This window comes from Cinclus cinclus, chromosome Z (genome assembly GCF_963662255.1).
Source record: "Cinclus cinclus chromosome Z, bCinCin1.1, whole genome shotgun sequence".
Lineage (NCBI taxonomy): Eukaryota > Metazoa > Chordata > Aves > Passeriformes > Cinclidae > Cinclus > Cinclus cinclus.
In genome coordinates this window covers 62,343,434-62,487,612 of record NC_085084.1, presented here as the reverse complement: position 1 = coordinate 62,487,612, position 144,179 = coordinate 62,343,434, and the positions used below count along the sequence as shown (strand labels likewise).

The window sequence follows — 144,179 nt, the reverse complement described above, 5'->3', positions numbered from 1 at the left end:
TCTTCAAACTAGTGGTTTGTTGTTGGAGTTTATTTTGTTTGTGTTTTTTTTAATTTTATTTTTTTTCCGAATCTAGATGGTCAGGAGTCACTGTTACTGAAGTCCACTTCTTATATTTTTTCCCTCTTTCCTACTTGAGGTCTTGTGTGATCAACTTCTTCTGATTTTCTTTCTGATTTTAATATCTTACCATGCTCCAGTAAGAACTGGAAGATTGCTAAACTGAAAACTCAACATTGTAAGTTGTCTCTTTGTCAAGTACTAGTCCAAATATTCAGAAAATCTTTGAAAGAACAGGAGAGTATTCAGAGGACTAGGGGCAAATGTGAACCTACACTCTCTACCTCTTTCTTTAAAAACAAACAAACAAACAAAATATATATAGTAAAGGTGCTGGGGAATATGAAGGGAATTGTAAGTGAGTCAATAAAACCTGAAAGAAGAAAGGAATTACAGGCTGGTCAATGAAACCTTAATCCCTGCACATTTTTTAACAAGTCATTAAACAGGTGTTTTATAAGCACCTCTGGAATAATAAAATTGATAAACAACAAGTATAGATTTATTAAGAGCCAACTGTTTCAGACAATTTTAATTTCCTTCCTTGGTAGTGTAGCTTACCTAGCAGATAGTAGATGAGTGGTAGATAGATGAGGTATCTTGACTTTTTTCGTACAGTGACTGTGCGTGATATTCTTGATTACCTCGCACATCATTCATAGAGAAAGGTGCGGAACTCCACGTGAAATCATTGTAAAATGAACATACAAGTAGTTGAGAAAAGGTCTCTAAGTGTTGTTAATGGTTCACTTACTACAGAGAGGGAGTTTCAGATGGGTCCAGTATTTCTTGTGGTTTTGTTCTGTATTTTTATTGGGTACTTGGCTAGTGGAACACAGAGAATATGGTAAATGGTTATCAAACAGACCCTCTGAATCCACCTGTTGCATATAAGGAGTCATGACATAAAAGTAACAAAAGCAAACCTATTATCAGATGGCTCAGATTCATTATACAAGGTTCTGTACCTCAACTGGCACAGCTGAGGAAACTTTAGATGGATCTCATAGGGGAAAATGATGGCTGAAAAGCAGTTGCTTTGACAATTTGGAAAGACAGTCCAAACACAGTGAGTTGAAATTCCAGAAAGCAGGAGCACAACTTGCTGTGTTTTGCATACTTGCTGGAAGAGGAATAAAAACTTAAAGCAGTCTAGCCAGTGAAAACCTGGAGTTTATAGTTGCAGGACAAATACACCTGTTTATACATCTGAGATACATAAATAAGGAATGCTGCATATAAGGGGACATAATTGTTATTTTCTGTTTAGGTCTTAGGCAGAGTACTGTATGCAGCAGCTGTAATAAAGTGCTTTAATACTGTCACCTGCAAGAAGATGTTGAAGGGAGCAACTGTTTAGTCTCAGAGGAAAAAAATGAGAGCTGTGGGAGACCTCTCAAAAAAAGTGAAAATCTCTATAGGGCATATTGTCTTCCATTACGAAGAGGGCAGAAAAAAACCCAGCAGTATAGTTTTGGATGGATAATAGAAAAATAAGAACTGTCTTAGATACACCATTTTCAGTTGCAGCTGCCTAACACTTGGTGTCTGCTAAGTGATTTTCCATTTGCATATTCTCAATAACTCATTTCCTTTTGTTTATTAGAAGGGACAGGTTTTCACATGTCACATAACAGGACATAGGCAGTCTCAGTGGCAGTAGGTGTCTGAGTCATACTCGTTTTCCAGGCTGAAGTGTTACTGTTATTTCTGATGGCTGTTGGGCATAGCAGTGAATGGAATCTGGGCAGCAAACTCTGTCCAAAAGAAAAAATCCTATTTCATTATAAACAAGTGATGACAAAATTAAATCTAGATTGCGTGTTGTCTTCCCCATAGAAAAACCATCAGATTTAGCTTCGTTTTCAGAAAAAGTTTTGAAAAATTCCTCTGTACTTAATTATTCTTGCTTTACCCCTCCCATAATAAATAACCCTACCACTAAATAAACCACTAAAACACATGCAAATCCACCCCATTGCTGTGTAACCAGACTTTATGGGCCAGTTTACCAATGTTCAGATAAATCTGAAGGGACTATTGGTCCTCATGGAAGTTTAGTTGTTAACCAGACTAAAAGTGACACTTCATAAAGAAAGGGAACAGAAGTTGCCTAAATTACTTCTTTCTTCTAATACTGGGATCTGTGTACTGTGCTGGGGCATTCCTCAGGTACAAGGTCCACCTGTCCAGACTTAATTTTCACTGAATTTAGAAAGCTTTCTAAAAGTGTACCAAAATTTAACCCCTTTGTAGAATGCAGTCTTGGCTTTTAGAAATGGTTGTACCTAATTTGTTTTCCTGTTTCAGTTGGCTATGTTGGCTATGGATCATGGCTTTTTTCCCAGTAGCGAATAAAATCACACATATTAGACAAGCAAAATAACTTTTCTTAATTGCAATTTTTATTTCTCACAGTAATTATACATAACTCTGTCTAAATCTGTTGTGTCTTACATTGTCATGCTGTTCACAGAAATAGTGATTAATGCTCTTTGTAAACTGGGAGAGAATTAAGGGTCTAATGTCTGCATGCATTCTGTGCCTGTTGGTTTGTCTGCCTTCATCTGGTATTTGGCATATTTTCCTGTATTTCATGAGAACAGACAACTAGACATATTCTAGTCAGGCCAAGTGTCCATTTAGTTTCTTACTCTTTCCAAAGGCAGCCAGTAAATATGCTTAGGGAGAAAAATGTAAGAAATGCATGAAGTGTATATAGTAATTCTTTCCCATGGTTAGGGCCCTTAATTAGTGGTTTAGGAGCTTCCTTAGCTCTAAAGGTTGAAAACAGGCATTTGTATTTTCAATAACCAGCAGCGGTTCTGTCATTCAACAGTTTAGTTATTTTTTTTTAGTCTGTGTGTTTTACGTATTCAATGTCTTGCTGCAATGATTCCATAATTCAGGTGTAACATTGCTAAGAAATAGCATGTTCTAGTTTATTACTGGTTTATCACTGTAGTAACCTGCCCACTCGATTTTGTTGTGAGAAATGGGTCCTTGTTGACTGTTCCATGCATCAGTCATTCTGCCAACCTCTTCTACACTTCTCCTTAGTGTTTTTTCTTTGCTGAAGACTTCCAGTCACTTTGGGCTTGGAAGATTTGACAGTCTTCTGATGAAAGAGTCAATATCACACCGCTGTGAAAGCACCACCGTCCACCTGATGGCCAAAGAACTGAATTTTTTTTTGTTATCAGTAAAATTGAGTGAAGATTTCTGTAATTAGCTAACATTCTATGAATTATGGGTTAGATGACATATATAAATTAAGGAGGAAACATGATTGTAGATCTGAAGATTATAATAATTTCCACAAGTATTATAATACTGAAGTTCCTCCCTTTGTGTGCTGTACATAGTCACTAACAGTCGCTGCTGTTATTTGATATCTCCACAGGCATTTTTTGGTGCCAAAAGTACTTGTAACAGCTGTGTTTTTATGGTTTCTCCCTTTATTTTTATGTAAAAATTTGAGAATAATGAAGGCAATCTTATTATAACATCTTACTTGGTTTGAAAAGCATGTTGACAAACAGCTGGCAAGGCTGAGATAGAAATTCAGTTACATAAATTTCATTAAAGAGAAATAAAATTACCCTAGAATTAAAGAAACCCCAAACACTTGCTTTTCATTCCAAAGAAAATCATCAATTTACCTGATAAAGAACTGTATCTGAACTGTGATCAGTCTGTTGAGCTTGTAAAATAACTTTCTCCAGGTATCCTGGCCACCTACTTGTGCCTCTTATTTTCCTTGTTGGCCACCATAAGGGTCTGCCTGTGGTTTATCAAATGCCTTGTTACTCTCTGTCCAGCAGTGCTGCACCTTTACAGCTTTGCAAGAAGGAGTGAGTGCATTTGGTATACAGTGGCAGAAAGGGCGCTGTGGGAGTTTGTTGTGGCAGCTTTGGTTCCTGCATTAGCACTGTGTAGTGCAGAGGGTTATGGAACAGGGAGGTGTGGGAAGAGCTGGACATTGCAGCACTGCTGGATGTGAGTATGTTGAGCATGAGGCAATGGGTGCTGGGAGCAGATTCAGCAGAGAGGGTGTGGGAATGTGGTGGCAAAGTGTCCGAGTCCTCTTTAGTTTTTCAGTTCTGGCTTAGGAGGAAACCACATAATTCCGTGGTATTAGGGGATAACGAGCATGCATAGCACAGAGACCTTCCCACCAGTGTAATTTGTGCAGTCCTGATGCAAGGCATTGTCCTGGGTTTCTGCTCCGGGATATGTAGGTACTTCTTTCTCTATGTAATTTTTTTTACTGATTTCAGCCATCAACAGAAAGGCAGACTTCTCAAAGCCTGATCAACTATGAAGCACAAATCTGACAACAGTAAGCTTCATTATGGCAGAGCTCATGGATCTGCTTGCTTTGATTAGTTTTCCATAGCTGAGGAAATCTTTGCTGTATAAGGGTTTGTCTCAAGATGCAAGTTTTCCATTCACAGACAAACACTATAAATTTTAACTAAAATAATTCACACTTCTCTACTCTAAAATTCAATGGAATAGCTCTCTTTGTTTTGTGTGATTTCTTCATATATTGTTAGGAGCCTTAGTGGTGAGAAGAATTGGAGAGGTGACTCATCTGTCCTTGCTAGGCTGCATGAAAGATACTGTGATTTGTGCAGTTTGCAACTCCAAGCTAGAAGTTCCAAGTTTGTGCAGACCCTGTGATGACCTACAATGTGTAAACCTGGAGCTGTGTACCTTAAGAACTTGGGGAAAGACTGCGGGACTGCAAAATAGGCAAGATTGGCAGGCAAAAGGTGGGACAAATACATGGCCTGTTGTGAAAAACTAAGCTTAAAGTCAAGGAAAAATGTTTTATGGGTCTTTCCTCTGCACATTTATCAATATTGTTTTGAGTTACAGAAGTCAAAAGCAAATGACAAGTTTTGGCAGGTATGCTAATCTTTCCTAGCCCAATGATCATAAATGATGAGCTAAAATGTGGGGCATTTTTTAGTAAATAGTTTGTACTATTGTCTAACAATTCACACTGTGTTCAAGTTAGAGTATTACAATCCATTGGCTCCTCTCAGTTTTAAATTGCAAAATGTTCCTTTTCTTTGGAAATTCTGACTGGCAAGGCTTGTAAGCCTTGAATTTAGAATAGTATTTAAATTTTGTGTTTCAAAGTTATGGCATTCTCTAGTAGCCTGAAGTTACTCACAGCTAAGCAGAAGCAATCAAGTTAAAGCAGTATTTAGCCCTTTTAAAAATTTGCTTATCATATACAACATTTTTGTTGTGGCTGGCTTATTTTTTGTGTAGCCAAGTAATTTCATATTATAATTTTATACTTGCTTTGCTGTTGATAAATACCAGTCAAAGAGCAGTGGTTTGGGTGTGTGTGTGGGGGGGGGGGGGTCTTTGTAGCCTTGTTTCTAGGCGTTGTTCCAAAGTACACAGCTAAAATACTTCATAGGTTTTGTTTAGAGCAGGGCCTTTAATGGAAACATCACTGCTGAGTCTTTTTGATACACTTTTGCAAGTACTTGATGCTTGTTCTTCCCTTCACTCGACATTTCAGCAGTGGAGTTGACTGTTAAAAATACATAGCTTGTCCTGCATACTGTACTTTAAAGAGGCTCAGAGAGCCTGTCAATTTTTTTCTGAACATGTGATGCTTTTGGAGAAATCTGGTAATGAGAGAAAGAGGAGAGTACATGAGAAGTAATTGTGTAGAGGGCGTCAGGTATCGTCTTGCTGCAGTAAATGTGGAGAGCTGACTTTGGAGTGTTTGGGTAAGGTTGTACCCTGATCTCCTCCTCAGTGCCCATGACTGAAGTTTATGATGCGTGGTAGATGCCTTTAGGCAGAGAATGGAGCAGTCAGCTTTTCATTAATTTGTAACAGAGGGACTGGTGGGAACGTGTTCCATGCTGTGGAGAGTTTGTAGTGAATTCCTTCTATGTTAAGCAAGCTAAAAAGAGTTCTCTAGAAAATTTGTGCTTTAGCTGAGTCCTTTGTTTTCTGAACATACGTTAAAGCAGAGATTAAAACTATGTAATGAAAGTAAAAAGAGCAACACGTATGCTCCCTCTCTTTATTGTAACCTTGAAATTATTAAGGTGTTGAATACATTTAAGTAAAGATTTAAAATTGATCAGTAGTGTTTTTATAGCACTGGGGAATTTGTCTGTGTGCAATCTAAAGATTGTGTTAGAAAACTCTTATGGTTTTATAAGTATCTTTGCAACTATTTTTATGTCCCCTTGCTGTATATTGATTTTGTGAGGCGACTGGGGTGGAACTTGCTGAATCCAGTGGCTCCTGATATATAGAGCAAAGGAAGAAGTGCACGCTGGATAAAACCAGTTTCTTTTGCTGATGTTTAGAGGCATAAAATTTCCAGAAGTTTTAGTTTCCACAGGAAAGGGAACAAAGATAATTGATACAGCCCTTTAAAAACTGCAGAGGAATGGGTCATGGAGGGTGAGTTGCTGGAGTGGAGAGAGAGAGAACAGCTGTTGAAAGTAGCAGAGATACTGTAGATGAGGGGCCAAACACAGCTGAAGGAGGCTGGTTGCAAGCAGAATGAAAGTTTCTAAAAAGCAACTTGTGCTTGCATGTGAGGCATCTTGTCTATACATTAATTGCTTGATTTGGTCACCAGGTACATTCAGGTATTGGAGAACCACAGGCAACGTATGTGTTTAGTCTATAAGATTTCTGTGAAAATAGAATGTGTTTGTATTCTTTTTAAAGTAAATTTTAAAAATTTAGATCTATCTCTTCCTTGCCTCAGAGAACAAAGATATTAAAGTGCTGGAGGAAATTGCATAGGTGTGTTTCAGGCTCTGCATCTCCTTGAGGAGTAAATGGTCCATGACAAGGATGTTGAGGGGAAGAAAACTTCTCCCCATGTTCTCATACTTTACTCGCTTGGAAGGGAAGCCAGAACTGTAGCTAGAACTGTAAGTCTGTCCTGAAAAAAAAAAAACAACAAAAAAAAACCTGCATTATTTTTTTTGCAAAGGAGAAGGAAAAAAAAACCAGCATTACTTGAGTATTAAGATACTGTTCTGCTCCCCACCTGTGTGGTAAACAAATCATTAGGGAACTTGGCTGTGAAGGCGTGTTTCTGTCCTTGCTGGAGGGGGTTCGAATTGTCGCACCTCTCCTGACCAGAGGGGCTGGAGCTGACAGGTTGTCAGCGTGTGGCCACTCTCTCTGGTCCTGCTGAAGCTGTCCCAGTGCACAGCTGGGAACTCAGCCCTCTTTGTGTGGTGAGGAAAGGGGTGTTGGTCCTGAACACATTACTAGCTCTGAAGAACAGAGTGGAGATCTTATTTCCCTTGCAGACACAGTTCTTATGGCCCTAAACACTGAACAGTGGCAAGCCTCTCCACGTATGTCATTTTGATTTAAACATTTGCTTTTTTATTTGTACTGGGGGGGATGTGAGACAGGAAATTGCTGCAAGCTGACCTAGTATCACAAATTTAACCTGGTATGTGTCTCCATGAAAGGATATGCATTAGCTTACTGTTAATAAACCAGTTTTACTTTGCTAGCCTAGTTTCCCAGGGCAGAGTATACTTTTGAAATCACTATGGCAGCCTGTTGTGATTGGTTTTGGTGGCTGCAGTATGGTTTGTGTCTGAATTTAGGAAGAAAGAAAATGGAAATAATTAGGTATGAAGTTAAACTGCATAACATATAATTAACTATATGCACATCAGAGCATCTCAGCTGGGTGGGTTTTCATGGCATTAGGTATGCAAATAGAGTTGCTGTAACTCACCTGGCTGAGAGTCTGGCAAACAGAAATCCTTAACTTTTTTGGGGTGTAATACTAAGAAAGGTGCATTTATCAGAAAAACTTGTCCTTAAAATTCAAGCAGGAAACAAGTAGAAATCCCATTGACATTGTGTTGAATGAGGAAAATACTCTTAATTTACAGATACTGTTTTGACTGAATACAAGAATTTATTTGTTTTGTAGAAGGCAGTAAAAATACTTAATTTAAAAACTGTGACAGTGCAAGCATAGTACTTAACCAAAAACTTCAATGAAGGGTGTCTTTCCTGCTTTCCTAGGAATTAATGTTTAAGTAGTAGTAATTGACACAACCTATGTATAAGCAATATAAACTGTAAGCAACTAAAAGTGATTGTTTGAACTTCCTCATGATGAGTGTCATTTGTCTGTCTGCTGCACAAAGTCTCATTACTATGGAGCTGTATTCTTCTATATGAAAAAACACTAGTAACAATTTCATGTTTTCTTAATCTCAGGCAATAGCTTTAAGTATTAGTTCTTACTATTTATTGGTTATGTTAATTGTGGCTTAAAAGCCATACTTGACTGCTGCATGTGGCATAGGAAGATGCCATGAAAACTTTTTTGTTTGTTTGTAGGAATATTAAAAATTTCTTTTGGCTCCATGGTTGGCCTCACAACTTTCCTGCATAAATCTCAAAGTTGTTTCATTTTTCTGCTGGAAGTGTTAAGCATAATTATCATCTTGTGCTGAGTTGTATAACAAAAACTCCTGTTTTATAATCTATACGAAAGCATTCCATTTGTTTTATACAGATATTAATGAAATGGGTGATTAAAGAGAAGAATTCTTGCTTCTCTCTGTAAGTAATTAAAGCACGTTCTGCCACCATTTTTTTTCCTTCCCATTCTACTTTTTTAAAAATAATTTTCTAAATGCTAAATAACCTTATATCATTTCTACTTTAGATAATCTCTCCCACAAATTGAAAAATATTAGTCCAAAGTTAAAATTCAAAAGAATTTTTGAACAAGGTTGTCGTTTCATACAAACAGAAAAATGGGAATAGCCTATCAGTCTAGGACAGGATTCCCAAAGAAATTGATGTTTTCCATAGAGCTGAAAGGAAAAATAAACAGAATTTTTGTCTGTTTTCCATAGAGCTGAAAGGAAAAATAAACAGAATTATTGTCTACGACCAGACTGTTGGTATAGAGATGAGTTGCTGGGCCACAGGCTCTTTAATACTGCAGATAAGATTTTACCTGTCTGAAATGCATTTTTGCATTTGTATCCAACCAGTTCATTGCTGTTAAGAAGCTCTTTAAGTCTTGTCCACATGCTGTTGGATCACAGAATAACAGGTCTGAAGATCCATAATCTGAAGATCTAATATCTTCCAGACAGCACCAATTGGACTGCTCTTTGTTTTCACTCTTCAGCAGTTCATTGTCTTGGCAATTCACTCCTTTGAATGTGAGCAGACATTAAACAAAACTCTGAAGAATTCTCAGTAGGCAGGACTTTGCCTTTCAGGCAGTTTGTGGTGCTGTTATGTAGTCTTTGACCAAAAAAGGTGCACCAGAGTAGGAGTTTTCTTGGATGTTAGTGATTTAATTGTTCAGTAATAGGTAGTGAATACTATTAATTAATTAGAGCTTTAAATGAAATAAAATGAAATAAAAATAATTTTGGCTGCAAAGCTATTATAAACCTGAAAATTGTAAGTACTTATTTTAATGAAGAAGCTGCTTTTTGTAGCCTAACATTATAATTTTAAATAAATATAATTTTACAAAGGCTCCACAGAGCTGCTGATTTTGAAGATGCAGAAAGAGAAGGTTTCTATTTTCCTTGTTCAGTAGTAGCAGCTGCTTCTGAATTTTATTCTTGCTAGCTGATAATTGTAGGCAATAAATTTTAAAAAGCCAAATGTGATGTGCATCTTAATATTACTCAAACTATGAAAAAAAAAAACCCCAGGTATGAGTAAAGGTTATGTGAAACTGTGTCCATGGCCTCTCAGGTTCTTTAGTTCTGCTTTAATGGAGCTTTGATATTGTGAGAAGGACTGATTGAGGAATATGAAGTGATCAGGAAGAACTTTCCCTGATTAGGCTTTTAAAATCACATGTAAATATTTTTGGAGCTTGACTGTAATGTGATCACAGAAACATTTGAGTATTGTTTAGAAAGACAGTAATGTTGATGATTAGGGAAAATGAAGTAGCATATAATTAATTAAGCTTTGATACTAGTCATTAAAAAATAATTGTTTCAGGAGCAGGATACTCCTGATTGAGTCTGTGGGAAGCCATTATATTAGGCAGAAAGATTTGAAGCCATTATTTTAGCCATAAAGCTTAATAGTAGTGTGTGCTGTCATCTCATCCAAAACTACTTGTCTTTCATTAAAAACAAACTGTTTAGGCTGTAAGAGTTTAAAAAAAACGGAGATGAAACCCTCTTTTTAGACGTACAGTCTTTTAGAAGAATATGTGTTGCAGGTAACTATGTATGTAACTATATATGTACTATATGTAACCTGATGTAAGATATACTAATTCACATGAATATCTGAGAGGAATGTTACAAATGCCTGGAATAAACACCTAGAAATTAACAATATTTAGTTTCTGTGGCTTTTTTAAAAGTTCAGTTGAATTTTGAGTTAAATATAGTCTTTTATCAATGTGGTCTTTCTAGTCTTTCTCTAAAACCACTTTTAGCATCTAAAGTATTTTTAACAGGAATATCATAGAATGCTTTAAGTTGGAAGGGTCCTTTAAAAATAATCTATTTTCAACCCCCCTGCCATGGTCAGGAATACTTTCCACTGGACCACATTGCTGAAAGCACCATTCCTGAACCCTTCCAGGAATGGGGCATTCACAACCTCTCTGGGCAGCCTGTTCCAGTGCTTCACCACCTTCACAGGAAAGAATTTCTGACATCTAATCTAAACTTCTCTTTTAGTTTAAAACTATACCACTTGTCCTATCACTATGTGCCTATGTAAAAAGTCACTCTCCCTCTTATTTATAAGCCCCTTGTAAGTGCTGAAATACTGCAAATACACAGTATTCAGAAGACAAAGAAAGGACAGATACTGTTAAATGACTAAATTTTTTGAAATAGCATTTCCTCTAGATGGCTTTCAATTTTGGAAGCTTGAACACTGCATCTGGGTGGACAATCTTGAATGGTGTTATCTGGATGAACTGTGTTTCCAGAAAATGGGAAGAGGTTGCAGAAACTTGGCCATGTTTATTCTAGCATATTTGTATCCTTTCTGGGCATTCAGTGCTTGTGAAGACTATCCTGCATGTGACTTGTAAAGACACATAGTTCCTGTTAGTGAAAACTGTCTTTGTCTTACATGCACCTTGTGTTTCCAATGTTCATCCTCAATCCTTAACCTTCAGTAGAGGCCACAAAAATGTTGAGGGGCCTGAAGCATCTTGTCTACAAGGAGCTGAGCCTTTTTAGTCTAGAGAAGAGAAGACTGAGAGGAAGTCTCCTCAATGCATATAAATATCTCAGAGGTGGGTCCCAGGAGGATGTTGCCAGACTTTTCAGTGGTGCCCAGATACTGCACAAGGACCAGTGGCAATAAACACAGGAAGTTTCAGCTCAATATGAGGAAGAACTTCTTTTTATTGAGGGTAGCTGAGCACTGAACAGGTTGCCAGGAAGACCATGGAGTCTCCATCTCTGGAGACATTCCTGTGTCACATACTCTAGGTGGCCCTACTTTGGCGGGGGGGGGGGTTGGACAAGAGGATCTCCAGAGGTGCCTTCCATTTCTAAGTGTTTTGTGATTCTATGATTTTTGTGAATGCATCAATATATGTAAACCAAGAGTCGTGTGATGGGTTTAGTTTCTTCTGTGCTTCTAGATTAATCTCTGTAGCAACCTGCTTCTTCCTTACAAATCAAAAAATGAAATTTATGAATCCCAACTCTGAGATATGTTAGTGACCTTGATTCATAATTTGTCTGATGAAAAGAGCTTTTGGGATCTTAACTGTAGGTGCCCTGGCAATTAAAAAGATGCTTAATATTCTTTGAGACTTCATATTATTTAAGATTCTGTATAGATGAATAGCAGTTCTGTCTGATTTCTTGTGGCCATACAGACCTCCATCTTTGAGAGCTATCATTTTCTCTTTCTTTAAATAACTGGAAGAAAACCTGCTGTAAATTTATGATCTATTTCAGAAAGCCTGGGATAAGGCTTTTTGATGTAAGTAGGTTTCATGTTTTGCACACTTGGACATTTGGCTGATGTGGTAGTTGAAGACATTTTGAGTTTCAAAGAAATGGAAGATGCCATTTTGCACAAGCAAGCAATTTTTCTAAGTCAAAGTAATAGTAGTCCATTTTCAAAAAAAGAGAAAATTAGAATAACTAGCCTTGGTGTTGCTCAGTTTACTTATTGTTTTAACAGAAGTGAGGGTGGTGTTGAGCATTTGACAAGTTCCTCAGTATGTGTGGTAGAATAGCATGTCCTTCTGTGTTGAGTACCTGTCATCTTGTGTAGATATGAAAAAGGGAATTGGTTCAGCTTTGCATGAGTGCTCCTTTGATACAAGTTCTCCATTGATTTTTTTTCATTGTTATTCAGGTATTGGTATGGAGTAAAATTAAGTTCCAAACCATTGTCTTCCCTCCTGTAAAGTAAAAAACAAACTTTTTTCTTGGTTCCTATTTTATTTTATTTGCTCAATTTGCACTTTATTGCTTTGTGTTCATTCCTTTTTACTTCATAGGAGTCATTAAATAGCTGCTGTGATTTCTTAAGAAGGGATTTAATAGGAATTTCTTTTCTGTCTCAGGGTATTAAAATCAATTTGGTGGCTGCATGTTATGGTGCTCTTCCTCCCTCCACTGCTGTTGGAAACACGAGTGGTTTAATCTAGCCCCAAATTGCTGTGTGGAAACCCTTTGCTCTTAAGTCACAACACACAGTGCAAGTCTGTGAATTGTTTTATGAAAATACTGGATTGAGCTTCAAGCTTCGAGTCCCTGCTGATACATTAAATAATTCATGGTATTGGCAGGGAAGAAGCAGGGGACCTTTCTTTAGCTAGATAAATAGGAGAAGTGTCAACTCCGGATGCCTGAGGGAGAGACTCCAGACAAGCTTTTAGTACAATTACCGAAGGACAAAGTGGAAGAGACCCATGGGACTTGTATGTGTATTGAATTTAATTTAGCTTTTTGGTCACAACTGGAAAAAAGTCCTATAGCAGTCTTTGAAGTAAATATGCTTTGTACCCTTTTGTGTATAAATATGGGGATGTGGTGCTTTTTTGGTTTTTTTAGTTGTTTTTTTTTTCATATGTATGTATATGTTATATGTATGCTGTAGTATTAGGAAATGCTGTTGGCAGAGGATACTCAAGCTAAAAAGATAGAAATGCCTCACTTTCAGTGCCCACAGCAAATGGAAGAGTCAAAACTATTCTTTGGGACATTTCCCAGCAGCTGAACTGGTGCATAACTCAGCAGCATGGATGCTTAGTTTTGGTGCCGTTGGGTTGTATGTGTAGCAGGGAATTTTGTTTGTTCACCCAGTACTCTCTGCAGACAGTTAATGACTTGTCTGATCTTCACTTGCCTCAGAAAACCTCCAGTGATTCTTTATATAAAGACATTTAAAACCATAGTATGGAACTCAAAGTTGTTATTGTTTTCAGTTTGTTGGTGGGCAGGGCAATCATATCTGCATAACCTGCTTACTTTTTCTGTATAAATAAGGATATTTGTTGCATTTTAATCTTTAGCAAGCCATAGTGCTTATCTTTTTATTGTTGTTGTGTCTTGAATTCACATTTGTTAGGAACATTTCTTTGAAAGCACAACTCTGATCACGTGCTCTCCATTATAAGTCTTGCCTTTCTGATATTCTCTAAGTTACATAATGAAAATTAGAATTTATAATTACAATGTGCAGCGCATCATCCTTATTCCTTCTAATTTATGGAATTGGTTATTGTATGCATTTTAAATGGCTGTCCTGATTAAGTAATTAAGTAGTGTTGAGCAGAATGCTTTTAGAATCCAACACTGTCCTTTTCTATAGAAGACAGACCTTTTTTTTCCTTATCTGAATAGCTTCTTTTTACATAAATTATGTGCATTCTGTTATTTGAGCTTGATTTCTTCTGCACCTTTTCTGTGTTTTCATTTTAGGAAGTTACTGTTTCTCATTCTTCTTCATCTGCTTCATCTGCTCTGACACACTGCACACATGGAACTAAATACAGGTTTAACCTGGTTGCCACTCTCATCAGTACTGGAGAGTGTGTGTGTGTGCCTACATGTGTGTGATACAGAACCAAAAATAATGACACTTCTTATTTTACAAATGAAATGTTATCATTTTGTTTGGTTGTTTGGGTTAGGGTTTTTTGGGATTTCTTTGTGCTTCTGGTTTCTTCCATGTTTTTCATCTTAATGATTGTGTAGAAAAGATTAAAAACACCTTTTCAAATGTGAGGTAGTTCAGTATCTCAGACATGTGCCCTTTTAAGAGAACACCAAGTATTTGGAAGTTCACAGTACCATGGTAGGTCGTGACAGCAGTATCTGGTGTGTGACATCCTTGTGTGTGACTGAACTGAAATGTTTGGCCCTTCTCTTGGCATTCTTCTGTATAGCTAACTAATAGTTCACAGAATCACAGAATATTCTGAGTTGCAGGGATCCACAAGGTTCATCAAGTCCATCTCTTCAGGGAATGGCCCATTAGGGGGTGAAATGCATAACCTTCATGTTTGCATCATGCTCTAACCAAATGAGCTAATTGCAGTAGTTTATTTTAATCCCAGAATTAATTAGAACAAGTTGGTTTTTTTTTATTTTAAACAGCATCTTTCACCTAGCCTGAGCCCTACCTGTGAATTTTTCTCAATCAGTGTAGATAATGTAACTCTTGAACTTGTTCTGTGTGGAGGTCACATGAAGGTCCAAGGTGATATCCTAAGACCATAAATAAAGTAGTTACAAGTATCTGGTAATAGCCAGTTGCCTAAAATGCAGAGGAAATTTGAACTGATGATTTCATAATTTCTACTGATGTTCATCTTGAGGACTTAATGGAGGAAGCACTTGTTATATTTAATGACTGTCAGTGGATAGTTGCTTTGGTAATTTGTTCCATCATTTCTTGAGCGAATATGGAGTTAAGCATCCAGAGCAAACTGCAGCAGATTTCTTCAGTATAACTGTATTTTGCATAGAAAAAGTGCTTTCTTGAGCCTAACATTTTCCAATGTGCTTTTTTGATGGTGTCTGCATTTGTCTTGGCAAATATAGTGAAGAGTTGTTATCTAGTCTTCCTTTCTGTGTTTATCCACATTTTCTAGGGATCAAAAGAAAATACGCCCATATCAGTTAAATCTGTGATCTGTTCAAAAGATGCTGACTGTCATACTGTTACAGCCTGGAACATTGTCTGACTACTATAGTACACATGACAAAACAATGGATTTTGTGTGTTGTAGTTTTGCTGGAATTTGCCACTTCTGCATAACTTCTAAAAGTTACCTGATAGGCCATAAAATTAACTTTTGCTGTCTGGGTGCAATACTAGGATGTGAAATTATAACCTTTAGGAAGAAAATCTGGATTTTGCTTTGCCTTTTTCATTACAGAGGGTGATTTCTTAAGCATGTATTAATAATTTCCATCTGAGAGCACCTTATTTTTTTTTATCTTACTTAGAAAAGCAAAAAAAAGAGCTTAGACTCATGGTGTTTTGCACTTTGGGATACTATTACACATGCTTGTGATTATCTACTCTGCAAACAATTGTCAGAAAGCTTCATCTGTTTTCCAAGTCCCACAGAAGAACAGATGTGGAATTAAGTTTCAAACAATGTACTGTTAATCACTTACATCTGGACACAAAATGAACTGGAACTCAGTGGAAACTGATTGGATGCTTTGTTAGTTGAGCATGGACTGGAGAATTTGCATTGTTCTCAGTTTTCATTCTCTGAACAGCCCTTTGAAAACAATACTAATATATGAACAAGACAAGGGTCTGTTTCAGATATTTAACTCTTTCTAGAGAACCAAACCTTAGGGGACCACCTGAATGGAGCTGGATTATATTATGTGGATGAATATGGAAGAGAGATTGTGTACATGTGTTAAATTTTCATTTATTTGAGAGCTCTTTTGATGCTGTAAAGGATACTGAGGCTGCATACCATTTGTGTGCTTTCAAAAACAATTACTTAAACCAGTCAGATTTGCCTGTAAGAGATTTAAAGTCAATGTTCAATTGCTGGAAAACCATAAGAAAGCAATTATGTCAGAAAACCTACTCATGTTGTGTTCTAAACCTTAGTATTCATTGGAAAAATAACTTAAAGAGAGCTCATACAACTACTTCAGAAAGCTAGTTTTGGGGGAGAAAGGGTCACTATCTGGGAACTCTGGAACTTAGAGCTTCAGCTTTACAGAGTTCTTATTATGGATCAGTGGATTAGAAGGTCACTGAGACCTAAGGAATTGTTGGATTCTTGTTCTTGGAAATATTTTTTTCCCTACTTGATAAGAAAACTCATGGAAAAGGAAATATTGATACTTGTTCCTTTTGTGATTGTCCGCTTTGAAGTATGTATAGGGTTAGAAAAACAGTACCTCCTCATAGGAATCTGCTTTTTTTGCTGCTGTCAAATTGAATCTGTTGTTAAAATGTGTAGCTTACATGTATGTGGTTATTTTCAGTTGCTTGTTCCCATGTAGCCTGGAAATAATTCACCTTCCTGAACCTTCAAAATAAAAAAGGGAGTGAGGGTGTGAAGAGAGACTAATTAATTTATTTCTACTTAAATCTGATTAATTTGATTAAGCAGACAAGATTATGCCATATTTCAGGTTTTAAAGTAGTTCCTTGAAAGTTTTCAAACTCCCTTAGTTGTTTAGCCTTATGTTATATTGAAAGGTTAAAAAGGCTAAGGGCTCAGCTGTGTATGTTTTTTTGGCTTGAAAATAACAGAGTTGCCCCCAAAACTTGAAATGGGGCATGAGGAGATCAGTAATGATGCATTTTCCTGCCTCCCACAGGCTGTTCCTTAACTCCTCTCATTCACATTCATCATTATGTTTATTCTGGTAGGAAGCAAATGGCCAAAGCCAATCAAAATGTTAATTCCTACTAAGATAGCAAAATACAGTGTTTTGAGAGGTGGAGAGAACAGAAGGAACTTTCAGAAATGTTTGTTGTGTTCCAGAGACATGTTGACTCTTAGCTTGACTTTCAGAGAGATCTGTGAAACTTAGACCAGAGTTTATATATTGTTTAAACAAATCTTTCATATGGATTTCCTAGGGCTGTTTTGCTTGTGCTTTGTGAAGTGATCAATCTCTTGCTTTTCTTTTGTTTCTGGGGAGGTCTGCTTGACCTTACATTTTCATGTTTTCTTTCAAAATAACTTTCTTTCGTGGATATTATTTTGTTTATATGCTTTACAGAAGAAAAAAAAAGATAATAGCATTCAAAATAAACATCTTTATACCCCCATATCTTGTTTGTTAGCCTTTGTCTAGAATGAAATAAATGGCTAAGTATTTCATGTTCTTTGAACATGGCTTTGTGAATGTGGTTGATGTAGACATTGTGTGCATTATCAAGATTTAATAAATGTAGTTATCTTATTTCTTTAATAATTCTGCCTGGATATAGCTAACAGGTCTGTGTGGTGCTAATAGAACTCAAATGACAAACAGCATTTTTGATGAGTACTATTTTTAATGGGTTTACATTGCATATCTTGGTTTTGACACAGGGATTTGGGACAGCTTCAAGCTGTTTGATATGTTTTTGCTGAGAGGTGAGTGGGAGGTATGCTAATATACTTTAAAAAATCTTTGGATGATAAGGTATTTTGCAAGGGAGTTTGTTCCCTTGTTATGCTTGTGTTTTGTTAATTTTTAGAATTTTAATTTTCTGAATTTGTTTCATCATGTCATCAGCTTTTGACATAGAACTAGAGAGTTTTCTTATCTCTGCTCTTTTTATTGAGAAGTTGTTGTCAAAATTCTGCTCTTTCAGAGGGTCAAAAACGTATATCTCAGTTTTACTCAGAAATAGTTGTTAAATGATAATTTAAAAAATATTTAGAGGAGTTTAAAGGATATTTGTAACTTCTTAAAAAATGCATACTGTCACAATCTTTGAAGAGGATGTTATTGTCTCCAGGGAAAACTAAACCTGGATTTTCTGTTTTTTTCTGTTTGTATTGCCAGAACATTTCTGAAAAGGTTTTTTCTCTAGCAATTTTTAAGTAAATTTGCTTCAGAAAAACGCCTAAAACGACAATAATTTAAAAGGCATAAAAAAGCATCACTGAGGTATATAAAAACACAACTACTATATTTTTTACAATATCTTTTACTGTTGCTCTTCAATTCCCACCATCCCCAGGGCTAGTTAATTCTCCCATCTGCAAATTAAATATGCTCTTTAACATTTACCAAGCAGTGGCTAGCTCATTTCCTCTTCCTTGGGTTAGCATCAGTCGAAGTGCCTCTTTGTGGGTTTCTAAGCTCCAGCTGGAAAAGCATGCTGGATGGAGATGGCTCAGGACTTTTCATTTGTAGGTCTGCAGAAACTGCTGGGTGTTCTCCAGAGATGGAAACTGCGCAGGTAGGACTTGAGTCAGGATTTTAATTTCTATAACATGGTTTTACTGAAATACTCAAGAAAGGCACGTGTAATGTTGCTCAGTCTCATCTTCATTTAGTTTTTCTTACACTGGGTTTTGGATTTTGGGTTTTGTTTTTTTACAAGACTGAAGAAGAGTTCTGAGACATGAACTGTAGAAGAGCTGAATACAATTTAATGTGTTATTAATATGTGATATTTTTAGCCTTGAATTAAGGTCTTCAGTGCCTGATAATGTGTGTTAGATGGATAATGTCCTGAAAAACTGTTGATAGAAGGAAGTTTGCTTTGACATCAAATTGAACTACCTAAGCCCAAGATTTTGTCACTTAACAAAATCATTGTGTGTATCACCGAAGTCTTTCAGGATGAAAAAGCAGTTTTGCAGTGGAAGAAGGTCACAGGTTACACCTGGGTGCTTTAATTTGATAAACTACTGCTTGTTTGTATATTTTTATTGCTTTAATGTAGATGAAAGCTGTGAAGAAGGCATGGAAGTTAGTTCAATGCATAGAGTAAAAAATTTTGTTTTCCTGGCACCATAGAGGAGGAGTTTGAATTTGTATTTTGAGGACACTTAACAGCTTGTTAGTGTCTTGGTAAGTTGCGCCCTAGGTCTGTGTTTGCTTGCTTTGTTAAATATCTTGTCTCAAATGTAAGGAAGGTTCAAGACTTTTTGGTTTGATTGGTTCTTTGTTTTGTTTTATTTTTGTGTGGGTTTTTTTAAATTTATTTTTTAGGATGAAACCTCCAAACAAATGGGTTCCAATTCAGTCATAATGCAGCATTACTGGAAAATGCAGGAATGTGTTTCATTGATTTGTAATAATTGCATCACCATGATGAGACTCTTGACTATAACTTTGGCTGGAGAAGGAGGTGTGGGATTGAAAACCAAAGAAACCCTGCATCTGTTGCTTTAAAGAGCATGTGTGGTACAGATTAAATAAAACAATTTGCTAATTGCTTTTGATGTAGAAAAACTTCACAGTTGCCATCTCTAGACCTTTAGGAAAGGATAACTGACTTGTCTCCCTTGGAGACATTCTCTTTCACTTCTGCCAGGAGACAGCTTTGTTTGTAAACTTTGGATTTCGCAGGCCAGTGTGTGGTAATCTGGGAGCAATAATTTAAATGCTAATAAATACTCATCAAAAGTTGTTACTTATTAAGGCAGCTGAAGTTTCAGAAGAATGGCCTGAGCTTGCCAAATGATTCTAGTTCATTGCTAAGGAGCATGCCACTAGTTGGAGCACTTGATTAGTAACCATATGTCAGGGCTCCAGGCCACTCATGTGCCTCAGCCTCCTCTGGGTCCTGTCCATGCTCTTACCTGTGGGCCCAAAAGTGTGTTTCAGCCCTGCCTGGTGCCGTCAGTCCATGCTGGAGCTGTGTTGCCAGTGTGCCTGTTACAGTCAGTCCCCTGCTGCTGTGGTGTTGACCTGGAGCCTATCTGTGTCTGATGGTCACTGGGCTGCCCATCGGACCTGTCCCTCTCATCATCTGCATGCAGGCAGCATGTTGTTAGACAGTGCTGACCCCAGGTTGAAAGCTGCTTTCTGAATCACTTCTTGTCTGGTTCTTCTCTGTGGTGGCCACCTAGAGCAGGCTTATGGCCATAATCGAGCCAAGGAACAACTTTTGTGGCCGTAGATGTACTTAGTAGAGATACTAGTGCAAAGCTTAGGCTGCCTTGAGTTGGTAGAGGGTTGTACCGAGCAAGACCAGGGTGCTAGCTGTGGTGTAACTCATGGTGCAGCTGTGGAAGGGGGACTTGCCATTTTGCTTACTAGTCCCTGTGACTCAGAGATGCAACTTGAAAAATGTGTTGTAAAGTGAATTTGTTAAGTGCCTTTACATTGGATTAAAATAAACAGTATCTTTTTATCCTTGTGGATAACACTAAAGATAGGAGCTCCCACTGATTCCAGTGAATGTGGGATCGGGCTCATAGCTGATGTTCCATATTACTAACTTAAAATAAAGGTTTATGCTTAGCTAAAACAAACCTTATAAGCCAAAACAAATAATAGATAATAACTTTACTAATGCCAAATGTGCATATTTTTGCTCTAGTTGGTAATGACTGGCTTGTTTAAAAAAGGTAATTTGATTAATTTACCACTCAGTATTATTTATTAGGTAAAAGGCAACAAGTGATCTTTCATCTGCAGTGCAGGTCTCTTAAAGCTTCTGTATTTATTTTGCTTAGTTTTGTGAGAATTGCTAGGATTATAAAAATGTATTATTTGGTTTAAACATTTTAATGATGTATAAAACTTTGCTGTGCTGCTTTCTTGGTTAAGGTGGTGCAGTGGGAAAACTGGCTTTAAGTGCAGGGATCAGTGTATTAGAAGTACATCTGGCTTTTATTAAGTGTGAACTTCAGGACAGGTGCATTTGGGGAAAATATTTTTGTAGTATGAAAAAGGATTTTTTTCTTCTGTTCTCTTTGAAATAGCTTGTAAATTAAGCTGCTCTATATAACTCTTGAATTTGTTTTAAATTACATACATATAGGTATGTAGCATGATTTTCTAGATTGAACAAATTAGATAGATAATACAAAAAGGAAAAATGGATTTTCATTCTTTTGTAGGTTTGTGTGAAAGAGAAAATAATGAGCCTGAGAAGAAATGTTAAAAAAAAACTGGTTTATATCTTGAGCTGTTGCCATCCTATGGTTAGCATTCTCATTAATTTAGAGGGCAGTTTTATTTGTGAGGGTTTTGTTTAACCTACTGTCCGTGTATCCCTAAGGAACATACTTTGTCCTTCTTGTTTTGCTGTTATTTCTGAAGGTAGCCTTAATGACGCCTATGAAATACTACTTCTTTAAAAAAAATTCATTTTATGTTGTTCTTCATTGATAACAAAAGACAAAGAACCTATTGACTGCATTATTTCTATTCATAGTGACATAATTGGTCATACAAACCTTCTTGAAGTAAGCAAATATTTCTTTGATTTCAGGACTTGCTGTTATATAATATGTGGAAGTATCACACAGTAGTATATCTGAAGAAAAAGCTACTTGGAAAGGATGTTTTAAGATTAAGCAGATATATCTGTATTTTTTTTTTTTTAGTGTATTTGTGCTGGGGAGCCTAATTATACCCACTTCCTACTGTGTCCAAAACAGGGTATGTCACATGGGAATGTTATCAAACTCATGTTCTCTTAGCAGTGTCCAGTCAATTTGATTTGACTGTAAATAAGACAACTTTAAATCAATGGCTCTGTTTGTTATAGAGACTCTTTCTGCCTTAGTTTTGCTAAGACATTTATCCCTTGCAAATGAGAAAGGAGCTAAAAATGAAGAATGTAGTGTTTCCACCTTTTTTGGAGGCGTGGAGTTGAAGCAACCAAACTTACAGCTAGCTGAGTAGAAAGGAAGAAACAGATTTTATCTATTTTTTCCAACTGGTCTAGAAATATGTCTGAGGTATTGCAGAATTTGTAAGTGCTCCTGAGAGAAAGAGTGAGAGCATACATGCATTTTTCCCATTTTGATGTAAGAGGATTTCGCCTTTTGCAGCATAAGGGAAGTGCCTGTGTGGTGATGGGGTAATGGAAGGTGTGTGAACTTTCTTCTTGTTAGCTTTGCCACAAATGTGGTGACAGAAAGGAATCTTTTAAAATATAATACTTATTTTCCTCCTTTTTTAAAGTTTTAGTGGTTTTTTTTAGTTTTTGTGCACGTGTGAGGAAGAACACTGCTGTGCCTTTGGCAGGTGGATGGCTCTGTGAGAGAGAGGCTTTGCTACAGATTCCTCTGTGGGCTGATCCTGTATTACCCTGCCTGTACTGATCTTTTTTTAGGGAGCTCAGACTTCAAGCAAGGAAATTTTCCTTACAAGCATCACCTAATGCATTATTCTGACAATTTGGTTTGTTTACATGTACTTAAAATCAATCCTGCATTTTTTGGTATTTGAGTATAAAGAAAATAATTTGGCCCTTTTTGTTTCTGATAAATGGTCTCTGCCTCTGCTAATACTGCTGTTATTTTCATTGCTGTGCTAACTGTTTTTGAGACAGAAAAGTTGAAGTAATCACAGCTGCTTGGTCTGGTCAGTTGCTGTGTTTTGGTGTTGTTCCTTTTTTTTTTCCCTGAAGGAATATCATATGTGCCAGGAATTTGGAGGCCATTTTAAGCTATGCTTGCCGTTGCAGTGCTCCTAGTACACTTTCCTTAGTCCTCAGAGGTGCACTTTGTTGGAAGCTCTGCACCAGGCTTTCTGTTGTTAAACCATCTTCACCAAGGCCAAATTATGTCCCTTGTAAGACTGAACTGACCTTCTGACTTGCTTTGTTCGTTTATGTAAGGGGAGGTCCTTCATATATCATGTCCCAATGAATGTATAAAAATACAGAATTTGCTATTACTGGGGGAAATTCTGTATTTCAGTATTGCTGAATCAACATAACCTTACTTCTATCACCTTAATTTAATGCTTTTTGGTACTGGGGATACAAGATGCATATTCCTGAACATGCTGGCTGAAGTTGAATAATAGCTTATTAGAGGGATCTTAGCCTGTAGACACATCCCAGGATATTCTTGGCCTTCCTTGTTATCAAGGCTAACTGTTGGCTCATGTTTAGACCACTTTCTGTCCAGACATCCTGCTCTGTTTCGGGAAGTGTGCCCTGGGTAGCCAGTACCCAGTCTCTCCAAGTGATTAGTCCATCTCAGATACAAGAATTTGTGTTTGTCCTTGCTTAATTTCATGAAATAGGGTGGCAGAAGTTTAGAGGTGCATTTCTGGGATGACCAGGCTGTGTATATAATTCAGGTTTTTATTGCATTGTTTTAGGAACTTTTGGAGGTGTTCCTAAGTTGTACCTGATATTAAAGTGTTATTATAAATGGCCACAGAATATGTGAATAACCTTTAATGTGTTTTCAGATCTTGGTATACTTTGTTGGTAAAACGGAGGAAAATAAAAAGATGTGATTTTTTCCATACTTAGTTTATGTGTTACTGCTTCATAGAATCATCAGATCGCAGAATGATAGAATGGTTTGGGTTGGAAGGGATCTCAAAGGTTATCTGCTTCCAGCCTGCTGTTGTAGGCAAGACATCCTCTACTAGGCCAAGTTTCTCAAAGCCCCATCCAACCTGGCCTTGGAAACTTTAGGGGTGGGGCATCCACAACTTCTGTGGGCAACCTGTGCCAGTGTGTTACCACCCTCACAGTGAATTTCTTCTTTACATCTAATCTAAACCGGCCCTCTTTCGATCTAAAGCCACTACCCCCTGTTCTATCACTACATGCTCTTATAAAAAAATTACTCTCTTGTTTTCTTTTAGGCCCTCTTCAGGTACTGGAAGTTTGCTAAAAGGTTACAGAGTCATGGAATGGGTTATGCTGGAAGGGACCAACCACGGTAGATTCTGTGTTCCATCCTCCCTGTTCAAGCAGGAGCATCCTGGAGCACATGGCACAGGACTGTGTCCAGGAAGTTCTTGAACTTCCAGTGAGGGAGAATCCACAACTTCTCTGGGCAATCTGTTCCAGCGTTCAGTCAGCCAAAGAGTAAAGAAGTTCTTCCTCATATTCAGGTGAAATTTCTTGTGTGTCGGTTTCTGTCCATTGTCTCTTGTTCTATTGCTTGGCACCTCTGAGAAGAGCCTGGTCTATTGTCTTGATATGCTCCCTTCAGATACTGATAGGCATTGATGATGTCCTCTGCACTCGTCTCTTCTCGAGGCTGAACAGGCCCAGCTCCCTCAGCCTGTACAGCACATGGGGGTATTGGCCACTCTTCCCAGCTTTGTGTCCTCTGAATTTGCTGAGCAGGCATCTGCCCCTTCGTGCAAGTCGTGGATGAATAAATTAAAACAGTACAGCCTTGAACCTGGAGGGACAGCACTAGGGACAGGCCTCCCCCTAGACACTGTGCCACTGATTTTGACCCTCTGGGATCTGCTGTTCAGCCAGTTCTCGATCCACCTTGCTGTCCACTCATCCAGCCCACATCCCTGAGTTTGTTTGAGGAAGTCTACTGAAATTGAAGTAGACAATATCCACTTCTTTCCCCTCATCTGTCCAGACGCTGGTTTCATTAAAGATGGCAATCAAGTTGGAGGATTTAACTGAGTGAATCCATGCTGACTATTCCTGATCACCCATGTGGATAGCCTTCTAAATGAGGTACTCCATCCCCTTTCCAGGGATCAAGGTGAGGCTGACTGGCTGCTAGTTCTTTGAGTCCTCATTTTTTCCCCTTGTTGAATACTAGGTTGACATTTGCTTTCTTCCATTGTGAGCAGCCTCGCAGTCCTGTCTGCCAGCTCTCTCAGCACTCATAGATCCATCCTGTCAGGATGTATGGACTTGTGGATGTCAAGTTTGCCTAGGTGGTCTCTACCTCTATCTTCCTTGACCAAGGGAAAGTGTTCAGTCCAGTATTGCTTTACCCTGGTCTCCTGGGTCAGAGAATCCAGAGGACTGACCTTTCAGGGAAGACTGAAGCAAAGAAGATATTCAGTGAAATGTCTTCTGGCTTCTCTTCATTCTCTGTTACCAGGTTCCCTCCCTCCATATAGCAACAGGACAACATAATTCTTATTTTTCTTTTGTTATTGATATATTTGAAGAATTCAATTTTGTTTTATTTGACAGTCTTGGCCAGATTTATTTCCAGGTGAGCCTTTGCTTTCTTTATGTAATTTCTACTTACTCTGACAGCTTCTCTGTTCATTTCAAGTGGCCTGACCCTGCTTCCATCTCCTGCATATTTCCTACTTACTCTTGAGTAATGACAGGAGTTCCTTGTTTATCCATGCAGGTCCCTAGACCTATTTGCCCAATTTGTTGCTCATCAGGAGGCATCATTCTGAGCCTGGAGGAACACCAACTGTCTTTAACCCCTACTTCCTGCAAAGCCCCTTGCTGTGGGATTTTTCCAATAAGATTCCCAAAGTTTATGGTTGCAGTCTTACTTGCTACCCTGGTTCCTCTTCACCGGATACTAGACTTCACAATCTTATCATCCCTGCAGCCAAGGCTGCCCCCACTGTTCACACCTGCAACAAGGCCTTCCCTGCTTGTTAGTATGAGGTTGAGTAGCACACCATTCTTTGTGGGATCCCCATTACCTATGGCAGGCACTTGTAATCAGTGCTTTCCAGGAATTTCCTGGACTGTCTTGTGCTGTGCTGTGATGCTTCTCCAGCAGTTGTCAGGGTAGTTAAAGTACCCCTCAAGAACCAGGGCCTGTGACTTTGAGTCTACTTCCAGCTATCTGTAGAAGGCCTCATTTGCTTCCTCCTCCTAATCAGGTGGCCTCAGGTAGGAAACACCTCAGAGTTTTCTCCAGGCTGAAAAACTCCAGCTTACTCACCCTGTCCTCACAGTAAATGTGCTCCTCTGGACTCAGTTCAGCAAGTCCATGTACTTGTGGTTCTGGGGGCACCACAGCTGGAAGCAGCACTGCAGGTGGAGTTTCACAAGAATAGAGCAGATAGGGAGTATCACTTCCCTCTTCTCCTGGCCGCAGTGCTTTGAATGCAATCTGGGACACAACTGGCTTTCTGGTCTTATAAAGCCCACCAACAGCCCCAGTTCATTCCTCTCAGGACTTCTGTCAGTCAGCTCTCCACCCAGACTATACTTGTGCTCAGGATTGCCCTGATCCTTGTACAAGATCTTTACACTTAGCTTTGTTGAACTTGATGAGGTTTGCACAGGCCCCCCTCTCAAGTATGTCAAGTTCCATCTGGATATCATCCCTTCGCTCCTGTGTCTTGACCACACACAGGCTGGTGTCATCACCAAACATGCTGAGGGTGTGCTCAGTTCCACTGTCCATGTCCCTAACAAAGATGTTACGTAGTAGTGGTCCCAAAACCAACATTTGAGGAGCACCACCAGCATTGCTTTCCACTGGACACGAGTTGTTGACTGCAAGTTTTAATTGCAACTGTCCAGCCAATTCTTTACCCACTGAGTAGTCTATCTGTCAAATCCATGTGTCTCCACATGGAGACAAGGACCATGTCAGATGTTTTGTACAAGTTCAAGCACATGAAATCAGTTGCTCTTCCCTCATCTACGACATTGTAGTTCCATTATACAAGACCAGATTAATCAGGCTTAATTTGCCCTTTGTGAAGCCATGTTGGCTGTCACCAGTCACCTCCTTATTTTCCATGTGACTTAGCATAGTTTCCAGGAAGATCTGCTCCATTGTCTTGGTGGACACAGAATAAAAATACTCCTGTCCCCTAACCATAACTCTGCAGTCTACTGCTTCCTCACAAGTTGAAATAGCTTAAGTATTGATCTCTTTTCTCTGAGCAGTGATACGACATGGGAAACGGACATGAAGCTTTGTTTTCTGGATATCAGGAAAAGGCTCTTTACTCTGACGGTGGTTGGGCACTGGAAGAGGCTCCCCAGAGAAGTGGTCACAGCACCAAGCCTGACAGAGTTCAAGACATGTTTGAGCAATGCTCTCAGGCATATGGAGTGATTTTGGGGATTATCCTGTGCAAGCCAAGAGTTGGACTCTACTTGTGGGTTCTTTCCGGCTTGGGATATTCTGTGATCCTGTGATGATTTTCATAGTCCTTCCCTGGACCCTCTCCAGTCTTTCTTAACCTTCTGCAATTTGAGCAGTTTGGCTGGAGCACCTGCCCATGAAAATCAAAGCAAAAAAAGCTTTGTACCTCAGCCTTCTTCATGTCCTGGGTAACCACGCCTCCTGTTTCCTTCAAGAAAGGGACCACATTTTCCCATCTTGCTTTTATCACCAACATACCTGTAGAAGCTTTTCTTGTTGTCCTTGATGTCTCTGGCGAAGTTTAATTCTATCAGGGCTTTAGCTTTCCTACCCTTATGCCTGGCTTCTCAGACATTCTCTCTATATTCCTTCCAGGCTAGCTGTCCCTGCTTCTGCCATTTGGTTTAGGTCTCTCCATGAGCTCTTTGTTCATCCATGCAAGCCTGGCATTTCTGCCTGATTTCCTTGTTGTTGGGATGCACTGTCCCTCAGCTAGGAGGAGGTGATCCTTGAATATTAGTGAATTTTCTTGGGCCTTTCTCCCATCCAGGGATTTATCCCATGGTTACTTCACCAAACAGATCCCTGAGGAGGCTGAACTCTACTCTCCTGATGTCTGGGATTTGTGATTTTTCTTATTGGTTGGAGTGGTGCCTAGATTGCTGTGTTTCTAGCAAGCAGAAGTGGCATGGTAGTGAAATGTTACTGATGTGAATATAATGTCTTACAAGCAACATTTTTACCATTCCAGCCAGCAGTACTTATCATGAATATTGTTTTGATAGTTTTGGCTCTGTACCTTTCTTACATTTTACATCAATTATTTCTCTAGGTGTTGCCAGGCATCTGAAGTGGTTCACGAAGACTTCACTAAGAATTTGGAACAGAGGTGAGTAAATGAAATTCTGATTTTATTTTCTGTGCTTTCACATGCTGTCTGACTCTGAAGTTTTAATACTGTATGAAGAAAGAAAGATGTTTAGTAGTTTATACCTTTTGAATATTTTCTTCTGAGCACCAAGTTCCTGTTCAGAGCATTCAGACAACTTTTTTAAGCAGAGATTTTAAGGAGAGGAGGACATAGTCTCTTTGCTCTTGATAAATGAAGCCTCGCTCATATCACCATGACTTTGGAAAAACTTTCATGTAACAGTTCAACCTGTACTTACTGAAGTGGTAGCTTGACCCATTCTATTAAAATAATGAGGCCTGAATTGGGTTTTCAGAATAATGCAACTTTATACATTTAGCAGTTATAAAATGAGATATCATTCTAGGACACATCATTATAGTGTATCATTCTAGAAATCTGAAGTAACTTAATAAATTACTGCAGGTGGATTTTTTTTTTCTTTAAACTGCAGACTTTATATGTAGCTTTAACTCCCCCTCTGAAAACGGTGGTATCCTTTGTAAAGTTAAATTATTTTCCTGATCCCCTATGCTTATTGCTGGTTCTTTGCATTGTGTGTGCCAAATGCATATCATTTTGACTAGAGAAGAGTGCAAGAAGGATCTAGGGAAGAATTTTTAAAATTCAAAATATTGTGATCTTTTTATAAATATATTATTTGCGCTTCCTTGTCTGTAGGTGTAGTCTGTCAAAGAGAGCCTTATAAATGCACAAACCAGTTTTGCTTGTACTTACTAGTCAAAGAACAGAAGAGAATAATCAAATCATTAAGATTGGAAAAGACCTCCAAGATCATCGAGTCCAACCCTTGACCAAACATTAGCTAAGGACACGAAGTGCCACACCTAGTTGTTTCTTGAATGCTTCCAGGGAAGGTGACACTACCATGTCCCTGTGGACCCTATTCCAGTGCTTAACTGCCTTAAGTGAAAAAATCCTTTCTGATGTCCAACCTGAACCTTCCCTTGGTGCAGTTTGAAGCCATCTCCTCTTTTCCTATCGCTGGCTGCCTAGGAAAAGAGGCCAGTGGAAGAAGACTAAAATAATACTTCCAAAGAGAAACTGCATTTTCTTGCAAAGAGATACTTATTTGGAATAATGTAATGTTTCTGCTTCTCTGGTTTCCTTGGCAGAGCCAATTTACATGAAATAGGTCATATTTAAGGGATTTTATTTGATTTCAGTGCTGTTGGCAGCAAATGTTTTGAACCTATGTATTTTGTTCCATGTGCTGTTGACTTTGGGGACCAATACAGCAAGAAACCTTTGCCTTGGTCTTTTGTTGGTTATTCATTGTTTTGGTGGGGTTTTTTAATTTTTTTAAATTTTTTTTGTTTATTTTTTTGCTTTAATGGCCTCTGAAAAGTTTGCTCTTAATTTCAAAAAATAGCATTTAGTTAAAACTCTGAATGAATCTATCAGTTTGGAATATCTGCATTCATGTCTATATTTACTACATCCTCTCTATTTCTGCTAGTATTTTACTAGGGAAAGTAGGTAAGTGAATTTAAAGTTTGTCAGTTAGTTCTGGATAATTATTTTCTGCCTATATTTTAATCTATCCCTGTGCTCCCATCCTCCACTGCCTGACAATTATCAGGGCTAAACTGCTGTATCCGTGTTGTCATCCATGCACAGACAGAATGAAAACTTCAACAAAACTTTATTCAACAAAAGATACAGGTATTCTTTTTTTCAAGTTTGATGCTTGTTTAAAAACATTATACTTAAGAATTAAAAAGACTCTTATTAAATTAGAATTGTTTTTTGGGTAGTGTTACAGATAATATAACTTACTTCCTAATAATGCCTCAGACCAGCTAAGGGGGAGGGGTGGGGTGGGATGTCCTGTGGCACTTAAGAACAGAAGAGAAGCCCTAGCATGGGCACTGATAACCAGACTTAAAAAACAACTTGAGTGACTGTTAGCAGCAGCAGGAGTGAAGCCAACGTACAGGGTTAAGTGTAGTGGTGATGATAAAATTGCACAATTGATAAGATTAGTTGTATAAGGATCTAATATGTTCAAAATAAAATTTAAATGATAACTTTTTCCTTCATTAAAAAATATGTAAATAATATTGTCTCTCTCTAGAGCACAGCAAAGTTGAGTTGTCTGCATTTTATTCAAAGGCATTGCATAATTTGTCTTGGGAAACATTCGAAAATAGTTAAGCACTTATTTACATAAAAATCTTCAGTTATAGCAAAATAATAAGATTGTAACTGGAAGCAATAAATAAACAACAAAGATAAAACTTTAAAGGATCAAATTACCTACCACTAATCTCTTAATAAAATCTTTGATATTTTGCTTACTCATTCAAGCATTCAAATAGTTCCTCACTTCTGTGTGCTCCTTTTGTTGCAATGTAAGTAGCATGGAAGCTTATAATGCCTTTTCTAATAGACATGATAGATAGACTCTGAAATTGTATTAGGCAAGAAAGCACCAGTTATTTTTGTTTTCCATATAATATTAGCCAAAAAGTGATTGCTTTGTGCGGGGGTGCTAAGATCCTTCCAGGACCTCACATCACAGCTGATGGTTATCCACACTCCAGTGAGATTACTCAGGAAAAGCAGAGGCTGTGCTAGATGCTGCTGGTGGACATCTCTGGCAAAAGAAGCAGGTGTTAATGTGCTTGGGGAGTGCTAGCTTCTAAACTCTTGTGGGTGATTGTGAGATTATTGAAGATATGATCTTCTCTTAATAGCAGAAGTTTTACCAGCCACTTGCTAGTATTTTTGGCAGAGGTTGATACCAAGGTGCAGTTCTTGGGCCATGGACTTCTGTCATCACAGCTACTCTGGAACCTGCCAGCAGATGTGACATATATTCTTCTTTGTTACATGAAAATAAACATTTTCACTAGCTAGTCCTGTTGCTCTTCAGGTAATAATGCTTACCTAACTTCCCTAGATAGGATACTTGGTGGGCTTTTGCCTTGGAAACAACTGGGAGAAATTAAGATGAAGGACAGCAAGCTGAGTCTTTCTTCAGGTCTTTCTTTGTGATGTGATAACCATCAGAGTAAGAAAAGTTGTGGTTTGCTCAAGATATTCTAACTTCTATCTGTGTGCTGAAGTTTGCTGTGTGATGGTATTTTGTGACTTCAGGAATTACATTTTGTGTTTCTGATTAAGTCCTGCCATATCTTAAGCCTGAAACAGAAAACTTGTTGATAGTTTTGAAGTGACTAATGGGTTTTTCTCTGTGTGTTAAATCCACATAGTTAACAACAGAATACAGATGGGGAAGGGGAATTGATTCTGGGGATTTGTGTTTGGTTTGGGATATACAGTTCTGTTTATGTCAATGCAGTTTTGTACTATGTATGTAACAACACAGATACAGAGTGGGTTTTTACTTTTTGAAGCAAAAAATAGAGATTTGACCAGTGCTGCTGTGTTTATTTGGATTTATTAATAGCCAGATTAAATAGGAAGCGATACTGCTTTTCCTCTTTGAACCATCTCCTTTCTGTGTCTGTGCTGTGCATTTTTTGTTTTTCATGCAGTTCATCTTGGTTTACTTCTTCTTTGGAGAATTTTAGGATGATCTAAAAGTACTAATCCCAAATTGCTCCTCACTTCATTTAATAGAAACAAAAAATAAAAGTGGATTTTTTTTTAAATTTTGTTTCCTTTAGTGTGTCATTAGAGGGGGAAAGGACATGTTACTGAGTCAGAAAAATATTATGGTTTCGAGTTCTTTCCTTCAGAAGGCACTGGGAACTTTCAGATGGTGTGAACCACATTGGACTGATAATTTGCTTATGGACTATATAATATATATGCAAATACAATGGTTCATTTCCATGTTATTATTTCTGGAACCTAATGCAGTTCTTGACATGGAGATGCCATACCACAAGCGATGAGTAAATATCAATTGCTGCTACAGGAAGAAGTGTGATGTAGTGCATAGAGCTGCCTGTCCCAGCTCCTGCATTTGACCTTTGTCTCTGTTACTAACCTGCTAAGTGATATTAGGAAAGGCAATGAATTTCTTAGTCCTCTTGTCAATTTAGATTGCAAGGCCTTTTGTCCATATATTGAGCTTTAGTTCATGTCACTGTGCTTCGACGCCCTGTGGAGTCCTTAATTTCCTATAGTATTACGATTTTTCCTTGCAGAGTTTCTCATTAGCTCTCAGAAACTCACTGTATAGTGTGGAATCCTGAAGACACTTGAATATTTGTGCTACAGGAAAAAACCTAGTAATACTTTCCAGAGCATGGTTTAATATTGCATTTGGTCTTGTGCAACTGCAGGCTGAAATGAAAAGGGATACTTCAGCCTGTTCTTTCCCTGTCTTACATCAGCCCCCAGTCCCAAGGTGAGTTCAAGGTAAATGAATTCAGAATAAAAAAATTCAGAATAAAAAAAAAAAATCCCCTAACTGCCTGGGAAGGAAAACTAAATCAGGAAGTTATGCTGGCCTGGCTTATCCTGTGGATGAGAAATTACTGGATGCAGCAAACGGGACAAAGACACAATAAGCAGCTGGAAGTAGGTGGGGAGAGTGATACTGTTTCTTTCAGCATCAGGTAATAAATATACCACATGAGACATAGCATGGAAACCTAGGCTTATTAAGAGCTGCATTTTGCAACCATGTTTTGTTGTGCAGTGGATGTGACAGCCCAGCTGCAGTTCTGATTATGTCAGTTGCTGATACTAGGTGTTCTTCACTGGGCATGTTCTTTTCTAATATGACTTTTTAATTGGTTTCTTTGTCTTTTTTTTCCCTAAAGTAATGGTTATCCCTATTATCTGCATTACAATTTCAAGGCATATTTCTGATGCCTAAATATAAACTTTTATTTTATTTTCATTTAAACTGAAGTCCACTTAACCCTGAAAATTGGGTGACAGGAGCTGCTCCTGATGTCATAGTTCATACTTATATTCATAATTTCCCCATTAAACTTTGTCGAGAAACTTGATTCATGCTTGAAAATTACATGTGTAATTGGAGTTGACTCTTTGAAGGGCATTTTTCACTCAAAGCCCTTTCTCTTAAAAATGTATGCGAGAGATTAGATAGGTTTCTTTGATCTTGCTTTCTTTGTGAGCCTCATGTAATAAGATCTTGTGTTGAAGGACCTGTCTTCCCCAGTCACCATAAGTTTCCATGAAACAAAAAAAGGGGTGAACAGAACTGAGGAAGAGAGACATGAAATATTAACATGGTTTTGGAAAATGTAGTGACTAACTTTAATGGAGGAGCCTTTACATGTGCTTGTGCAGACATGAATTTGCTGTCAGTTGCATTTATGGGTGAGGTGCCAACTGAATTCAGCTGAGCAGGAGGAACTGTTCAAGCAGCAAAAAAGGCAAGTGTGCCTCTGAGAATGCTGCAGTCCTGCAGGGACTCTGGGTCTCAAGCAGTCTGTGAAACTGACCTAGCCAATGATGTTGCTGAAATTTCACATCTGTTATTTCTTACTGCCCACTTCTTTGGCAAGGGCCAGTCTTCATTTTTTCCATTATAGGCAGCTGCTGGAACTAGAAGGAGCTTGAGCTCATTTTCAGATGTGCTAAATACACTACATTTTACCTTTCTTCCCTCCCCCTGTCCCCCTTTCTTCTACCACATACTGCAGCATGCTGACTTGTTTCCAGAGTGCAGGATCTGTGAGTTGTATGCTCAACATGTGTCTGAAGATAAGCAGATGTGTTACCCTTGTGTATGTAAATACTTTAAAAAATAAAAAACAGGGCTGTTGTAAAGTCTGGGAAAATAGATATTCTTAAAAATAAACTGTCAGTGAAAGGAGAAATCTATATACATTGCATCAGGACTCACCAACATTATCATTGAAACCTGCTTTCAACCCTGGCTGACTAGACTTACTTTATGAAGAAAGTAGGTGCACAGAGCTCAGTGGTGGAGCCAAGTACTTTATTACCAACTAGAACTGAGCTGCTTGAAATAAAGAATTCCTTTTGCATTTCTTGAGGCTGTCTTACCATTTTTCTTCAATGTCCCACAGAGGAATTCTCTTACATCCTTGTGGCCCTTTCTAGCTTAAAGTATTGGAGCTGTTAGATTGCTTCTCAAAGCTACTAAAATGGAGGAAGGTTTAGAGGCTTACAGTCTCTAAGCAGGCTGGAAAATAACCCGTTGATGGCTGTTCAAATTTGTGCATCTAAAATTGTGGAATTGAAGTGTAAGAATATAATATATTTTTCCCCAGTAATTTATACATGCAGACTGTGTAAAAAACATTCAATGATAGGTACAAACTGAGAACTGGCCAGCCTGATGAGCAAAGGTTACTGGCTGAACTTGTTAGAAATACCAGGGAACCACCAGATTTCCTTCAGTGATTTTTAAATCAGGATGAGATAATTGAGATGTGACTTAATCAAGGACATTTATTAATATATGTAGTAAGGCATCCCTCATAGTTGAGTGCTGTGGTCTGATCATGCTGCTGCAGTTCTGTGTAGGGGCAGTGCTTCCCTCAGAGCAGTAGTCACAGATCCCTGCTAGGTAGTGCAGAAGGACTTGAGACAAGGACTGTACAGCAGTGGGAGAATATTACCAACTTTCAGTGCCATGGAATGGATGAGAGGGATGGGTGGGAGGGGGTGAGGTAGCATACCTGACCCAAAGGTGGGTCAATCTTACGCTATACATGCATCCTAGAATACTTCAAGATGCCCATGAAAAATGCCTTTAAAATAAGTATTTTATTGTTTCTCTAGTAAATGTTATTCTGCTGAAATATAGTTTAAAAAGCCTGATAAAATTCTATGTTGGTGTAATTGAAAAAAATTGCTGTACCAATGTAGGCTGATTATTTTCTTTGAGTTTGCACTTTATCACTTTAAATCTGTTTTTTTCCCCTAAGGCAAAATAGTTTTGTCTACTTATAAAAGGTTGCCATTGTCCTTTACCAGATGTTTTTTTATTCCACTTTTTGCAGAAATCATGCAGGAAGATAAATATTTTCATTAAGATTCTTTTAGGGGTAAAATTTAATGCAGTAGACAGTGAAAAAAATTTATAATCTCTAAAGATTTATGGATTTTTTTAATGAGGGAAAAAATGTTTCCCTGCAGATAATTTTTTTTCTTGTATTGGAAAAGTTGAATCTGAGAAGAGCAAAAGAAATTCTATACTAGAGAGTTTGAAAACATCCCTTGAAATCCAACTAGTTTTCCAGATTGTGTTGAGCATATTTCTCTCTTGAAATTGGCTATTATTCATATTTCTTCCTGAAACTGTCAAATCCATTAGTAGTATGATGCTAAAATACTCCTGCATGGCATATGTAAGGACAAAATTATGTTTAATGCAATTACAGCATTTTCTAGGTCTGCTTCCCCAGCGTTCTCATGGATGTTTATCAACTTCTTTTTATTTGTTTCTGTATTTTTTTTAATGATTGTTTTCCTGGCAGCTGGAGGGACTCTTCCTCAGAGTTACTACTAGCATACTAAGGCTATGTAATTTAGAGGGTATGCTTCTTTGTCTGTGTGTGAAATAATCTAAATGAATCAAAAGAAAATGGACCAGATGCCATGACTCTCATTTGGGAAGTTTTTATCCCATTTATTTTTTACTTCTTTTAATCACCAGTCTATATGGTCTATTAAAGGAAAAAAATCTATTAAAGGAAATCCATGAACAGTAATAGCATATTAATTTGTGCTACATTTCAGCAAATTATTTCAAAAATTCATCAATTCTATTTTAGAATGGTGCTCAACTAACAGTGATAAAATAGGAATTAGGATTAACTGCACAGAATCATATTTTTTAGCATGTTTTGTGACAGTCTGAAAGACTGCTTGTTCTTTTTTGCAGATGTGTCTGGGGGCACAGCTCAAAACATTAAACCTACGGAAAGCCTGTTCAGAAGGTTTGTGTGTTTCCAGGTATTTGACTATCCTTAGAAATAATCTGGTTACATTGGCACACTTTTAATAATTTTACCTGTTAAAGCATCAAATAGCTTTACATATCATGAACAACCTTCTAGTATTGCCTGAGTTCGTTCAAAATTATGTAATTACTGTATGTTTGAAGTGTATTGCAATCATCAGAGAAAAGATAGGTTTCTTGGCTGAGGATATGGAATGTAGTAGTTGTCTGTAGTTGTGATTGTCTAAGGAAACATACAGGAAGGGGGAAAAGAAGAGTTTTCAGATACATAGATCTTCAGTTATACTCTGGAAATGCAAAAAGTTTCTGCATTCACTTCTGAGTACCAAGTCTCAACTTCTCTGTTAAAAACATTCCTATTTTTAAGAGTTGACTTTGTGGAGTTGCGTAAAGATTGATGAAAGTTAGAGGAACAGATTAAGAAGGGGGTGAATAGAAAGCAAAAGAGTTAAAAAAATAAAAGCCAAAGGAACAAAGTTTGAAAGCCTAATTCTCTGTCTCCCACAAAATAAATAACAGTTGTTCTTCCCACACTCTACGATAGGCGCTGGTAAACTTTCAGGTGTCTAAGTGCGAGGCAAGTAAAGTGTTAGACTGTTGCAGGAGCTTCTGAGGAACTTCTAAGTGTTGTGATGGTGTCACCTTAATTCAGCATTGTACCCAGCTGCTTTGGGCTTAATACTAGGGTAGAAAGTATAGCAGAGAGCACAGAGCAAAACCACTTTTGAAAAGGATTTTGTTAAGTCATGTTTAAACTAGACTGTAGAAGGGACAAGAAATAAGCTTTTTTAATCCGGTGTACTTCAAGAAAACCACAGGGCTCATTTGCTTTCTCAGAGTGTAAGGTGTTTGTGCTTAGGTATCTGCAAAACTTATGACAAAGATTTTATTCCTTTTCTTCTGTAGGCTAATGATAATGAGTATGTTACAGCTCCTACTCTACAAGCCTTTATTCACATTACTTATATGTATGAAAATTCCTTTGAATTGGTGACATTCTGCTGTGAGTACACAGAGATGTTCTTAAGTGTCTGGAAAGGGGACCAGGGCTGATACTGAGATGGGTATTACTTTGTTCTATTTTAATTTCTTAGGGAAAAACAAAGTTACTTCTACTTGAAGTACACTGAAGTACTTTGCTTAAGTAAAGAGCTCAGTTTCTTCAGCTGTTGCATTACTTCTCTTTAGAAAAAATGTTCTGAATCTAAACAAAGACTTTGATTCCATTTTTTCTCCTTCTTATTACAGGCTAATCAAAAATTGTCAGCTTCATAATAGATAATGCAAAAATTCTGTTTACTCTTTGAATGAGTTCTTCAATTCATCTTTGCCATGGCTTGTCATCCCTTTCACTGACTTTGTTGTATTTGATGACAAGAGAAATGGGGCAGCCTTTGTCCTCCTTTGTGACTGCTGTTGTGACAGAGCAGCTGATCAGTATATTGAGCTCAGCCCACTTGCTGAGGCTATCAGCTTCGTCTGAGGCTTGTTCTTGTTCTCACAGTTAGTAACTGAATGTTGGTGAGAGCCCTTGAGTAAGATGCAGTCCATTTGTTCTGCTAACAGCCCAGCTGTGGATATATAAAATCCCCTTTCCTTGTTGCTCCTTGCAACAACAGATTTAATTGTTACAGGCTCATAGGAACCAATTAGATTAACAGATGTTAAAAAGGAGCCGGTTTCAGGTCTTGGTGGGAAGCAGTAATTTGAGAAGCCTTGTGTAAGAGCTTGCTAACACCTAGGTGATGAGTGTCTGGGCTGTGGGTGCCATTGCATCACTTTTCTCCTGTTTGCTGAGGCCAGATGGGGGGGGGGGGGGGGGTGTTTGTAAGAATAGCAGCCAGACCACATTCTTAATTATTTTAGCAAATGACAGCATATTCTAGAAGCTCATCCTTGGTTTTGTTGCAAATTTCCCCATAGTCATTGAGCTCTGTTCGTGTTTGCTTGAATGTGTTGTGTGGAGAGAGTTTATTTTGGGGTCTTTCTGATTTTCCATATTAAATGGCAAGTTACTTAAAATATGATATATTGTAACAATTTGATATGACAGAGATCTGTTAGTTCATCTGCTTAATCCATTGGCGATTCAGAATTTCTTCCTGCTGAGTGCAACCTGAGAGAAAGTACTTCCCGTGGGAAGTGAGGGCAGAAGTCTTTTTTTTTTTTTTCCTGTTCCTCTACTGATTTAAATTGTTTTGGTCAGTGCTGCAATAGCAGGATCTGCTCTCAACAGTGGTTCAGGTTTACAGATGTTCATGCGAATATTAAACAGCAATTTGTTTATAGCTTTTCAAAAACTTTGTAGGACTTTTGAGGGTATTCAGAGGAGCTGAATTTTAAAATATATGTCTTCACTTGTATGTTTTCTCTCTCACCTTCTGAATTATAAAGGACTGAATCTTACATGCCCACTTGCACCTTGAATAGCATTTGAATTGTTTTGAAATCATAGAACAGAATAAGAGCTTTTAACAACCAAGCCCTAGTCAGTGTTGATTACTTACTGATACTACTCATTAATTTTATTTGGGTTGTAGAAGAAAAAATAACCCAACCATAAGATTTTCCTTCATCTATGTCCCTGCAGTTTTTGGCTTGTTCCATCTTATGTGTGGGTGGAGTGGCATACCATTGCTATCAAAAGCTGTCCAATAAATAAACACTTGTTTTTCTTTATGAGGAAAAAAAATGGGAGTTCTTTCTTTTGTGAAATCTTTTCACAGCAAAGCAGACACATTGGAATTCTTGTATGTGGATCATGTTGTGCATTCCCTCAGAAATTACTATTAGCAGATGAAAAGCACTTTTGTAACTATGTCTTGGTTTTGTTTCACCAAAATTTGATACAAAATAGTCTGGCATGTGACCCAGGGTGTTGCCTGCATGCTCACTATCTTGATGCATGTATGTAAAGTGACAGATTCCTCTCTGTCTCACCACAGTAATGAAATTGTAAAGTGTAATTATGGGCACCATGGTTGAGGCTTCTAAATGCATGACTCAAGGAAAACACTAGATATGACTCACAACAAAATCACAAGAGCTAGAAATCATTTGAGCTCACTTGGTTTCAATAGGTGTCGGCTATATTTGCACATTTCTTTACAGGATCATGCTTGTAGGTTCAGCTAGCAGCATATTTTTGTGGTATTATCCATGCTAATAAAAAGGAAATTAATAACACTGGGAACTGTGCAATGGTATTTTGAGGATGGAACTTCATTTTCTGTGCCAGCTGATGAAATAGTAAGTATTGATTTAAGTAATTATACCCATGCTTCACAAAGGGACTATATAAGTTTGACTTCATATTCGCAAAACATAATATATTAAATAATATGACACAGAACTTTACAGTTTGATTCATTGGAAGCTAATGTATCATAAAACGCATTTAATAAGAGGATCACTTTCCAAAGTAGGTCCATAAATTGGACTTTTGATAGTCTCATGAATATTTACAATTTTTTCCAATAGGAACAGGAGTCAGAATAGCAGACTCTTGGGTGAAGAGAAAATTAGACCATTTTCCACTTGAGTTTAATCTATAGATCAGTTCCGTATTCTCAGCTGTTTGAGTATGTTAGTCCCATTTTCCTAACGGGCAAAGAGTGCAATGATGTAGTATCTATTGTATAGGTCCAGCAATTTGCAGTATGCCTAAACCAGTGAGAATAATATGAGGTTATGTATTTTGTCAGATTTTCCAACCAGGGTAGCTTAATCCACCCAATTTTTTCAGACATTTTTAAGATGTTGGCGATGTTCAAACTTGGAATAATCAGCACAACTGTAAGACTTGTTACATGATCCACCTGGATTTAATCCTTGAAGTGAGAAATAGCTGTGGGTTTTTCCAGAGCTATTCATATGCTGTTCATGTGCATGCAATTACATTTGAACAAGGAAGGGTATCTCTGTATCTGTAGTAACATGGGTATACATCTGTCCAGTGTTCTGTGAAGGTAGATTTAAAACTCCAGTTGGCTTCAGTGACAGCTACTACACCTTTAACAGTGGAGTATATGTTGAAACACACCTCATGCTAAAACAGTCTTATAGAAGTTCATAGAATTTGACATATTTGAAAAATCCTGCAAAAGGTTGTTCCTAGAACACTATTAACTAGCTTTATTTCTTCCACCGAATTATATTTGAGACTTTTTTTTTCACTTCTGCACTTTACAAATCATGGGGTTAAAAGAGGCTCAGAGAGAAGTGTTGCAGATAATAGCCATGGATGTTTCAGAAGTCTTTGGGAAGAGGACAGCAAGAGATAGAAAACAGTAGATAAAACACTGGACCTTTTGTCATTACCCTAATTATTTTTGGAACAAAAGCACTGTTTGTCTTTTGGACATGAGTGTATCAAGATGGAAAAATCTGTTGAATCTTTTGTGAGTGGCTCATATTCTCCTACATTTTAATTTATAAATAGTTTGTAATTCACAGCTTAATTTGTTTAAATTCTTTGACTTGAGGATCAAGAAAATTACCTAGTCCGACTGAACTCCGTCTCTCAAAACCTTAACAGTCTGATATTTCTATGACACAGTCTAGAGCAAAGTCTATTGAGTAAAACATTTGTAATTTGTAATCTGAATTTATTATAACAGAATAGATGCTTTGCCATGGAAAAGTTATTTAAACAGTGATGGAATGGAGTTGGTTCGCTGAAGTGTGATGAAGTACATGCTGCAGTAAGGAACATATTATTTTAATTAAATGGGTGCACAAGTCCTTGTCATCTTATTATTCTGATCAGCTCTTGATAAAGATCTAGGCAGAGTTTTCCATTTGCTAAAGCATTTTGCTGACTTGTGCATGATGGCTAACACAATAAGGGTTGACAGCAGCTATACTGAGTAGCATGCTGGCTTTATAATTTTCATAAAATAAGAGAAGCATTGTCCTAGATCATTATTACTACCTTTAGTTTTTAAATGTTAGCAGTAGTGTTAACTACTGGATAGTAGTTATATCTGTTAGTTATAGCTGAATAGAATTACCTGCTTGCTCCTTTTGAGAGGTAACTTGAACTGTGCCCCTTTGTTTCACGGCAGAGCTCAGCTTTTGGTACGCAGCAATTCTTGGTAGGTGACTTGTCCTTCTAGAGTAGAAAAGGCTAAGGGGAGCTATGCAGAAGGAAAAAAGAGAAACTTGAGATGCTAAATCACACAGACATTTGGTAAAATGTACTCATTATATTGAATATAGTGAATCAAGAGCAGATTGCAGTCCTTTCTTTGATGGGTGGAAAGCTTTCCTACAGCTATATTCAGAGAAAAGCATTCCATACTGCTTAACTTCTGCTTCTTTTCAGCCATTGTAGGAATATACTTCAGAGTTTGCAGTGTTGTAGAAGCTATAAATTATGTAGCTTCTGTCACTGCAGTATTCTAGCACAGTATTTTGTTTACCTGTAGCTGCCACTTTGCAATGCAGAGCTGCTTCATACAGTTCTTTGTTGTTCTAAGCTGACATTTACAAGTTACAAAAAATAATTAGTATTCAAACAATAATTTTAGGTCTGAGAGACAGTTAATAATTCTTTACCTAAAAAGAGGGTGCTGCTGTACCTTCAGTGAGAGCAACCATTTTGGTTGTGGTGATGTACAACTGAAGTGGGGACAGTGAAGTTTGATCTGTAAGTTATATGATGTTCCTTCTGAAAGTGAATGATGGGTTTGTTGTTTTTTCTTCTCCCAGGGTTAATAAGAAAACACTAGTTCTTTGCAGAGTCTGTTGTTCTCAGATTTGAAGTCTTACTGTAATCCTTCCCACATTTTCAAGATGACTTTTAGCTCGGAAAGAGAAAGAAAATAAAGAGGTGCAGAGCAGATGGAGGCTGATGGATAGGCTCCTATAGCAACAGTTTGAATGTTGGTCAATAACAAGTACATTATGCTCGTTTGGAAAAGGATATTGGGCCAAGACTGTTTTGAAATGTGCTTTTATCAAATCTCCTTCTAACTTAGTGAAGTGTTCTCCAGAATAGTTTGCAATTGTTTCAACTTGCCATTTACCAGCTGATGGTGCCTGATACCAAGCTGATGAAGAATTTTCTGGGAACTTTCTTAAAACCTGGAACTTCATTGAGTGAGTATTTTTCATAGGTCTGTATTACAGAGTTTGACAAGAATGGAATTGTTGGCACAGACTAGACAAATTAGTTTGCTTTGAAACAGTGAACAAAGCTGGACACATTTCATACACAAGTACTGAGTTGTGTTCTTGTTCACTCACAGGTAAAGATTTTGAAAGTCTTGTCTGTGATTGATGTAATTAACTCTTGTGTTGGAGGAAAGTTTGAACGATGTCTCTTCCCCATATACAGCTGTTGTTTAGCTGTAGTGCATAACTGTTTCCTTGGTTTTTTTGCTTTGTTTTACGTACTTTGGTCTTGGGTTTTGGTTTGGGAGCATTTTTTTTTTCAAAATGAAGAAGGAAAAAAATTTCTAGGAATGGACAATAACTGTCTAACAGACAAAAATACATTGCATAGTAATGCTAAAAATCACTAGAAATACATTAAAAAATCCTTCTTGCTATGTTGGTTAGAAAACTGGGTCATCTGTGTCTTTCATTTCTGTGGTTTGATTTATATTGTCTAATTGCAGCTAGAATTTCAGGGCTTTAGAAATGTTCATTCCACTAGGAAAAGCAGTAGTTCTTTGTTTAAAGAAAAAATTCTGGCAGGAGGTAAGGAAGTCTGTAAATACACACACCTGTTTTGTGTGTATACATATTTGCAAAATTTTCACTGAAGTATAAGTGCCTGTTGTATCATAATCGGTGGCAGTTGTGGGTTGCTGGCTGGAAACAGTTTGAGTCCTTGAATAAGATGCAACATACACTGAAGCTGGATTTCCTACAGTCTGGTTTTTTTGGTTTTATTTTAATTATTTTTTTTAAAGAAAGAGTGGCTGCACATTAATTCTTATATAGGAGTGGGGAAATATTTGATAAATTTGATAAAGGGATTTGGCAGAGTTTCATTTTATAATAAAACATGGCTTGAAAGTTTGGGGGTGTGAATCATATCTTAGTTTCTCTCTTTTGTTTAAACAATTTTTTTTTAAAAACAAACTACAGGAGTTTGTTTGAGGACAATGTAGGATACAATGGACAAAAAAAGTTAAAGTTTATGCTGGTGTGAATTTTCATTAGATTTTAGTATGTTTTATACTACCAGACTTGATGGATAATGTCTCCTCAAAAGTGATGGGCATTAATGTCAGGCCAAGCCCTTAGCTCCTATTTTGGTGTGCTGATAACATATGAGCAGCACTAGGAGGAGGCAATGCAGTGGCTTGACCAGTGCTGCTGAGTATCAAGGACTGTCTCTGGTACATAAAAGTGGTGATTTATGATCTGGGATTTTCTGCAGGACTTTTATTTGGTATGCTGCTGTTGTGCATATTTATGTTAGGCCAGCAAATCTGTTTTGTGGCATACAGATCCTCTGTAGAAATCAGAAATAAAATTGTGAGAAAAGAGAAATTTTTAGATCATCTTACTTCTGTAAACTTCCTGGTTGACTGTATTAATTTTGGAGGAGACATCTGGAAATCCTGGCTCCAAATATGTTAAAACTCAGTAGGCAGCTATTAGTAAACATACAAAGGAACATCTGCAGCAGCTGCAGCATGACTTTCTGTGCCTCTCCTCAAGACCGAACTTCAATGACAACTTCTCTTACAAGCTATCTATTAAGACTTTGATGTAGAAGTGAAGAGAAGCAGATGTAAGATATGATCCTTCTGAGTTACTAGTGGGTATTACAAAACAACAGAGATGCAAGTGGCTTAGCAGCTGTTTTCGGTTAGCTATGACTTCTTGTGTAACTTGGTGGTGATGCTTTAATCCAGGGATGGAAGAGTATGGGTTTCTCTTCCACTAATACAATGTAAATATTTGCACAGGAGAAAAACAGTTATGCAGAGTATTATTCAGTAAAGTTGTGAGTCCCAAACATAGAATCACACCGATTATCTTTCTTCTAAAAAAAAATTTAAAAAATATAATAAATTGAACATTTTTGTAAGGCTAGATGATTGTATATGCTATCTTCATGATAATTTTCAGGCCATTAATATCTTTATAATCCAGTATTTCATCCACTTGAATGCTTTCTCTTTTCACCATACATTCTCCCATCTTCAGATAAAGCATTTGCTTTCCTCAGTTTGTCATGTTCTCCTCATTAGTTTGTCATAAGTGTCCTTTGTTTTTCCAATGCCAGCCAAAATGGAGACAATTTCTTCTTTTATTTGTAGTTAAATGTTATGAATCTCAACAGTGGAAGGGAAGAACACCCAACAGGACAGGCAGGCTGAGTGACAGGGTCAGCTTCTGCAGGTTCTCCAGTCTGACAGCATTCATGCAGCGAGTTTTGCAAAAGGTCAGGTCTTCCAGTAGCAGCAGAGATTTTGTTTGGAGGATCAGGCAGATGTTTACAAAGAACTGACACCTTTGCATAGCGATTGAAAAAGTTTATCACTCGTTTTCTAGAAGTTATGCAGGATCTCTTTGAAAGAGGATATAGTGCAGTGGAAGTTTGTTTCTTCCTAGAGACATGTTGATAGTGATTCAGATGGGTATCTGTGACACAAAGTGTTAAGAGCATGGACTGAAAAAACATTAACTACTTGCTTTGTCTTGCTACCATTGTGGTTCAGTGGTCCATTTTATGATTATACTGGTAGACCAAGTTCAAATACACCCCTAAAGAAGTGTATGATAACTTGTCTGGTGTTGGATTTTTAAGAATCTCTGAACAGGATGTCCATTATTCTGCTTTAAGTATTTATTAAAATGTTCCCATACTAGCTATTGAAGGAGGCAGTTTAAAGCTTTGATGAGCATGACAAATCTCTTCCTTTTGTAAGGACCGATTTCTGGGCTTTAAATGCAATTTTCATCAAATCGTGAAGCAGCATAAGGAAAATTGAAATTAAGCTTAAATCCATCCTACTTAAACAGCAGCTTCCTACTTAAAAGAAATCTGACTTCAGGCATCAGCTTCTTCTGTAAGGACTTACCTTTGACTTCCTAAAAGATGCCTTAAAAGATATAAAAAAGTTTTCCCTTGCTCTTAGAATAATAGCAACAACAGTGACAAATGGAGAACCTGTAGATTGCACTTCATGGGGGAAGACAGAGGTAAATACAAGTATCCTTACTTTTTTCTTTGCCAAATGTTATATTAACTCTATAGAAAGAAGCTAGTCAGAAATTGAGAAGTCTGAATTAAAATGACAATGAAACAGAGCAGAAAAATCAATTCAACCCACACCTGAGAAGCTTTTTTTTTTTTTTTTTTTTTTTGAGAGGACAGCTACCAACAGAGTAAATTAATGTTGAGCTTAAAGGTCATTAAAAGGTTATTTTTAATTGGTAAGGTGCCTCATAGCTGAATGCAATTTACTACACTAGAGAAGAAATTTTTTTCAAACTGCTATACGTATTTTTCATATGTGATTTACTTTTAACTCTGTGGGATTAAAGAGTTTATTTTCTTGATATGGTGTAATGTAAGTAATGCGATACTCTTGGAACTGGACATATTTTGTATATTATTTTCAGATTTGTTTCAAACATTTGTCATCTCTAGCTGATGGCTGCAGTTGAATAATAACAGATTGTTTTCAGCTTTGTGAATGGTGTTTTTCAGAAAGCGGATGTTAGAAGCATTGAAATTCAACTTGTAGAGCTCCTCAGAGCAAAAGAAGCACCTTTTCTCTCAAAAGGGTTGTTTGTGTTTTGGGGTGTTTTTAAAGTAGCACACTGTAATCTCTAGTCCTGCAAAACAAGGATTAATTGCTGTGGACACAAAACCCAGGCACATCTGTATATTTATTATGTAAGTAGAAAGAATTAAAAAAGAGGCATATTCTTATGATCTACTGTGTGAATAATGTTTGCATTACAAAAGTGAAAGTAAGGAAGGATATTTTACTTTCTTTATTGTCAGAGGCATCTGTGAAGGGGAATGAGGTGGCTGGCTGAGAAAATACCCGAAAAAGACTGTGAAAACTTTGACTTCCACGTAGGATCTTATGCTGTTTGGCCATGCTAATGCATTAATGTGGGATTTTGGGCATCAAATGGCATCTTAACCCACCTCATAACATTTCCCATATAGGCATTTACTGTACACACTTCTTGTCAATTAGCTCTACCCTACACATGTGCCTTTATTGCTTTCAAAGTTTTTTTGTTAATTCAGTTCTTCAGCCTCTGTAATAGTGTGAAAAGCCCTGAAGGGCTGAGTTTTGTCTTTTGCCTAGGTGACTGAAACAGGATTTGTTTTAGAGAACCTTAACATGTGGCTTAAGTAAGAGAATATTCCATCAATAACTTTTTTTCCATTCTGGCATTCTATTTTCAATCTCCATGGCTAAAACAGTGCTAAAAGCTTTTATAAAATCTGCCTGGCAGTATAATTTATGATAGACTTGAGGGGTGAAGGCTAACTTAGCAGTGTATTTCACATAAACAACTGCTTAGAGTTGTGGGTTGAAAAGGCAATTTCTCTGGCACACAGGCAATGTAGGACATTTTCAAAGCCTAGACAAACCAAGACAATAAAAAAAAATCAAAGGAGGCAACATTTCATGCTCTGACTTGTAATTTTAATTGTTTTGGGGGTTTTGTTGTTCTGATATGCCAAGTTAGCAGCAAAAGCTTGCTGTTCTTTTACCTACATTTTGAGGATCTTGTGTAATGTGTCTAAATCCAAGTTCCTGAAATGCTTGCTTTTGGATTGTCTAAACTCTTTCAGGAACATAATCTCCTTTCTTCTGTTTCTATGCTTAAGTGGATTAAGCCCAAATACAGCCAGATACTTCCTGGACAGGTTTGAAATCTAAAAAAATGGCTGAATGTGCTCCTTCCTAAAAAGTGTTCTGTGGAGTGGGTTGAACAGGTTAAATTCAGCGTCTTCAGTATTGACTGTAAACTCTTACATAACTTTCAAATCTATATTCAGTATTGTTAGATTAGGTTTATATCCTGTTTTGTCAGTAATGAATACCTTAATTTTCCCCATGAAGAATAGGAATACTTAGTTGTCTGATTGACCTGGACATTTCTCAGGAAAAGCAGGGACCTTTTGCTAAACTTGTGGCCTTCCCTCTCTGACTTCCAATTTCTTCATTGAAGTATGTTGCTGGGGGATTAGTTCCTTAGAAGTTCATTTTTTTTTAAATCAACTTTCTGGGCATATGTTTTAGAATATGGTAGGACTTCCAAACTACCCACAAAATACTTTTCACAATAGCAAAATCTTGTTGTGACAAAATGCATATGTTAATTAATAATTACTGTTGAAAATAAACGGCAGTTGAACTGAATAGATCATTACTATGTAGAACTAGAACCATGTGACAAACACATCTGAAATCTGTTTTGTCCAAATAGGCAGTGAAATATCTACTTTGGAATCTTGAACTGAAGATGATTTTTTTCTTTTCCCCTTAATTCTCCATCTAACACTTTCAAGGGACTTTGTTTATTTCTCAGCTCACATCAACATAATGGAGTTTTAGGTTGAAAATAACTGGGAAACTTAGTTCAGATGTTTTACAAACAAATTCTGAGTTTTGTCTCAAATAGATTTTCATTGTGTGTTTCATAACTGAATTTATAAATAAACTTGCACAGTCTGCAATTTAATCAAGCCTAATCTTTCCCTAGCACTCACAGGAACTGCCAGTGATACAAACGTTTGGGAATTCTAATTGTATATACAGTGCTACCTAAATCCTTTCATCTCTCTCAGAGAAATTCTTTCCTGTCTGTTATCTGGAAACCAAATTACTGAAGTTATTATCCACTCTTCCTGAAGGGAAAAAGGAAAATGTGATATTTTTAATACAAATTTATTAATGGACTTAATGTTCGGTGGAAGCTGAGTCTTGTTGCTTTCTTTACTGTGTGTCCTTATAGACTTCTTACACCTGTACTTTATTTTTCTATATGATACACACTTGCAACCATTTTTAAACTTAGTATTTATTGCAGTTGAAATGTTTAAATAGAAATGTTAACACTAATTATTTAAAACTCTGAGAGGACACATTTTGTGTTGAGGATTAGTATAACCAACTCACATGAGTGAATGTAAAGTTGTTTTCAATTAAGCATGTAATGTTAAAAGCACTCAGCACTTGACAATCTAGAAAGGGATGGAGTTTCTTAGAAAAATATATTCCACCTTCCAAGAGCCTGGAGAAACCTCCATCAGAGGCCTCATGTCACTAATCCTGTGTTGGGAAGTCATATCTGATGTTCTGATTTCAAAAGCATCCTGCAATAAGATCAATATATTGAAGATAAGAAAACCATGCTGGAAAAAAGTAGATTGCTGGAACTAGATGAGTAAACCAACTGAAAGTTTGTTCTTTGAGATCTTACTTGGACCGCATGTGCATATTTAGTTTTTTTTTTTTTTCATGTGCATGTGTAGCTGTAGTTCTGACTGTTGAGCTCCCATGAGGAAATGAGCTCTGAGACAGAACTTGGAGGATAGTCATGGTAGATGAGGTCAGGAAGAGAGCTCGGGCCAAAAAAGCCCTGAATGAAGCACAAGTATGTGATGCAATAATCTTTGATTGTTGCTGCAGACTGCTCAGTGTGTGGTGGGGTTTTTGTTGCTTTTCCCTTTTTTCCCAAGTGTACAAGTCTAACCTGTCCGCTGTGTGATGAATGGTGCTAGTCTGTAGCTAGGGAGCGGTGTGGCAAGCCCTTCCCCACTTCAGGACACTTCATGCTGCAGATCTGTGATGCAGACCCAGCTCTGCTCAGAAGGACTGTGGGGCAAGGAGAGGCCACAGCCAGATTTATCTGTGCAGTAAGGAGTGACCTGCAGGGAATCATTTGGAAAGCTAAGTCTTTCATGTCTTTCTGCTCAGGGTAATCAGCAGCTTCATGATTACTGTTAGTATCCTTGCTCTGAGCCCATGGCATGAAAAAAGCTGTTCTCCCCAGGTGTCTCTGAAACTTTGGGGGGGTCTTGCCTAGCACTGTCCAACAGGTATCTGGCTTCTTGTGTAACTCACTGTAGTCACAGCGGACCACCTGCTCAGTGTCAGAGCCAAACAAAGACTGGGCTGTTCAGTGCAGGGGCAGAAGTGCTGCTCCTCTGGCCACTCGCTGCTGTAATTTTCAAACGCAAGTGTTGAAGCTGGGAGCTGGATCACCTGATCCCTTTTTTGAGGTGGGTTTAAGTGCTTATTTATTTATTTTAACTGCAGGGATTGCCAGGATTTGGTGTTGTGATGGGATCAGCAGGCTGTTAGGTATGAAAAATAGAAAGAGAGCTCTTCAGAACTTTTTATGGAGGGAATTGTTTGAGTATGGGTGCAGTTGTAATGTGGTTAAAGGAGGAGGAACTTCTAATGAAAACAGAAGAATTATTTTACTAGCTTTAATCTTGAAGTGGGTGGGCTGCCCCTGCATACAATTGTACCAGTGTGACTGAATTTCAGAAAAATAAGAATGACTGCATAAAACAATATTGCTTTCCAGCCACATAGATATGAGCTAAACAAAAAAGATGAGTTCTTTGTGGGTAATATACTCCACACCAGCCTGTGAGTCACTGAAGCATTGCTGAAGAGAAATAATTCCATCATGTGACTTGTCTTGTGACTGTGAATGAAGAAATATCAATAGTTTTGACATATTATCTGGAAGGAGCTTCTTTTTCTAGGGGCCCCTGTCAGTGTGGGGATTTAAGCAATTGTTATGTCACACTGTAACTTTTGTAAAAATGTCCTTCAACATGTCATGGTGAAGGCCTTTATCTGAAAAGAAGGGGGAGACCTTGCTTTTCTCCTCCATGCTCCCTGGGGTATGGTCCTGCCACCTTCCTACTGCCAGATGGGGTGTTTTTCATCTTCACTGGGAGCCAGTTCACTGAGAAAATGCCTGTGTGCTTCCTTCCTGGTTTTCTTTCCTATCCTCTTCTGGATTAACTTTTTGCTGGCTTGTCAGATTCAGTCACCTCATGGAGGAATCCAGTGGCTTCCAGAACGATAAAAGGAAGGAGGAAAATGTGTCAGGGAATGGGAAGAATTGTGTTTGGTCTCCAAGGAGTCCCTGCTGGGCTGGCTCCGCTGTAGCATCTAATTCCACTCTTCACAACAAGTGTGTGGCTACTGTAAAGTAGTGATTCAGATGCAGAACAAGGGACCTTCAAGAATGCTGTCATGCAAAGTTTTAAAATATAAGGAAATGCCAGACTTCAGGGTGCTTGCACAAAATAAATTCTGTACACTTCTAAGTGCTTTTCATCTGTTACTGTTAGCACCTATTTGATATCTCTAAGTAAGTTGGTTGGGGTTCCTCCTGGAGAGACCTTACCTGTTTCTTCAGTAGTGAACTCTGTCTCACTGATCCAGACTCTCTCCATCTTCTTCCAGCTCACTTCATTCCTTCAGTCCACCCAGTCTCCAGATATGGTGTGGTTGATGTTATTTGTGTGTGTGTGTGTGTGTGTCTGTGTGTGTGTCTGTGTGTGTGTGCTTGGTGGGTTGGTTTTTTTGGGTTTAGTTTTAAGAATTCTTTTACTGTTTCCTTCTAAAGCAGCCCCCCAGCATGGCCCTTTGCATAGCTCAGTAACTGGCAGGAGAGGGAAAAGCATGCTCTGAATTGAGCTTTGATTTCAGCTCTGATGTTACATAGTCCAGAGCTGATTGCAGTCACATGTTGTCCACCAGGGAGGGTGTCTGCTGGTCTGGTCAGGGATCCAGCTTGACAGAAAAGTGTGCAAAGTGAGGATGCAGACTATGGAAGTTCAAGTCACTGAGCAAACTTACAAAAGGCCTCCAGCTGCCAAATCAGGGTAGATGTGCACCCCTCAGTGTCGTGAGCCATCTGATGGAGTAGAAGATTTTATTTACTCTTAAGAAGCTTGCTTTTTTCAAGAAAAGGTCACCAGAAGTTTTTAATACTGAGAAATGTATCTTCATTTTCTAGAACATCTAAGCTGACACTTGTGCAAAAAATTCAGCCTCAGGCAGGCATCTGGTGTGGAAAGTTTCAGCCCAAATTGCTACTTTGGCAAAGTTGTAAGCAGTGAAAATACATTTTAAGAGTGGAAAGTGTTGAACAATCTCCGTACTAAGGCAGAACTTGTATTTTGGTGGATAAAAGGAACCTGTGATGGAGTTTGAGGCTGAACTGCAACAACTTTCATTCTACTTTCCTGTAAGGGGATGCCCCTACCCAATTTGAAATTCTCCATCAAACAACTGTGTCAACTGAACATTTTTCTAGCGCTTACCTAGTTACTTTATGCAGCCTTAGCTGTTACCAGAGTGAATGTGGTTTTATGTGGCTTTACGTTAGCTCTAGGCTAACATAACTAAAACTTGAGGAAAAAATAACCTTGAACTGTGATGGCATACAAAGGTGTTCTTGCAGGTTCCTGCAGTACACTGCAAATGCTGATGGGAAGACAAGCAGTAGATTTTGTTATGGGATCTAGTTCTACAATTAGTTCTTGACCATTTTGAGCATATGCATCACCTGGGCTTGAAGTTAGTGCAAACCCCCTTGGGTGTCTTGCATATGCATCCCAGTGGAGGTGTTCGAGAAACACAGCAACTGCCCTGCACATCCTGTTTTGATTTGGTTGGTTTATTGTCCTGTAATTTATAGACTGGCCCTGTGAAGGGCACGAATCTCATTTGACTCTCATCTCCCCTTCTCATTTGACTGATGGCACTGTAAAAGAAAGCTCTTTTCAGTTCACCCTGAAATTCTTACCACATTTCTGTCCAGCCATTCAAGCTTACACCAGCCATAGCTGCTTTCATAGCTCTTGCTGAAATGTGAAACTGGAAGAAAGGTAGAGAAAATCTTTATAAAGATTTTTTTCCTGTTCCATTATGTTTTCTTATGGCTCTATTCAGTGCTGCAGATTTTTTTACAACTACCCCTATAGGCTTCTGTTTCATGTTTAAGGTCAAAATTGTTTGTTGGACAAAATGTTAATCTATGAAGGGTTTATGGGCTGACTGTGAACCAGAACTCTGTTCCTGGGATCTGTATGACTTCAGTTAATATCGTGTCTACTCTTTCATATGAATTTAGGCTTCTCATATCTTCCCTCCTGTTATATTTTTACGATCTCTGGTCATTGTTGCTATCCTCTGATCTCTCTTGCTATCTCTACGTATTTTGCTGAAATGTTAATCCAGTAAGGAGCTGGATGCTTTGAATGTGCATGTAATCACTGCTTCTGTGTTTTAGTGGGAGTACTAACACATCTTTGAATTAGAACATTTTAGTTTTGCTTTTGTCCTCATGTAGTTCTTTTGACTCCTACTCACTTCTTTTTCTATAGTACTGCTAGCTGTTCTTCATTCTGTATTTATATACTTCCCTTTCTTGCTACTTGCCCTGATTGAGTGTTGTCTTTTTTGGTTTCATGCTAGTTTATGTTGCATGTATGATGTATATATTATGTTGTATGTATGTATGTTTTATGTTATGTCAAGTGTTTTTAGGGAAGACTTGAATTCTGCTATGTCCAGATTCCTGAATGCTTCACTAGTTTTTAAAAATTGAAATTTGTTCACCATCCCCTTTCTGACAGGGAGAAAATGGAGCAGTTTTGATTTAGGGTTCATTCTGATCCCATCCCCCTGTCATACCCTCCTTCCAACCCCATCCCCACCCTCCTCTTTTTTCCCATTGCCAGAAACATTCCAGATCTCTCTTGTCTGTAATTCTCTGGACAACTGAGCACATACATACATTCTTGAGATATAGCAAAAGATTATCTCCTTCTCATTTACTAGCTGAGAAAGCAGCATAGCTGCTTGAAAGTGCATCAGTATCCTATTAGCTCTTTTCCTCAATTAATCTCATTGGTGATGGTTAATTCATAGCCCTTGAGATACACGAAGGCTTCAAGTTCATTGTGTTTATGATATGCAATTACTCTAGGCAGATCCAATTACTGACTTCTATTTCAATAAATTGAATTCCTCTACATGAATGCCTGTTGAATTTCTCTACTAAATGACATGTCTGCATACAGTGAAAGGTTGTAAGGGTTACCTTTGATTTAATCAATTTTAGCATACTCTATTTTTTTTTACTGTCTTTTCCACAGGCAGTTTTGGAAAACCCCAAATTGTATTTTCTGAGGGCTGCTTGGTGGACTTAGTGTAAACTATTGTCTGAACTCACAATATGGCAACACAGCAGGAGCAATTTTTCTAACATAGGTAGTCTTCTAGTGTTAACAGCATATGTGATCAATATGAATATATTGTACGCAGTGGTCTGAATTTTGAAGAGGAAAAACAAGCACCCCTGCTTTCTGGAAAGGCCTGGTGCTCAGCTCTCTTGGGTTCAAACATGGAAGTCAGGTTGTGTTAGATATGCATTCATTCACAACTAAGTTTCTCCATTACTTGTTTTCTTTAAGAAGCTGTTTCCCAGTGATTTCATGTTGTGTGTTTATTCTTCTGAACTTCTAAAAGGTCACTCATCATTTCAAGGGCTCTCTCAGATGATTAGTAATTGGAGTCTCACTTCCTGAATACCAGCCCCTCTAAGCGAAAACATAGTCACTGAGTCACTTTGTTATTTTGTTTCTAAGAGTACAGTTGTAGATGTGTGTTTAGTGTCTAAAGATTTTATTCCTGTGGTCAAATAGCAAGGCAAGCCATGGAAATGATGAGTACATAAACTGTTGGCAATTAAGTTAGCATTTTTAAATTATACTGAACCTTTACAATATCCTGTGAAATCTTTCTCTGCAGGAGAAAAAATCCTCTTATTTACTATTTCAAAAGCTTTGCTGTAGTTGAGAAGTCTGATATGTCTATGGCCTTGGTGTTCTGTATTACTTTCTTCTGGGAACTGAATTCAGACAATGTCACTAAGCAGAGGGATTTGTATCTTAATATTCTGGTGCATACATTAAAGCATTTTACCAGTTCAGAGGTCAGTATCATAGTCTGTATTTGTTTTGTGCTTTGATCCACAGTTTTAACTAGGAGCTAAATAGTATTATGTATTAATATATTTATACATCTTCACAATATATCCAACAGTCTTTTTCAAAGTAAAACACAATACACATCCCCATCACTTTACCTCAGAGACCACTGCTGGAATTTTGTTGTTGGAAACAAATGGCCCTCAATTTCTTGCTTTCATGGCAGGAGAAAAAATGGATGGGATGTATTCTTCTTTTTGTCTAGTTTTTACAGAGCATCAGTTTGACAGCATCCATAGCAGTTTATGTGTACTGGAGTAACAATTTCTCCCTGTGAAACTGTGGTGGAGCATGACTTTGAATTAATTTAGATGTGTTTTAATATTGTCAGACTTAAAAATCTGCTCCCTGCTAATGCTAATTTTATCAGGATAAATATGATTTTTTAAAAAACTCTGTTCTTTGTATGCTACCTCACTTAAACAACCAAGGGATTAGTACATTCTTACAACCACATGCTTTTCCAAAATGTGCAGTATCTCCAGTTTTTAACTATTAATGTAAATACAACTTAGGTCTACCAAGCCAGCGAGGGAAAAAAGGCAAATTGAGGTTTTCTCTGTTAATTGTTTGTGTCCTTCATTTGTCTTATAAAGGAATTGCTTATTTGTGAGTGGTAAGTGTACGTAACTACACTGCCAGCAAACCTAAATGAATGCTTTTTTTTCTCTGCTGTCTTAGAAAGCAAATGAGAGAATGGACAAGTCAACATTCTTTTTTTCAGTGCAGTGGTGCTAGACATTTGTTTTTGGATGGTTTCAAAACAAGCTTAGGGTAATTCCAGTTTTCTGAGTAGTGTTAGTATTTGTTCATCATGATCTTCAGGGCATGCCTCTGCAGAGTGAAGGGAAACTTCTGTTAATCTTAGCAGCTACATAGAGTTCTTGAAACCTGTGATCCCTCAGTTAGAAGACTTTCAATGGTAGCCTATCCTTAGGAAACTGGATTATCTGGACTTTGAAAATAAGATGATATGTCCAGATTTAGTATAACTCAAGTTCTCTTCAGCAGCAATCTTCTGTGCATTTTTTTCACAGTATTTTCAGGAGACAAAATATAACTTAAATTGCACAGAGGGATCACTGCCTGCTTGAAGATCCTTCTTGGTTTTCTCCTCCGAAAGAAATAGTATTTTACACTGGGGTTTAGCATGTTATTCTAAAGAAACGGTCCATTAAAAGGTTAGACTTACTTCCATAATCTCATGTTCTTAATGTATTTAAGGGAATTGCTTATAAGAAGCAGGAACTCTGTAGGAACAGGTTTCCTGTTTCTTGGTCTTAGCTGAGTATGGGTTGTTTTTTTTACCCTCCAGCACTACATTCTTCAATATTGAAATGTTACTGCTGTTTGATAAATTTCAGTCTTTTATATTAAACTTCTTTTTACAAATTCCCCAAGAGTTTTCAAAGGTTAGACAGTCATTGACCATTCTTCTGCACACATTTAAATTACCTGCCATTATTTTACAGCTTCTTATAAAATTCAGTACCACTTTTCCTATGTAATCTTTCAACATTTGTATTATAAGACTTCTGGTAATGTCACTTTTTGTACTGGTGAGTGTTGAAAAGAATCTATAAGGTGCAAGGACACCTTCTTGAGTCAGACCTTTCCCAGGTCAGTCAGACTGTTTTTGCTCCGGTGCTGTCAAGAAATGGTGGTGCTGCTGAGATGACCTGCTGGGTTTTCTTGGGGAATGGCATGGGCTTTCTGAGTTGGCTATCGGCAGCCAGGCTCTTGGAGGATTAACGAGCTATCAGTCTCCACACAGATACAGTGGGATGTCCAACACTCTTATTGTCCCTCTTTGTATTTTAGCACACTGTTGTTGTCTCTGGTAGCACTAATACTGCATTGACCTTTTCTTAATGAATGCAGCTTTCCTGTACAGGTTGTTATAACAGCCTGTGTTTTCATTTCCATAGTGTGCTTTGTTCCACCATGCTCTTCCTCTCACCAGCTGGTTCCTATTTATTTATTTTCTTTTTACCTGTATTTGCATAAAGACATGGATGTTTTACTGTTACTTTGCTTCCTCACCAGCTTGCAACTGCTCCAGATTTATTTTTAGTATTTCACCTTATCTCTTCCTTGCATTTGCTTGTGGTTTAAGCACTTTCTGCTTATTGTTTCTTTTTATAGCTTCCTGTGGAAAAAAAAATAACCTTAAACAAAAATACGGGTTTGAAAACAAGGAAGAGGATTGTTTTACTGAGTATGACTGTGACAAGCATGCTAATTTTACATTTCAGTGACAAACACCTAATCTAACCTAGCCTGTCATGTTTGTTTGTTTGCTTGTTTACAAACCAACCAGCTAGACCATTTGTATATAATCTTGCTATAACAGGTCATAAAAAAGCCAAAATCTAGTACACAGAGGTTTTTCCACTTTGGGGAAAGGAGCTATGTGCATTCTTGTTCTTTCAGCATATTTCCTTGCAGTTTCAACTGCTTTTTAAGCCCTCTCACATACAAGACAGTGTCAGTGGAATACAGAGAATTGGCGTGTGCATAAGCTGCAAGCAGTATTTGTCTCCACTGCAAAGCTACTGTACAATATCTGCAGTCTCTTATTTCAGCCTGCAGTTGGGAGACAGCTACTGGGCATATCCTAGGTAAAAGGACTAAGACTCTGCTAAATGCTTTAGAATTTTTCTGATAATTTATTAAATGCTCTGCAGTGAATATTGATGCTCTTCTTTTGTAATTCTAGTATTTTGTAAAAGCATTGGAGAGTTCAGTACAGCTGCAAGGACTCAGAAGTCTTAAATCACATTGCCAAGGTCATGATCATGATGAGCAAATATAAATATTGCTTAAGGGGAAGGAATTACCCTAAGTTTGGTTTTGAAACTGTACAAGAATAAGTGTTTAGCAGCACCATACTAAGAAAGAAAAATAAAAAATGATAACTTTGCCATCTAGTACCTTCTGCTTTCTATGTTACCTTTCCCTAAATAGCAGATAGCAGATTTTGATTGTAGTAAAAAAGGAACAAAATAGTTCTTTCCTTTCTTGGGAAAAACTTTCACAGTAAACAAATGTGAATGTTCTTGAAGCAAATGATATACACCTTGAACACAGAGGAACACAACTGGTGGCAGTGCCAATCTCCTGTGCCAATCTGTATATGTCTATTCCAGTCCAGAGAAAATGGAATTTTCTGTGAATTTTGGTGAAAGATAAGCAACTTTTTCTTCTGCTCTATCCAGAATTACTCAGTCAGCATCTTAATTTAATGCTGCAAAATAGCCATCACCTGCAGTGCAGATGACACCAGCAACAAAGGCAATGGTGATGGCTTCACCATCAATGCCTGAGTTTTTCCAAACACAAGGGTGAGCACTTGATGTGGATCTTGGCCCTACAAAGGCAGAACCTGCAAGGGCACAGAGCACAGATTGCAGCTGTGAGAAGACAGCCTGCTGCCAGGAGGCTGCTGCAGCACTGCTGGCAGCTCTGACCTGGCTATGCACATGTACCAACTGGCCTTTGGGCACATCCCCAGGACCATCTGCTTGAAGAGCCTCTCAATTCTGTCTTACAACAAAGCCTTCTTTCTAGGAGAGCTACTGAGCAATCTAGTTTTTGCAACAGCAGTTATGTCATCTCAAGCAAATTGGTATTTTCACAGCTCAATTCAGATGAGTTCATTATCCAAATGGTGAGTCAGTCCATTTAAATGTTTTGTTCTAGCTGTGCTGCAAATAGATCAGGCTGCACCAAAAAGCTTTGAGAGCCTCTTTTTTGTTACTCCTGCCATCATGACAGCTCAGGGGAAAAGTAATTAGAGAAGCAAGAACTCAAATGCTTCATTGAACCTGTTTGGGTTTTGGTTTTTACCTTGGTAAGCTCTGGTTTACCCTAGTGAAGTAAATGCAGTGTTCGCCAGCGAGTGCATTCTTGGAATTTATCCTATGCAAAACACCAGATGGATCTGTCAGCTCTTACTCTAGATAATGAATTCAATTGTCAAAGATAAGCAATATTCCAAAAGAAACAATCCCTTACTTTTTCTAAAGATGTCATTCACTGAACACAGATTAATGAGTTTTATTTCCAGTTTCTTGTAGAATTGTATTCTCTGACATAAAGATGAAAAAGGGAGCCTGTTGTGCCATTTTGGCACAAGGGATGCCATATTGATGATCTGCAAGTGTTGTAGACACCATTCATCCAACAGTGCTGGGAGACTGTCAGGATACAGAGTGTGCATTGAAGCTGTTTTGCTTCCTGCTTGATTTATTCAGTGGATTGTGCAATTTGTTACAGTTTATGTTTTTTTTTTCTTAAAGCTTTGAGATTATAATTTTTGAAGTTTAACTTTTATAGAAGTATTTCTGCTGGTTAAATAAAATAAGAATTTTGGTGTCCTTAATCTTTTATCTGTCAAAATAGATAAATCTCCTGGTTCAACTTCTAGTCAGGAAGAATGTAGATTTGTAAGGATAGAATGTTTCCAAGCTTTTTGTACTAATTATAAATATACACATATACACAAAACTTCAGCTGTGTTAGATAGCAAGATTTTACACATTGTCAGAGATCTGGAGCTTAATAATGGTAGCAGTCATTGGAAAATATTTCAGTACTTTAGGTAGTGCTTCACTAAGAAAAAAACTAACTCCCCCCCATCCCCAAGCATGTTTCATAGATTATAATGTTGGTCTTTCTACCTGCATGTTTTTATCCTCTGTATATTTAAGCAGTCAATTTTTTATTTATTTTCTTATTTTTTCTCACTTGATGCTTTGGGTATCTCATAATTCTATTGCTCAAAAGTCAGAGAACATTGCATTTTTAAAATCCAAACAAACCAAAAACCAGAGCAAATGTGGTTTGTTCAGTATATTCTGGTTTAGGCTGATGTGGTTTTGCTTATTTGGTTGCATTATCTTAACTCTTAGTTCTGCAATCTTAACATAGCCAAATAGAGAAAGACTGGCAAAAGAGTGTGTTCTGTTCACCTGAGATAAAGGTAAATGCACGAACTGCATTAGAATGTTTTTCGTAAATCAGGGAGTCAAAATTCTGAGTAAAATTCTGATAAGTTTAAGTACATGTCTAGTCTGAATGACCATATTTTTTCCGCTTTATACATGATGTTAATGATTTATTCCAATTAATTAATTTTGCCTTTGATGAAATTAGTTGGTTTTTCAGGGGAGCACTTATTAGGAAACAGAAGATAAAATTTGTAATTTGCAACCATGTATTTTAAAGAACCAATTAATGCTAGTTATAGTCAATATCAACATACAGAATGCAATGGGTGCAGTGTTTAGAATTGCTTTGGAACAGCAACTTCCGTGATGGACAGTTAATGAAACTGTTTCTTGTACCATACTTTTAATTTTGCCATGGAGTTATAAGCTTGCATAGAACTTGAAGTGCAATAAGGAGATCTGATAGATAATCTTGTATTTAAAGATAATTCTCAGAATTGAAACTTGCAGAGCAGACAGATTTCCATAAAGCTTGCAGTATGCAGGAACTTTTTTCTTAGCAATTCTGTCTATTCCTTGGGAGATCTTAAGATATGCATTTTGATTTAATTGCATTTCCCAGTGGGAAAGACATAATCAAGAACTTTCCACCTTTTGGTAACAGTACAGTCTGATGTTACCCTCCCACTGGTCTGTAGAGACTGCATTTGCTTTCAAAAGGATTAATGTCACTGAGAGCTGAAAGAAACTAACCAAACCAATATGTAAAAAGGTGGTCTGTCATGAAGTTAAGTCCACTCCCTACAACCTAGTGGGACCTGTGAATATCTGTAGCGTTATCCTCTTCAATGAGATACACGTTTGGGAAATCGTCCACTACAGTTGTTACGAGTGAGTTGATGTTCCTCTCTGAAGCACAAGTTGAGAAAGCTAGTCATAGAGGTAAGTTTGTTTTTTAACAGGTAAACTTCTTTGCAGCTGTTGTGGTAATTGCCTCCTTCAGCAGTAGATACTGTGGAAAAAAAAACTGCAGTTTAATGCCTAAACCATTTCTCAGTGTGCAGAAAATCAAAGACACTAATGGAGATCTGACCATGTCAACAGTCCTCCTTTGTGGAGGAAGAAAGGTGCATCTGCATGTGGGTTGTCATGGTGAGAGATTCAAAGTGACACAGAAATAGCTGAGGTTTGTGTTTGAAGTATGACAAGAGAAGTGGTGCAGTGCAAGACACTGCAGAGTATATTAAATCCCTAAAGTTTTAGGGTTTCTAGCAGCAGCATTTGGGTTCAGTTCACAGTATTGCTACAGATGTCATTACATGAGTGAGGAACATCTCATCTGGAGGACTTGGGTGGTTATTTATGCTTTCTTCCTTTTGTTTTGCCTATGTATTTATATGGCAGTAACATGGATCATTACCAGACCTATATGCATATTCCCACACAGTTGTAGTTTGCACCATTTAGTGCAACCACGTGACAGAGGCATGACAGCATTTCTGGAGAAAGTGAAGCTGAGAAAGATGCACTTCCCCCCCAGCCCTTTTCCGTTTCTAGGAACATTCATTCGTTATTAATTTTTATGGTTGTATACATTTTAAGGACAGAAAAGGACTGTTAGCATTATCTAGTCTAGTAAGGCAAGCTGAATTAAAACAAATCAGAATTTTGCACATGGCTTGACTTGTAAAAGTATCTTCAGTCTTGGCTTTGGAATTAAATCCAGTTGCTAAAATAAATAATCTGTTTATTTTTGCTTTTTGCTCTGGAGTGGTGTTTCCAGGATTTCAGATATTAGTCTAGATTTTTCCAAACTCTTTGCAGTGAGCTTCCATTTTAGAGTTCCCAACACAGCATTCATGTAATTATTGATGAATTAAATATGCATTATTGAAAATATCTCATTTTACTTCTTCTCTTTGGCCACAGTCAAGAGGTTAACCATTAATAATAACTATGGCTTGCATTTAGTTGATGTGCAAAGAGATACGCTGGTGTCTGAATACTTTGCCTTTTCCTGGATAAAAGGCTTTTCGTGCAATCTTTTCAAGTTTACTGTTAGATGTGGTGCCCAGATACTTCAGACATCCTTGCCAGTACAGGAACATGGCAGCTCTGATCCATCACAGCCCTTTCCACTTATTTGAGCCACTTCTGGTTCTTCTCAGTTCAAGTACAATGAAAAGTCACAGTAAAGGTGTTTCTGTAATGTACACATGTTTTGAGCATTACTGAGCTGCTTGCCTGTGTTGATTGTTTTTGAAGAATATTTCACTTTCAGCTTGAATTAAGAGGAACAAGAATGATTACATAGGTTTTGTGACAAGATAGGTTCTCCATCTCATGAATCACTGCTGTTGTAGCAAGTAGTTTGCTTGAGCTGTGTGTCTTGACTCCAAAGTGCAAAGATCCTGTTGTGCCAAAAGTGTGTCCTTTCCTTACTGTGGGAGTGTTATACCTCGTGCACCTGGGGAGCAGTCGATACCTGTGAGGTGTCTTTGCAGCTGGCAGCTATCAGGAAAGACTGACGTAGAAGATTGTTTTCTGGCATTTGCAGTGAGTAACAGTGCAAACACCTCTGGGTCCTTCCTTCTTGCAAAGGTCAGTCCTTGTATCTACAGCCTTAGATCTTGTCTCAGCAGAAGAATGACCCACCCCAACTGTTCAGGCAGGCTGGAGAGCCATAGTCTTTGTGGTTGCTCTGCTAACAGAGCCACAAATGTGAAAGGAGATACTGCAACGGCTTCCTTGAGGGAATTAACTGAAGGGGTGTTTCCTTCATTCAAGGAACCAAGGCTGTTTTCAGGGCTGTTTGCTTTGTCTAACGGCTAATGAGGAGCCCAATATGGTATTCCATATTGGCCTAACTTCAATAGGCACATTCCATGGGTGTCTTTCTCTTAAGCTTGCTTGTCAAAAACAGCTTCTCTTCCCTCCAGTGTGGAAGACTGTTCCTTCCTGAACAATCCTCAGGTCTTTGATCTACTGTGTTTGTGAGGCTTTTCCTGAGCTAGTACAGTCTTTTTAGTAAGCCATTCCCTAGAGTTTGCTGAGAAGTGTCACAACGTCTGAGTAATTCTTTCCTTTCCTGCCTGTTTTTCTCACTAGTCTCATATTAGACAATAACCAGTGTATTAGTGTAATAAATATCTTAGTACAGTATTAATAAATTATTAAGAGTAGTTCCAAATCTGTCACAATGAACCAATGGGAGTGAACTGTTTTTTACAATAAGCACAGATTCTGTGTGATTTTGGTCTGATGCTTTAGTTTATGCGCACACTATTAACTATTTAAATAGCCATGGTCTGTTTCCTTTTAAAGTAAAAATCCTTAGTGTAAAAATAGCAAGGATTTGTTATTACCAAATATTAGTAGTTCCTTCCTTCTGACTTCCCATTTTTTTCCTAATGTCCCTTTTTTTTCTGATAAGAAGTAATTACAATACAATGAATATTTGAGTCTGCTTCCATATATGATAATGTAGGTAATCAGTGAAAGGGGGCCTTAGATGAGACTTTTGAAGATTGAGACTTCAGTGACCTACTGAGGAATCAAACTAGGAAAGGAAAGTCATGATTCTGCTCCCAGTTGGTAAATTCCTGAGCAGTTAGATTATCAGTAATTGTAGCCAAGATTACTCCCTTAGTGATGATTTTTTATGTGATGTGTAATTTTCTCCTGAGAAGCAACAATAGAAATACCACACATTAGCTTTTCTTAACGTTGCAGGTTTAATAAATTTTGGAATTACAAATGATCCCAAGTAAATTTTCAAAACACAACATAATGGCTGCAGATTTAAGGAATTTTGTAAGTCAATAAATATGGAGCAATGGAACAAATCTACGGCTTGAGAATCTGTGCTTCAGAGGCAAGGCTGGAAATCTGAGTTATCTTGATCTCCTCTTAGTGGGGGGGCAATAAGCAAAGTTTTGTCTGGATGAGAGAGAGGGAAATGAATTCTGTGTTTAAACCTCCCCTGCAGTTGGTCTGAAAATTTGGAACTTTCATTCTTGTAGTGATTTTTCAGTGATGTATTGGCCCCATTAAAGTTAGTGGGAGTTTTGCCATGGCTTTTAATGAGGTCAGAAAAAGAATAGTACATTTCAACTGCCTTTTTTTTTTAAGTTGGAAAGAAGCTTTATGTTTGTTTCTTTTACAGTGATGTATTCTAGAAACAAATCCACCTGTAATTAAATGGCATTTTCCATGCATTTGCAAGAGGGAATGGAATAAACATCATGTCCAGCTTCAGGAGACCAACAGTCACTGTCATAATTATTTTCTTTTGTTTTATACATTTTTTTTTCACTTGGTGTACATAATATTTGGGCACATAAGGGATAGCTTAATTTAAATTTTACATCTACATTCCTTTGGTAGGGAGAGGCTGAAGTAAGAGGGGTAATTCAAAGGAAAGACAAGGAAATAGGGTTTTTGATTAGGATACTTCAGTGACTTTTGACTATTTTGAAAAATATTTTCATTTTCCATTTCATGTCTTACATTGTGCCAGCAGGAACAAGACATGATGTATCATAACTCTACATTCTTTCCATTACCGGTGAAATTAATCTGTTTAGTTTTATGTGTTTTCAACTACCTGTCACAATAATGCACTCATTAATATGCCTGTGCATGCTTATAATGGTTAAATATTCATGGGATGTGCAAATATTCACTCTCTTTAATTCAGAAGTGAAGACTAATCAAAACTTGGCCCTTTGTTCTTCATGTAAAAAGCTCTGTTCTGGAATGTTGTTTAGATTGGCAATAATTCGACGAAACTGCATAGGTGAATGGAGAATCCTTTGCTTATTCTCAGCTATTTGTCTGGAGCTGTGCAAACACTTCAGCTTTAAAGCACCTTCTCCATTTTGTTATCTGACAATACTTTTGATCACTTTGAAATGTGTTACTTTTAGAAAACAAAACAACAATGCAATGAAGTTCCCTCTTCTTGGTCCAGGTGCTTCCTGTGGTGAGTATGCAATGCTTATCAGAAACCAGTGTCAGCAGAGGTCCTTGTGGTCTCCAGAGAGAGCCTACACCAAATCAAGTGGGACAACTGGTCTTTCCTGAAGTACTAATTCTTGTCGCTGTTCTCTTGTGACAGGGGAGTGTGATGAATGTTAACTTCTTATATTTGCAAGCCACCTCTAAATGTGTGGGGTAGAAGTGCAGAGGTATATCTTTCTATCTCCTGAGAAATGCTGCTAAGTGTCTGCTCTGCTGCTTTGAGGACTGCAGGGAAGTTGGCAGAAACCTGCCATCCTCTTCTGAACAGCAGCTCCTGTAAGAACACTGAGAGGATCGAGTGGGAGGAGAAGTTTATTTACCAACATTTATCACTTATCCATAAAATGAACAATCTCTAGTGCTCATACCACATTGTCTTAAGTGCAGTCCCTCTTACTTCAGTGGTTTTGATGGCTGTCTCACTCTGCCAGGCAGGGTGAGCTCACAATTGAATAGTTTGCTTGTCCAATAATACCTAAGGATGGAAACTTTTTAAAGTGGGAGCTCACGTCAACCTGGGTGGGGGTCAGCCTGAGGTAATTGAGTCTTAGTGTGTGAGCTTCTTTCTGTTTGTTTTAATCAGTGAGTCAACATCAACACAAATAGGAGCCACTTCCACGCTCATAGTTCAGAGCATATTCGGAGAGTTTATAACTGCTAATGTACAACATTCCGGAGAAAGCAGAACCCAGGCTTCCAAGATTTGCACATTTTAGGTTATGAGATGCTCAAGCTTATGTATGGTAAACAAGATTTAGAAACTCCTCTATATAGTTTTACTTTGGACATGAACAAGCTTTAGAAGAGAATGTCTAACTGTGCTTGGATTTATTGTATAAACTGGGGTGGCTTCAGCAGTCTGTGCAGTCTGTGTGGCCTTCCATTCAGCTGTTTGCTTAAGCCAAGCCAAAAGCCACTTATCTAAAGATGATTTATTCTCACTCTTGAGCTGGCAGAACTGGGCTGGAAAGGGTGAAAGCTGAATCATAGTCTAACTACGGTCTGACTTCAGTCAGATCATAAGGGGAGCATGAAGGACTGGCCATAACATTGTTCTTCATGGTACTTATCGTTCTCCTGTACACTGCTTGTCAGACACCTTTTTAAAATAAACAGCCATGCTATATGATTGACTCAGATTTGAATTTTGCAGCTGTTCTATCTGCCTGGTATCCCTGCAGCTCAACATCTTCGAAATCAAAACCTTAATATTATAATTTGGGTAAGCTTCTTTCTGTTTTTGTCAGTGTAAGTAAAGTGGAGGCAATTTTGTTTCTTTATATCTCGTTCAGAAAAATAGAACAAACTTCAAACAAAGACATACTGTATAGTAAAAGGCAACAGTTGAATAGTCCTAGCTAGAGATGTGAAAGTATCTTGTTGTCGAAATTGAATCAGAAGAGAAAGAAAGTTTTAGCAATGTTTAAAGCTGGCTTGATTTGTTAGATTAAAACAACCAAAATAATTTTGCATTTGAGAACTCTTATTCTGTTTGAATGCTTTGAGGATCTTGCTGACATCGCTTCACTGTGTTAGATTTCACTTAATGCAGAGCATGACTATGAACATGGTTTTGGTAGCCAAGGCAATTGAGGCTGAAGCTTTAGTTTTGACCCGTCTAAGAGCTGTGCTGTCCAGACAAGGAATGTGGCTTATAAAGTGAGCCAGAACGGCACTGCCTAGACCCTCATGCTGCTGAGGTGTGTGGCTCAAGTGGCCATTGCTGTACAGTATCAGTTTCCCAGCATGGATAGCCTTCTTCCACACCAGTGTGATTGAGTGCAGTAGTAAAAATAGGGGGAGGCCCATATGACTGTGGGGTGAGGCTACTTCTTGTAATCTGCTTCTTCAGCAAGAATTACTTTGAATGAGTTAATACCAAAAGGGCTAAAAAACCATTGTGTATTTTCAATTTGGGTTGTCAGAGCAAATATTTTGACAGTCAGTCAGAAGTGGATGCTGAGTGGCGTGCTGTGAAGAACATACAGTTCTGTCATGGAAAAACTTGTTCAGGGATGGGAAACTGAGAAGAAGAATAAACAGCTAGTTGTCAGCCTTGTAAGGGCCTGGTTTGAGCTTCTGCTGAGCAAAAATGGAGGAGAATTAAAGCAAGAGTGAAGCTTCATGAAGCACAGTTATTTAGCATAGCCTGTAGCTGGAGAGGCTTCCATGTATAGCACAAACATATTGTGGGAGCCACATGAGAGATGGTTAGGTTCATTGAGAAAGGCAAAGGGGGTAGGAGGTTGTGGAAAGGAAAAGGGGAAAGAGGTTGTTGGGAGGAAAAGGTTAACTATGTCAATGTGACTGAGCTGGAACTTGTCACCAGTACTTCATCTGCAGTCTTTCCTTACTAAGTCTCAGAAAGAAATGCCTCTGCCCCTCCTCTTGCTTACTGTCCTACTTTATATTAGTTTTTGTCTGTCTGACAAAAATGACTTGCAGGTGTGTGGTGCTCTCCTTTCAGCACATCTCTAGTGCAAGAAAAAGCTGATGCAAAAATTCTCCCATGAATGAGGGTGTACTGGCTCTTGGTCTGTTTTGCACCAAAAGAAAGTACTCATTACCTAGGAAAAGCCAAATTGTACAGGTTTTATTCAAAACTAAAGTATTTTCAATTGAACTGTAGTTCTCAGTGATATCTACTAGCTCACTTTAGATGCTGCAAAGTTTGCCTTAGTTGCACAACAGGGAAGTGAACTCCTGAGATTTGACATGATCTCCATGTCAGCTTTAGACAGGCTGTTTGGTTCATGCAGTAACTTTTCTGGAGATACTGTCTTAAAATTTTGCTGTAATTTATTGCACTTATATTTCAGTTGGGGAAGAGCTCCATGATTTGGTCTTTTCTTCTAGTATAGCATCCCATGTTTGTTGTCAGTGACATATTTTTATGGCTGACAGTGTGCATGTAGAACTTCCACCTACCTAAGTAAATATGAACTTTGTTTTCATCTGTGTTCAGTAATTGGTGTTTTATATCCAGCAGTACAGAGTCAACAGTAACAGCCATTATGGGTGTTCAGCTCTTATGTCCCTTCCACCTCACTGAAAACCCTGGAATTACGAAGATGAGGAGTTATACAGGTGCAGTTCTTGCAGAAAAATACAGATTTTAGAGCTTTTAGAAGCATCTTTTAGAAAAATAAAGGCATTTTGGGATGAAATTCTCTTCAGTCATGCAGATGACATCAGAAGAATATAGGTTAGTAGTGGACATTTCCTACATTCCAGTCATTTAAAGTGGAAATACTGAGCAAATTAACTTTATTCAGCCAGGTGACAGTTCAGGTCTCTGTAATTACAAAGGGTTTATTCAGTATGTCAGGTTGCTTGAAAACTTAATGCTCTCCCCCCGCCAAAATGGAAAATTAGTGGAAGATTTTTCTCACTATGTCTGAAAGCCCTTTTTAAGGGCAATGACATAGCGCTGAACTACAGAAGGCAAGTTCTTTTGTTGGCACATCAGCTTTAAGCCTCTTATACCAAAGGAATCTACAGATCTAGATAATTCAGTACAACTAGTATAAAGGGAGTAGAAATTGCAGGATGAAATTTTGAAAGTGTGAAGTTGCATGTGTATGTTTCATTTTGCATTCAGTAGGACTAATATTCAACCACCTGACTCAGAGCTCCTAAGAAATTAAACTCCAGCCCCATGGCAAACCTAAAAGAATATTGGGGATGCCTGTTTCTTTGGCATCTGGTGACTGCAGCAGCACAGCAGGGAGGTCCAGATCTTACTCTTTTCTCTTGCCTCCAGTTCAGTGTCAGTATTTACGGTTTGGTGAGGAAAACTTGGGAGTGCTACATTCTCATCATGGAGGGGGTAACATGAGGGCATTTCCTGCTCCCATCCTTGCTTTCAGGCAACACTGTCTCAATTCAAGAGCAGAGGCGTGTGCGAGGACCTGTTTGTTATTTTGAGGCTGATATTTGGATAGGAGTTGGAAGTACAGTGATCTTTGCCTCTTGTGTTAAGATAAGTGCAACTCTGAGAATGTCATCAGCCACTGTTGGAAGGCAGTATAATGGCTTGGGGAAAGCCCTGGGGAACATTTTGCTACCCTCGCAGCATACACAGGGCTGTGGAGGAGGGGGATTGAGGGCAGTTAGGAAGCTCAAGGCTGACTGGCAACTCCTCTGACTGGAGCTTTTGGCCCCTTGGCAGTGACTGGGGCACTTTTCCACGGATTCCTGTTTAAAATGACATAAGTCACTGAAGGCTGCCAAGTGGTAGCAGCAGTTCAAGATGAGGTGTGTGACATACCTGCATGCAGATTGTTTTCCTGAAATGCTGGTGCAAATCTCAATCCCAAATCCAGGAAGTCACCACTCCTTGCAAAATCCAGGCTTCAAAGCATCACCACATCACAGGGTGAGCTGTCTGCAACTGTAGTCTTATTCGCCTCCTCTTGAGGCGGGGTTGAATTGCAATCAGCAGAAACCCAGAAGGTTGAAACAAGGTTCCTTCATTTCCTTCATTGCCCCTTGCACCTAGGTGCTCTTGGCATGTGGAGCTGTGTTGAGCCTTTGTCCCGAAGGTGGGCTGTGCTACCTCCCTAGAGCAAAGGCAGGAGCTGAACATCTATGAAACTGCTTAAGTGTGTCCAAACGTTTTGCTGGGTAACTGCCAGCACCCTTGGTAGTTTGGACCAGAAGAAGATGATGGGGGTGTGGTGGTAGAGTGGGTGGGACTGATGGGTGTTGCTGAGACGGTTGCTTGCAAAGTGTTTGACAAACACCCACCATGGGATAGGGCGCAGCAGATACTGTAAGTATTGGCAGCAATGGGGAGGAGATTTATTACTCCCCTGCAACAAATCAGGGAGGTTTTCCAGCAGGCTCTGTTTGACCAGCCCTTGTTAGAGCTTTGTATTGCAGATGTGAATCTGCGCCAGGTTTGTTACGGGGGTGGAAATTATTCTTTTCTCACTGCTGATGTGTTTTCTCTTTTCTTGTAGGTGTGTGATGTCAAACAGTGGGCAGTCCTTGTAGCCTCCCCCACCAGCCTGCAGTGTCATGTGCCAGTATGAATATTAAGAAAGAAAAGCATACTTCAGAGCTCAGCATCCCAGAAAGAAAAGAGGAAGAACTAAACAGAGAGAGAAAATGATTGCACTCCTTGCAAAACTTGAGGCTGTTCACTTTTTCTCCTGAAGCTTCATCTTGGCCTTTGTGAGAGAGTTGAGAAAGTAGGCAGAACAGCCACAGCGATTTTCTTAGGGTCCTTTTTTTCCTTTTTAATTTAATTTTTTCTCCCTTTTGTCTGGATTTTAAGTGTGCTACACTGATCACAAGCGCTGGAGATCAATATGTGTCATGTCATTGTAACGTGTCGGTCAATGCTGTGGACTCTCCTGAGTATTGTGGTGGCTTTTGCAGAGCTCATTGCCTTCATGAGTGCAGACTGGCTGATTGGCAAAGCAAAGCCTTCAAGCTCTGAGGAGGTGGACAACAGAACGGGGGGATCGCAGGAGCCCTACCATCCAACACTGGGCATCTACTGGCGCTGCACCAGGATCTCCCACATGCAATTCTCCAGGCGAGACACGCTTTGTGGTCCTTACGCTGAAAACTTCAATGAGATTGCCAGTGGGTTCTGGCAAGCAACCGCTATTTTCCTCGCCATGGGAATCATGATTCTCTGCACCGTGGCATTTGTGTCTGTCTTTACTATGTGTGTGCAGAGTATTATGAAGAAAAGCATTTTTAATGTCTGTGGGCTGCTACAAGGGATTGCAGGTACGTGCACTTTGAGAGCAACTAAACTTTTAATTTTGGGGTAGTTCAGATGAAGAAACATAGCAATTCTGGCCTGCCTGCATTAGGCAGACCCAAAGTGATTCTATATGCTGGTGTTTATTCAAACATAACTGAAATTTATAGCTACACAGCATGTAATACATTGACATTGGCAGCAGAATTGCAGCCTGATGTGTGCCAAAATGAACTGACCAGTGTGTTGCTTTTGTTTGCTGTTCATTTTTTTGTCTGTTTGAATTTCTTTCAGTTACAAAAACTTCTCTCCTTTGCTACCAGCAGAGAACAAAGTTAATACTCATATTAAGGCAGTCTATCTCCCTCTCAGTACTTCAGTAATTTTTCCATGGACCAAAGGCAGTTAACTCAGTGTCTCAAAGGCTTCATGACTGTGGTGAGAGTAAATACCACCCCAGGGCTAAGAACTGGTTGTAGTTGCACACCCAGTTCTTCCAACATTTCATGCTAAGCAGTCTCCTTCAAAGCTGTGAGCTTGACAAGTGATATCTTGAGATAAACCTTTCCTTTAGCCAGCTTATTGTTCAGCTGCAGTTACACAGCCCGGTGAGCTTGTCTTTCCACTGTTCCAGGATCAGCTGTGCTTTGCCTGAAAAGATAAATTTATTCTAGAGATTTGGTGTTTCTGCTTAAACCCATAGGTTTTACAGAGATTAAATGACTGTTAGTAAACCAACCCTGGACAGCCTTAGTTAGAGTAATATTAATTTTTATGTACCTGCCACTGAGCCATGGAGAAAACCTGTCTCATACCCAGGTTTTCATCTTTTGTGCTCTGTGTGTGTGTGGTCATCTGGAGGAGGAGAGTGGTGTTCTGCCTTGCCTCTGGCAGCCCTCAGAGACCTATGAGGAGGGAGGGAATGAGCAGGGCTACCTCCTTTTTTTGCTTTCTTAAGCAGATGTCTTCAATTAATGAAATTATTTAATCACAACAAAAAAGAGGTTTTAACTTGTTTTGCTCAAAATGTGAATCCAGATTTCCCCCTTCTCACCTCCACTGAGGTGGCCAAACATGTCTGTGATGGTTATACCTAAACAGGGGATGTAATGGTAGATACTTAGACCTTTATCTGCAGCTGAATGATTTCATTTACTTAGTTGAGACCCAATGTACTCTTGCTCTAAACACACATGAGGAAGTAGCTGCAAACGGACTTTACTGCCTGCTGCAACCATCCAGAGCCAGTGTTACATGGCTGATGCTGGCTCATGAAGCCGTACCATAGTGGCTCTCACCATTGGCTACTTCACTCATCTTCAGTATAGAAGCGTAGCACTTATTTTGTGTCACCCACAATGTAAGGTTTGTGCTTCTGGAGCAGAATTATATCCCTTGATTGGCTAAAGATGATTCTGTACATATGATGTACATATGATAGCATACTATTAGCTTATCAGTTCCTTTAGATGACCATGACAGGTTTTGCTGTAGTCACTCTTGGTGTACAGAATTTGCCAGAAGCACTGTGACAAGGAAGCAGCTTGGCAGTGCACATTAAGCCAGGGGAGGTTGTTAATTTCTTGCCTTCTTACTCTATATTTCAGAAATAGTCCATGACTATTTTTCCAGGAGATTCAATTATTACTTGTTTTCTTTGGAGGGGTATTTGTACAGGAGAGATTTCTTAGCAGCACAAACAGATCTTTGGCATGTCAGATTTGGGTCTTTTGAAAAGATAACTTTACTTACAACTCAGATACCATCTCAAAATGCCTAGTCTGTCACCTAGGACTAGCAGGTAGAAAGTACTGGTATCTTAGAGTAGCATTCTGGAGACCATGCATTAGTGAGAAAATGCATGTTAAGACGGTTTTATGTTTTATTATCAATCCAGCTGTACCCATAATGTGACTTGCAGCCTAAAACATTGAAGAGTACACTTGACAAAGCATTTCTTATGTCTTAGGGCATAGATCAGTCCTCCTTGAGCTGTATTGAGCATAGAAGCACTTCCCTTCTTACTATTCAGATAAACAACACAGCATGAAACTAGGTAAGAGAAAGGTCACCCCACTGAAACAAGGCTATGGGAAGTAGTATTTACAGCCAGGTATCTTATGACTCACAGCTTGTTTTCAGAAGATTAGTTTAATTAGGTCCACTGCTACTTTTGTGCCAGTTGTATTACAGCATCTGCTTACTTAGTTGCAGTTATTTTCCTTATGACTAATGATGGCTGCTAATTTAAAGTTTCTCAGTTCCCGAGTTTTGTAAAATGCTTAAGTGAGTTGCTTAAGAGGGACAGTTGTCAGCATGACTAATTCAAATAGGGATTATGATAGATAAACTAATGCCCTGACCAGAGAACAAGATATAACCCTGCCTTAATCATTTTAAGCAAAGCATCATTCTTTCTAATGTGAACAATTATGTTTTTAATAAGTGTAAAAGAAGAATTCACAAAATAATTTTGTTAATCAGCCTATATCAGTACAATATTTGCAAGTATGTCAAACATGTCCCTTTCAAACATGGGATGCACACATGGTAGAGTCATCTACAGGAACTCAGGATCTTGCAGACTTAATCTCATTTAAAATCTCTATATCTTTTCAGTAGAGATTTAATATAATTAAAAACATGCAACAACCTAATTTATTCCTGGAATTTATCGTGACAGAACAATAACAGACACCGGATATATCTTTCCATTCTAGCAAGATTGGTTGTGGATGATGCCTACGGTTAAATTATAGAACAGAAAGCAACATCTCTTCTGTTATGGCCCTTGGAAAAATATGCAAATTGTTATTTAGATCAGGACAGGAGGAAGCCATACACATATCTAGACCATAGGGATTTTTTCATTATTATTTTTGTGGCAGAAAATGAGAATACAAACCCATAAAGGAAGAAAATATGGCTCTTGTTTAAACTCCTGCAATTCCTTTGTTACAGAGGAAGAACTTCTACCACTTTACTTTTGGACTTCATTCTGTAGCTGTAGAAACCGTAATCAATAGCCCTGCTTTTGGAGATGTTTGCGAGTTGTTTCATCTGGATAAGCACCTTTTCTCTGCATTAGAGAGTGCAGAGAATGGAGAGTTGTAATTGAATAGATAATTACTATCCAGCAGCAAGAAGGCCAGGCAGACTTTCATTTGTATGTCTTTTTAGGGAGAGTATTCTACTTTTAGTCTGTGAATCACTTGAAATACAGAGGCTGGAGGAGGAAGAATGTTATTACATGCTAACTGACAGGAATAAATTCAAAGTAAACTTTCACAGTAATCATGTAGCTATAGGAAGTAAATAATTGGTGATCCCGAACTGACATACCTTGGTATATCTATAGTGTAGTTGCACATGTTTTTACAAGTCTTATTTGGGCTTGTGTACTTCTCTTTGTTGCTAAGTAATATAATACAAACATAACCTAGCCTCAAAGGAGGGTGGAGAGATCTTAGGACAGAGCCTAAACCAAGTTTGGCTTTCATTTCTGAGAGTTTTCTTTATGAAGTTCATAATCAGCAACTTGGCTTCCTTTTTTGGCCTATTCCATGGCTGGGCAGATACAACCCCTTCCCCACAGCCAGTGTCTGCCTGACTTGCAGCTAAGCCACAATGCGCCAGCAACCCCCTGACTGCACACCAGGGGGATGAAGCTAAATTAGCTGCACCAATATTAAATCAACCACAGAAATTAGGCAAGCACCTGTGGTTTTTTGTGGGGACTCTACATCATGTGCCTGGAAAGGCTTTGGGGAGAGCAGTGGGAAATGGAGCTGACATGTCAGGAAGGCTGATGGGTTTGGGAGCTGTTTCTTTTGTTGCTGTTTTGCTGTGCTGGAGCAGGGCTGCCTTGCCAGGAGCATTTACCAAAAGAGGGTAAAAATAGTTCCTCTTCTCTAAAATCTTTCCAGGGTACTGATGGATTCATCTGAGAGGCCTCTTGTGGGTCACCCTTTTTCATCTCTTCCTCTATTCACAGTCCACTGTCTCCTAGTTCTAATGGGGCTTGACAGAAGCGTGCATAAAAAAAGCATGTAAAAATTGGGTTGCATCAGTCTGAAGACCAGCTGTGTCTCAGCACACCAAGTAGTGTCTCTGGTTTATTCAGGTGAATGCATGGCTGCATTTTGCTGTCATGTGGCTTAGCTGGCTGTGCCACTGGCAGTTGCATCTTTAACAGGTCCAGTTAGCCAAAGCAGAGGTTTGTGTTTTCCATGGCTGCTGCAGGCAGGCCAGAGAGCATTAAGTTCCCTTGGGTGCTTAGTTGCAGTCTGTCTGCTTGGGTCCAGATGCTTCAGCTTTGGGCCTCTCTCTGTCACCGCAGCAGTTTCTCCTCCAGCATTGCTGAGGAATGACTCAGCTTCTTCTTTTCCAAGGTCTGAGAGGTTTGTTTTTTTTTTTTTCCCCTGACAGTTGCCCTGCTCAGTCCCAAGCAATGGTAGCTTTTCCACAGTACTTTCTCTTTTCAGGTATCTCAAGAGCTTTTCTGCATTCTTGCTTCTGCCCTTTTCATTATTTCTCTCTATGACTGTCCATGTCTTCTCCTTTACCCTTCTTGGTATATTGGAGGGTTCCTCCATCAGGAGCTGCTGCAGTACCTTGGCAATAACTCAGTTCCAGGACTACAACTTTACCTTCAAATGCAGGGAAACTTCTCTGCAGCTTTCTAGAATGAAGAGTTGAAATTCTGTTTCAAACCAGCTGTGTGTGTAACAGTCTGTCTTTGTTTTACGTCTCCTAAGCTGAGAAATTGTTCAGCCTGTTATACTGACTTGGCATCATTTTCATTTTGGGAGACTGGGTGACTAGGAAGATGGCCTGAGCAGAGTGTGATAGGAACCATCTGAAGGGGATCAGGATCTGGAACTGCTTGTGGGGGTGGGTGAAGTACGATCCAGCCACTCGGGGTGGGCTTACAGTGTGTGTAGCCATGCAACTGCAGACTCCTGGCTGCTGGAAGTTAAGGAGGCCAGTGGGAGTTGCGGAGGAGGAAGCTGGGGAGGAAGTGGGAGGTCAGCCAGGCCTTTCATCATAGAAGGGAGAAAAAGCAGGAAACACGAGCTGTGGTAGAAGAGTCATGAGGCTTGTAGAGTTTTTTTCATATTCAGAACATAACAGAAAAGGTTACAGTAGTTGCAGTGTAGTTTACGATGTTTGTTTATAGGTGGCATCACGCTGGACAAAGGCATTATTTTGTCTGAGAAAAAGGCAAACTGGTGAATAAGGAAGAAAGCACCTTGTGAGCCAACGTTGCCCGCAGGCAATAGAAGCTCTGGCACAGCCAGGGAGCCCAAGCAGTAGGAGAGCAGAGCTGGAGTGGTTTTGCCCTTGAAGACAAGGAAGCTTCTTGTTTGTCTTTCTAAAACGCAGAGCATGCATTTTTCAAAAAGCACATTTCCTCTTTGGATTCAGCTCAGAATTTTTCTTTTCTGATGCCAGAATTCTGAATTCTTGGGGTGGGAAGAAAGAAAAAAGGGAGAGGAGAGGGATTTCTGATGGAAATCCTGACAGACTGAACTGCTTTTGCTGTCTGCGGTATAGTGCTTCCTGTAACCTATATGGCCCAATGCCAGCATGATATCTAATACACTCTTGGCTGATGAAAGTTCAAGCAAAGAGGACTGCTGTCTTGGAATATGCCAGAGAAGGAAAACTGAGTTCAGTGCTAAATTGGTATTGTGGCTGAGGGAGACCATTAGTAACTTCAAAGAAATAAAATGAAGATTTCAGTGTTTTGTTAGATTCAGTGGTCGACTCATCTCCTGCACTATCAAAGTGGGCACTTGGAAACCAGCAGACACACATCAGATTTAAACAAATAGAAAAATAAACAAGAATTTCAGGTTTTTAGTGATTGAATTTGGTAGTTGATTATCGTGGTATGAGAATAAATACCTTCCAACAAACAGTGCTTAGTATGAGAGAGACTCCCATGTTACCCACTGAGAAACATTCTACTGTGGCACATGCACACACTGAGGTCTCTTACTTCTCCCAGTATAAGTGAAATGCTGAGCACTTCTTTACACCCCTGCCCTGGTGTTGTGGGAAAGAGTGCTGGTGACCCCAAGAGGCCATGGGGATATCAGGAGGGCAGAAAGCCTCTGTTTCTTTCAGATTTTTGGTTGTAGACCTTGGAGCCAAGACAGATGCTACTATTTGTATATAGAACGCAAACACAAGGAGAATATGTAAACTTAGCAAATGCTGTGTTCTCACTCAAACACAAAAAAAAAAAGATGAAAGGAGCTCTTTCAAGGAAGGGGGCTAACTTTTGCTTAGCTCTTATCTTTGGTGTTCCTGATGTGGTGGTGAGGAAAAAAGTGGATTTGAGTTGTGCTTTGTTACCCAGTACAGATGCCCTGTACTCTGCTACTGCATAGCTCATGAAGCCACAGGAAATTATCCCCTTCCTGCATCTCCATTTGCCTTTTCCCTCAGTCTGAGTCCTAGTTCCTCTGCAGCTCCTCTCCCCCAGCCCCAAACTGAGATTTTATTTGTGCTACAGGATCAGTATTGAGGAAATATAAGGCCATGAAAAAGGTGACCTTCAGCCCTTTTACCTCTGTTTAAGCTCTGGGAGGTTGTTGTTTTGGCCTCCCTTACTGAACTGTAGTAATATTTCATTCCCTTTCTGCTAGTCCAGCATGAGCAATCAGTGTTTTGAAGGCAGTAGCACTCACTGGTGGAACAGCAGTGGAAAAGGTTCTGGTGAATGGTAGGAAATAGACTGGGTATTTGCCTCTCTTTCATAAATAGATTATTTGACATGGCCTTTCTTTCCCTGATTCAGGAACCTCCTGAATTTACCACCCACAACTGAATTTCTCATTTAGGAGCATTGACTGAGCCTGTTACTGGGTTGTCCTAGATTAAAAAACACTCACTTTATTGGGTTTAAAGCTAAAAATATGAGAGGTGGCTGTGCCTGAGCAATGGTCTGATGAGTGGAGAGACTTTGTTTACCTCTGTACTGCCAAAAACTTGTAAACATTTGGCTTTTCCCCTGTAGGTTGCTGTATCTTGACTTAGTTGCTGGGTTGACAGCCATTGACATGGGAGTTCCCCGAGTGTGGTGACTTTACACAGGTGACACCCAGCAAACAGGCAGCAGTATCATTTCAGGGCTTGGGACTGATTTTACTTTGAGCCTGCACATTTTAATCCCTCCCAACTCATGGGTGCTCTCACTACATAGGTAAAAATTATTAAAAACTAATAGTGAATTTACCATCTCCTCTCTTAAAAGCAACAGTCTGCAGGCTCACACTTCACTTCAGGAAAGAATAAGCAGTTAAAATTAAGATCATACCAATATAATAAACAACCCTCAAATTACTCACACTGAGCTAATGACCTGAGTTATTTCATGGCTTTTTTTTGGGGGTAGTAAAATACAATGGTTGAGTGTTCCACCAGTAGTCCCCTGCACTGTATTTCTATCTCTGTTTCCAGATTGCAACAGGACTAAAGTCATCAGATATTTGCATAGGTTTGGTTAGGAATAAGTATCTCCAATTTGCATAATACATGGGAAAAGAAACATGAGAGTAGGAATGTTATCCTATTCCTCAGCTTGGGGAAGGCAGTGATTAGGGAAATATTTTTTCATCTGGTAAGTATATGTGCTTACAGTACTCTGAGGCAATTTTAAAGGGGAAAAAAAATCCATGCAGGTTTTGAGCCATCACTGTAGTTGTAGTATTAAACTAGAAGTTCTCCTGCCTCAGCTTATGGTATCCCAGGTATACTGAAATCTATACATGTGGGCAGTCATCTGCAGCGATTGAAGGCAGGAAGGTGTGCACTTGCCTCGGTGCACTGCCTGCTGGCAAACCTTCCCCCCTCAACAGCCATGTTCCAACTTGCCCCAAAACACATCTGCTTGTGTACTGTAGGCAGTGCTCCATTCAGCATCCCACACTTTTCCTGTTGCCAGTATGGAGTGCTAGAAGCACCACATCAGGAGGCCTGAGCCTACCTCTGGAGCTCTCGTCTGATTAAAATGGTGTTACTGGATCACTTCACAGGCTGAAGGTGTTTGTTGCACAGCTGGCAAGTCGGAGCCTGTCCCTTCACCTGTCTGTCAGGGGGCAAAGTGATCAAAAGTGATAACATGGTAGCATTCTTGCTGGGTTTGTCAGGAGAAATTTGCATATGGGAAAGCCTCCTTGGCTTAAGCTACACTAGTACATTTCTGCAGAAATTTAACACATGAAATGGTTCAGGTAGTATGTTGACATGTGTGGAAATGTGAGCAATAAAGGCAGGGTGCCTGGCTGATGAAGTGCCCTTGGACTGATTCTCAATCTTCTGTGGTTTTGCAGATGAAAACAATCAGGATCAGTGCCACTGGGGATGCAGCCCACCTGCACTGCAGTGCAAAGCTAGTCCCTCCCTGCTTTTACCTTTTTTACCCTTTTTCTTTTCCTCTCTTAAACTCTTGCTCAGTTGTGCTGCTCCATAGGAGCCTGCTGCAATGCTGCCTCATTGATCACAGCTGCTTAATTTCCTGTTCCTTCAGCAGTATTTAAAAAGCTTTTTTTACTATTTTGCTAGGAAATGAGTAGATAGTTTCAGGCTTTGCAGTGGAAAGTGGCTTTGTTAGTATATGCTCTTGCTTAATATGGCACAACATCAGTTGCACAGGAGACTTTCAAAACTAAATAGCATGACTTCATTTGGCCAAACAAGCCTCTGCCCCACCTCATCTCTCAAGGGTTGCTTCCAGGGGAGAACGGTTTTCCTAAGATCTGACCCCAGTTCATAATGTGGCATAAAATGCCCACAATGAAAACCTGGTCTGTTGGTTTTCCACAGTGTTGACCTGGCTGCACTGCTGCAGCGTATGAAAACCAGAAGGAGAAATACCTTGCTGCAGCTGCAGGCCTTTAAAAGGGGAAAATTTCTTGGTGCACAAATGCAAATGTTCTTCTCCTATAGGAAAAGCATTAATGAACTGTCTTCTGAAATATTTTTTGCATAGTGATGTAGTCTGCTGTATTGTTATTGATGTTTCCAGTGTGTTGTAAGGTTTTGCTTTGGTGTTTTAGGAGAAAGGAGGTGGCTTTTACACCATTTAAGTAAAGAATGCCTGACGCTTAATAGGCTGTTGTAATCAGGAGATATATAGTAATCTAAAAATCAAAATCTCATAAAGGCATCTTTAGTGGGATTGTGCTGTTTAAAAAGTAGGAACAGAAATATGTATAGAGCAGAAGCTGCAGTTTTATCAGTGCAGCTGTGCCCAGAGAAGGGGGTTAAATCTAGAACAGTGCAAGCATAAGCTCTGTAAGCCTATAGAGAAGCACAGTGGAAAACAGCTTGTAATGTTTTCAGAGTGAATTTGTTTCTCCCAGCAGGGTGAACAAACAGCAATAATTCTACAGGTAGTTTTGCTGTTGAATTAAAACTCATTTATTGTACAGCAGCATGAAGAACTGAAAAGATTAATTGTAGCAAACTTGTTCAGACAGAGCACTTAATTTTTATTCTCTTTTTCTTGAGTATTGGCTTCTCTTCAAAGACACAGGGATGAACAAAATACAATTTGTTAAGAAAAAAACCTCTATAATTAATATTTACTGTCCTCCTGCTAGATATGTGTCAAGACAAAAAATGTCGACAGAAGATAGTTTATTTTTCCTTGTCGCTTTGTATGACCCCAGGAATAGAGGGGGTGGTTCTTTTTGAGGGGTGTCTGGCTGCAGTAGTTGAACAGTTAAGTGCTTTGGTTTGCTGTCTTCTATTTTAGGCAGGGGTTTGCATTATTAGTGGGCGGTGGAGCATCATCTGCCTGTTTTGTTCAAGCTGTGGGAGTCATTGAGATGGGCTCTGTGACTGTCTCTTTTGAGATACTGGGTAGCAGGAGGCAAAGCTCCTCTTTAATTGAACACTCCTTTCTGGGTGGATCAGGAGAGTCAGGAAGGAACCCTGCACACCTCAGCCTTTGCTCTGGATATTGGAGCTTTGAGCTGAATTTGTGATGAGGGGCCTGTGCCTCTCCATTTGCTGTTAGCATGAACCAAAGGAGTGCCTTTCTCCTGTGGGTATTTTGAATTGACTTAATGGAATCATCTTTATTTACTTTTCCTGTGAAGCAGGAACCAGTTACTTATGAAATAAGAAATTGTGATAAATTATTGTGATGTATATCTCTCATTAGAGATAGTGCAAAGAGTCTCATGAGATGCCTTCTGTCTGCATTGAAATGGAATAGTAGAAAGGAGATTTGGTAGTGAAAATACTATAATTTTTTAATCTTTATTATGCTGGTCCAGTGTAGGAGTTACAAAGTTAGCTGTCTGAAATCAGATACATACTGACTTCATTCAAATCTATAGTTAAGGCTTTCCTCCAGATTTTGTTTTCATCTCTGAGAAAATAGATAAAGTTTATCATTATGGCATTTTATAGTATTCATTAGATTTATATATCCAGGAATTTTCTGTACGTCAAAAAAAATGGTGTAAGCCAATAAAGTCCTGGTGACTACATTTGACAGCAGTGCTGTGCCTTTTGAGACCTTGAGTTTTGGGTAATGGCTTTACAGCTTGGGGTGTACATTCCATGAACCAGTAGCTTTCAGGAGTTGCTCAGTGCTGTAGTTTTGATAAAAAGTGATGGATGTGTTTTCTTGGTCTTGCTTGTGACACTCAGCCACAAGCCAGGTTTGCTGTTAAAACACGAGCTGTCTAAATTTGTGAATGCTGGAGTGGTAAACTTAAAAAACTTCTGTGTTGGCAGCAGCTACGCTGGCATTTCAGATCCAACTTCATAATTCAGTCATAGTGGCTTTTACCTACCAAAGAGCTTGTGATGGTTAGAGAGCAGCAACTGGCCCATACCAATGTGCAGTCAGAAAGATGCATAGTGTGATCATACCGGGTTGTGCAGAACAGGAAACTAGTGATGAATAGAGGAGAAGGAACTGCTGGTGTTTAGTCTGAAATAGCTGCAGGGCTCAGCAGGATGAATGCACAGCTTATCCAGGTCTGTCCAAGATAAAGGAATACTTTATACTTAATGATTTGGCCAACCAGCCAGGAAATACTGCATAAAATTTGTCATTGGTTCTTAAATGTAAGCAGTGATGAAATCCCTTCACAGAGAACGGATATCACTCACTAATGGATTTTGCCGCCCCAAAGGGTAATGACATTTAGGTCATTCATGCCCATGGTGTTGTGTCATCATTAGAAAAACGCTGGAGGAAGGACTTTGTTTTGTGAAATGTCTGGCATTCACAGTCATTAATTTTAGACAGTTGGATGATGGGTTTTGCGTTTTGTGTAAATTAACTGCTTACTAGCTAGGACCCACATTATCACTATTGGTGAGGAAAATTTCATGCATCTGGCTGAATTTCTTTAAAAAAAACAATTAAGGAATCCTAACATACTGCAGAGAAGTCTAACTGCTCATCTAACTGAATGGAAGAATATGTAAACAAGTCTTTAAACCTGTTCTTTGTAATCTCTTGCTTATAGGAAAGAAAAAAAGACTGTTTTTAGTGCACAATTTCTAGCCTACTTCTAGAAGGTAACAGCACTTTTAGCAGCCATTTAATCAGGATACCAGATTTAATAAAGAGCTGTAAAGTGCTGCATAAACTGGTTGTATTTAAGCAAAAACTGGTTTTCATAATTCTCCAGTTCTTCCAAGTAAATTTTTAAGGCAAACACAAAGCAGTTTTGATACTGTGAGCTGTTCTTATGTTTAGCTCCTTCCTGCATTCTGTGTAGGAGGGAGGTATGTGTTTAATTCCTTGTGTTTTTTTTAGTGCCTATAAGAAAGCACTGCAGCCACTAGCATGCTGGACATTTTGATTAAATCTCCTTTCTTTGTGCAAAGATACGTGTGCAGGGACACCAATGTGACTTTCAATTTCCTTAATGAAGCTCTTCACTGCTTAGATGGTCTTTTAGAGATAACTATGAATATGAGAGAAAATCCCTTGGGCAAAACGACTAGTCTGAGCTTTTAATTTCTAGCCTAAGCCATACCAAAGTGTTTGGGCTGTTTAACAAGATGGGAAGTTGAGGCTTTTGCCCCTGCCATCACTAGGAAAGTGTTTTCCTTCTGAAGTAGGCAGCCTATTTGGAGGATCCCCGGGTTACATATGCACTGGCTGTGGATACTTGGCTCTGTTTGTTGAGGCTGACTCCAGAATCTCTCTATTAGGAGAGCAGCTTAGTGAACTGGCAGCATTATTTTTCTTCTGTGTCCTAATGTGGCCAAAAAAGCAGAAGTGTGAGTGGGGGTTTTTTTTATTATTTTTTGGGGTTTTTTTGTTTCGGTTTTGGTTTTTTGGTTGTTTTTTGTTTGTTTCCAGGCAAGAAAATCAATGTAGGCAAAACCCAAAAGAAAAAAGGCAAATGTTTATGATGAATAGCTAAATAAAGCCAATGAGGGCTAGCTAAATACAAAATCAAAAGTGGATGCAAGTATTCCTACGTTTTGAGAAATGCAAGCATAAGCAATAGGTGGAGATGCTGTAAAATTTTGCATGCTATGTATTTGCAGCAGTGATGTGTTAGAGCAAAGGATGAGGAGCAGTACAGAGATTAAAATAAGGACCTAGGCCATTACCATAAAAAATAGGCCTTTCACAACATAAATCACAGGGTGGCTTTTTTAATTTAGTTAAAAGACTGCATGGCATATACTAGGGAACAATCAGTAAAGGAAGGTTGGATGGATGAGATGGTGGGTTTCTCCTAATCCTGGTAAATCATGAGTATTAGTGACCATAAATAACTAGATGTGCTGCATTTGGTGTTAAACTGATAGTTTGCTAAACTTCTTTCTGTTTTTATTTCTAGGGCTCTTCCTTATCTTAGGCTTAATACTTTACCCTGCAGGCTGGGGATGCCAGAAGGCGATAAGCTATTGTGGACCTTATGCTTCTGCTTACAAACTAGGAGACTGCTCCTTGGGCTGGGCTTTCTACACAGCTATCGGCGGCACTGTTCTGACATTCATCTGTGCAGTCTTCTCGGCGCAAGCTGAAATAGCCACATCCAGTGACAAAGTGCAAGAAGAAATAGAAGAAGGAAAAAACCTCATCTGCCTCCTTTAATTCCAGTGGGGAAAAATACCAGCACCTGGATCGTTATCTGCTTTCCATTGACTGGACAAGCAGATCCATTTACCTGTTTTTACATTTGTGTGATTGAGCCCCATGCATTCCAGCCCTGAACTACTGAAAGGGTCTTTCTTCTTTGCTGGGCTATGAGGATCAGAGAAAGGATCCAAGAAAGCAGAATGTAAATACCTGGGGATATTTTTAGTTTCATTCTGTGATCAGGACACAGTGGAATATATTAATCCGACTGGGGATGTGAGTAATCACATGTATATAGCAGGAATGCTGTTAAAACTGACAAATTCTGATTGATCGGATTGTCAAACCCACCTTGGTCACTTTGAAGAATTTGGGTTTAAAATAATAAAAGCCAGCACATTTTTTTATTTTCTTAAGCAAAAGAGAAGCCTATTTTAATAAGGCTTTGTTTCCAAGGGCTCCCCTCACTGGTGAATATTTCTTCACCATCACCTGGTTTGGTACCATTTTCACAGAGGTGCTTTTTGGTACTGAACTTCCTAGAAGTACAGTGCCTTCTTGGATATTAACTCTCTGTTGGAGAAACCAAAGCTGATGTTTACACCAATCTTTAGGCATTTAGAAAGTCAAGTTTCTGACAGGTTTCTCTCTCTTAAAACAGAGTGCAAGGTGTGTGCAACTTCTTATTTAGCAGGTAAATACTGTTTCCACTGACTAGACAGAGAAGCTGTTGTTTGACTGGCTCTCACCTGATTCAGGTAAACTGAAATATTTCTACAGCCTTTATGAAAACACCTGAAATCCCAAGCAAACAGCTCCCCACAGCACCAGCCTTACCTGGGCTGCAGCCTCTCCTACAACTGTGGATGTCGCATTGTACCTTTGTATTTCAACAGTATTACTTTTTCTCTTGTCAGTGAAACGTCATTCCCAGTCCAGAGATGAGTCTGTCTCATGGCCCAGACACACAGGAGCCTTTAGGGAAGTTAAATTTTTCAGAAAGCCTTGGCAAATTCTATGTGGCTGGGGAACTTTTTTGTTTTTTTTTTTTCTTTTTTCTTTTTTGTGTTTGTGTGTGTAGAAGTAGACCTTTTCCCAACTAAATCAGCAGAAATTAAACACAAATGACCTTGCCACAAATTCCATTTTTTCCTCAAAGCCAGCTGGTGTTATTTGTGGTATTGCCTCACTAACTAGAACTACTTCTGATACCAAGTTTGTAAGGTATTTTAACAAAGGAATGATGCAACTGTGCCATAGGAGCATTGGGGATAATTCATCCGAGAAGTAGTTCTAATGAAATACTAGGCAAATTTTAGATTCCTTTTCTTATTTCTTGGTAGTTTAACATCATCCAATGACAGTGTTGCTTCACTGTTACACAGAGCAGAGATTCTTGCTTTTGCTGGTCAGTCCCTTAAAATGTGCCATTAGTTATTAAAAAAATCACTGTTACTGTCCAGGTAGGTAGCTGCTTTCAAGGCACTGCTGATGTATTGCACAACACAAGAGCTGTTCTGCAGTCCTGACGGCGGGCCGAGGGCAGCCTGGAGGATGGCTGAGCAGTCACGGAGCTGGGGTCCCCATCCAGTGCCTGCTGCCCACCAGAGACACAGAGCAGCTCCCAGCCTGTGCCTCTGTGCCCATGGCACTTGCAGCCTGCGTGCTGGACAGATGCACAGGTGACGCAGTCCAACAAGGTCAGTTTCTGCCTGTAATCAAAAAGGGATTGTTTTAACCTAGCCTCTTCTTGCGTTCACCTGCTCCTGCAAGCCACATCTACCATCTTCTACTTTAAAATGGGTAACTCACTGTTCTTTAAAATATTGAATTTAAATCCCCTCCAAAAGTTAAGGTGTGCACAACTGCCTGCACAAATCAAGATTTTAATAAAGCAAAACTACTAGTATGAAGTGGTGCCTGAGGGTGAAAATCACAGCCCACACACCCAGTCCACACCTGTGTTTGTCTCGTTGGCTTTGCCCCATACACATTCCCCCACCTGAAGGACATCCACTGGGCTTGTACCTGGGGTCCAGCAAGGCTTCTTTCAGGCATCCTTCCTGAGCCCCTGCTGGAGCAGACACTGAACCTGGGCCACCAGCTTAGCTCTGCCCTGCCCTCAGGGACCCTGCAGTTGGCAAAGAGGGGACAGGCAGTTGTACGAGTACCATACAAACCAGCTAAAAACAAACTGCTAAGTAGATGTACAGTTTTAGCTTCCTTAGGTGGGTAGCAATCCAAAGTCCAGGTCACCACTGCCAACAAGTCTTGACACAGTATTAGGGTAAAAAATGCTGCTTTGGCTTGAGCACTTGATCAGTCAGAATTAAGTCAGTTCTTAAAAAGGTTGAGGGCATACTCTGCTCTGGCTGAGAAGTAAACATTGAGCAACCTTCATTCATGTTACTAGCTGACCTCTGCTGTGATCCACATGATGCTTAAAAAATGTTGACAGTACATTTTGTTTGGTTTTGGGTTTTTTAAGTACAAAAGAGACATTTTCAATGGCACATTTTGCTTTTGTTTGCATTCATAACCAAGAAGACCCAGCTTTTCTGCTTGTTGCTGATATTTTATCAGCTTGCTCTGCAACAGCATAATTAATTAACTTGCAAGAATATCCATGTTCATCACATAGCACAGATAGAAGACAGGCTGGGAAGAAATACAGAGGAGAAATAATCAGAATTTCTTTTCTCAGGGTTCTGTTTTTCTAGCAAGTCATAAGGTGGTATATATTCTGATTTATTTTTTTTTTCCTGGATGAGGTTTTCAGGTTCAGGGTGCACTCATTAAATTCCACAGCTGTTTAAATTGCTCCTGAAGTTCACCTCAGCAGTAGCTTTCAAAGGCACTTTGGGAAAGAAAAAAAATCAGCTTAAAGCTAATTTAATTATTTCATGAGAGGGGCTGCAGAGTGTAACTGCTTCTTAATATACATGCACTGCATAGGATCTAGAGGAATTTGCTGTGGATTCTTTAAAACCTGTGTGCCAGTTAGTTCAGTTTGACTTTGTTTTGTGGTATTGAAGATTTTTTCAAACATCTGTGGTTTCAACTTCTTAAACTTATATTCAGTAAAGTGCCATAGACCTTTTTTTAAATTGTAGCATATTTAAATATATATATATATATATATATACACATATATATATATATATATACACAGACTTGTGTGAGATGTGCAATACAAGGAATGGGTTTTGTGGGGTTTTTTTGGTTGTTGTTTTGTTTTGTTTTGTTTTACTTTAGTTTTTGCTTTTAAACAAGTGATTTGAAAAGGGACTTCCCAGGGAAGAAGTGGCTGAAGTCTGGTGGTGTGGATGTAGAGTAATGCAATAAAATCGCTGATGTTGAATATCAATAAAACAGTAGCAATAGCAGCTTGAAGATTTAACAAAAATATCTTCTAGATTGATTTGAATAACTCAGAATACAGACACTTCCAGTGTGGAGCTGGTTCCACCTCTGGCCATTAACACTCTAAAAGCTGAAAAGGCTCAGCGAGGTTTCTTAGTGTGCTTTATTTGTAAAGTGGCACTGCAAAAAACATTGCTACTGAGCTATTTCTGGGTTGTCTATATCACCTTTATCACATTTGTATCTATTTTATTCAATAAAGTTCTCTGGATTATTAGATTTCCTTTTTTTTCAGCCAAATAATTTCCATTTTGCATTGTTAACCCCTCCCAAAGTTTCCCACATCCTACTGGTAAATGGAGAGGAGTTCAGGCCTTCCTTAAAAGCCATGGGCACTGGTGCCTACACTTCAAGGAAAGCGCAGAGCCCAGCAAAAGCAGAGCATGGCAGCAACACACTCATAACTCCTCTGTATAGGAAGAGCAGCTGCAGCGATCCAGCGAGAGTAGGTTTTGAGCCATGGTTTATTTGTGGTACTGTTTTTCTGTTCTTGACTCACCACTATGTACATTTGTTAGCATGAATGATGTACCTAATGTCTTTTTAATCTAAATTTCAATTAAATGTGAGTTTTTGAATTTTATCAGGAGTCTGACTGCCTTAATACAAGCATATTGGCCAAGTTGAGCCTAACTGAGCTTCAATTGTAGCTTTAATAGCATTTATGATCCCAGTCCAGTTATGTATTTAAGATTCCCATCTGACTTAAACACTTATTATTGCTTACTGATCAGAAGTATGTGATCTGAAATGTAACTATGTGTTATACAATACAGTTGCATTAAAGAGACTTTCTAATTGAATATAGCTGACAAAATGTGTTTCATTTTGCAACTAAAGCACTGAATTTCCTTTTTCCTGAAAAAGGGTAGTAACTGTTGTAAAACAAATATTGCTTCATCATACACAGATTTTTTAAATGGTGTTTGCCAAAGTGTGTTTTAGCCTTGAGGTGTGACATGACAAACGTTAGAGAAAGGTAACAAAGCCAGTCTATAGCAGAACCAGGAACAAGGCTTTCAGTAGTTTAAAGAAAAGAAAGCATGTCACTTATTTATCAGTTGCAATGGTCCACCTCTATTAAATTTATATATAATTAATCACATGTAGTTTAATTACACTTCTAACAGTTCCTAAACTTCTTGGGAAGAGAAGTAGCTCTTGGTTAGAACTTGGAACATTTAGAAACTTGTTAGGGGATGGAAGTTAGGGGACAGATGCCACTGAATGCATCACTACTATAGTCAATTTATGAATTTCAAAACGGGCATAGAGAGAGCACTTATGCTCCAAATATAAAATACTGCTTCGAGAAATCACAAAATACTGATTTGAACAGCTAAAAATATTACCTTCCTTTTTCGGTAAAGTTAGTGGAAATAGCAATAGCTGAAAGTTCAAGTCTCTGTATGTATTGTTACAGATTTCCATATTCTTGTAGCTTACTCTCCTCTCCAAGTTCCAACTCGGTGTAGCATAGTGGAGCAATCACAAAGTGGATGTCTATTATCAGTGTTAGACTATATCAGTGTTAAACAGAAAGATGTTGTCTTGATGTGTGATTCACTGAAAGCTTGTTTACAACCTTTTATTTGAAGTATCTTCCTATCATTGACATTCTGAGAGCATAGGAATCAAAATCTTGTAACGGGCTTGAGGTACCACTCAGATGTGGTGGCATCACTACCTTGGATCAGACCAAGGCAAAAGATAAAGAATGCCAAATTTAATCCCATAGGTCTTAGGCTGAAGTCAGTGATCTCAGGAGAGTTTAGGTTTTTCCATCCTAATTGATTCCATGATTCTGTATTCTGACTACTTCCAGTTGTTCTCTTACCTTGGACAAAAAGTGTCACCTCACTGCCCAATACAGGATATGCATTTTTTTTAAAAACATCATGCACTCTGTAAGAAGAACATCATGCATACCTTTAAAAAAAATGAAGGCACAACACTGAAAAACAGCAACCATGCTTTGGCATGTGTGCAATGACTACAGCTCAGACATACAGGTGTTTAATTAGGCTATGAACATGATAAAATCTACTAGCAGCATTGTCAGCTGGAGCAGTGTCAGAGCAGCTGATGCCACAGAGGCACCAGTGGTCAGAGGCAGCTGTTCTGTACAGTGGTCTGGGCTCCAGCCAGTGTTGCCTACTGAACTCCAGCTGTACAGAATCACAGAGCAGAAAAGCTGAGTGCAGGGCCACAAGTGACTGCGGCCAGCCTGTCTTCCTGGCCTGCACCAGCCCTGTTTTTACTAATACAGCCTCAAACTTTATAAATAAACATCAGTCCCAGTATTTCCCATCTCTCCAGCTAGAAGCTTCTCCTCCTGAATCATGGATATAAAGAAGTAAAACCTGATATTGTCAACACTCTCAAGAGCAGCTTCTTTGTATTCAAGTATTTTTCTTTGTGTCTGAGTGTAAAGTAACAGGAACATGAAGGAGCACTCTCTAAAAGCAGGACAGTATCTTTTATATATATGTGTGTATATATATATATATATAAAATGAATATAGGATTATATGTATATATATGTATATGTTTATATATATATGTACGTATGTATGTACTACGCACACATACACACATTACTTAGTCAACAGAAAGCTCCAAGTGTATTGACAGACAATAAAACAAGTGTATTGCAACCACAATTGTTCAATGTAATCACTTCCATCCAACAAAAAGCACATTTTAATTGAGGTGTATATGCTTCCATTAAACTGCTGGAAAATTAATTTTTGCAAGAACAAATTGTATGGCAGCGTGAGCCTCAAGTAATACATCCTTATCAATGCCTTCTTCTTTTCCCCTCAGTATCATGGTGACACTGTATCTAGTTTAATACTTATTTTGCTGCTGAGCTAGATCTGCACAACTTCCTTTGTAAATCTTCCTGATTTTTCTAATTATGAAAATAAAAGCTATTTACAGACATAAAATCAATTTGTAGAAAAAAGTACAAACTAATTATCACATGTTTTAATGTAACTGAGTCAAGCCTAATTAACTATCTCACCTACTATGCCCTACTGTGGATTCATAAGCAGAATATGCTAGGTGTGTGGATTTTCCTTGACAGAAATATCTTTCCAGAAGTATCACTGAGTATTTTTTATTACAGTTCTCTTAACCCATGCTTTTCTGTCAGTGTGTGCATGCTTTTCCAACTCCATGCTTACAACCTCTTGAGGAAAGTAACCTGAGCAAACCAGAGGAATTATCTCCCATGAAGAGCAATAAAATTCTGTAATAATTCTAAATATAAAACATGACTGGTTCTTATGGCACAATCATGCTTACATTTACAAGAAAGTACAAAACATCTTCCTTTAGTCTGTGGACACTGCCATCCTAGATCTGTAAATGACAAAAAAAGATCAAGTGGATGAAGAATTTCAACAATGACTGATGCATGCATGTGAACATGTCTTCAAAAACACATCTGCCATCTCCCAAAATAATCTTGACTGGATCTCAGAGCACTGTTTGCTGTATCATTGCATGATTATGCATCATCTATTTGCAAACTTACCTACCTCACAGTCATCTAGATGAAGTCATTCAGCACTTCAGAGCTAACACAGTAGTAAGATGAGCCCTAGAGAGCAGATGCTGCAACTGACATTACATGAAAAAACCCAACAGATTGTGATAGTGACTAAAGGAAAAAAAAAAAAAAAGCAGGACAGCAGTGACAGAAATGTTGATTCACTTGCAGAAATTAGAAAAATAAATACTACCAAAGCAAAGCTTTTTTCAGCAACTTCATTTTACTTTCAATAATGTTTTAAGAGTCACTTCATACCTCTAGAATTCCATTCAGTCATGAAAGAGCATGTTTAATTTTAACCCTTTTGAGTTTACAGCACAAGAAGGTAAGCTGCAAGTATTTTAAGCATTTTCTTCATAACAGTTGAGTAGACTAATTCTCTTTAACCAGATTTATTGATAGTGGACATTTTGCTTCATCATTTCAGCAGAAATACAGCATCTATATACAGAATTATAAAAAGCAAGTCAGACTTTGACATAGATCATCCTCCTTGCACATCACCCTGACTGTTAGAAGAAAAATCCCCATTATTGGTCAAAACTATACAGAGCGAACACCTAGGAAAAAAGTATTTTCTTTTTTATTCTATGACACTGTGTTAATACAATAAATATACAAAACTTCTGAACTACTCAGACATGCAACAGAGGGACAGAAGAAGTGTATTTGTACAGAACCATGACATTCACCAGGATGGCAGAACATTGTTAGTAATTTACAAAATATACAAACATCCTCAGATAAATAAAAACAACTCCTAAATTACAGATCAATGACTACTGACATTCCAGTGTTTAAACTTCATACCTTGTACTGTTTGTCACAATACTACAAAAAGACAACTCAAGTGGGCGCCATACTCTGATTAATAAGAGAGCATAAAATCTAATTTTTGTTAGGTACAAAATATTTTAACAAATCTCAGCCTTCTGTTGTCTAAGCTAAACAAACTCTTCCCTTGCTTTTGGGCTGAAAAGTGTCACAGATTTCTGGTTTCAAGAATTCACATGGGACGCTACCCTGAATTTCACTCAGAAGGCTTAAAGCTGTACATTCAACCCATGGTATTACAAATCAACAATTCTTATACATAGAACAATACATATGTTTTCTCAAGGAACCTTCAAACATTTGAGAAAAAAATCTACCTGTCAAATTCAGGCTTTATTCCTAATGTGTTTGGGTTTTTTTTTCAGTAATCTGTACTATTATGCAATCTTCAACTTCAGTTAAATTTTAAGGATGATGTCCCTTGGATTCCCATCCAAGAGATACCAAAAGAAATCCCCAAATTTAGATTTAAAAGTAATCCATAGCAGAGTTCCTAGATACAACCCTCAAGTTAAATTTAAAATATGAAAAGAACAATCTTCATAATATAGCTTCTAGAATGATGGTTCCCAATCTCAGCTGAGGAAAGTAACTTTCATCTGGAAAGCCTTTAAAAACATGCCACGCAAATTCATGTCCGGTGTTACCATGTCCATTATTATGATATTCTAACAGCCTTGTTAGATAGAATATTTAAGCAAGTATATTAATTAATGTGAACTTCAGCATAGGTGAAACTATGACGTTTATGCAAATTCAAGTGTGGTTTAAAGAAATTAGTAAACAAAAGAAGACTAATAGGAGAATTCATGCTAACAGTATATTACTGATTCAATGATGAAGATAGGGAAGTATTTTTTAAAATGAGCTTATGTTATTATGAATACAGTGTAGTGAAACAAGACTGTATGAAATTCAGTCCACTGTCAGAACATGGAGTGGCCTCAGAACTTTATGCTGTGTTATTAAAGATGATTTAACTGAAGAACTGAATTCATTTCAGCCACAGTGTGTACTCATACAATCTGTGGGACGACATCTTTCTATTTTCTGGAAGAGTTTGAAAAACTGTCTTAAGTACTGTATGTAAGCTTCATGAGGCAATCCAAGAATGTAAGGTCTTCGAAGGAGAGAAACTCACACTATACTAAGTCCTGACAATATCATACTCTAGAATATTGTGATGGTATGTACCATTATGGACTGTTAGTTTCACAGCACCAATCCAACCTCTTAGGCCTCCAATTCAATGAGTTTAAATTTAACTTTATTAAAAATAAACATTTCTACCTTTGCCGAATCAGAATAGTTTAAAAGCTTTTCTTCCCCTATAGCTTAAATCACATCACTGAGATGACTGAGTTAATATTAAAATTCATTCAAATATCCACTAAATGCCTTTGCTTTAAGAGCCTGGTTTTAGATCACATTCCTGTTAAAAAATTAAATACTGTATATATAGTGTTTTGGATAGGCAGTAAACAGAGTGACTGTCCATGCTAGAAATTTAGTACCATCGTTAAACATAAATCAATACTTGAAAAAAACCCCAAACAAAAAACTAACCAAGAAAATCCCAATTAAAACAAAAATACCACTGCACATAGAAGAGGGACAGGGGATATGTGAATACTGAAGTTAAAAATAGCAAATATATAATCATTCAGCTCTGTGATTGAGATCACCAGTTAAATTTCTTAAACTGAAATATTCCATTACAGAAAATGTTTATACTCCACAGTAATTTCTCACAGGTAGAGAATACTCCATGGAAATAGATACAAACAAATGCTATAAGGTGGCGCAGGTAAATTCTGGATCAAAACACTACTTAAACAAGATCAGGAAACTCAACAGCATTCATGCAAGCTTACAGGTTTATATCAAAAGACTAACCTAAAAAAAAAAAAAACAACAAAAAAACAAACCACAAAACCAAACAAGAGAAGAATTTATACTGTCTGCTTTACTTGTATTTGACCCCTAGCAGCTGCTGAAATTGCAAAAGCAGTAGTCAAACCTAACTATACCTCTCAGTGTATGCCACTTCTTATAGTAAAAATAGGAATATCAGTTCTTATGAAGAAAAATAATCCGAAGTGCTTTCCTGAACCTAAAAAAAAATACTGGAGTGAATTGCTAAAAAACCTTCCAGATTCTTAATACATTGATTTGATCATTATATACCATTGTTAATTCTCAGGCCAATTGTTGAAATTATTTATCCTTCATAAAATATGGAAAGCTTTACATCGCAGAATTCAGCATGTTAAAGAAGGGGAAAAAATGGTTTTCTTCTTAAAATAAATAAATTTATAATAAAATAAACCAAACATTTCCCGTTTAACCCATGCACAGCTGCAGAAGAGACAAACATGCTGTGTGAATTTTGACCTAGGCATTTAGGGAATACAGTAAGTGACTGGAAAATAAAGAACAGCTGAAGAGAACCGTGGTGACTTTGTTCCTCTACATCCGGTTACCCTTGAAGGCGTTCTGAGCTGCACTGGTGGCCGCTGTTGAGGCGGCGTTGGCCGCAGCAGTTTGTACAGTTTTGTTGGACATCACTCCCGTGGCAAACTCCTGCTGTGCTTTCTCAAAGCTCGCACCAGTCGTGCGGTACAGCCCGTGCACCTGCGGAGGGAAAAAGCGCTGAGAAAATGGTGCTGCGCTTCCCATTTCTCAGCAGACCAATAGCAATGTCTCAAACACAAAGCGGAGCTGTGTGGTGAGGAAATGCGATTTGTTCATGTGTTTGAGAGAATCCATTGATGAGAACATGGAATTTTTTCCCACAAACTTTTGAATTTTTCATTGACCTGCAGCACACACAATTTGACTGTGGGGGATACCTATAATTATCTGCAAGTTCAGAGGTGTCTCATCATGTTTAGTAAAATGTGTGATATTTGGTGAATTTTTCTCTACAACAGTATTTAGAAACATTTTAGTTACTCTGACTCATTACAAGAGTAAGCTACACTCTGACTGAATACTGAAAATTTCAAAATATCCTAATTATACAGGTACATTTGCAAAACTAGTGTGATGACCAATAGCTCTGCATAATAACCAAAGGAATAAATAACATGACTTACATGTTATTAACACTCTTAACAATATGGCATATAACAAAATAAAAATTAACAAAAAACAGACAAAAAATCCTGATTAACTTTGAATGACCTGAGTATTAAAATTCAAATGCTATTTGTGACTCAGTTAAGTCACAAAAAGGTTGTCAAATAATATAACAAAGACACTGTAGCAGGAAAATTAATGTAACTTTTTTCTCTGTTCTAAATGTGACTATTTCTCATCCATAAAGATATACAAAGTCTTACATGAATATACGGGGTTTTTTTGGAAGAATCTGGATGCATACATTAAGAAAAGTGTAAAAACATATTCCACCATGTTTTTCTTGCTTGTTTCTTCTCATCTATAGAGTATTTCTACATAAGACAAGATGTCTCCAGGCATACAGTTAAAATTTCTAGTTTACAGAGAACAGGTCAAAAGAATTTGTGTATGTGTAAAATCTTTAAACCTAACTGTATCTGAAGCTGAATTACTAGATTTTAGCCAGCATATCATCATCAGAATTCTCAGTTACATTTATCTCAATGACTTACTAATGCATAAATATCTATACTTAAATCTTCTGGCTGGAAATTCAACAAAAGTAACCACAGAGAAAGAGTTTATTTCTTTGAGTTTTCAAGCTCCTGCATCATTAGCTGGCAAAAAAAAAATTAAAAAAGAGAGAAATAAAAACCCTTTTCTGAGGTGCTGAGGATCTCTATTGATTTTAATGTGAATGACTTGGTAAGAGCTGAAACTTAGCAACCACTAGAGTCACATTTCTCTGCACCTGATGGACAGCCTAGCATCTACAGCAACAATCACAGTGTCCAGTGCATTCATCTATTCCTTTGCGGTGGGGTTACCTGTCAGGTTCTCTAATTCAGAGCTATCTTTCCCCATTTGCAGAAAACACATGCATTGTACAAACAGCATTTTGTAATGCCACAACAGTATAAGCAAAACTGTACAGTTGTTAATAGGTAACAGCTCAGGCTCACCTTGAAGAATGTAACTTAATCCCCACTACTTTGTGAAATAGTACCTCTGAAGAAGAAAGCAATATGCAAATCGAATGTAGGAAACAAAAGAGGGAAATAATATGTAACTGACCTTTTTAAACATAACTAGTGAGATAACAGCAGATGCTGTGAAAAGTGCAGCTATGATTATCATCATAATGCCAACAGGAATACTCTTATTAAGTCCAGTAAGAGATGAGATCCACCCACTGAAGGAAGAAGAAAGAACAAATTTTACTAGTACATCACATGAACCATTTAACCAAAGATATCCTCAACAAAGGAAACTTCATAACCTCCTGGTTCTAAAACGTTTTCAGTATTTTTGAAGAAAAATAAAATCATCGGAATATTACATAAGCATATTTTGGTTCTATGATATGTTTTTAAAGCTTTATTTCCATTTTTTCACAGAAATGCAGTGAAACTATACAAAACATTGCTGTAAATATTAATATCCTTGAGAAAAACCATGGAGAAATTAGAGAGCTTCTTCTCAACTTCTTGACGTTTTTTTGTTATACTGTCATTTCAGATTGATTCAAAACTACATGAATTCATAGATGAGAAAATATCACTAAAATATAGTTTCTAACTTCTGTAAATACAGAACAGGAAAATACCACACATACACAGCTTCCATGTGAAGATTTGTTTAATTGCATCCACACAGTGATGCTTTCTCAACTGAGGTTAATATAATTTTTTTAAGTAGAGAGCATCAGACGAACTAATAGAAAAAAACTGCTCTGTAAGTATATATCTACTTCAACCATTTCCCCATTCTTCAAAATTGAAATACCAACAGACATGAACAGTTTCAGACCTGAAAACTAAAAAAGCAGGTTGCCTTAAGAACAAAACCCCATGCATAAAGAGTAAATAGATTTTTCCAAGTTATTAAAAAAAGGCAAAAAATTATGTCAATCCGAAGTCTAAAACTTTCCTCTACCTGCTTCATGCTGCTTTGATATCCATCTATGTTCCACTGTAATCTACCACAAAACCCCAAAATCTGAACTGTAGTTAGGAATTTCTTATGATCTGGCTACTTTCAATACTCCTTCCCCAAGTATGCTTAAAAGCACACTTCCCAGACTTGGATGAATAAGTAACAGAGGATTCCAGAGCAAAAATAATAAAGTAGGATCTTTTCTTACATAACAATTTTAAAGCAATGCTGTTTTGTCTGCCCTGCATATATTTTGTGGTTTGCAGCAAAAAGCACTGATAGAGGAAGTGTCATTACCCAGCTACAGCACTGCCACTCATGACTTCATGTTACCAGGTGGCTGCTACAACATTGCTTTTAGTTAATTCCTTTAGTTCAAGGACAGTGACTGATTCCCCACAGTTTCTCCCTGTAAAATCTAAATATTAGATCTCGAAGACTCAAAGATAATATACATACAAGTTTCATGTATAAGTTTATAAGAATTTATAAACATTTAAAAGAAAGATCAACTTATTATAGAATATGGATGTGACTCAGACAAATGAACTTTTAAAATAATATCAAAGATATACCACTATATTCACCCAAATGCCTCATTAACTCGTTCTACAAATTTTGGGCATGAATTTCTCAAGGAGGAAGTATATTAGTATAATTAGAAACACCTAACAATACAAAAAATATGCAAAGTATATATTACTGATGTCTACATTTTTACTTTCCTTTACCTAAATACAGACTGAGTAATAACTCCTTACATCACCAAAATAGAGGCAGTAGTGTAGGAAAGAGTAATTGGCTCAAAGTGGTTTAAATTGAAGAACAAAATTTTGACCAGCCTACTGACAGAAGTACCTCACTTTCTTAGGATACATTTCACCCTCTTCACCTAGTTAAAAGCACTCTAAAAATGCTTTCTTTTGAGAGTTAAATGTAACATTCCAGTGAACACAAGATAATTCCTTTGAAAACAGATTGCATTGCAGTTGCTACTTCAAATCTGACTGTTTATCTTACAGATAGCACAACATTATGGCAAACAGAATACTCACCAGTTTCCCCATCTTTGAAATCCTGCAGCTTGAAGTACATGTACAGCAAACTGGCAGATATATACAAAGAAGAACACAAAGAACCTGAATGAACTGTCACTCCTGAAAGAGATGGGGGAAAAAAGACTAAAACAGCCAGAAAAATCATAATTTTTATTCATATTCTGTAGTACCAGTCTAACTTTTTTTCCACATTAACTAGAGGATAAGTACTATCATTTATCAAGTGACCTGAAGTATCAGTAATTCTGTGGTTTCTTAGAATGTTTATTTACAAGAGCTGCTGTTTCTTCTTTGATACAGTAATTTTGTCACCTGCATCTCTAAGAAAGGTGAGAATCGTGCTGTTCAGCCCAGAGCAGAGCCTCTTCAACTAACAAATTAAGTTTGTAAAAACAATTCCGCTCCACTTTCCCACTGAAGTTCACAGTGATGGCAAGATGGGAAGAGAATATTTCCTTGTGAAAGGAAATAAAATCTCATATGGAATTACTGAAACACCAAAAAAGTATTTTGGGTACACCAAAATACTGAAGCAGCTGTTATTTTAAGTAAGATGTAAAAAAATATTTGTTTTTTAAATTACTAAAACGCCAGCCCCACAAAGACTGAAAATAAAAAAAACAAAACCAAAAACAGCCAAATATAAATATACAGGCAAAACTGCCATGAAGACTCAACTTACTACTGTCAAAACTAATGATCATATGATATGCTTGCTACTGGAGTTCTTAAGAAAGCAGAAATCATTTAGTTAAGTTACAGAAACAGATTTTGCCCTCAACAGCTCTTCTTGCAGAAGGGGCTTGAAAGTTCTATACAACCAGTTCAGTTCAATAACTATTTCATTTTCAGCTGATTGAAAGTTGAATATGCAAGCAGTAGTTTTCCTTCCTCAACTAACCAATTTTCTCTAAGAAAAGCCATGGATTTACTAGACAAGAAATGAAGGTTAAGCTGTATGATTCCTCAAAGATTGGTGGCTATATCAATACCTCCTAAGATAGCAAAAAGAAACACTTCCTGTAGTCCAAGTGTTACAGTTGCAACTCTGTGTTGCAACTGCTGGCCATCAATCTTTTAATGCAAGAATAAGAAGGGCATTTAAACTGAGAACACCTTTAATAACTTCAACCTAAAAAAATCCCAAAACTTTAGGAATACAGGACTTTAAATCTCTACATGCTGATCTTCACTAAGAAAAATGTTACTTTTGCATGCAAACACGCTATTCTATTCTTAATCACACACCTCATGCTTCTGAAGTTTGCAAAGATTACTAAGATGAGCAAAAAGTTTGTTTATTATATACCTGCTCTATTAATTCTTAAGAATCTCTGGCTATTTCAATTACACCTGCTCTATTAATTCTTAAGAATCTCTGGCTATTTCAATTACAGATACTATAGGTATCTATCACTTAAAAATACAAGATTTTAAGAGCAGCTATTTATGAAGGTCATTCAGGAAGCAGAAAAGACACTATTGACTACTAACCTACTCAAATTCTTGGTGTGAAAAAAACCCAAAGATTAAATGAGAATGTTCTATGCAACTGTTACCAGCTCTTACTAACTTTAACAAAGTTAAGTATTTCCAACAAATACTTTGTGGTAAAAAGGATAAATAGTTTTAAGGATATTCCATGACATCTTGCAATGGCATCTGCAAACTCTCTTTCTTTCTAATGAAAGCACTTTAAAGGATTATCATCATGATAATCAAGCAAATTCTGGAATGTTAATGCATTTTGACAAGTCTTTAAATATTCTAAATCAAGCTGAAGTTGTTACCTGAAAGCTCCATAAAGTGGTCTGTACCAGCAGACAAAAGAACAAGGGGTAAAAAGCAAGAACCAGAGAATACTCAATCCAAAATCAACCCCTCGCGTAGAATCAACGTAAAACCAGGCCAAACATCCAAAGATATTAAGAAACAGTGTCACTGTATGGACTGTAGAAGCAAAAGCAAAATAGTCTTAATTAAGTTATGTTTAAACAATAAATTATTATAACTGCTAAAGTTATACCTGAACTTCTTAAACATTTAAACAAAACATCAGCATGCTGACAATACCAATACCCTCTCAAAGCAGTCTGTAATAAACTGATTTATACAGTTTTCTACATTTCAGGTAAATCATGTATTCACAAGTGAGAGCACTCTACATGAAAATTCAAGTACTATCAGCTACCTGGCAATTGAAAACATCCTGTCATAAAAATAAAATACTTTAAAGCATTAAATTAAGAAAAAAGAGGTTTCTACAGCCAAAGTAATTTTTTTACTACAACAATAACCAAATACAAATATTTACGAGACTACTGAATATTTTTTGAAAGTTTAAAAATGACATAAAGTGCATCACAAAATAAGCACTGTACACATTCAAATTTGAAAGCAAAAATTTCCAAAATAATCTTCTTTCAACAGAAAGCTCTTTGTCTTCCATATAATAAAACAAAAAAACCCCCACTTACTAAGAATGTTCCTCAATAAAACATGGTTTGCAAGCTGTTCTGGATGCTTTAATATATTTTGTATATTCAAATGTTTCTTAGAACACCTGCCTTTTTGGTGGCCTGTGGTTAGCTCAATACTATTTTCTCACTGGCACACCTTGTTACACATTAACTATTCAATTTTTACTAAAGAACATACATTTGAATTATGGATTCACATTTTATTTCAATTAAGTTTACTTCTTAGAACAGAATAAGGCAATATTAAGAAACACTACCTTCATGCTATCTGGCACAGAAGTTAGTTCTGCTAGACTTCAAAGATGAACATGGATTTCTCTGTTCAGCAATAACCAGTGATTCAGGAGGGATTTTGCTGCCTGAGAGAACAATTTCTTTCCTTGTGGATAAGGGTAAAGTAGGGTATTTATAACTGCACAAACTGCTCCTGACAGCAATGATTTTTGTTTTAAGTTCAGAGCAATATTTTAGGCATCCTACTGGATGGTAAAGTTAACAGAACAGGAAAGATACTAAAGATTCTGAAAAAGACAATCCTGAAACTCTTTACTCCGGTCTTAATTATGACTTGATCTCTAAATCAACACAGTGGGAAAAAGCTCTTAAAAGCAAGAAGAACAGATCATTGCATGGAAGACTGATGAAACTGAAAACATCTCCTCAGATAAATCATATTTTCCTGTAAGAGTTGCCAAAATCAAAACACTTTGTTCTTTTAAATAAAAGGCACTTATTGCATCTACATATCTTAACACTGCTCCAAGGGGTCAGGAAAACAACTAATTTCAGATTTTGTGTGTTTATACCTCACAGAGCACAAGAAACTATACAAATCCCAGTTTCTGCCTTCCTTTGGTAAGTACAATAAAGGGATATTCTCTCTTTTTCTACTCAGTACTGGAACACATGGAGACCCCTATGTTACTTGAAACACTCGAATTCTGGTGGAGCTTGAACTTCCCAAAATTACTTTTTTTTTTTTGTAACTGCAATTATGGTAACAGGACTAGTTTTAAAAGAGTACCATCAGTGCAGAAAAGGGTGAAACATCACACCCACTACTGATACTAAAACCAGCAACACAGGAGTCTACTTCACTACTGTAACTGTCTTAGCTGTACAGAGTAAATATTAGCAAGCTACAGAGGAAGACAGCAGACTTGACTGCAAATCTCACTTCACTGTGCTTGCCCTTCACTCATCCTGCTTGCTGCAAGGTACAGAGACTCATTTATCTTTTGAGCCAACATTTTCACTAAGGGACCTATGCAAGTTTAGCTCTTATATGAACAGACGTGTTTGTAGGTTCAGGGTAACAGTTTTAAGTACCTTCCACCTACTTGCCTCAGCAAATTAAACCATAATACAAACTATTAGAAAATAATGACTACCTAGGGGCTGAAATCACCTAGGGCTTTGGCAGAAGTCTGCAATATGCAACTTCTGTACGACAATCTCAAACCTATAGCAATAGAGTACTCTGTGATTCAAGAAAGCCTTCTCCTAGTCTGTGCATGGAAGCAGCTGAAGTTGAAAAAAAAGGCATTCATGCCAGAAGAAGAGTCAACAATGGGAAACTGTATTAGTTTAATAAGTACTAATACTTAGATTTCTTTTTGTATAAACTTCTCTGAACAGAAGAATTTTCCTTAGATATACTGTCCTAATTAACTACACTTTATCATCCATAAATGTCTGAAAGTGAGTTGTAAATAAAGACTACAAGTTGTACTGAAGATATTTGGCATGTACCTTAGTGAAATGATTTTACTATTCCATTTGAGACTGTACTACAACAGCGTTTTGTACTAAGTTTAATTTTAGTAATGTTTCATTAATTATATTCTCAGGAAATCTAAGTCCACACAAGGACGCATGACTGTCACCCTGGATTGGAACTGCCTAAAGGCAAACAGGATGCCTATAGAATGGAGAATTTTGAAGCCACAATACAACTCACAAGTGAGGACTGGGCTAGTGAAGTTTGATCACACATAACCTTGGAGCACCAAATAGCTTCAGATATTGTTCAGGCTTTTGTTCCTAGTCTGTTCTGCTCACTTGGGATAGACATTACAAAAGAAAGATCATCCGTAGGGAAAAAATATTTTCTAAAACAGACTTAGATAACATAACATAAGCATTAAACAGTGGATCAGCACATAAACATATGCTATCTAAAATGTGAAGGTACTTTTTTAAAAATTTGTGATGCTACACACTAAAAAACACATGATGATACAGAGAGGATCAACAGTGAATCTGTATGAGAGCAACCAGTCACACCTTGAGAAAACACCACCTATAAAGAAAAGCTGAGTGAATTATGCTATGTAAGTCAAAACGAGATTACTAATGGGATAAGTTATGTTTTCTGTAACAACAATGGATAGAACAGGAAAGATCAAACACAGGAGGGGAGAATTAAATTACTATACCAAGAAACATCATTCTAAAAGACGGCAATACATCTTTTTAGAACAGGCTTGGAAGGAATTTGTGAAGTGTCTATCAATGGAGACAGAGACAGGCAGAACAAATATCTATACAGACTGATTATGTGTATATATATATATATATATATATATATATACATATACACACCATCTATCACATCCTCAGACAGAGGATGAGATGAAACTCTTCTAAACAGGAAAAGAAAAAAAAGTTGGCACTTCAGGGCATTATTTTTCTACCAGAATCTCTTCACTTTGTAACTTCAAATAAGAAACATTCTTTGAAAATCAGTGGTGCTTATTTGGCACATGCTATCAGCCTGTGGGGAAAGTAGCTGGAAAACCCATGCTTTTGGACCTGTTTTTGAGTGTAAGCACAAGTCAAGAAACACGGTACTTTACACTGGACACAGTAATAGCAAAAAAATATCTAAAAATCAGTGGTCAGTGCTAATGAGCTAGGAAAACTGTCATTTTCATATGCAAGCCCTTAAGGTACCAATGGCCATAAAGCCAAGATAGAATAGAAAAGCTCCAATGGCAACTCTGAAAAGTTATTGCTAATTGATTGTTATAGTTCACAGAAATATGTGAGCATTCAGTCTCTTTAAAAAAAAAACCATATCCCCCCCCCAGAAAAAATGTGCAAAGCTAAAACCACATTAAAGAATTAGCAAACTCTGACTTCTGATACAAACGGAGAAAAGAGGGATGAGTTAGTGAAATAGGAATACAAACAATTTTTTTTTTCATGAAAGGAAGAGCATATGGACCTTATATAGGTAAAGAAGTTTCCCCAGAGATATAAAAACCAAGAATGATGATATAAAATTAATACTAACTGTGGAAACACAGAAAACTAAACTATAAAGTTTTTTACAAGGGCTACTACAAAGGAAGAGGACCTACTTTGTAAAGTGCTGAGAATGCAGTACTAGATTTATCCAAATGTTATTATTGTTCACAAACCCCCTAGACCTTACAAGACAGAAGAAGTTCTGGAAGAGGAAATAAAATGTAGAGCAGCAAGCTGAAGCAGGTCTCCTATGGGAATGAGTGCCTCCCCAGAGGAAAAACAGTCAATGAGAAATTAGCCAAACCACATAGATGCAATCCTAGGAAAGAAAAGTCCCAAGGATTGATTCAACAGCCAACCCTAAGGTATGGAGTTCTATTCCCAGTCTTTTTTATTCTTTTTTAATAGTGAAATAGATTTTGTCTTTATTTTCCTTCATTATGCCCTGTTCCTGCCTTCATGAGGAATATATAAGTCAAAGACTACTACAGCTAAAGAACAAAGAGTGCAAGAAGACTTGGTTGAAACCTCAGTCTATCTAGAAGATAAGATGTCATGTCAGTATAAAAGCACAGCTCCTATATATTTTAAAATAATATAATACTGCTTCTTATTTTACTTGTTGTCATTAGAAGGAAAATTAAGAACAGTATTAATAGTCCAATTCTAACTGCCCCACTTCACCTCATATTTGAACATAGGCACTTTCAGAATTCAGTCGTGGAAATGGCCAGAATTGGTAACCATCTTAAAATTCTGAGTATTTCACCTTAGTTTTCATATACATCTAAATTACCTGTCAACTTTATGAGAGTGACTAGTCATATGCTCAATAGTCCCTTATTTGAAGATTAATGGTCTAGCAACAAATATAGAAAGCTCTAGATTATGATGAAATGGAATTGATTTGACTCAATGCTGTCCACTCATTTCATGCATTTCAATTAAGTGGTTCAATCACAGCAATAAGATTACCAGAGTAACATGTGAATTGACGGAGATTTCCTAACTACATCTTAAGCTATAAAAAAAAGAGTACAGAAAACATCTGAAATCCACATTTTTGTAGATGGTTAAAAATATATTAAAGGCATCAAAGTATCTGAATCTTGCAATTTCATCAGGCAGAGTATTTATTAGGCTTTTATCAATCATAGTGGATGAGGCAGAAGGAACAAGTGTGGCATCTTGTTTAATCCAGCATTTCTCCAGTCAAAACACAGCCTGCCAGTGAGGGCAAAATTAATACTACAAAGATGGTGTAGAGCATTGTTTGCCTACAAAAGATAGTTTTAACACAGACTGATTCTTCATCTAATTGACACTATTTGTTAAAAAAAGAGTAAAACGATATTAAGCCTTTGCTATAGATTAAAACTGCATTAAACTATATAAAGCTATGTATATTAAAGCAAATGGATATTATACATCTTGAACTCAAAAGTCTCTTAACACTAATTATGAGATCTATTCCTTAACATATAAGCTGATTTTAAAAACAGTAAAATTATTTGTAAGTTAATAAATAAGTTTATTTCTAAATTAATAATTTTACAACTGAAGAAATTTAAACCAGACAACTGTAATAAATTAGAACCAAATTGCCCTAGGATAATCCTCCTTTTCTTCTGTGGAAGCTTTTATGAGATGATTCAATACTTTTAAAACTGAAGCTAACATAAAATTTTGCTTCAACATTTGGCTTCTTTGGATTTAAAATAATTTTTCATTACAGATGTCCCAAAAGCCAAAGCAGCATGTATTACCAAGTAGTATGTATTACCAAGTTTGAATAGGCACTTCATTTTTCTTAAAAAGAAAATACTTACACATCCACAAATAGTACATAATCTTTACTGTCTTCTGGAATTCTACAGGAATGTCTACTGAAAAATCCTGGTAAAAACAAGGACCTACAGGAAAATTCTCTGGAAGAGGTGGCCAGTTATTTTTTCTACCTGCAAAACAGAAAATAAAGGAAAAAAAAGGCCTTTATAATGTAGTTTCAGTCTCTGCATACTTGAAAGAGATACACATTTGAACTTGTTTGAACTGTTTAATGCGTGAGTTTCTCAACTGGATGGATAACTTGGGCTACCAAAACCCAAGAGTTTTAAGAGCAATCCTCAATATAAACTTCAGAAATGAAATACAATTAATTGCAGCCAGGTCAAGGAAAGTACAGTATTTTATCTACACAAAAGACTGAGCAGGCATCTGACATTTCCTAAAAAGTAAGAGAATTTTTCACAAAATAGATATGGACAGAAAAACAATTTCTGAGAATTCCTTGACTTTTAAATGAGTATTTTCCTAAAGTCCCACCATACTCACAGTCTGAAAAGCGTTCTTCATTTTCAGAATCCTGATATTTTTAGTGTCAAAGTTATCTCTAGTAACTGACCTAAAGGGCAGGAAGTCTCAAGAAAGACAATTGCTGAAATGGTCTGTAAGTACCTTTTTCTAACAAGAATATGCCCCACAGCATCACTGTATTTTGATACAGTTGTGTAACAGTGAGAACACTGCAAAGGACACAGGATCAGACACTTGGATTTCCTGTATGCTTATCTGATTGCAGGGTAGAGTATATATTCTGCTGAACACAAGTCATACCAAGCACAGACTCAGAGATTCAACTGAAACAATCACTGCAACAAACCTTTGCCCACGGCATTTCAAACTCTGGATGCAAGATATATATATATATTAATGTGACCATGTGACCAAATGAATTGGTTGAAATAGGAAGTAGCACACTTTCATTAGCTCAAATGCAATGCTGCCTAGAACCTGATCAGAGAAAGCCAAAGTCAGTGAGCTGAGGTGACATACCAGCTTGAAGATCTTTCACTGTAGTAAATTAAGACAACATATGACAACAGTGTCCTTAGATGTGCAGCCAGTGTCTTAAGGTAAATGAATGCAAATAGCTAGAGAATTGCAAAAGACCCTGTTCTCCAAACAAGACTCTATGGTGCTTTCAAAGGAGTCCAGATTAGTGCATACGTTCCTGGGATATAGAAATGTGATACACAAAATAGTTCAAAGTTGTGGAAGAGTACATTTACAACAGACATCAGGAAGCACTTCCTGACCAAGAAAATGATTAAACACTAGAATGGGTTTCCTAGACAAGCAGTCAATGTCCTCAGCCTAATAGTGTTTCAGGGCATATGAGCAATGCCCTTAGTAATACGTTTTAATTTACTGGCACTGAAGTGGGCAGGCAGTTGGACTATATTGCTATTATCAGTCAGGAGGGCAGCAGCAGCAACCAAAGTAAGTTTGGGGGTGAGCATTAGATCAAGCTGTCCAGAGGTTTCTTGAGCTCAGGGAAACCTGAGCAGCAGCCCAAAGCCCTATCAGGATTCAGAAGCTATCACTAACCAGTCAGGCAGGGAGTGAGCATTACCAGGAGCAGAGTGGCAGATTCAATAGGCTTTAAGGAGCATGAGTGACCAGGATATGGTGCATCAAAAAGATGTGGTGTGGCAGTTTGTGCAGCAGGGCAAGCAGAGAGGGTTTGAGCAGATTGCAGGTAGGTCCATGCCTGAGGTAAGAGCTAAGTGTCCTAGGTCTCTGCCATAACGGTGGGCACTTGTCTCAGAATCAAAATGAGTGTGTTTACTGAGACATCCCTGGAGAAGTCTGACTGACACATCCACTGAGGGAACTGGAAAGAGACATGAATACAGATGATTGCTTGCAAGTGATACACAGATACTTCTCCTGGAGAAAAGGCTTGTACCTGCATGGAATGTGCATAGTTTGATGACACGTTGCAGAATGTGGACAAACTGCAACAGTGTTAGAGATGAAACGGAATAGAGAAATGGCTTCAAAAGCATATGTTTACAATGGACATCGGTGAGTGTGAGACACCTTGGATCCTGGTGACCCACAAATACAGAGTTCAAGTCCAACTTCTACCCTACAACATCCACACCAAAACAGGTGTTTATGATGCTTTACAGGCTTTAGATGTCCATTAGCAAGTCCAACACAGAGCATCTGGACCAGCAGCACATAGTCATTACTGTAAGAAGAAACACTGAGCAATTGTGGTGAGTGACTCTCTTAGGGTTGCTGAGACCCCATCTATCAGCCTGATTTAGAGTCACAAAAGGTAATGCTGCCTACCGGGGTCTAAGATCCATGATGCTGCCAAGAGGGTAGCCCAACTTGTCAAGAGCATGGACCACTACTCGCTATTACTTTCTCACGTGGATACAAATTATACCATAAGCCAAAAAAATAGGCAGGATCAAAGAAGACTATAAAGTACTGGCAAAACGAGTGATAAACACTGGCGCCCAAGTTATCTTCTCATCTATCTTCCTGGTCATAGAAATAGGGACAGCTAGAAGCAGCCACACTGTGCAGATAAACGTCTGGCTTCCTGGCTGTCATCAAGGTTTTGGCTTTCACAGCAATGGGTTGTGCTTAAATGATTGTAGCCTGTTAGGGAGGAATGAGATCCACCTGTTTAAAAAAGGGCAAAAGAATCTTTGGCAGCACACTGGCCAATTTGGTGAGATGATCTTTAGACTACAGGACTCAAGGGTGGGGTCCAAAGTGAATTATCTATGCCCCCCCCATGTTTCTTGACTGCTTCTCAAGATGAGAATTACAGGGCTAATGACATAAAGGGTGTTCATGGTTATAATGAATCCTCTTACACTCTGTCTAGGGAATCTGGATGCTTGATTACCTCTCTGAAGTGCCTGTACACAAACACACAGCAGCATGAGGAACAAGCAAGAAGAACTAGAAATCTACGTGCAGTCACAAGGCCATCATCTCATTCCAATTGCAGAGATATGGTAGGATAGCTCACATAACTGGACTAATGTTATGCATGGCTATGAATTTTTTAGAAAGGACAGGTCAGAGAGGTGAGGTGGTGGGATTGTTCTTCATGTAACAAGTGGATTCTATCAAGCTCTATTTAGAGGCAGACAAATGAGTTAGTTTATGAGTGAGAATTAAGGGACAGGCTAATATGGGCGATACTGTTGTGGGTGCTTACTTATAGGCCACCTGCTGAGCAGGATGAAGTTGATGAGGCTTTCTATCGACAGCTGGCAACAGCCTCATGGTCATAGGCCCTAGTTCTCCCAGGGACTTCAACGATCCTGGTATTTGTTCACAGGACAACACGGCCCAGCACACATGGTTCAGGAAATTCCCAAAGATCACTGAAGATAATTTTTGATGCATGCAGTGTAAGAGCCAATGAAAAAAGATGTGTTGCTGGATGCTTTTCTTGGCGTGGTTTTGTGATTATACTCTATTCCCTAATCATCTGCTTTATTCCCAGAAATGGCTGCTGTAGCTCTAAAATGAATTAGGGAGGGGTGGGGAGCCTTGAGTTCCTGTGTGGGTTTTATTCAAAGCCTCTCTCCAGAGTGTGCAGCTGTGGTGTGCATCAAGACATTATATTCTTACTTTCACTAGATTAGTTTTTGCCAGCTTAAGCAGATGAAGGGATTTTTTCTTCCTTTGCCCTGGCATGGAGGCTGCAGCAAGAATCCTGTCAGAGGCTTTTTGTTTTTTCTTGAACCATTTCTGCTGCGTTTTTGGTCGGAGATCAGAATCGTCAAGACAGTGGACCAGCAGGGGGCTGCTCTGAGCCCAAGACCTCAGGAATAAAGGCTAAGCCAACAAAAGAAAGGACACCAAAATCCACCAGATTCATCTGCTGTGAGAAGGGCACCAACACCAGAAGTTCAACAGGTTAGTATCTGTTTTGCCCAAGTTGCTCCATGAAGCACGTTCTCCCCTTCCCTGAGACAAAGGGGACAGCTGCCATTTTTTCCTTCCAAGCCACACGGCCAAATGAGATTTGGGGGGTAAGGTTCTAAAATTTTAATATCCAGCATTTATTTAATCTTTTCTTTTTTCTGTGCCTTGCAGGCACCACGCTTTGTTTATAAACAGGTTTTTTTCACTTTCATCCACTGGTATTAGTTTCGCATTGGCAAAAAGGGATTACTGAAGTCCTCTTGAGAGGAAACATTAACTCCAGAGTATTTTCTCCTAAAATTTGTCTCTAAACTGAGACAATGATCAAACCAGAAGGGACTGGTTGAAGGCATGAAGGCTGAGGCCAGCCTGGGCTATAGCAACCATGAGATGGTGGACCTCTAGACCCTGTGTAGATGAGGTAAAGCAGCAATCAGGACTAGAACCCTAAACTTCCAGAGAGCTAACTTCAGGCTCTCAAAGACCTGCTTAGCAGAATCTCACAGGTTTGGGCTCTAGAAGAGAAGGGGATCCAAAAAGCTAGTCAATATTCATGCATCACTTCCTCAAGTCCAGTGCATTCTCATGAGCAAGAAATCTGGAAGAGGAGGCAAGAGATTTACATGGATTACCACAGAGCTTCTGGTAAACTTCAAATACAGGAAAGAAATTTATGTGATGTGGGCAAAGGAGCAAGTCACTATAGGATCATCATAGTATGCAGGGATGTGACAAGAAAGGCCAAGGCCAACTGGCAATTAAGTCTGTCAAATGATATCAAGGACAACAAGCAAAAGCAGAATGTACTTCTACAAGTACATTAGCAGCTAAAACTAGGGAAAATGTGGGGTCACCGTTGAATCAGATAGGTATCCTAGTGAAAGAAGACAGAGAGAAGGCAAAATTACTGAATGCCTTCTTTCCTTCAGTGTTAACTGCTGAGGCCAGCCCTCAGAAATCCCAGACCTTGGGGAAATGAGAGGAAGGGTGGAGAAAAGAAGACTTCCCCCTGTCATAAAGGGTTTGGTTAGAGATCAACTGTGCAGACTTCTAACACACATAAATCCACAAGCCCTGATGAGATGCACCCACAGGTGCTGAGCAAGCTGGCAGATGCTGTAGCTAAGCCACTCTCCACCATCTTTGAAAAATCACAGAAAACAGGAACAGGGCCCGATGACTGAAGGAAAGCCAGTGTTACTATCATCTTCAAAACTGGCAAGAAGAAAGGGGATCCAGGAAACTACCAGCCAGTCACCTCCATCCCTGGAAAGGTGATGGAACAGAACATTCTGGAGGCCATCACCAAGCATGTGGAAGAAGGTCATTGGCAGTAGTCAGCAGGGATTCCCCAAGAGGAAATCATGCTTGACCAATCTGACAGCCTTCTGTGATGGCAGGGCAGGATGGCTAGATGAGGGCAGAGCAGTGGATGTTGTCTGCCTCCCCTTCAGCAAGGCTTTGGGCACCATCTCCCAAAACATCCTCACAGCTAAGCACAGGAAACATGGTTTAGATGAATGGACAGTGGGGTGGACCAAGGACTGGCTGAATGGCAGAGCTCAGAGGGTCAGGATCAGGGCAGTAGAATCCAGTAGTCAGTGCTGTTCCCCAGGGATCAATACTGGGTCCAGTCTCACTCAACTTGTTTATCACTGGCCTGGATGAAGGGATCCAGGGTACCCTCAGCAGGTTTGCTGATGACACAGACTGGGGGAGTGGCTGATACACCTGAAGGCTCTGCTGCCTTTTGGCTGGACCTTGGTAGGCTGGAGAGCTGGACAGGCAGAACCCTAATGAGTTTCAACAAGGGCAAGGATGAGGTCCTGCAGCTGGGGAGGAATAACCCCAAGTACCAGCACAGGCTGGGGCTGCCCCACTGAAGAGCAGCTCTGTGGAGAAGGACCTGGGAGTCTTGGTGGATCTCAAGGTGACAACGAGCCAGCAGTGAGTCCTTGTGGCCAGGAGGCCCAGTGGGATCCTAGGCTGCACTGGGAAGAGTGTGGCCAGCAGGTCAAGGGAGCTGTGCCCAGTTCTGGGCTCCTCAAGACAAGAGAGACAAGGAGCTCCTGGAGAGGGTCCAGTGAAGGGTCACAAAGATGATGAGGGGTCTGGAGCATCTCTCTTATGAGGATAGACTGAGACAGCTGGGTCTGTTTAGTCTAGAGAAAAGAAGACTGAGAGGGGATCTCATCAATGCATATCAATATCTCAGAGCTGGGTGCCAGGAGGGTGATGCCAGACTTTTCACTGGTGCCCAGATACTGGACAAGAAGCAGTGGCAATAAACTAAAACACAAGACGTTTCACTCAAGAACAACTTCTTTACATTGAGAGCAGTGGAGCAAGCTTTGTGGAGTGTGCCTCTGTGGAGACTTTCAAAACCTACCTGGATGCATTCCTGTTTCTGTATCACCTGCTCCAACTGACCCTGCCTTGGAGGAGATAATCTCCAGAGTCCCCTTCCAACTCTATTCCAATCACTATTCTGTGATTCACTGTATGTCCCTTCCAACTGAAAATATTTTATTCTATTCTACAAAATTCCCTGACAACTTTAATTGCTAAGGAATTATGCAATTTGGAATTGTAACACTGCATATTCAAAAGAAAAGACCAGCATATGTGAAAATAAAACAGAACTGCAGATAAAAGTGAAATGGCCAGACAAAGTCAACCTTACACACAGTCATTTGCTTTGTTGAGTTTTGGGGTTTTTTTGCACTTCAGTCTGAAGTACTTCCTTTTGAAAAGGAATATTCCCAGATGTACTTGTAGCAAGGTATCTTCAATTAAGAGGATGTAGATCCTCACACTTGTGAAAAGAAATTAAGAAAGAAAAAGAAATTGAATGTTTCAAACCAGGAAAGTTCTCCTACAGCTATAAATACTGACAGACAAGAAATCAAAGAGATGTTACTTTAAGAAGGCAGTTTTACTTCATTTTAAAATGCTTTATTTCTATTCAGCAGTATTACTCAGATACTAATCTAGAATAAAAACAGAAGAGAATAATAGAAGAGAATAGCATACTACAGATGCCACATTTAAAATTTTTTCACTGAAAATCTGAAAGGACAGTCCCATTTATTCACTGTATCCATTGTCTCAAAGGAGATAAACTTCCTTTCCCTAAAGACATTACAAAAACTGCTTCACAATATCACTGTAAAATTAAAACTTTCTAGGAAAAAGTTTCATTTCTGAAGTTTAAAGCATATTTTTCATGCATACCCCCTTGCTGATTGAGACTCTGCATTTCCCTTTCTCTGCGATCTAGTTCAGCTGCTTTTCTTTCCAGTTCTTCTTGACGCTTTAGCAGTTCTGCCTGGGCCAAGGCATGCTCCTGAACAAAAATATCACCAGATATTGACAAAAAGTATGAACATGGCATAAATATTCCTAGTCTTTTCAGTATAATTAAGCATCTCCATTTATGAAGACTGACCCAATACAGCACAAATTCACATATTACCAATTACTTAAAGGCAGTATTGATTTTAATTAGGAAAGCATTACTTGCTTACAAAATACATTATTCCAGAAACACATTTAAATAATTCTTATTAAAAGGAACCCAGTCTCTAAAAGTTGCAGACAAACCTTTGCTATTTGTGTGTAGGAAGATGGTTCTTCTGTTGGTTTCATTATTGCTGGCTGGGTACTGGGTACATTAGGCATTTTCACATTTCCTGGAGGAGGCTAAGAAAACAAAAGACAATTATAAGGATTATTATATTCTAATAAACTTCTTTTCATTATATCTGTAAGAACCAATTTAGATGTTTTAAAGGAAAACCTGAAATTGAAAACCTGATACGCTGCTAGCAATATTTACAATCTTTAGAAAAAAGACGTCAACTGAGTTCTGTGGTACAGCTTATCTTGCACTACTTTCAATTAACACTCAAAGAATTTTATTAATTTGGTAGAAGTAAATGGTATTTAAATTTTGTTCAGACATGACTATTAATAGAGCCAGTTACTGTTTCAGAGAATTGCAGCATTTTAGAGTCATCCATTCATACTCTGAAACACAATGTAATTTATTAATAATGTCTTCCAGAGCCTTGTACTTAATAAAGGCTTAGATCACCTGGATAAACAGAGAAGTAATGTACTATATGAAACTTTCAAATTCAATATCCACAATCTATTGCTTGACTATTTCACCAATTTTTGCTAGGTATCACTGTGGAATTGCTAGGTTGATATATGTGTTGAGAATATAATCCCAGCAAAAGTTGCATTTCAGCCACTGTATTCAGAGGATACAGAGTATTGCTTAAATATAGTAGTATTTCTTTCCTTAAGTACAGAAAAAAGTGCATGTTTTTGATATTGTGTTTTCATATTTACTTAGCTTCATACTTCATAATGTATGCACAGGGAAACAAAGTTGCAGTGATCAAATGATCTTAAATGCTAGAAGTTCAATATGACTTTAATGTGCTTTTCCAAGTTGCTATTCAAAGACCACAACAATGCACAATAGGCACAGGTATTATAAATCATCTACCATAGGTAAAGAGCCTAGTGAAGAAAGCATCATGATCATAGGGCATTTCAAGTTGAAAGGGACCTAGGAACATGGAGTCCAACTCCCAGCTTGATTAAGCAGACCTTTTCCCTCATGGACCAGTTCTGGCTCTGACTAATGGCTGCACTGTCTCTCAAGTGTTTTTCCCTTGCTCACAGAATAACCTTCTCCATAATTTCACAAGGCATTGGAGTGAAACTTATTGGCCTGTAATTACTAAAGTCTTCCTTCTTAATCTTCTTGAAAACTGGGACAACATTTGCCAGCTTCTAGTCAATGGTACCTTTCCAGACTCCTAAGACCACTGAAAAAATAACAGGGAGAGGACCCATGATATGATCAGCCAGCTCTTTCAATACTCTGTGATGAATTCCACCAGGCCCCACCAACTTATGTGCATTCAGTTGGAGAAGTAAATCTTGAATAACTTGAGAGTTTATAAAGCCTTCAAGTCACTGGGGTCACTGGCCCCATCAGTGATGTTACAGATAGAGGTAAAAAAAGGCATTAAACATCTCTGCTCTGTCCACATCCCTAACTGTGAGGTGACTGACCTCATCAAGTAATGGACCAATATTATCTCTGAACATCCTTTTGCTGCTGACCTTTTTGAAAGGTCATTTTGTTGTCCACCACAGTGCTGTCAAGCTTGCATGCACATCAAGATTTAACCACAAAAATCTCCTCCCTGCAGTGGCAAACAGCATCTCTGCAGCCTTCCTGTGTCATCTGTCCTTGCTTTTTATGTCCAAACACTTCCCATTTTTATTTAAGTTCTAGAAGATCCCTGCTCAGCCAAGCTGGCCTTCTGCTTCACTTCCTTGAATTACAATACTTTGAAACTGCTTGCTCTTGAGCTCTTAGAAGATGGCTCTTTAAAAAATTACCATCATACTTTTTAAACTCCGTTTCCTCAAAGTCTTCTGTCAAACTAAAATATTTATTTTTATAACCCTAATCAAAGTTGGGAAGAAAAAAGAATACCACAGCTACTTACAATGAAACAAACAGAAGTATTCAAATGCCTTGGAAAATCATTTTGCTCCCAAAATAATGCTCAACACAAAACCTTGCAAAACACAGCTGCAGTTAGGGATTTTCCTAGAAGTGAGAAGTACTGAGGTTGTATCAGTATACTCTCAAGCTCTAGCACTGTGCTCACAACCTGGGCTGCAGTCAAAGAAGCTTAACCAGAAGCAGTCCATGTCAGGGACGCAATTCTGCCCCTCCTCCCTGCTCTTGGGACACCCCAACTGGATTACTGCATCCAGCTCTGGGACACTCAGTCTAAGGAGAACATGGACACCGTGAGTTCAGAGGAAGGACACCAAGATGATCAGAGGAATGGGGGATCTCTCCTGTGCGGAGAGATTCTCTCTCTCTGTGAGAGAGTCAGAATTGTTCAGCCCACAGAAGAGAAAGCTCTGGGAAGATGTTATGGAACCTTCCAATACCTGAAAGACAGCTTGAGCTGGGTGCATCCTGAGAGAGACCCTAGAACAAAGACGTCCCTGGGTTCACACCTTCACAACCCATGAACTCATTCTCCACGTGCTCTTTATGTGCCCTGCAAATGCCTTTTGGTCCCATATGACTTTTGATGTGGGGCCTACTAGTTCTTTATAGAATTCTTTATATGTAGTTGTTTTTATCTGGACAGATTGCAGCTTCTTAATCTTTCCATTTGCACTTGTCTTAGATATTCCCTTCACAAAATTAAGTAACAGTTAAAGAACAGTTCAACTTCCCAAAGTGAAAGTTCACAGTTTGCAGCCTAAGGTTTCAGCAACAATCAGTTTACAAATAATCAGAATACAGTTTTAAAAAAGTCACCTAACTAAACTTGTTTTCAACAGCTGACTTGTTCAATAGGTGAAATTTATAGGAAATAGCCATTCAGAAGAAGTTTTCTCCTGAATTGATTTCCTCATGCGGTGAAGTTTATTTACTGGGGACAGGTTAAAACTTCCAGAAGAAGCCAGGAGTGGATGATAGGTTTGGTTTCTTACGTCTGTGTTTTTCTGTTGTGTTTATTTACAAGATGGAAGGATAAGGAGCTACCCAGGAATTTGCTGGACAAAAAAACAGTCCATTGAAATACACCTCTTGAAACAACAACAGAAAATCCAACTCCACTAATGATTTTTCCAATTTTTTAATGCAGCAACTTGAAATTGGCTGCTACATGCATTGTTATGTACAGGTACATGTGAGTATATAGGCATATACAGGTATATAGACCTATCTATATACACAGAGTGCTCAGAGAACTTCAAAATTTAAAACCAAGAAGAGATTAAAAGCTTTAACACAATTTCATTAAATGATGAAGCAGAAATACTAATTGCACAATTAATTTTCATTGCTGATCTTCAGAAGCATGACAAAAGATACAATGTAACCTCCCTGGTGACCCTTGGAGCTGGAGACAAAGCCACTGAAGATCAACTGAGGATATTTAATCTGACATTTACACCATTCCCTACTTTTTTCTTTTTGTCTAACGATCAAAAATAAGATTTTGAAATCTGATGAACATAAAGGAAAAACACAAACCCCTAATAAAACTCCTGATTCCTCATGTTAGATACTATGGTGGTGACACATACAACCTAAAATCTCCCACGACTTATTGCTCTTCTCCGTATGTTTTACATGTTACCTTGCTACCACTGAAGGTGAAGGATGAAAAAAAAAGTCAAGGCACAAAAATACCAGAAATAAGTAAACAGAATAAGGAATACTGAGAAAAAAGTAGGCTTTACTTTTTTTCCTCTGTCCCATCCTGTATTCAAAAAAGACTGGTAGGAAATGCCTCACTTGACAAAAGGAGCACAACTGAGATAATGTAACAAATACTAGTATTCAGTTTGAAATCACTTTCTCACAGAATAAACATCCATTGAAATCCTGTCTGGATTTGAAATGGAGAAATACTTTTGCACTCTAGCATACTTCATTAACCTCCATTTGGAGAGAATGGGGAAGAATCACCAGGCTGGAAGGAGACTACAAGGACCATCTAGTCTTTCTTAGCAAAAGCAGAGTCCAAACAAGATAGCCCTAGCACTCTGTTCAGCTCAATCTGAATGTCGCAGAATCCAACACTCCTTTGGGAGATCCGTCTAGGCAAGCTGTTGATCAGGTTGTTCTCATTGTGAAACATTTTCCTCTTGCTGACTGTCCTGAGCAGTAATTTTTACCCATCACCATTCATCTTCTGCATGTGACTTCTTGCAAAAATGGAATCTCCATCTTCTCCATAGCCACCTTTTAGAGGCTGGAGCATGGAATTCAGGTATTCCCTAAGACTTTATTTCTCAAACCTGAACAACGAGAGTTTCCGTAGTCATTCCTCACATGTCAGGCTTCCTAGGCTTTTGATTTCTTTGCGGCCCTTCTCTGGACCCTCTCCAGCCTCTCCACATCTTTATTGTACAGCAAGGATCAAAACTGAATGCTGTGTTAATTCTAGAGACTGCAAGATACCATCTTGCTACAACCACTACAAATCTGAAATTAACTCCCACCAAAACTACTTGGATGCTTTTGCTCTGAGCAGCACACAAAACACAGAGTGATTTCCATCCCTACCTAATGGCCATCAGACAGGGATACTGACAGACAACTCCGTATTTCCCCAAGCCTAAAAGAGCTTCTACCTCTGTTCATCCAGTCTATAAAGGCATTCACTTCCACTTCTCTTCCAATACTCCTGTTGAATGTATTTTTTTTTACACACATAGTATTCTCTTCTCTTGCATACAAAGCTATTAGGAAAAGAGAGGTGAGCACTTGGAACTGTGACTATTTCCTCAGGTACCCAGATACATTCCTTCAAATGAATATAACTACAGAACAAATACTCATATGTTCAGCATCCACAAGAGAGAGTGGAAGGGAAGTAACATGTAAAGGTTGATTATTAGTGCACTCTTAGCTTTATTTTTTCAGTCTTGCTTTTGTCAAGAAAACCTGTGGAAGTTCTCTACCTCTGTAGAAGTATTCATTCAGTGGACAATTTTCATTAATTGGTAAACATGCTGTAGATTATTAACTGAAACACAGTGCATTGTAGATCTCACCATTGACTTAGACTTCCTCCATCCTCCCAGCTTTTTGAGTGACACCTCTAATGAACAATTAGAATTTTTTATCCAAGCACATCTAACTGTTCAAAGCCTGTTCAAAGATGTTCAAAATTGTTCAAAGATAATCTGAGCCATATGCTTCTGTTCTCCTTTTTTCCCACAATGCTGCATGTTAAAATAGAAGTAATAAACAGAAGTATTTTTTATATATATAATATCTTTTATATATAAGTATTTCATATATACAATATCTTTTTATTACAGAAGTAATAAAAAGTCAGAGTAGCTCAAGGTTGTATTTTTTTAAAACAAGACCTACTTTCTTTATGACATATGGTCAATACAAAGCTATTTTGAATGTCTTCAAGCTTCATAAAACTAAATCTAACATAATTCCTGATATTGAGATCCAGGAGAAAAAAATTCTGGAGACTTCCTTAACACTGCTGCTAGCTGTAAATATTCTGTCTTAAACAGCTGATCCAAGGCATACCCAAAACCAAGCTTCCTCCACATAGAATTTTAAAACAGTATGAAATCTTACTGTTCCATTGCTATGAGAGTCTGCTCTCCTTGCCCCCACTATTTCCCACAATCTTGCTCAAATTATAACTAGTGACAGTTGTAATGGATCCATATGGTCATGAAGATTGCATTCAACTCTTAAGTAGGTTTTGGGAGAGACTGATAACAGTACCTAAGGGCTGATCTGACCAATGCACCCATCTAACCATAGTGATAATAAAGATTTGACTCAAGTCACATTTGGAAGAAACTAACTTCTGTAATTGGTATGCAAATATGACCATAAAACAATCACCTTACTTCATAAATAGTGCATAGCCCAGGGCCCCTTGAGCTCTCTCACACACCAACAGGCTGCACACCAGGACCTCCCCTTTAGTAGGAACACATCTCAGCATTACTCTTCAAGGCAGAGAAATTCCTTGTCACAACTGTTTTCAGTCATTGACACTAAACTTTGAAATCTTAGCTAAGTGACAGAAAGGATTGATTGTGCTCATGTAGTCCTTTAGACATATATCATTGACAAAACCTAGGACAAAGCCTGGATCCACACAAAACAAAACCCCCTTCAGAGAGGAGTCCAGAATGCAATGGAGCCCTTTCTGAACCTCATGACTAAACTGAAGGGCCTTCTTGACAGCTTTTTCTGACCATGTCCTTCAGGCAGTAACCAAATGTACCTCACTATCAAATCATGTTAAACCACTTTTACTACAAAACTTTGTATTTGCTATGCAACTTAGTTAAAATGCTGGTTTTTTATCAATTAACATAAGCTTCTTCTCTCTCATGAGTGAATTTTGTTGCTCAATCCATGGCATTGCAAATACTCAAATATGAATACTCCCTAACAGCACTTCCAGATTTGTCATATAAATAAGATTGCGTTTTAAAAATACAGTATTTAAATGCTTATAAATTATACTGACAGACAACAAGCAGCCACACATTTTGATAAGCTCGCACAAGATCTTCACTATCAAAAGCAGCTACTGAAAAATGTCTATGCATAGTATGTATTACAATCCTATTTCTTCTATTCCTCCCCACAGCGGAAAAGCACAAGGTATACTGAAAGCATATAAATTAGAGGTGTAAAACAACTGTTTCTTTGACATAATTTTTTTCTTTCACTACTGCACCATGATTCAAAGCCTGTGGACCATTATTTCAACATGATGTTTTCCTTATTCTGAACAGCTTTTTCATTAAGTGAAATAGAAATCAAAAGCAAAACCCTGGGTTAAGTGTGCCACACTCATAAGCTTAAGACAGTGCAGAAAACCACAAGGAAAGCTATCAGAGGTCTGTAAAAACAAGAAAAATAAGTTGGTAAAAACAGAGGAAAAACTCAGTTCTGTTTTGGCCCCCTTTCAGAGGGGCCAGTCTTCCTTAACAAATCAAAGCTATCTGAAATCAACCTTGCCAATGCATCCTTCCAATACTTAATGGAACTATCTATTCTTACACATCTTCCACTACCTGTAGCTAACCCATTATACATTCCACAGTATCAGTCACAATTCTGAAGATAAAACCTCTCAAATCAAAGATTAACAGCATGGTTAAGAAATAAACATGCTTACTGTTCTTGAATCAGAGAACGGATTGTACTCATCAAGCCCTGGAGGAACATTTCTTGTCACTTGTGTAACAGAAGGATCCTAGAAAAGGAAATAGTTGTATAAATCTGTGCACATGCATATAATAAAAATACACCCATATCATTATATCAAAGTCACATTTTCTTTCAAAGTAGAAAAGGTTTGTTTCCACTAAAGAAATCTGTAAACATCCACCTCTTTATCTCCAAACTAACATAATTTCATTCTGATCTTCTTATAAACCTAGATTAACACAGTATAACTGAAACCCCATCTGTCATACATTTGATGTGTAAGGAAAAAAACCCTCTATCCTGGATGTTTACCAGGCAGAAGAGAAGACGTTTCTGTAACCCTTGGACTTCTCTACCCAGAAGCATATACAACTCCATCAAGAACAGAGAAAGTATTTCATAAAAACGAAGCTGAAGAAATAATGCCCATAATGCCAAAAGCATTTCTGGTTAAGTTTCTATCTGAAACAGTAAAATTACAGGAAAAAGTTTCATTTTTTTTCTACTTCAATTAATTATACAGCAAGACTGTTCGAGATTTAGCTTGAGAAAACGATTTCAGAAATGAAACATTTCTCTGTACTGCAGACAGGCAGGCTTTGTTCTGCAGAAAAGCAGAAGTGCCCACCACAATGGACTACACCAACTCAGTCTGAAAACCCTGTACTTATTCCACGTGATGCCTGGTTCTACCACATTGTTTCTGTGCCTGAAAGTTTTTGCATTTTCAGAATAATGGATAAAAGGCAGGCTTTCTTGAAAATTAGTACATCTATTTATTCAATACTGTTAGTTACATTTATATTTACATAAATATACAAATGTACAATATTCTGTATGTACACCAAACACAAAAAACAGCTATATATATACTATTTACTTATTTTATAACTATTATGTTTAGATGTAGATATTTTTTCATTTTCAACAGTCTAGTTCAACATTAGAAAGCAAACTGAAGTTGATAAAGACTGAGAAGAAAACAAATATATATTCATATATTTACATTCGTATTCCTTTTAAAGACAGATATATCTAAGACCTTTACCTGTGACACAAACAATAACAAGAAGGGCTTCTACAGGTATGTTAAGCAGAAAAGGAAGAAGTTCACCCCAACAATGCAGGTGGTAACAATGGGAAACTGATAACAATGAAGCAAGTTTGAGGTACTCAACATTTTTGCCTTAGTCTTCACAGGCAGCCTCTTTTCCCACACCTCTGAAGTGGATGGATGACAGAAGAACTGGGAGAACAAAGTACTACCCACTGTAAGAGAAAATAAGGTTCATGACCTGGGGAACTGGAATTTACTAAAGTCTGTTGGACCTGACAAGATTCATCCCAGAATCCTAAGGGAATTGGCTGATGTAGCTGCCAAGCCACTCTCCATGACATTTGAAAAGTCACAGCACACAGGGCAAGTCCCAGGTGACTGGAAAAGGGGAAACATGTTGGCCATCTTTAAGAAGGGTAGAAAGGAGGACCCTGGGAACTACTGACCTGTCAGCCTCACTTCTGTGCCTGGGAAGATGATGGAACAGATCCTCCTGGAGACTGTGCTAAGGCACATGGAGGACAGGCACGTGACTGAGGACATCAGTGACAAGTGTCCCTCAAGGATCTGTACTGGGACCAGAGTTATTTAATATCTTCATTAATGACATAGTCAGATTGAGTGCATTCCCAGCAGATCTGCAAATGACCCCAAGCTGAGTGGTGCAGTTGACATAGCTGAAGGATGGCATGCTGTCCAGAGGGTTCTGGAAAAGCTCTAAGAGAGGAGCCTGTGGGAATCTCTTGAGGTTTAACAAGACCAAGTACAAGGTGCTGCACCTGGGTCAGAGCAACCCTGGTACCAACACAGGCTGGGGATGGACAGATCAGAGCAGCCCTGCCCAGAAGGACTTGGGGGTGCTGGTGGGTGAGAGGCTGGACATGACCCAGCCATGGGCACTCCCAGCCCAGAGAGCCAAAGGTGTGCTGGGCTGCATCCAGAGCAGTGTGGGCAGCAGGGCAGGGAGGGGATTCTGCCCCTCTGCTCTGCTCTGCTCTGCTGAGACCCCACCTGCAGTGCTGCACCCAGCTCTGGGGTCCCAGCACAGCAAGGACATGGACCTGCTGGAGGGAGTCCAGAGGAGGGCACCAAGATGATCCAAGAATTGGAGCACCTCTCCTATGAAGATGGGCTGAGAGAAGTAGGGTTTTTCAGCTTGGAAAAGAGGTTTAAGGGTGACCTAACTGTGGCCTTCCAGTACCTGGAAGAAAGATGGAAGGGAACCTAGCAGAAACACGGAGAGAGACTTTTTACAAGAAGATATAGTGACAGGAATAGGGGCATGGATTCAATCAAAAAGAGTTTTGATTAGGTATTGCAAAGGAATTCTTTACTGTGAGGGTGGTGAGGCACTGGAATAGGTTGCCCAAAGTAGTTGTGGATGCCCCACCCCTGGAAGTGCTCGAGGCCAGGCTGGATGGAGCTCTGGGCAACCTGGTCTAGTGGAAGGTGTCTCTGCCTTTGGCTGGAGGCATGAAACCAGATGATCTTTAAGGTCCCATCCAACCCAAGCTGTTCTCTGATTCTATTACATAAATGTAATTTTTTTAAAGAAGTAGAGTAAGAGACTTGATCTACACTTAAGCAAATACAGAAATTATTAAGCTAAATAAAATAAAAACCAAATTTAAATGCAGAATCTGCTTTCTTAGAATCAGCATCTATTATGGCCTTAGCTTAGTCATGCTAGCTGGAACTTTATCTGCAGATCCAGGAAGAGAACTTCCTTAATGGCAACAGTCAACTTATTTACAACTAGAAAAAAAAAAACCAAAACAGGGCAGAACACCTAGCAGTTCTAAAATCCTAAGGGACAGAGAAAATGAGAACAAGTCTGTTTTTTTTCCAATTACAAGTTATACTCTTGAAACTGTTCATATGAGGTAATTGTAAAAGTTCACTACAAAAAAGCTTAAGAAAAATAACTACCTCAAAAATTAAAAAACTATATGTTATATATTTTAAACAAATTCATGTACATAAGCTCTGGTCACAAACCACTTTTCCTTAAAGCATACAGTTAACTGCAAAGCATTATTTCAATGGTCACTGAATAAGAATCACCCTTTCTGAAGATGCATACAAAACAATGTTAAATACAATTCAACATCAGCTTTCTTATATTTGACTCATCTTTAATTTGTTATTTCAAAATAACCATACTGATAAGTCTCCCTCACAAACCTGCCAGTTACCACGTTACTCAAATACATTGTGACAACTAAAATATCATAGACCGGCAAACTAATTAAGTGTTACCACCTTCTTTGCTAAAATGGCTATCACAAAATACTGTGCAGATGAACAACAAAAAAGAGGGAAAACATGGTGGGGAGGAGTATGTTTCTTGTCAAAATTCAACCAGAAATTACTTGAAATGTTGATTAGAAAAGTACATTAAAAATATGGGAATAATTAAATATAACATGTGAATTTCACATTACTTTACTAGACTCATCAGTAAAAGATCAAAAAATATGAAGTTGAAACAAAGTTAGTATAAATAAGCCAATTTCATAATTCAATCTACAGAATAGTATAAAGTTGTATATATCTGAAAGCTTTTATCTTATTGTGGTATGTCTACCGTAGCCAGCAGCAAAGCCCCCAGATTAGTTGCTCACTTACTGCTTTCTGCAGTGGGATATGGGACAGAACCAAAAAGAAAAAGTAAAACTTATGGTTATTATGAAAAAAGACAGTTTAAAGGTCAGATTGGAAATGTGAAGGTAGAGGGAAACAAAAAAAAAAAAAGGCAACAAAACCACCCAAGTCATGCCAAAAAAATTCCTCACTACCTCCCACCAGCACATGCCCATTCAGCTTCTGAGCAATGGTTGTCTGGAACAGCTCCCCCACTACTGTCAGCGGTGCTGCCAACATGATCTTACGCAGCACACAACATCCCTCTGGTCAGCTCGGGTCAGTGGTCCTGCCTGTGTCCCCTCCCAGCTTCTTGCCAAAGTCTATTCCCTGAGGAGAAGCAAGAGTGTGAAACAAAGGTGATCTTGGTGCTGTGCAATCACTGCAGAGCAACTTGCAAGTACATCAGTGCTTTCCCATCACTGTTTTGAAACTGAAACACAGCACACCAGGGACTGCTATGAAAAAAATTAACTCCATCCTAGTCAGAGCCAGCACACTTATTCCAGTCTTTACATGTTAATGCCAATTAGCAGAGCAAAAACGCTTTGTCCATGCTTTCAGTATGACACACATTTCAAAAACGCTCTCATGTAATTCCCTCTTCCACAGAAAAATGTTCAAGTATAGACACATGTACAACTTGTGGTCGCTAACCATGAGCCACACAGTGAAAACAGCAGGTCTAATTACTACTACTTGATTAGCGCTTAGGATTTTAGGTAGAATCAGCTGCTTAAAAAGTGTATTTCAACACTGAACTTGTGTTTGAAGAGTGCACTGCTAACCAAATAACTCAGCCCAGTTGTGCTTGCAAATCATAAATTCAATTATTTGAATAACTACAATATCAGACTCATGAGACACACACTGAACAGCAGCCATTTCCAAAAAGCATGAAACAGCGGTCGAGTCAAATTCAGAAGATCAACCTATATTCAGAAAGACACCATACAAACAAAAATAAATATCTGATGAAAGAAAGCGTTTTGTCTCTAAGTGTTTTAGTGAAGACCAGGACCAAAAACTCCTTAGATCTCTGTGTACATCTACTGTGACATTCCAACACTAACAAATGAAAGAGAACATATGCTGAGACAACTGGGTGTACTAGAGCAACAGTCTTAGCACTCAAAAATAAGTTAAATGCTTAAATACAAGCAGTGATTAGAGCAAGAAGCCCTTTATCAGAAATCCATTCCCATTTTGAATTAACAATTGCTACACCTCTGCCAAATATTGCTACTGTTTGCTAAAGTAGCAGCAGCTCTAAAAAAAACCTGAGTGACCCAGAGGACATTCAATAATAGCTCTATTCAAGTAAAGTTTCAGTACCTGGTAAAGGAAGAAAATTACAATTGTACTGAAATACACAAATTGAATTCCACCACTGCAAGTAGCATTCAAATTCTGCATTCAGAAAATTCTGCATTCAGAAAACTTGAATTACACAGTCTGGACTTCAACAGAAATTTGTGACACAGAAAAACTCAAGGAAAAGTAAATCATCACAGGAAAAGCAGAATGTCAGGGCTGAAGGAGGCAAGTACCAGCCTGGAAATTTGTATCTCTCCTATAACTCATTCACGGCTAGAACCATCCTCAGCTCTTCACAGTCAGGGTGCCCAGGTGCAGGTGCTCTTCTAATTGTTCTGAACAGCTATAGTGCAACAAATTACTGATACCAACAGGAGCTACACGTTATATTTCAAAACACTACTTATAATATTCCTGAAGAGATTAGACCTTACATCCCACAAAACACAAAGGACTGTTTTGAATCATTTACCTTACATTCACTGCATTTCATTTTAAAAATGGAGCAAATGCCAACTCTTCCAAACACTGTGATGAAAACTGTGAAGCACTCATACTCACTGCTGCAGAGTGAAAAAAACCCATTGAATTTAGAAGTTGTTCAGGCTTTGAATAATACAAACAATAAATGCTGTGAAGGATGACATACTCAGAAGAAGTGGCATTTAAATTAATGCTATCTAATTTCTATGTTGGATAACACGCATATTCTACTGGTTAAAAACAGTAAGAACTAATATTCCACAGGAATAAGTGAATCTATACTGTAATAATTTATTTTCCATACCTCATATTCCACCCAGCCTTATCTCTCCCAAACTCCTGCCAGTTAAAATCCAGAGCTTCTGATCTTTTAGTTTAACTATTAGTCATACAATCACAGAACAGAATTAAAACCAGACTATTTTTCATATCCAGCTATTAGCACATTTAAGTCACAGTCATTTCAGATGACATTTTCAAGATCTGAATTAGTTTAGGAGACTGAATTTCAAGAAAGTAGCACAACATAATTTAGCAATTTTCCATCTAAATCTTTCATTTTACCTGTTTCTTTCAGTCCCTGTCCTGCATTTTCTCAAAAGGAAGTATTAACACACTTTTTAAAATCCCAATAAGACAGGTACAAGCAGCGACCTATTTTTTATGCCAAGAATGAAAAAGTCAGAAAAAATACTCCAACTAACAGTAATACAAACTGACAGAACAAACACAGAACAAAACAACATATTTATATTTCATACTGGCAAGAGCACCTATAGAACTATTAAAAACATCTTCTGTGTCAAGCTAAGAAATTATGCTCACATCACTCAGATATACATAAAATTAACTGAATACCCAGTTACCACACAGGGTGTACAAACACAATTAACTACAAATGAGAATGTTTAAAACAGCATAATAATCCATTCTACATGAGCTTTTACAGCTTTTTAAAGGGAATAGACCTCTGCTGTCTAGGAGACCAAAACTATTCATCAGCTACCAGTTTCACAAACACAGAAAACACTACCAAATTACAAACTGAAGAAGTAAATACATCTGTAACAATGCTTAGTATTGCAGTTCAATGGATTTGGGTCCAGGATTGTTCCACCACCAGTAAAATACATCTATAAAATCCATAACATAGTAATAATCTGAAAAACACCATCAGCTAAGATTACATTGTTAGGTGTGATTTTGATTTAAGTGAAGGGAGTACAGTGAACTAGGAATCAGCCCCTCCAAACTGTCATTCATGTTGCTGAAAAAAACTTTTCATTTTGAGGGATACCTATTCCTCTACCAAAAAGACAAAAGCATTTTCTGCAAAGAACATTTTTTCAGTTTAGTCCCAAAGACCAGCAGGGAAATAAAAGCACTATTTCACTGCAGAGGCCAGGATATGGGGTTTATAAACAGTAAACACTGATTAGGATAGAGACCATAATGCTTTTACAACACATCAGCAATTAAAAACAATTTCAAATAAAAATCATTTAAGCTACACAGAACCAAAATATAATTGGAAAGTAAGATTTAAGAAAGAATTCATCCTGAAGTTTTGTGGATTTTGATTTTAGGGGTGGGAAGAGGTTATAGTAACATAACAGTTGTACTTCCTCCTCTCTGTGAAGTACTCCTAAGATAACATCACTGGGTCAGAAAATTAAGCAAAAATGCAATACAAAATGCCTGAAACTGTTGGTCTGACTGTTTTGATTTCTTAACAAAAGAAAAAATTAGCCATCACACTTTTCATAAACAGGTCCTGGAGCATTTCTCAACCCCAAAGAACCACCAGAGTAAGGGTCTGAATGTTGAATGAACATTTGTTAAAAAATTCTGGACTTAAAGTAATAAAAAAAAAAAATCATAGTAATAGCCAAGAAATAATAATAAAAAATAATAAAAATACCCAGGCATCCATTTAAGCTCTTTTATAATTCCCAGTTTTTCAAGTTTAACGGATCGATCACTTATCAGCCATTTTCTCATCCCACTCTTGAAACGATGTTCAAATAGCTTTCTTTCCCACTCTGCCTGAACACAATTATTAAATAGGATATTGCAAAAGTAGCCCACTGGGTTATCTTATACTTGTCCTTTGAATGCCGCCTATTTTATGTCACACTCATCACATGAAAGCAGAGCTGCAAAGGGTTCTGAGCAACTGAGTGAGGCAAGGTCCCCACCTCTGAAACTTAAAAGAACTTCAGAAGCTGGCAAGGCCAAATTTGTCCTGAAGTTTGCAGGAGTTTACTCATCTTGCAATGGAGTACTAGATGCCTAACAAACTATCACCTCAATCTCACAGCTATTCTCAAATCATTCTCCTTTCCCAGCTCTGATATGTGTATGTTCCTCTTTGTAGCATTAAAAAATCTCAGTATACAGCAAGTCTCCATATACAGTGCAATAGTAACACTAGGCAATATGTGCTAACGCTTCAGTGAAAATCTAGAGGGAAAAACACAGCTATGAGATACTGGAGAACTATCAAAATGCTTCATATTTTTAACAGATTACAGCACAGTTACAGCACTCATGAAGTGTACTCTTGAAAGCCAATTTCCATGCAGGACAGCTAAAGGACAATCAACTACCACAATGCTCAGCATTAAATTATGCAAGATTTAGGGGTATTCATAATTTTTGAAGACATGAAGGGAAACCAGATAGTAGAAGTCAGAAAAAAATACCTATATTTTATGTCCTTTACTAACTTTAAGACAGACAACTTAAATCAGTATATTTTATAGTCAGTATTTTACAGATACAGGAATTAAGACTCAGTTATGCATACAGGCATGCAACAAAACTGCTTCATCCTAAAGCTGCACAAACATCTTATGTAATAAGGGCCCTAATTCTTAAAAAAAAAGTCAGGATTTTTCTTCCTTCCTCTAAGTTTCTATCACTTTAGCTTCACTTCAGCATCCACAGTACAAACTGTAGAGATTCTGCTGCCATAGAAGGTAGCAGTCATTTGCACAACAGCTTTCAGTATCAAACCTCCAGGTTGTATTTCCCACCAAACCAGACAGAAGATTAATTTGTGCTCATGTGAGTCAAGATTAAGTGTAATATCCAATTTATAACTGGAATTACATCTGTACTTAGCTCTAGTGACTCAAGTAATCCACTGACCTCAGTGGGAGCAATTCAGTGCCATTTTTGGGTATCACAGAGTATCTCAGCTATCCAAACAAGAATGTCAGCCATGACAGTACTACATAAGATCTGTGTCTTTTTGGAGCAACAACTCAAAGATAACCACAGCTTGGATCCCTACTCCCACTCAAAGAAACAACTCAAATATTTAACATTACATGCATTTGAGGTCTGCTCTGATTGTACCCTCTCACACTAAATCTGATCAAGAAAAATATTCCTATCACATCGGGATTTGGCTTTTCCCTGAAAAGGAAACCATTCCCATTTGAACAGAAATGTATCTTAGTTTTCAGGCCTATCATAATTTCTATGGTGTCAAAAACATGCACCTGCTCAGATAAAGTGACCCAATAGAATTTATTGCACAACTCAGTCTTTATAGTTCTCATTCTACAGACACCAAAAAAATTACTGTTTCATGTGTATGGATAATTAAGAGTTTCCAAACCTTTTTCCATCTGTCAGCCAAGAGCCAAAGGCCTATGAAATTCACTGCTCTACTTAAAAAACTTTCTATGAGTAGTAGGCCTGTTCACTTATAAAAGAAAAAAAAAACTTAAACCAAGAACACAGAACCAGCAATTTTTATTGTAAATGAACTGCTGATTGTTTCAGAGTAAATTATACTTACACAGAATTTTGAGACTGCTATTGCAGAACCTTTGTAACTGTATCAGGTCACAAGACAGAAAATTACAACTATCACCTATCCTACCACATTAAAAAAAAACCAAAAAAACAAAAATACAAAAACACAAGGAGACAGTTACATTAGAAATCTGCTTTTGTTTTGTCATACAAAATTTATTTCATGCTACTTTACCCTACTTAAGATAGACAGTCAGGACCTCGAGGATTCCCAAACTCCTCTTAAATGGTGAGACCCCCAGGCCTTACTAATCTTTACACCTTACCTGGCCATCAGAGGGTTTACTTACACTGGACACGATCCTGACCCTTGCTTCACTTTCTAACTTGGGCTCAGACCTGTCTCATCTCTACAGATTTGCCTAGCACTGAATGCAGTTACCATCACCACATCTGCTCTGTTCACCCTCTTTGGGTGCTGTGGGACTGCAGCTTTTTAAAGTGAGAACTTTACAAAGTGTGAATTCACACTCACAAGCTAAGACTAGTGTTTCTTAGTAAACAAAATTAATAGATTTCATTATTAGCCTCTTTCCAATCATGACACCTGAGGTTACACTACCTGTGTCCTCCTTCACACTCGCTGATATATCATATTATAAAAGGATTCTCACATCTTCATTTGTATGGTACGTGGATGAATTTTCTTCTGCACAACTTTAATGATATCAAAAGCTTGTAAATTTTAGCATTTCACTTATCTGTTTGTTTCAATATACCCTCTGTCTTTCAAAAAAGTCCATCTTTTGACTTTCTTGGTACACAATTCAGAGGACATTTATTTAGGAAGGAAAACTGACTTCAAAAGCATATCCATGACTCTGGATTCAGATCCAGGTCGTTGCTTTTTTTAAAGAAACAAAGAATTAAAAAAAAAATGCAAAGGTTAGGCAGCCACCTGTCTCCAAATCCACAGCACTTCATGATCAGATGAGTTAACCTAATTTCTGTTTTGCCAGCAGACAATTTACTTTTAGACTTCCAAAAGTACTAACTACCCAAAATACTGAGCACTAGATGTTTATGCTTTACCTTTATCTTTCCAGAGAACACTTTTATTTGATTCAACATCAAGCAAGAATCTCTGCTCTAATCTTTTTTCTAAAAGGCATAAGAACAGTCACAGGAAACTTCCCATGTAGATCACAGACAGCTAGTAAAACCAAAATGTTTTAGAAAAAATAGCATCTATCTTTAGACCTTGGCAACAACTCTTCCACCTGATGCCTCACCACCCCTTCCCTGCCACACTACTTTGTGATTTCATGTGAGCTTAGGAAGCAGCTTGAAAAGCAAAGAAAACAACTAATCAGATCATAAATAAATTTACCAAGCAAAGACAAAAATATGAGTAACATTAGGATACAAGGTTTAGACAATATGACTTAGGCTGTCAGGGTCCCTCTGGAAGGATCAGTCCTATGCATAAAGTATTTTAAAACACATAGACTAAACTTAAATACACCCATGCATTACTACCCACTAATTTCAAAGCTGTTCTGCCAAGAAGATGGCCATCAAGTTTTAGTTTATGTATGAGGCCTTCTGCCCCTTCAAGTTAAATGCATGGGTAAGTAAAGGTATGCAATATTACCTTTTACGGCCAGTAGAATGTGATGGAAGTTAGCAAAGATTGAAGGAAGGAAAAAAAAAAAAGGAAAAATTAAGAGCATTCCTAAGCCATCTTCTGCAAATGAAGAAATTCAAAGAAAAAATTCAAGTTACAGAGAAGCTATTACAGAGTCCTTTTATCATGATGCACTGCAGATGAGAAACAGAGCATGGATTCTGCCCAACAGTTACAACAGAAGTCTTTTCCCTAAAGAGAAACTGGAATAAGCTTTGGCACTTTGAGCAGTATTTTCAAACTGGAAGTTTAATTCAGATGTGTGCCTGGTTTAGGTCTCACAACACTACACAGTGCTCATCAGTTACAGAGCCTGATGAGCACTGCAGAGGCAAACAGGAGGAAAGGCACCATGAATAGTGAATGACACCTTTTCACAAAAAGAACAGTGCTTACTGACATTGGTACCAACCCAAACTATTGTTGGCAGCAGACCCAACACCAAGACTTGTGTTCACCTGGAAGGTCATTGCACTGCATACAACAAGTGAAAACAGATCTTAGCCTAAGGAATTCTAGCCTAATGAGTACTATTGCCTATGTTTTATGACCATAAAAACCAAACTAATGATTCAGACCGACTTTAATGAGCAAGTGTTAGGGCACTTGTGGACAGAAATATGCCTGGCCTGAAATGTGACAGCTCGATTTTTAAAAAGCTTAATTCTTCCAGCTAACATTCTAAACTCGCTGCCATATACTATCTGTGTGCTTTGAAGTGCCTGCAAGAAGTTCAGTATTATTACCAAAGTAGGTAACTTCAGAAGTTAATTTAACTGAATTCAAATAACAAAGAAAAAAACCGGGAGGGGAAGCACCTAGGAAGGTCAGTTCATTTTGACAGCTGAAGCCACTGAGTGAAGAAAGAATTCGGAGCTCTGTGACAAGTCAGCAGAGCAAAATCTAAAAGCTTTATAGTACATTACAGCACAGGAGTTTGAGATGCAGCATAAAACTCATTCCCAGTCATTGGTAACCTGATTACTTCAGACATAAGGGAACCAGTAATCTTGAAAGGGTGGGAAAAGGTTAGAGAAGAAGAGGGTAAAATCACTAATTCATTAAGTTTAACTATTTGGCTCAACCAAAACGAAAGGAAAAAAGAGTGTAATAGCGTTACCCCTAGCAGAAAGCTAGCGTCAAAATTAAATTTAAAAAAAAGAAACTTTTTTTTTTTCCATTGAAATAACCCATCTGAAACACGACTGGTGCTATTTTAGCTAGAGAAGAAAACACGGAACCCTGAAGTTGTGAACTGCTGCTTATCCTCCCCCTTTCCCCCGCCCGCACTCCGGGCCTCCGTAGCCCGCTGAGGGCAGAGACCCCGGCCCGCAGCTCCCACGGAGCCCTTCCCTCTTTCCTTCCTTTTTCCCTTCCCCCTTTTTTCCTTCCTTCCTTCCTTCCTTGCATGCTTCCTCTCGCGGGAAGCCCGAGGCTCGGCGCAGTCCGACACCGAGGAAACCATACGGCCCCCTCACCTTGAAGGGGTTGTTGAGGTCCGGGTCGGCGAAGGGATTGCTGTCGAAATCCGACATGGCGGGGGCAGGCGGGCGCTGCGGTGCCCGGGCGGCGGCTCTGGCCCTGCAGCGGCGCCCCGACAATGACCGGCGCAGGTGTGGCCCCCGCAGGTGTTGCCCCCCCCAGGTGTGCCCCCCCAGGTGTGGCCCCCGCCGCTGTCACAGCCCCGCGGCCCGGGCCGAGCCCGCCCAGCCGCACCGACCAGCCACGGACCGCCCAAAATGGCCGCCCCGGAAGTGAAGTTACGGGTGGGATGGCCCCGGGAGGAAGAAAGGGATGAAGGCGGAACGAGTGCTCCTGGGGCGGGCTGGCGGGAAGTTCACGTCCGGGCCGGGCCGTGCCGTGCCGTGCCGCGCCGCTCCCGGGGAGTGGGCAGGGTGGGGCGTGAGGGAAGAGCCGGTTCCCGCGCCGGCTGAGGGCCGGACATAAGTTGTTGGTCGGGAGGGTCTGCATTGGGGGCTGGCCTCGTATTCGCGGGTGTTGGAGTGGGGCACTGGGGATTGTGTCCCGCGCCTCCGGTAGTTAGCACTGGCTGGGAGCCGAGGGGGAAGGAGGCCCGGGGCTCCCCGAAGGAGGCGGGTAGCTGGGCCGGCGGGCGGGCAGGGGTGGCCCGGCCCCAGCGGAGCCCGTGCGGGCCCCCCGACCCTCCGCTCCCGCACTCCTCAGGGCGGGTTATGGACAGCCGGTTTGGCTTGGGGAGTGAAGTGAACGTGCGAAGGTAGTCGGAAAGCCTTCCTTGGTAAAGCACGAATTTACTCTTTTGTTGCCGCTTCCTTTCGGCATAGTAAATAGTTCTTCGAGGGTGTGGTTAATCAGGTGACTTGTGCTGAGGTTCTACAAGAACGGTAGGTCAGGGACGGCTTTGAACCACGGTCGCCAAATCCCGCTTCCGTCCAAGGAAGCATTTAAAAGGCCTCTTGGAAGTATTCAAGCATTTCCAGCAGTTCAAAAGACTTTTTAAATACTTCCTCAGAAATGCTGACAATGCCGTTTGAACAGCCTGGTCCAGAAAATGCAAATAAATGCAAAGGAGCACCATTGGTTCAGAGCTATGGTTGAAACATGAAATCAGTGCTACCAGAACAGTCTGTATTGACAGAACACTTGCAAAACAAGCAAATCCTGAATTTCTTTACATGGTTTCTAAGGTATTTGAACTTTGATTTAAATCCAAATGAATAAAAAGGAGATTTGAGACAGGTCAGATAAAATGAAATTGTTATGATAGTAAACCTGTTATTTTTTGCTATTCCAATGTGTATATTTTTTTCCCCGTGTAATTTAGACTGTGAGGCACACTAGTGTTAACACTTCAATGATTTTTAATAGTTCTACACATATCATTACCCTGATTGCTACACTGATGGTTATTACAATGGGGCTGTTGTGTCAACAGGTCAGGAAGAATCCTATATGTATATAAGAATTGATTTTGCATGTATCAGTAGAGAAAGCAAAACTTGCTTCAAGGTCTTCTCTGATTTATGCAGAAGTTTCTATTAAGTACTGTGAGACAAAATGATACAGAAATAGGGCAAATCATAAAAGCATCACTTCTAAGAAAAACACTTTCAACTTCTTGGTTGCCATGTAGTGTAAATACTCTAAAAAAAAGTTAAAAGGCATGTGTAGCACAAGCAACAAAAGTATGTTACAGTATTGGTCTCAATTATATATATATAACTCAGTTATGGTGACAGCATATGTAGTCATGTTGTTTTCCAATATTCATGCATGGCTATATATATCATGGCTCAATATATGTTGCTAGTCCAAATGTTAACTGTTTCTAATTCTGCTACAAGAAATAGCTCTTAAATCCATCATTCTGATTTATAAAATGATAGTAAGTTATTTATAAATAACTCTTAGTAGAGAATGGGTGAATTGCTTTAGATAAAAATGTGTTCCTTAACTGGAGATTCTCCAGCCTTCTGGAACTGATTTAATTCAGTGCTTTTCAATAACTCTGAACCAGAGGCTTTCTTAGCAAACAAAACTATCTTAATGTGAATTGACCTTTTTCTTCAGAAATAGGAGTTTTAGCTGCTTCTGTGAGTGCTATACTTGGATACTTGTGTTTACACAGTCTTGTGTAAGGAACTGACTTTATATTATTCTTTCAAATCCTGGTTCCCTCAATTTTCTATGACTTGTGGGATTTGCAATGTTTATGCCAAACTCATATGGTGGTGAGGAGTGTTCAGATCAGCTGACAAGAAAATCCATCAGGTTTTTTTCAGTCTAAAATGTTCAAGTGCTGACTAGACCATCAAGTGGTCTGTGTTGATCAGCAGACTGCTCCAATGAAGTAGATCATAATTTTACAGATAAAGGACCTTCAAATAATAAAACCAAGCTGTAACAGAGACCTTTAATTCTTTAGCCTTAACTGTTGCAAAGAGTGTTTCCTCATAAAGTGGAGCAATCTTTCCAGCATCAATTGTAAGCAGGATGGCTAGAAGAAAGCAGGGATGATGAATGTCTGTGTGCCGCATTAGCACATAGCTAAGGCTGCAGAAGTTGGGCAGAATTACTGACATGGAAGACTGGACAACTGCTAGAAATTAATGTAGTAGAAATGAGGAGTAGAACTCTGTGGTAGTATAAGTACAAGTACCTCATATAAGATCATATGCAGATACCAGTCGTAAAGTCTTGCAAAACTTTAGGCAGAAAACACCTGCCTAGTCTGTTAAGTAAAGCTTTTAAGGGAAGAGTTATTGAATAGTAGCTCTTAGAATAATTTGAAATAGCTGGATCATTTTTCTAGGCTTTACAGCAAAATTGAAAAATTTTGGGAAGATTTTAACTTTAGGGGATGGAACAGAAGTGTGATAAACAGGCATTTCACTGTCATACTTGAAGATCATGAGCTGCATTATTTCCCAAAATCTTTTACATCAATTTAAAAGAAAAATGCATGGAAAAAATAGGAGAAAGGTCAGAAATCATAGTTAGCATGCAGAACTATACATGCAGACTTCCATTTTACCTCTTGTTCTTATAATCAAGGAAGCCTTGATTCCACAAGATAATAATTTCAGTTTCACTGTGCTGATGACTAAATCAAAATCTCTTTGTTTCCAGCCTACAGTGTTGAGCTAATATGAGTTTGTTTTAATAGTCTGAAGTTGTAGCATTAGTCTTTTTCTGGGAGTGGGGCAGCTTTGCCAGTTCTACAGTCAGAAGTTACACTAGCACTCTTCTCTGAATAGAACCACCTTACAGGAGGCAGTGTGTAACCAAGTCAAGCCCCTGGAGTCACCTAACAAGGACAACAGTGAATGCTCACAAGCTGGTGAGCACCTTGCCCTTCTTATGAGAACCCTGACTACTTTCTGAAGCTCTACACTTAGATTTTCTCACTGTGTTCTGGACTTGTAGCAGGATATTTGGAATTGTTTTGTAAAGAGCTCACCTCTTTGGGAGGAGGAGGTTCCAGGGCAATAGCTGATTTGCACAAGGGAACAGGTAAATGGTGCACAGCCAGACTGCAGTCATTTTGCCAAAACCAAGCCTAGTACTGCCAGTGATCTCATGCCCTGCATGCTTTTGCTCTACACCAATCTTGCTGTAGCTATTGCTGGCCTGTACACCACCCCAGATGCATACTGAGGTAAGAATATATGAATCCAGACAGTGTTCCTTTTGCCTCTCAGGAGGATCAGAACTGACCTTTAATTTACAGCAGAGAACTAACTTATATTTGCTTCTCAAAGTAACTGATTTCACTTATGTCCAGGTGTTGTTAGGGCATGCTGTGTATTAACAAACTCATGCCAATCTTGGCTCCAATAAAGAATCATTTTTGCTGACTTAGAATGACATTGCTCAATGTCATGTTAATTTAAACAAAGGTATATGAAAAATAAAAGCTGTCCTCAGGGGAGTTATTAGATGCTGCTGCTCTTCTTGTTCCCTTTAGTTCTGTTGTAGTCCATCTGTTCTGGGACAAAAAGTTAATCACTGGCAAACTACCTTTCCTTATATGTTTTTCCCTGTGGACCAATTGCTTGTCTTCATGTAAGGAGTAGAGTCATGATAGGGATTGCCTGTATTTTAGAAATGTGTAGGCACATCATAATTGTCACCAAAAAAGTGTCTTCGTTCTTCCCAACTGAACTTGTCTGCCTGTTTCCCATCTCACAGAGAGTAAAGGTAAGAGCCTGGCAGTCACTGGCATTGCCCAAAACAACAGGATGTAATCATGTAACGAAAGTTACTCCTGCTGGAAGAAGACTTTGTCTAGAACAGTAGCAATTTTCCCTTCCTTTCTAGAGAGTCATGACAGGGGTGGATGCAGCCACACACTGCCACAAATGTTATCTTTATGAGGATGGCTAATCTATCACAAAAACCAGGGCGTGGGAGCAGTGAATAGTAAGCTGCAGTCATGAGGGAGGATGTGACAAAGCAAACACATGCTGTTTGGGAGTGAGGAGAGCATTCCAAGCAGCTTTGGAGTGAAGCCAAGCATCACTGGCAGTCCTGCTTGCATGTGTTCCCTTTACCAACTTGAGAGTGGGAAGAGAAGCAGAAGATAAGGAAAGTGATAGAAGAGCTGTTTCAGCCGGTGAGATCTCAGTCTCTCTTACCACTGTATTTTCTCTTTCTGTGTTATACTGCAGATGTCTTCTGTGCCCCTTTCCTTATACCTCCCCAATCTCTCTTTATATCTGCACCCTTCAATAAGAAGGTCAGAGGTAGCCATCAGTGGGAATTGCCTAGACAGTGGCACAACTTGCACTATGATCCCTTCTAGCCAAATGATCATGGCAAATAATTTTTCAGTGTGTCTCTCATCCTTTCCATTTTAAAACTGCACTTTTCTAGTTGAACATAAATAGTTGTGTACTTTTTGGTTATGTTTTGCTCTGTTTTTAATCACTTGTATTTTCTTCATTGAGTGATCAGTAATTATGAAGTTATTAAATACCAATAAGAAAGCAATTGAGTTGCAGTTCTGGGGTCTGAAAAAAATTCAAAACTGTAGTCTTCCAATGACAGGAATTCAGAACAAATAAAAAAGAGATAAAGGATGAAAAACAAAAGGTGTTTTGGTATCAATTCAACAGTACACAGTTTTGTAAAATGAATATATTTTGCATAAAATAGCTCAGAGAACATTCTTCACAATTGGATTCTCCTGATGCTGTTGCACAAGTGCAAGTAGTTTCTTCACTCAAAGCACAACAATTGCAAGGTTTTGGCTTGAGGTAGCCTGGTGTCATTCCATCTTTACAGGTGCCTGTTTTCCCTGAATGTGACCATGAGACAAGAATTGACCAGTGGACAAGAATTCTCATGCCTGGCACAGGGAGTCTTGATACAGCTGTGTCAGGACACATGCAGTTGTCATCAGGCAGGAATCTGTGCCTTTGCTGCTGCTGCAGTCACTACTCCATCAAAAGCAAAAGCAGCATATTGTGTTTGTTGTACTGAATGTTGTCCTTCCTGGCTGTAGGCAGTGGTTTAAGGACAGGTTTCTTTCTGCGTGTAATGTAGGAGAACTCTGATATGATACACAGAAGGCCAGCTCTTCCAATGAGTACAGCTCACAAGGAGACCCAGAAGGAAAGATGATGAACAATTGAATGGCTCTACACAAAGCAGCAGAATACCAGGCTTCTTATCATCCATAAACCTCCATTAATAGGTCTTGCTAACTGAGTAACAGTTGGAAAAGTGTTGGAAAATGCATTCATGATGGAACTGACTCAGACCTGTATTCCAAGGCAATATGACAGTGCACAACTGCATGCATGCCACAACACCTTTAGACAAAAAGGGAAGTTTAAGACAGTCACACATAGCTTGAAGCTAAGTCATGGATATAAAAAAAATAAAATCATTAAATCTCAGGATCTCTTGGTGAAAATCATCTTGCAGACTATCACACTGCTGGAAATATAAAGTGTGGTGTAGTTATTCTGAAGGCTGTGATAACAGACATGAAGTGAAGCTGACAAAAGGATACATAAATAAACAAACATGAAATAGGAAAGATATGGTGTTGAATGAAAATCAGGCAGATTTTGCTTCAGTGAAAGAAGTGATTTCCAGAAATTAAAGTGAGTAGAAGGAACAGAGATGACAGTAAACTGTAAGTTAGGTAACCAGATATCCCAGTTTGGGTAGAACTATGTTTTTCAACAGCATGCAGTACTTTTCTTGTTTTTCTTTGCTCAAACTTCATTCCCATGCAGAAAAGGTGCTCACACTGGAGCATGTGGATGCTGAGAAGCTGTGATCTGGTGAAAAGCTTAACAGAGAGAGAGAGAGAACTCTTGATTCCAGAAAAAAGAAACCCCTTGCTTTTATACTAGGACAGCTCATCCATAAAAACAAAACCCCATGAACTAAATGACCCACAAAAAAGAGCAGTTGGGGAAAGACTGTTTTTACCCATGGGAGGGTCTCACATTTCACCCAGTTTTTGGGCAGGACTGCTACTCATGAAAAGTAGAACCACGACAGAAAAGTTCACAGAGAACTGTCTCCCATGGGAAAGATGCCATGGCATAGCAGAGACTCCTCTCTCTAAGGGAACTGAAGAAAGATCCTTAGAAGCAACAAACTGACTAAAAATCCCATGTTTTGTCTTCCTGCGCTGTCAGTAGGAAAGAAAGAGGGGCTGGGGGGTATAAAAGGTGTTCTAAAGGTTTATTTTATTGTCTTAATTATGTCAATAATTTTTTCTTTATACATTTTAAGTTTTGTGCCTTTTTTGCCCTTAAAGTGTTTCTTCCCAATCTTTACCTCAATTCATTAATTCCATTAAAGAGTTTTCTTCCCTGTCCTCTGCTTAGTTATAGCAGAGGAGAATGAGTCAATGATTTTTGTGGGGTCACTGGTGTTTTGCCAGCATCCAACCCCCAACACACATTCATTTAACAGTTGACTTTTGAAAAATCAATTGTATCTTACTTGCATAGTCTAAAGGTGTGCAGGCACTGAGCAAGCAGTGGGAATGAACACAGCAAATAGCTCTGGAAATTTCTGATAACTTTTCAAGTACATACCTATAAACTCAGCATAGTTTGAAGTGCTAGAAATTTATTGCATAAGGGCTCATATAAAAAATTTCCTTTTTTAAATAAATAACTTGTCCCTCTGAGTTTTCCATTTGACATACATAGCAGGTTGTAAATCAGATCCATAAAAGAAAAAGTATTGTGGTAGAACTAAAGAAAGCTACCCACTTGTTAATTTCAGAGGTTACTTCTCAGAAGGGGCAAATTATGGAAATGAAAAATGACAGATTTCAGCATGCAGATTAGGCTGTCTCTGAAGAAGAAGAAACATTAATTGTTTGTTAAAATTGTGCTTGCTCAAATTTAAAGTCAATTAGAAAAGGAGTCTAATGTTAGAAGTTCAGTAATTGTTCTCTCAGTAACAGTAGCTCGGTGCACACTTTGAAGACAAAAAGTATTGTTTCTTTAAAGCATCACAGATCTGTAGAAGAAAGGATTTCAGCATTGATTCAATTTTGTACTGATTCTTTATCAGGACAGTTTTTTTAAAAAACAAATGGGCATGGGAGATAGCAAAGGACAGAGGTACATCACTAAATTTGGTTGCTGGAAAGAAGGAGAACATAGGAATCAGATTAGTTGTTTTATTGTGACCCTGATGTGTTATTTGCAATAGTTCTATAATTAAAGTTTTTAAAATATTAAGTTACAAAAAGTTAGCTTTTTCAATGGTTGATACAAACATCACTGGAACCACATCAAAAGTGGGGAAAAACTCTCCATACCTTTTCTACCTTTGAAAAAAGCCTGTCTCTCTGAAGCACTTCATGGAAGGAAAGCAAAACTGCATTGTTAATTCTAAAGTTTAAAGTTCTTCAGGAGGTAAAAGTAAAAATGTAGAAGTAAAGATGTAAAGTGAATGTAAAAGTAAAAAATTAGAAATACAGTGGTTAGAAATACATAGTTGCCCCCTTTCCTATCCACCCTAACACCTAAAATCCCTCAGCAAGGCTTTCATCATTTCATGTCTCATTTACTGTAACAACCTTTTCCTGACTAATCAAATTTTTCATTGCACGTCTCTTCCTAGAATGCTGTTGCTAAATTCATTTCCACTTCACTTTTACAGCACTACATGAGCTCTCCCTTCTCCAATATGTCCTGCACAAAGTGGGGCCTGTGTAATCTTTCACACAGACATACGGGACAAGAGTTCTGGTGAATTTTATAAAAATCAAGAAGTTTCCATGAAACAGATAGTACTGAATTTGTCTTGCTTGATTAATTTTGATGTCACAGTTGTGATCTGTCTTAGCTCATTCTGATTTTTTTGCTGTCAGTTCATATTTGCAATCCATCCTCCATAAATTTAGAGACTTTGAATTTTTTTCCTTTTAAAACATAGCATTGAAATAATACATAACAAAACAATTCCCAATTCCTTTGAAGGTTGCCCATTTCTGAATGACAGGCCATGAGGTAAATAGTTTATCAGTTTGCTTTTCAATGACTGACTGCTTTTATAAACTTTTTGTGACTGCTTTTAAAAACTCCTATCACAAATAGTTATCTTTAAATATGTCTGTTAAAAACATAATGTTTCCCAAGGTTGTATGCCATAGATAAATACTTACTCTTGTTTTAAGATCTGAGCAGTTTAATTTGAAACTGAGTGAAAACAACTTTCTCTCCTCTCTCTGTGTATGTAAACGTGTGTATGTTTCTATGCACTGTATTTATATTGTTTAATTGTATATTGCCCAGTGTGCCATAGACTGCCACTTGTGCTTTTAAATCCTAGATAGTGTTTATGCTTGCAAGAATTGGTGAGCAAATAAACTGAATATTTTGGACCCAGCTACCTTACAGGATTGAGGTCTGTAAATGTCATTCCCTCAGTATTTCTGAAGACATGCTTCCTTCAGGAATTTTGTGACAGCATTGTCCTTGTTTGTCTTACCACAGCATTGTTTCAGTTGTTCTACTTTGTGTACTAACTTACAAATTAACATGTAGAAATTGTTCAATTGTTTTTATAGAGTTACTCAAGGTTCTGTAGATTAACAAGAGATTCAAGAAAAAGAGAACTAAAGTCATACTATACATATAAAGTTGAAGAATTCACCAGGTATTTTCACTGGTAGTATTTTCACATTTACAAAAGAGTAGGCAATTGCTGTTCCATATACCATCAAAATAGGCCCTCCGTCTTTGAAATATTTGGTAATAATGCCAAAACATCTATTATCTATATATTTTTGAAGTCATCTGCCATCCTTTATTATTTTAAACAACAATGCTATATGTGATTTAGGGTGCTTAAATTAATTTTCTTATTGCTGAAAGAAACCTATAACCTTTCTGAAATTTATTATGCATATTATATGATGAACATAAAGTCATAAAAATATAAAGAAATCTAATTGCTGCTTCCAGTAGATAAATCACTCTACCTTATTCTGTGTCCCCAAACAACCAACCAAAATAGCTTTCTAATTAAAAATGTGGTAAGTATAACAAATATCCATGTCTTTTTCTTCAATATAATGTTATTTTGGTTTATATTACTAGCTTTTAGCTGTGAAATATGACCAAAAAAGAGTTCTAGCTAATAGCAAGCTTGGTTTTTTAAAAACAAAGACAAGGAATTGGAACACTAAGTATACCTGCACTGATCTCTCTGAACTACACTGTGATCAGAGAAATTTGGTGTAGTTGCTTATATTATCATTTATATTTTATGTAACAAAGAAACAATTCCTAAGGATTTAAGAATTGTTTACAAAGGGCTTTGAAGTCCTTGGATGCCTAATGCCCAGTGACCCTCCCTTGTCTCCTTTTCTGTGTTAAGGTGCATGGCATGAGAAGATTAACACTCAGGAACTGTCACTGGAGACAGTGGAATACAACAAAAACCCCTGCAAACCCTGAGTGCCTGTTGAGGATGGAACCATGGCTCCCCTGGTGATCTCTCTCTCCCTGCTGCTGTCAGCTGCACTCTTGCATGCCAGCCAACAAGGCAGGGGGCAATTAAGTCCTTCAGGTATTTTAATATATTAGTAGTTTGCAAGTATTTTTTATCATATAGTTTAATATTATGACTCCATTAAATCCCCCAAATTATACTCAGATACCCCAAAATATAATTCAATAACACATCAGCAATGTGACTGTAATTACTGCACTAATGGGCTTGATGAAGCAGCCAGCCTCCATGTCAGTAATGAAAGGAAATAACAAAACACATAACTTATAATTATTTATTGAAATAATAACAAAAATCTCGTTGTTTATATCTTGTGTAAGAGAAAGTGACTTGGGAAATGCAGCAACACTTGCAACATTGAGAAAAAAATGTATTTTACTCAGTCATTTAACTGAGTAAAATAAAAGAACGATGTCAAAATAGAGCATCATTATTCTTTAAGATTTTACAAAAAAAACATTCGTTGGCAAGTTTGGTGCTGCAAACCAAGCATCTGCCCAGAGACAAGAAAAGCAGCCGTGTCTAGTCCTTCAGCTTTACTTGTTTTCCGTGCTTTCTGCCCTGGGCAATGCCTGCTCGTGTCTTCCTTGCTTTCTGAGGGACCACACATGTACACAGGTGAAGGATAGGATGGATGGCGCCAGTGGATTCCTTTTGGCGGCCAGTGGGTTCTACTCTGAGTGGCTACAGGGATCAATTTGCCTGCTGCTTTTTATTGCCAGGCTCTGATAGATGGACACCTGAGGAGGAGGAGTCCTTCCAGAAGGCTTTTCACAGCTATGGCAAGGATTTTCATCTCATCCAGAAGCAGGTAAAGCCATAGGACACTCTTTACCCTGGCAGATCATCAGAAGGAAATGTGCGTTATTCCTGGGACCAGATCCTGGAATTCAGTCTCTCTCTTCCCAAATACCAAAAATATTCAAATTACCAAGAAACGGGACATCTGTTTCCTGCCCATACAAGGCCTGCTTGAAAGCCGTGAGTCTGCCTCTCCGGCCCTTTTCTCCAAGCTCCTTTGGAAGACAAAGATTCATTCTGCCCCACTTGTCTCATGCGTCTGCTGCTGCTGCTACTTACTGCTGCTTCCTCAACACATTGTGCTGGGACAGCTGGAGGGAACGCGGGAAAGAACAACTGTGCTAGATGGATTTGTTGGTGATCTGTGCATTACATTTCTTATCCGTTACGTAGCACAAGACACGGCTTTCTACGTGGCATAACGCCTCTTCTATTCCCTAGTTCCTGCATTTTACGCCCTACTCAATTTGCTCCATGATTTTACTTGCTACTTTACCCCATACTCTGCTTTTACTCCAACGCACCCTGCACCACGGCCATTTGAGATTCCTTCTTTTTCTCTTCTCAACAGGTTCAGAGCAAGACTGTGGCACAGTGTGTGGAGTACTACTACTCCTGGAAAAAAGAACACAAACTTGACAGCACTCTTGCTCAGGTCAGTGGGAGGACATCCAAGACAAGCAGGAGGGTCAAGCGAGAGGGAGAAGGGGGGACAAAACCCGCCGGCAAGCCATGCGAGCCACCGCTCTGCCAGCATCACATTGTCCCGTGCCCCGGGAAAGGCACAGCAGATGCTGCCCAGAGCTTCATTGGGCTGCTGCTCTGAAATAGGCAGTTCTGGAGCATAACTTTGACCCAACAAAGCAGTACCTTCACCAAAATGGGCTTGCATGCTCTCTAGACTGGTTTCTCAAGGGCTGGCACCCTCGCTGATTCCAATCTGGTCCTCAAATTCCCCCCAACCCTCCCCCCGCCCCCTTGCTAACACCACCAATCCTGCCTGCCTTGACGGAGATGCTGCACATTTTCAGGCATCTTCTCTAGCATCCCAGCCTTCCGGCCAGAAAGGACCTGCCGGTGCTGTGTCTCCGCTCAGACTTTCCTTACCGGCAAACCGGAATTTGGTTGACAGAGAAAGAGATCATTTTGGGTAGTAGAAACGGGGTAGCCACGTGTCTTCACTAACCGGACTGAATTTAAAACCCTTTCCCTAGGCATTCGTGGAGAGAAAATAGAGACAAAGAGATAGGAGGCAGAGAGGTGTAAATAAGAAACATAGAACTACAGATACCCACATGAATCCCCTCCCTCTGGGCACTAGAAAGGAGGTGCTTTTTCTTTTCTTCCTCCAAGGGGCTGTGTTGGCACCCCGCCACAGCCCACCGCCCAAGGCAGGCATTTTCTCAGCTCTTGATGGTTTGGAGGAATTTGCTTAGGCCAAGAGATTTTTGCGCTGGACGCTCTGATTTCCAGCTTTGTGAGAAGAAGGAGAAACTGAGAAGGATTCTTTGATTTCCAGAGTGTGGGCGAAGCAAAGAGCAGCAAAAGCCCTCCCAGAAAGGAGCATGGGGACACAGGGAAGAGAAGCCGCAGGAGGGCCCGCAACGCCGAGTGTCCCTGCTGCCAACCGCCCCAGCCGGCCCCTTCGGCGGGAGGCCCCTTCCCGTGCGGGCAGTGCCGACGGTACGCAACTTCTCCCTCTTTCTGCTCAGAGCCTGGCCCTTTGCACCAAAACGGGCTGACCCTTTCCAAAGGCAGCACAGGGCAAGCCGAGGCCACTTGGGGGATGGCCCCTGGCGGCCGTGGTCAACGTTACAGCCCACTTGAAACGCAAAGAGCTCAGTTAAACCCCAGCATTTGGACGGAAGCCTTGCCGCGCCCCAGCAAGGCACAATTCTTACAAGTGGGAATAGGCACACCAAAGCTTGCTTGGGTGGTGCTGCTGGAATTCAAAGTAGGATGAAGCAAAAAGAGGACAAAATTGGAAGGAACTGAAACAAGAAACGGTCAGGGTGCTGATCAAGTTACAAAGGTGTCGCAGCCTGAGAAGACTGACATTCATATAGAGCAACAGAGAACTGGGAGCTTGGTTTAATGGTGTGTGTTGAATTGACAGTGGATGCTTTGTTTC

The 144,179-nt window shown here is 38.6% G+C and overlaps 2 protein-coding genes and 1 pseudogene across 3 annotated transcripts; 2 read left to right on the top strand and 1 right to left on the bottom strand.

Moving 5' to 3' along the window:
* The first annotated feature begins 27,856 nt into the window (after positions 1-27,856).
* LHFPL2 (LHFPL tetraspan subfamily member 2) lies at positions 27,857-82,806 on the top strand. The gene is made up of 3 exons (XM_062512963.1): positions 27,857-27,890; positions 68,784-69,564; positions 82,378-82,806. The coding sequence occupies exons 2-3, from the start codon at positions 69,135-69,137 to the stop codon at positions 82,632-82,634; spliced, it is 687 nt and encodes a 228-aa protein (XP_062368947.1). The 5' UTR covers positions 27,857-27,890; positions 68,784-69,134; the 3' UTR covers positions 82,635-82,806.
* On the top strand, positions 82,686-85,763 carry LOC134056990 (uncharacterized; annotated as a pseudogene).
* A 4,217-nt stretch (positions 85,764-89,980) lies between these two features.
* On the bottom strand, positions 89,981-131,333 carry SCAMP1 (secretory carrier membrane protein 1). 2 transcript variants are annotated; one of them, XM_062513234.1, is made up of 9 exons: positions 131,245-131,333; positions 118,780-118,857; positions 111,638-111,736; positions 111,269-111,380; positions 104,116-104,244; positions 98,345-98,504; positions 96,552-96,653; positions 94,636-94,753; positions 89,981-93,072 (listed from the first exon to the last, which is right to left on the bottom strand). In XM_062513234.1, the coding sequence occupies exons 1-9, from the start codon at positions 131,299-131,301 to the stop codon at positions 92,908-92,910; spliced, it is 1,020 nt and encodes a 339-aa protein (XP_062369218.1). In that variant the 5' UTR covers positions 131,302-131,333; the 3' UTR covers positions 89,981-92,907. The 2 variants fall into 2 exon arrangements, with proteins under 2 accessions (XP_062369218.1, XP_062369219.1); XM_062513235.1 differs by lacking the exon at positions 118,780-118,857.
* Positions 131,334-144,179: the final 12,846 nt, after the last annotated feature.

Excerpts from the sequence above, each read along its gene's own strand:
- LHFPL2 (XM_062512963.1), top strand. The coding sequence starts at position 69,135 with ATGTGTCATGTCATTGTAACGTGTCGGTCAATGCTGTGGACTCTCCTG. Across the intron at positions 69,565-82,377 it reads GCTGCTACAAGGGATTGCAG|GGCTCTTCCTTATCTTAGGC; the intron begins GTACGTGCACTT and ends TTTTATTTCTAG.
- SCAMP1 (XM_062513234.1), bottom strand. The coding sequence starts at position 131,301 with ATGTCGGATTTCGACAGCAATCCCTTCGCCGACCCGGACCTCAACAAC. Across the intron at positions 118,858-131,244 it reads ACCTCAACAACCCCTTCAAG|GATCCTTCTGTTACACAAGT; the intron begins GTGAGGGGGCCG and ends TTCCTTTTCTAG. Across the intron at positions 93,073-94,635 it reads CACTAGTTATGTTTAAAAAG|GTGCACGGGCTGTACCGCAC; the intron begins GTCAGTTACATA and ends TTCCCTCCGCAG.